Raw genomic sequence first — 144179 nt, forward strand, 5'->3', positions numbered from 1 at the left:
CTCGCTATACACATGAGTACTGTCTAATACTCGCGTATTTGTTCCGAATAGTGTGTGCAAGGCAAGTCAATGGGGAAAACTTGCAAAGTAACGAGCAACCCGAATTCAGTACTATTCACTACTCACACGAAAAGTACGGCATTCAGGTTACTCATTAGTTTGTGAGTTTTCCCCACTGACTTGCATTGCACACACTATTCAGAATGAATACGTGAGTATTAGACAGTACTTGTTATGAGTATATCGAGTACGAATAGTTAAGTACTCGCTCAACTCTAAAAGTGATCTTTAAGCCTTTCCCATGTCCTAATTTACTAATATTACATTTTATCTTAAGAGGGGAGTCCCTGTAAAAAGTTACACACCAACTTGGTTCTACCTTAAACTAGGCCACCAATGAACATTTTTTCACCTCTTTTAACTGTTGGGTTGATCAGGACCTGCTTTCATTCTGTCTGTGCTGTGTTTATGTGCTACTTTCAGTAACTGTATTTATCATTATTTCCCATTGATTATACAGGTCAATCAGATATATCAGTATGAATACAAAAAGTATGTAACCACAACTTATTGGAGCTCACTGCTTGAGAAATCCAAATAATATTGTAGCACATATGTAACAATGGATATATCAGTCATATTGTAGATGACTCTAAATGGAGAAAGGCATACTGAGAAGCTAAATACGCTCGCTTTATTGTTATTATTTGTGTCTTCGTAATTCTAACATCACTGACATATAATCTAAAGATCACAAATGTCAATTACCCTCCACACATGACTGCAAATCCTCTATTGTAATATCAAGTTCCAGTTTCTAAAAGCCCTTGTGTGATATAATTATATGACAGTACAATGTTCTAGCCAGGTGCTAAACCTTTGACCATTGCCAGATCATCCACCTCCATCACTGGGAAGACAGGGACGCTGCGTGAAAATGACACATTACAAAACATTTACCTTAGAATCCAAATTACTATCTACTAGAAGATGCTATAATTTGACCGGAGGGAGTTGAAATTCAGCTTTTAGAACCATCCCAGTCATTTGCAGCTGAAAATGACAGCGACCATCGAAATTTTAGTACAGCAGAGCAATTAATTCTGACATGATAGCATCAGGGCACATGCTATGTATATTATGCCATAAAAGTCCGAGGTGGGGTTATCTGGGACTGTATTATTGATGGCCTATATTTGACCTTTGGAGCCAACTGCAATTAGTACATTAATACACATATCTAGCTGTAAAGACCTAATATACTTGGTAGACTTGGATAGCAGGCAATATCGCTCAGCTTCAGGCTATTAGATACATCACTTTAAATTTCAAATTGGATGATTAGAAGTAAGACAATTAGTCTGTTTGCAGTATGAGAAAGAAATATATTTTTTTTCTTCTTGCCTTTTTCAAACTAAGCTTGACACTGGTCATCAAGAGTTACTTTAAGTTTGCACTAGGGCTGTTATCTCATCATGGTTCTGCGAGCCCAATTAAAGGAATTAGGTAATTTGTTGTCAAGAATCCACGATAATTAACATTAAAAACAAACTAATATACAGCAGAAACAAGGATATCCATCTTTGAGTTTTGTGTATCTGAAAGGATATAGAAATTTAATAAGAACTAAATTAAATTTAAGCTAATCATAAAGCTCCACCTAGTGGCTAATGTGAAAAAGACAGTGTGTTTATTATATATTCACATCTATGATGTCCAACGTGACACTTTTTGGCATGCCTTCATAGAAATGCATATAATTATTTTATTATGCCATGTAATAAGATAACATTTAATAATTGACATTGATACTGTCCAGTGATATCCAACAGCGCCATCTGTTGACCATGTTTTCTTGCTGCAGCTTGTTTATCTAATGTTTCACTGGTTACTCTGCAATGAAAATTGTCCTACCAAGGCTTATGTAGTTACCCATCAGAACTTGCATGGGCTCTGCCCCTTCTTCTTCTTCAGCAGCCATTTTAGTTACATGGACACAGACATTTGCATGCTGATCATCTCTCCAGATCTCTGCTCCTTTTGTTTGCCTCTACATAGCACAGTTGGTGAGTTATGATCCAATGGTTAGGGCTCATCAAATTATAATGTAGTTGCTTTGTTCTGCAAGTATTATCCTGACATTATAGCTAATATGTATTCGCCATGTAGTGCATTTAACCTGCATGTCCTGTATCAAATGGAATGCTATGTAACTCAGATATGTTTTATGTTTAGAGAAGAGCGAACCAGTAACGGTTCGGCTCGCCGAACCAAGGTCTGGTTCGAGTTTGGTTCGGCGAACCGGTTCGGCGAACCACTCGAACCCATAGGAAACAATGGGAGGCAATCACAAACACATAAAAACGCATTATAAATGTACACATACAGTTAATAAACATTGCCATAACACTTACCTGTCCCCGGGATGCATCCTACACTCTGTCTCCCGCAGCTTTTCCACCGGTAATCGCTGCGTCCTCCGGGAACACCCGCAGTGATGCAGGATCTATCGTGATGTCAAAATAGCCATGTGACCAGTCACGTGTCTATTATCTCATTGGCTACAGACTGGTCACATGACTATGACGCATCATGTAGGACCTGTCATTGCATCTCTCTGTTACACGGTGCACGTTTGTGTATCGCCATGTACCGGCGACATGCTCTAGCACACGGTCGACTCCCCGCTCTGCTTCCCCGTTCCCTTAAGGTACTGTCACACTAAGCGGCGCTCCAGCGATCCCACCAGCAACCTAACCTGGCAGGGATCGCTGGAGCGTCGCTACATGGGTTGCTGGTGAGCTGTCACACAGGCAGATCTCACCAGCAACCAGTGACCAGCCCCCAGCCAGCAGCACGCGTGGAAGCGATGCTGCGCCTGGTAACTAAGGTAAATATCGGGTAACCAACCCGATATTTACCTTGGTTACCAGCGCACACCGCTTAGCGCTGGCTCCCTGCACTCCAAGCCAGAGTACACATCGGGTTAATTTAACCCGATGTGTAGTCTGGCTATGTGTGCAGTGAGCAGGGAGCCGGCACTAGCAGCGTGAGAGCGGTGGATGCTGGTAACGAAAGTAAACATCGGGTAACCAAGGAAAGGGCTTCTTGGTTACCCGATGTTTACCGCAGTTACCAGCGTCCGCAGAAGCCGGCTCCTGACCGGCTGACACAGCTGGTCAATAACGGAGATCACCATTGCCATAGCAACGCGCTTGGTAGTGGTGATGGGGACGTCCCGCTACCAGCACGCAGCGGCACCGGAATCACGTAATCGGAGCAGCGTTGCTATGGCAACCTGTGCCACCGCTTATAGCCGGGAGCCTGTGGTCACTCTCACAGAGTGATTTCTGCACGGAGCACAGCATCTTCCCCCATGCAGCTGTGCTGTCTGATGGAGCAGATAGAGCTGAATGTGTTGAAGGGGAAAGAAGACAGAAGACCATGGATCGTGGAGGGTTGAGAGGGGGTAATAAACATGGAGTCTCTAAGTGTGTCTGTGTATTTATTTCTATTAAAGTATTTTTTTTCTGTGTGGTGTTTTTTTTTTAACCCTTTATTAGAGATTCTTAACGGCCGGGTCAAACTTGCCTGACATTAAGAATCTCTGGCTTAATACTAGTTGGTAAAACAAAGCCAGTATTAACTCATGATTACCCAACAAGCCACCCAGCTTCAGGGCTGTTGGAAGAGTTGGATACAGCGCCAGATGATGGTGCTTCTATGAGAGCGCCATTTTCTGGGGCGGCTGCGGACTGCAATTCGCAGCAGAGGGGCCCAGAAACCTCGGGCTAACCTGTGCTGCAGATCCAATCCCCAGCTGCCTAGTTGTACCCGGCTGGACACAAAAATGGGGCGAAGCCTACATCGATTTTTTTTTTTTAATTATTTCATAAAATTCATGAATTAAGTAAAAAAAGGGCTTCCCTATATTTTTAGTTCCCAGCCGGGTACAAATAGGCAGCCGGGGGTTGGGGGCAGCCCGTAGCTGCCTGCTGTACCTGGCTAGCATGCAAAAATATGGTGAAGCCCACGTCATTTTTTTTGTAGTTTTGTGGCAAAAAAAATAAAAAATGCTTCCCTGGATTTTCCATTGCCAGTGAAGGTAACACCAAGCAGTGGGGGTTAGCAGCCAGTAGCTGCTTGGATTACCCTTAGCTAGCAATACAAAAAATGCAGCGGGAGCCCATATATATTTTTTTAATTATTTATTTAAATAACTAAAAACAAAATGGGCTTCCCTGTATTTTGATTGCTGGACATCACAGTGCTGTAAAAATAAATCTTTAAAAAAAAAAACATAGCGCTCCGTGGTATTTTTGATTCTCAGTGCAGATAAAGCAGACAGCTACGGGTTGCCACCCCCATCTGCCTGGCGTTACCTTGGCTGGCAATCAAAATACAGGGAAGCCCATTAATTTTTTTCTATTTAAAAAATAGTTAAAAAAAAATGACGTTGGGTTCCCCCATTTTTGATAGCCAGCTAGGGTAAAGCAGATGACTGTAGCTTGAAAACCACAGCTGGCAGCTTTACCGTGGTTGGGGATCCAATGTGGAGGTCACCCCAGGCTTTTTTTTTATAATTATTTTATAAATATTAATAATTACAAAAAAAAAGTAGGGTTCCCCCAAATTGGATCACCAACCAAGGTAAAGCGGACAGCTGTGGTCTGGTATTCTCAGGGTGGGAAGGTCCATAGTTATTGGGCCTTCACAGCCTAAAATTAGCAGGCCGCAGGCACCCCAGACGTGGCGCATCCATTGGATGCGCCAATCCTGGCGCTTCACCCTAACTCATCGTGTGCCCTGGTGCAGTGGCAAACAGGGTAATAAATGGGGTTGATACTAGCTGTAAAGTCACCTGACATCAAGCCCAGCAGTTTGTGATGTCATGGCGTCTATCAGATAACCGACATCCTAAACTGTCAGTACTAACAAAAAATTCGACAAAAAAAATTTATTTGAAAAAACACTCCCCAAAACATTCCCTCTTTCACCAATTTATTGTAAGAAAAAAAATAAGGGGGGTCCCACGACGACTCTGGACCATATAGAATATGGGGGGAGACACTCAGGGAACGTATCACACATTTTCTAGGAGTGCAGACCCTCCATGTGAGGAGTGTGGGTGCAATGAATCTGCACCCACTCTCCCCGGGTCCACAGCAGCAGAGTCCATGTCATAACGGTTGCTACCAAACTGCAATGCCCTGCTCATGAGGTAAGGGCATGCCTAATCAGGAGAACTATTCTACATTTCCAAATATTGGTATTTGCTGATATTATTGCTATTCCACCTACTATATATTGGGGATAGGATCTTGGAGATGGAATACCCCTTTAAGTCCAGTTATATAGCTGAATGAATACTAAACTTGTTATTTAGATGTGTTTTCTTGTGGCGTATAACAGACTCTCATGTTTGGTAGTCGTTCAGCAGGGCAACTATAAAATCAAATACCTCCATTTGGAAATGTAGTATATAGCTCTCCTGATCAACTATGTTCCTTACCTCATGAGCAGGGCATTGCAGTAGTAATAATAATTTATTCTTTTGTACAGCGCTATTAATTCTATAGCGCTTTGCAACATTGGGAACACTGTCCCTATTGGGGCTCACAATCTAAATTCCCTTTCTGTATGTCTTTGGAGTGTGGGAGGAAACCAGAGTACCCGGAGGAAACCCACGCAAACAAGGGAGAACATACAAACTCCCTGCAGATGGTGTCCTGGGTGGGGATTGAACCCAGGACCTCAGTGCTGCAAGACTGCAGTGCTAACCACTGAGCCACCGTGCCGCCAATTTAGCTTACAGATGCATAACCACCACTCACTGTGTCTGAACACAGGAAGCTGAGCTGACAGCCACTCTGTGCATGCGGCAGTGTCTATTGTGAAGGAGAGGGCCGCGGGGGATCAACGCTGCACAGGTACCGTGGGACACCGGTGAACACCGGTGGGGTAATAGGGGGTGACCTGGCAGGGCCTGGGGAGGAGTTTTCTGTCGCATGTGTCATGGCACATGCGACAGAAATCAGAGGAGTAGAGTAAATGCGGCCGGGGCGCTGCTGTGCGTGCGGCCTTCTTGGATTTCCGAGAGGGGGTCAGGGGGGGCATTTGGTGACACCGGGGGACCGGAGGGGACCGGGGAGGAGATATATCATGTTTGTTCATGCCAGATGGGAGATAAATAATTTTTTACCGACGCTGTCATTTACTGTAATGTGATCATCGGTATACGGTGTATACCGGTGATCACGCGAGCGGGGACCGGAAAAAAACGGCTTAAATCATGATCTCCAGGGTCTCAGCTACTCCTTGAAACCTCGGAGATTTTCTGACGCTGGGGGGCTCTATTCACTTATTTCTGCCTGCTGTTTATAAACGGCAGATCAGAATAAGGCTACATTCACACGACCGATCCGTTTTTGTGGTCCGCAAAAAAAGGTTAATTTTTTTTACGGGTGCATCCGTGTGGCATCCGTTTCTGTTCCATATACGGTCTGTATGTCATCCGTGTGCCTTCCGCTTGTTTGTGTACTGCAAAAAAACTGAAGGAGGGAAAATACATACATTTACCCAGGATCTGTGATGCCCTGGACCCCCAGGGGTCACAGGTAACAACACACAACACCACACACACCCCCACCCCAGTGAGGCACCAGCAGCCAACAAGTCCTGACCGCCTCCCTCAGGTCTAGCAAGGCACACCAGGTGGGCGGAGCCAGGCAGATAGGCACGCCCTCTGAGGAGTCTGCTGGCCTGAGACAGGGAAAGGACAAGTGAGTCGAGTGGGGAGAAGAGTAAAAGTGGCGAGCTGAGAGTCAGGGGCCTAGGACGGAGCCTAGGACCCCTTTGAACGGTCAGGCAGGCAGACAGTGGTGGCTGTCTGCAGGAGTCCAGTCAGGGACTAAACTGCGGAACCATAGGGATCGAGAAGAGGGTGGTGACCCTTCGGACCCGAACCGGGGAGCTAACAAGTCAACCGGAGCACCAGGCAGGGTACTCAGACCCCGTTCTAGCCCAGAAGCAACTGGGCTCAGACAAATCTACTGATTGCGGTCTGGACCATAGGGGTTCATTCCCACCAAAAGTCCCGATAGACGGCACCAGCCCACCGATTCCGGATAAGAGCGACCGCCAAGGGCAAGAGATCCAAAGGGCCAGTGCCTGCAGGCAAAAGGGCTCCTCCGGTACCCAAAAGCCGGGGAGCGGACAGCTGTTGCTGAAGCATAGGAGTAACTATAGCAAATTTAAAGGTGCAGGAGAAAGGCGACATCACCAACCTTACTGGGAACACACGCAGCCGGCTGCGAGCACCGAACTACACCGAACTTGGTTTACCATTGACTGGCATTACCGGTCACTGCGGCTCCGGCCGTGAAACCGGTCCACCCCAAACCAAACAACCAAACCCCCCCTTTCCAGAGCCATGTGGCCCCCGGTCCGGAGGCGCTCAAGCCACCGACCACCCGAGCCCGGATCCGAGCGGCTCGGCGGAGAGCAGCCCAGCCCCCAGGGTGGTACAGATCCATAGCTTCAACCTACATGAGGCGGTCACATATTCACCCCAGTGCCATTTTCTACTGCTTTTCACCGCATAGAGCGCTCTGGTGATTTTCTAGTGCTTGTACACTTCATATCAGTCTTTTCTGTCATTATAATGGCATAAAGACTAGAGTTGAGCGCGGTTCACGGTTCGAGGTTCTCCAGTTCGCGGCTCGAGTGATTTTGGGGGCTGTTCTAGATCGAACTAGAACTCGAGCTTTTTGCTAAAGCTCGATAGTTCTAGATACGTTCGAGAACGGTTCTAGCAGCAAAAAGACAAGCTAATTACTAGCTGGCTTTCCGCTGTAATAGTGTAAGTCACTCTGTGACTCACACTATTATGAAATTTCAACGTATAGTGTGCGGGAACGGCGCATTCAGATCACTGCTGTTTGGATAATGGATCGCCATTTTTTTTTTTTCCTTGTCTTCCTTCCCTAAGCGCGCGCGTGTAGTGGGGCGGACCAGCATGTCAGCCAATCCCAGACACACACACAGCTAAGTGGACTTTTAGCCAGAGAAGCAAAGGCAAGTGTGATAGGATGTCCATGTCACATGTCCCTGCATTATAAAAACGGACATTTTCCTTCAGCACGCCATTATCTGCCTTCTGCGTCTTGGTGTCAGGCACCGCTGGCGTAGCTCCTGTCTCCGATACTGCTGTGTACGCTCTATACACAGCGCTATACAGAATAGGGATACAAGTTTCTATTAGTCCTTTTAAGGGCTAATACCGGCAGGGTCAGAGCCATACGTGACAGTCAGGTCCGTGAAAACAGATTTTAACAGCTACACAAGATGACAGCGTCTGCGTCAGGGATTTCCTCGCTGCATTTCCCCATTAGGAGGGATAGAAAGGCAGGCTTCCTTTCCTCTACCCAGACCCACAACCCTGCCACTGTACCCTCCTGCCCTTTGCACACTGAAGCTCATTGTTACTAAGCCATTATACTAGCAAATAGTGATGAGCGAGTACTAAAAAGCTCGGGTGCTCGAGGCTCGGGCCGAGCATCCCAAGATACTCGTGTACTCGGCCCGAGCACCGAGCCCAATGTTATCCTATGGGAGACCCGAGTATTCTTATGAAATGACCCCCCGGCAGCATGTAGAAACCCTAAAAATGTCACAAAAGTCTCAGAAGAGTGCTCAAATGACAAGGCAACAGCATGGGGAAGACCCCTTGAAGCATTTATCACTCAAAAGTCACAGCTGTGAACAATTTTGTCTGCGTTTTACGCCATTTTTACGGACTCACCAGACAACCTTCAAAAATGACACCAAAATGAATTTTCATGGCGGAAATGTTAAGGGCACATACCCAATAGTGAGATAGAGCTGGTGTATGTTACTTTTGGAGATTACATGAAAGATTTTACGTGAAAACATTGTGTGGCACTCTGATGTCCCTAAGAAGAGACGTACATGAAGGCCTCTTGAGTCTAATGTGCCCATTTTGAGGAAGTGAGTCTTTGTAGTATTTTCCTTTGCCAGGGCAGTCCAAAATTGTGAGGTTCACCAATGCCCCTGCATACAGACGTGCATGAGGGCCTGTATACCTGAAGTGCCCATTGTAAGGAAGTGGGTCTATTGTAGAATAGCCCTTTGGCAGGACAACCAAAAATTGGGAGGCTCCACATTGTCCCTGGATAGAGACGTGCATGATGGCCTGTAAACCAGAAGTGCCCATTGTAAGGAAGTGGGTCTATTGTAATACAGCCCTTTGGCAGGACAGCCAAAAATTGGGAGGCTCCACATTGTCCCTGGATAGAGACGTGCATGAGGGCCTGTAAACCTGAAGTGCCCCTTGTAAGGAAGTGGGTCTATTGTAGTATAGCCCTTTGGCAGGACAGCCAAAAATTGGGAGGCTCCACATTGTCCCTGGATAGAGACGTGCATGAGGGCCTGTAAACCTGAAGTGCCCCTTGTAAGGAAGTGGGTCTATTGTAGTATAGCCCTTTGGCAGGACAGCCAAAAATTGGGAGGCTCCACATTGTCCCTGGATAGAGATGTGCATGAGGGCCTCAAAACATTGTTCCCATTGCAAAGGAGCGGGTCTCCTGTCGTCGTAATGTCCATTCTGAAAGAATGGGCGAAAAAATTTACCACTGGGGGTATACCTGAAACAACGGCCTAACTATTGTAACAGTCATCATGGTGGCGCATGAGGAGAAGGAGGAGCAGTCCAGCGATTATCCAAAGTCCAGAAGTGTGTACCCATGGGTGAGTGGAGGTACATGGCAAATTCCCGTTACAAACTTTAAATTCCGCTCTCATTTGCTGGTGGTGTGGTGAAGTCTGGCCCAATCCAACCCTTGTTCATTTTGATCAGAGTCAGCCTGTCAGCATTTTCAGTTGACAGGCGGGTGCGTTTATCTGTAATGATTCCACCTGCGGCACTAAAAACACGCTCTGACAAAATGCTAGCGGCAGGGCAGGTCAGGACTTCCAAGGCGTAGAGAGCCAATTCATGCCACGTGTCCAGCTTGGATACCCAATAATTGTAAGGCACAGAGGAATGTTGGAGTACAGTTGTTCGATCTGCAAGGTACTCCTTGAGCATCTGGGCAAACTTAGGATTTCTTGTGGCACTACCCCGCACCTCAGGGGCTGTGGTACGTGAGGGGCTGAGAAAACTGTCCCACATCTTAAAGACTGCAAGAATCAAATGTCCAGCATCAAGGAGGATAAAAATAAAACTTGTATTTATTTGTATGATTATAAAAACATACAGACTGTGCAGTGGACACAGAGGCACAAGTGCAAAAAGTGGATCTATCCGACGCGTTTCGACCAGAGAGTCTTATTCATGGCATGATGCCATGAATAAGACTCTCTGGTCGAAACGCGTCGGATAGATCCACTTTTTGCACTTGTGCCTCTGTGTCCACTGCACAGTCTGTATGTTTTTATAATCATACAAATAAATACAAGTTTTATTTTTATCCTCCTTGATGCTGGACATTTGATTCTTGCTGCCTTCATTCCCGCCCAGGCCAGGGCGTTCCGTGCATCGGTGCAGAGTCCAGGAGTGAAGAGGGGTGAGCTGACAAATTTCTCTTTCCACATTACATCTTAAAGACTGTTCCCCTACCTCTGGCGGATTGGACTTGTGCCCCTCTTGGCTGTACGCCTTAGTTGTCCGCTGATTCCTGACCTATGCCGCTAGCGTTTTGTGAGGGGAATGCTTTGCCTACTTCTGTGACTATGGCCTTCCGGAACTGCTGCATTTTGGCTCACCTCTCCGCCTCGGGAATAAGAGACATAAAGTTCTCCTTGTAGCGTGGGTCTAACAGTGTTACCAACCAGTAATGATTGTCGGCCAAGATGTTCTTAACGCGAGGGTCACGAGACAGGCAGCTTACCATAAAGTCAGCCATGTGCGCTAGACTCTTAACAGCCAGTACTTCAGTATCCTGACCAACACGATGACTGAACATGCTGTCCTCCTTCTCCTCCTCCTCCTCATCTACCCTGTCCTCTGGCCAGCCACGCTGAACCGAGGATATGACTGGTGTGCATGTCATATCCTCAATTTGGCCGGAGAGTTGCTCCATGTCTTCATCCTCCTCCTCGTCATAGTCCTCCACTGCACGTTGTGATGAGACGAGGCTCGGCTGTGTGTTATCACCCACACCCACTACTGTTTCTTTCTCCAACTCATCGCGCTCCGCCTGCAATGCATCATGTTTGTTTTTGAGCAGAGACCGTTTTAGAAGGCAGAGAAGCGGTATGGTGATGCTAATAATGGCGTCATCCCCACTCACCATCTTGGTGGAGTCCTCAAAGTTTTGGAGGATGGTACATAGGTCAGACATCCATCTCCACTCCTCAGGTGTTATGTGTGGAGTTTGACCCATTTCCCGACGGCTTAGGTGATGCAGGTACTCAACAACTGTCCTCTTCTGCTCACATATCCTGACCAACATGTGCAGAGTTGAATTCCAACGCGTGGGGACATCACACACCAGTCTGTGAGCCGGAAAATGCAAACCGCGCTGAAAGCCGGCAAGGCCGGCTGAAGCAGTAGGTGAATTTCGAAAATGTGCAGACAGGCAGCGAACTTTTACCAGCAGATCAGAAAGCTCTGGGTATGGCTTTAGAAACCGCTGAACCACGAGGTTGAGCACATGGGCCACGCATGGAACATGTGTCAGCTGGCCTCGCCTCAAAGCCGCCACCAGGTTCCTGCCATTGTCACACACGACCTTTCCTGGCTTTAGGTTCAGAGGTGTGAGCCAGTGATTTGCCTGCTGTTTCAGAGCTGTCCACACCTCTTCTGCATTGTGGGGTTTGTCACCTATGCAGATTAGCTTCAGCACAGCCTGTTGCCGCTTCGCCGAGGCAGTGCTGCAGTGCATCCAGCTTGGGACTGGTGTGGAGGCTAAAGTGGATGAGGATGCGCAGGAGGAGGATGAGGCTGAGGAGCATGACATTCCGGAGCTGTAGAGTGTGGGTGAAACCCTGACTGAGGTAGGGCCTGCAAACCTTGGGGTGGGAAGGACGTGTTCCGTCCCTCGCTCAGATTGGGTCCCAGCTTCCACAATATTAACCGAGTGTGCCGTCAACGAGATGTAGCGGCCTTGCCCACAAGCACTTGTCCACGTCTCTGTGGTTAGGTGGACTTTGGCTGAAACAGCGTTGTTCAGGGCACGTGTGATGTTTTGTGACACGTGGTTATGCAATGCGGGGATGGCACACCGGGAGAAATAGTGGCGGCTGGCGACCGAGTAACGTGAGACAGCTGCCGCCATCAGGTCGCGGAGTGCTTCTGTCTCCACCAGCCTAAAAGGCAACATTTCCAGCGCAAGTAGTCGCGAAATGTTAGCATTTAAAACTGTGGCATGTGGGGCGTTGGCAGTGTATTTGCGCCTGCGTTCAAAGGTTTGCTGAATGGATAACTGAACGCTGCGCTGGGACAAGGATGTGCTTGATGATGGTGTTATTTCTGCGTTGGCAACTGCAGGTGCAGGGCCGGAGGAGGCTTGTTCACAGGCAGCATGGACAGGGGATTGGCTCGCATGCAGAACAAGCGAAGACGTAGCAGGGACATCAGCAAGCACTGCTCCTCGACTCTGTTGTACCTCCCACAAAGTCGGGTGCTTGGCTGACATGTGCCTGATCATGCTGGTGGTGGTTAGGCTGCTAGTTTTGGTACCCCTGCTGATGCTGGCACGGCAGGTGTTGCAAATGGCCTTTTTAGAATCATCTGGAGCCAACTTAAAAAACTGCCAGACTCGGGAAGACCTAACATTTGTACAGGCACCTTGTGTCGTGTTGTTGTTCCGGGGAACGGTTGCCTGACTTCTGCCTGGGGCCACCACCCTGCTTCTTACTGCCTGTTGGGATGCTGCGCCTCCCTCCCCCTGTGCACTGCTGTCCTCGCTCTGCATATCCTCCTGCCAGGTTGGGTCAGTTACTGGATCATCCACCACGTCGTCTTCCTCTTCCGCACCCTGCTCCTCCTCCTGACTTCCTGACAATTGTGTCTCATCATCGTCCACCCCTTGTTGAGACACATTGCCAACTTCGTGAGATCGTGGCTGCTCAAATATTTGGGCATCTGTACATACGATCTCCTCATGACCAACTTCAACAGGAGCTGGCGAGAGGCCAGAATGTGCGAATGAAAACGTGAACAGCTCTTCCGAGTGTCCAAGTGTGGGATCAGTAATGTCCGTGGACGTGTACTCAGCCTTGTGGTAGGAAGGATGATCAGGTTCTGAAATGTGCGGTGCAGTATCACGGCTACTGACACTTGACCGTGTGGAAGACAGAGTGTTTGTGGTGGTGCCAATCTGACTGGAAGCATTATCCGCTATCCAACTAACAACCTGTTGACACTGGTCTTGGTTCAAGAGCGGTGTACTGCTGCGGTCCCCAAGAATTTGGGACAGGACGTGCGAGCGAGTAGATGTGGCCCTTTGTTGTGGCGAAATTAGAGCTTGCCCACGACCTCGGCCTCTGCCTGCACCACCATCACGTCCACTTCCTTGTTCGTTGCCAACGCCCTTGCGCATTTTGCAATGCTGTGCTGACGTGTATTCACTAGACTTGTGCGTTATATCCAAGTTTGTGCAAAACGCACACAAGTGCACCTGTACGCTGCCACCGACAGGCACACACGTGCGGTTTTTAAATGCACGCACGGACGCACTAAGAGCCTAACAGGTTTTTAGGAGCGACAATTACTGAGAAGTCTGACACTATAAGGACTGTTTTAGACTGTGTACACCAGCCCCAGATATGATGAAGGCTGGTATACGGTCACCACTAGGAATGGCTATATACCCTGCCTGCCTGCCTGTATACAGCTACAATGGTCCTGAGAAGGACTCTTCTGGTCACTAGCCTGTATTCTGACCTGGCTATACCCTGCCTGCCCTGCCTGTATACAGCAACAATAGTCCTGAGAAGGACTCTGCTCCTGTACTCCGACCTGGCTATACCCTGCCTGCCTGTATACAACTACAATAGTCCTGAGAAGGACTTCTGGTCACACTGTTTGCAGCCCTGCTACAGAAATAATTATAAAGGGCCGCAAACCTTTCCCTGAAGCAGCAACACTCTCCCTGCACTGACTTGACCAGCTGAGGGAGTATTCTCCGGTCGTGATGTCTGTGTTACCAAACCCCTTATACTATAAATAAACACACGGACTGCATGCGACTTGGTTCAAAATGGCCACAGCAGCCTTTTATTGCCTATTGTTCACAAACTAAACACCTTAGGGACGCCGTCCAACGGGCGACCCAAAACAACACACAGATAACAATAGACAATGCCAATTACATGACCCTCCCGGGGGCAGGCCCAGTCCATAACTACTACTCCCCTTGCCCCTGGCCGCAACACACCGACCCAGAGACGAGGTGCCAATCACCCACGGATTGACACCCCCCCACTTTGGCAGAACCCCGTGCCTGCCACATCCCGGAACCGAGAGCCACCATACCGAGACAATGACTCCCGGTCCAGTTACCAGTCACTTCCAACCTCTGGACCAGACCTACCCCCCCCGCCGCTGTGACAAATAGCATCCCAACATCCCAAACCACGTCCCCCAGATGACAACACAAAAAGGGAGGGTGGGCGGGGATCTCTTGGCGTCCGGAAGAAGAAGAGGAGGTAACCCCCTCCTCTGCCAGACTAACCCTTTCCCTACTCCTCCTCTTCCTCCCAAGCTAAAACCACCCCTTAATGCCATATTAGGCCTGCCAAGCAAACTGTACCTATTAACCCCATCACTCCCTAACTCCCCCTTGGTCATGTCGCCCCTCCTCCCCAAGGGGGGATCCATGGCTGTCTTGACCAGCTGAGGGAGTATTCTCCGGTCGTGATGTCTGTGTTACCAAACCCCTTATACTATAAATAAACACACGGACTGCATGCGACTTGGTTCAAAATGGCCACAGCAGCCTTTTATTGCCTATTGTTCACAAACTAAACACCTTAGGGACGCCGTCCAACGGGCGACCCAAAACAACACACAGATAACAATAGACAATGCCAATTACATGACCCTCCCGGGGGCAGGCCCAGTCCATAACTACTACTCCCCTTGCCCCTGGCCGCAACACACCGACCCAGAGACGAGGTGCCAATCACCCACGGATTGACACCCCCCCACTTTGGCAGAACCCCGTGCCTGCCACATCCCGGAACCGAGAGCCACCATACCGAGACAATGACTCCCGGTCCAGTTACCAGTCACTTCCAACCTCTGGACCAGACCTACCCCCCCGCCACAGGACAGACCACGTGACACCTTACGTGGCCTGGACCCGCCACACACCAAAAGCTCGCTCAACACCATCCTGCAGGCCCAATGCTCATAAATCCACTCCAATGTCGTTGAGGTGCACTCCGTCACCCCTCCGAAACCGCCAATCTGCCGGCTCCAACTCCCTGTGCCTCACCACAATCCCACCGTTCCTGATCACAAACCTGGCAACCACCCGATTCACCTGGGCCCTGGCCTTATTGACCTTTTCCACCGACCGAGCCCCCCTCCATGACAACCTGGTCACTATGTCTGACCACACGACAATCAAACCCGGGTACTGCTTCCACAACCGCAGTAAGTCAATCTTTATATCCCGGATCAGATACCGTGACGCCCGGACTCCCAGATCATTACCTCCCACGTGTAATACCAGCACATCCGGAGGCCGGTCAACCTTACAATAACGACCAAATTCTGGGACCACCCTGCCCCACTCCATGCCCCGAACGCCGATCCACCGAACAGTCGCCTGCCCACGATCCAGCCCTAGCTGCCGACCATTCGGGCGAACCGCCGCCCGCCGAGCACCCCAGAACACGAAGGAATGCCCCAGAATCCAGATTAGGCACATCCCTACAACAAAGAAAGACAACGAAAACAGAAATTAAAAACCAATAACATCAGCACCATCAACGCCTCTCAGAAAAAACCCATTCTACCTCCGTCCTCTAACACTTGTACATTACCCCCTCTTTTTTTTTTTTTTTTGACATATAAAAACCACTTCCAAACCGCCAAACCACCTGTACCTAGACCAAAGTTACCATAATGCTACAGCAGCTGCGGCCTCATGTACCGCCGAAAACAAGAAGATTCCCATCTACCAATACGCTTTACCACCTCATCTCCAAGCCCCCAACGAGTGGCCTCCGTAGCTGCCCCTATCCGAAAGGAATGCGACCCGAAATCCTCCGGGCGCTCCCCCACATTCCGCAAACTTCGCCGCAGAACCGCTACAAACTGGAACCTTGATAAAAAGGACCCATCCACGTGCCGCAAAAATGGGCCCGGTAAACCCCCCCTTACGGCCATGAATTGCTCCACCAAACGTACTGGGCACAACTCCTCCCCCGGGACCGCGTATAACACCACCAACCTACCCCGACCCAGCTGATCCGTTTTCGACCGACTAATCCGGCACTCCACCTGATCACCGCCCACTCGCACATCCTCAAGCAGCAACCCGCCGCCTGTCACCCTGGACGGGCTTACCAACTCACCGATCCGGAAAGCCCCATAAAAAGCAAGACCGAAAGCTGTTGTAAACAAAACAGTCTCGTAAACCGACTCACAAATGCTGCTCAGGCCCCCCACCAACCGCCTCAACAAACCAAACGATACGGGACGCCTCTTGTCCCTCTCACGCACACCGCGGCGGAACCCCCGCAAGGCCCGTCGAACCCGAAAATCCTGCAAAACATCTTGTTCCCCTCTCATTTTTAACCAAAACGCCACCGCCGCCACCCGATGTGCCACGGCCGACGCCGATCGCCCGGCCGAGAAATCCACACTCACCAACGCCAGTAATGCCACCAAGTAATCCACGCTTACCCCATCAAACATCCGACCCAGCAACTCCTCCCATTCAGCCCACACCTTAGCATATCCGCACCAAGTCACCTCAGTCACCGAATTCCGAATCAATTCTGAGATCACCGCCTCACCAGATTCCATAAATCCACGGGACACTGCACTCCGACTTCGTCCGCCCAAGGCAGTAGCGCCCGAAACCTGCTGAACTGAAAACGAGACAAAGCGTCAGCCACCTCATTGTCAACTCCCGGAACGTGCTTTGCCACCACCTGTACATTCAGCTGCAGACATCTCAACACTAAATGCCGCAAAAACACCACCACTGGCTCCGACTTAGCCGACAAGTTGTTAATAGCAAACACCACCACCTGGTTATCACAATGGAAGCAAACCTTCCTCCCGGCAAAACGCGACCCCCACAGCTCCACTGCTACCACGATAGGAAATAGCTCCAACAGAGCCAAATTCCTGACCAAACCGCTCTCCCGCCACGCCTGTGGCCACCGACCCACACACCAGTGACCTCGAAACACGGCCCCAAACCCTGCCGACCCAGCCGCATCGGTGAACAGCTGTAACGCCCCGTTAGACGCCACCTTCTCCATCACCAGGGCCCGGCCATTGAAACACTGCAAAAATTGATCCCATACCAAAAGATCGTCCTTGATCGCCTTCGTGATTCGCACGAAATGTGTCGGCGACCGCACACCTGCCGTCGCCGTTGCCAAACGTCTCGCAAAAACTCTCCCCATCGGCATAATCCTGCAAGCGAAATTCAATTTCCCAAGCAAGGACTGCACCACCTTAAGCCGCACCTTCTTTGCCGCCTTCACCCCTGCCACCGCGGCCCTCAAATCACGAACCTTCTCCTCCGGCAACCTACATTCCATGGCAATAGAATCAATCTCAATCCCCAAAAAACGCATCACAGGCGCCGGGCCTTCCGTCTTATCGGGGGCCAAGGGAATTCCGAAGCTGTCTGCGACTTTCTGCAACGCAAATAACAACACCGCACAAACCATTGAACCCGCCGGCCCAACACAAAGAAAATCGTCCAAATAGTGAATAATGGACGTAAGCCCAGACACATCCCGAACCACCCACTCTACAAACGAACTAAACGCCTCAAAATACGAACACGAAATTGAACAACCCATTGGCAAACAGCGATCAACATAATAACTGCCATCCCACCAGCAACCTAACAAATGCTGACTATCTGGATGAACCGGTAACAACCGAAACGCCGCTTCCACATCAGCCTTTGCCATCAACGCACCCCGACCCGCAGCCCTGACCAGGTCCAACGCCTTGTCGAACGACACATAATATACCGCCGCTAACTCCGGTGCAATGCCATCATTCACCGATAACCCCTCTGGGTAAGACAAATGATGGATAAGCCGAAATTTGTTCAGCTCTTTCTTCGGCACAACCCCCAACGGCGAAACTACCAACTTCGAACACGGCGGGGTGTCATAAGGACCGCCCATTCTGCCCAAAACCACCTCCTTTCTCAGCTTCTCATCCACCACATCCGCGTGATCCCGAGCAGAACGTAAATTACGGTACGGCGGGGGCGATGGACTAACAGCTGACGGGATACGGAAACCGTCAGAAAAACCAAACCATAACAACGCCGCTGCCTCGCCGTCCGGATACCTATTTAAAAAGGGGGCCATCGCTTCTACCTTTACCGGCGTCATCCCTTTTTCCAACCCCATCACCCGCTTTTCCTTTCCCCTTTTTAAAGCACTTGGACAAGCTATGTCCTCCCCCACAACCTGAGCATTCATGCTTAAACCGGCATGCCGCTCCAAACCTGCACTGCCCCTCATTATATTGCCAACAGAAACCTTTTTTCTGACTTGCCGGGGACCCAGCCCCCGGTCCCCCGGCACCCCCCGAAAGGGCTGAGTCGGTGCCGACATCAGTTGCATCCATAAGGAAATATCCTTATGGTCCCATCGCATATCCGGCCGCAACGCCTTCCGCTGCCGGAATTGCTCGTCGTAACGCAGCCACGCCAGCCCGCCATAAACCCGATAAGCCTCCCCTATCGCATCCATGTAACCAAACAAGGCCGAACAATGCTCCGACTCCTTTTCCCCGACCACGCTCGCCAAAATCGCAAACGCTTGCAACCAATTTGCAAAAGTCCGAGGAATAAGCCTATAACGGCGCTTTTCCTCCTCGTCCTTCTCCTTTTTGGAGTCGCTCGGCTTAACCCTATCCAAATTAAATTTCTCCAGGGGAAGCAGAGAAAAAATCTCCACATATTCCCCTTTCCAAATTTTTTCCCGCACCTCCTTCTTTAAATGAGCCCCCAGCGGGCCCTCAAAACAAACATAAACTTCGCTTTTAGCCCTATCATCTAGGCGCACCACCTCATCCTCCTTCTCCTTTTCTTTTTCCTTTGCCCCCTCCGCCGCACTCCCCCCTGCGCCCCCCCCCCCTTCCGCCGCGCCCGCTCCGTCCCCCCCTCCCACCGCCGCCGCCCCCCCCGACCTGTCGTCCCCACCCACGCCGCCGCCGGCGCCTGCGCCGCCCCCCCCCCAGCCTTGGCAACCGCCGCCAACCCCTGCAACAGCCCCAACAACTGGCTCCACACTGCTACACCGCCGGGCGCTGCCGTGTCCACAGCCGCCCTCCCGCCCCCGACACTCCCCACCAGCGCAGCCCCTGCCGCCCCCGCTGCCGTCTCACCCAACCGCGGCTCAGCGTCCCCCGATACCGCAGCCTCGCTGTCCTCCGTCTGCCGACCATCCGACTCTTCCGACAGCACGACCTCCTCATCCTCGCCGCTGACATCTTCTTCCATCCGACATCCGGGGGGCGCCGCCGCGGCACCCCCCCCACCACGGCCGCCAAACCGGGCCGCTGCGTGGGCAGTGCCGTCCTCGCTCCGTCTCTTGCCCTGGGGCGACAGCCCAGGAGACCGTCCTGTCCCCCGCGCCGGCACCCCAGGCCTCGACCTCTTGCGCCCGCGCCCACCCCCTCGCCGACTGCCAGGGGACTCTGGACGCGGACTGATGGACGCCCGGCTCTGGATCCCAGCCGTCGCCGCCTCTGGCCCTCCTGGGCCGCTGCAGGCCTCCTGCCGCTGGGTCCTCCCGCTCCCACGGGACACCGCCACATCCGGGGGCTGCACAGCGGTCCTGAGTGACCGGGCGGTCGCCGCATGGCTCACGCCGTCACCCCTGCTCACTGCCGTGCCAGGGTCAGGCACCACAGACCTCCCCCTGGCGCTGGACCTACCGCCGCCTGCAGCCCCTCGGTCCCCCCGCCGACTGCAGGGGGAACTGCTGGCCTCCATCCCTCGCCGAGCGCGCTCCCGACCTGGAGCCGCTGCTGTCACTGGAAATCCAGCCCGGAGGCCGGGACCGGAAGTAGGCCCCACGCTGGCCACTCCCACCTCCCGACCACCGCGGCTGGAACGCAGATTCCTCCCGCTGCTGCTGGGAGCAGCAGCCGGACTGCGCTGCTGCTCGGCCCGCCGCGGAGGGTCCCTGGAGGGGCTCTGGCATCTCCTCCTCGCCCCCCCCGCACCAGGGGAATACCTGCGGGGGGGCCGCGACTGGCGCACACCACGGCTGGGGGAGCGAGGGGCAAGCGCCGACGGGTTAACCCCGGCAGCCCTGATGTGGGTCTGCACTGCCAGGGGCCCGTGCGCTGCAATGGCTGCTGTAATCAGGCGCTGAAGTTCCTGGAGATCAGCCATGGTGACTCGTGCTGCTGATCTCTTGGCATCCGGAAGAAGAAGAGGAGGTAACCCCCTACTCTCCCAGACTAACCCTTTCCCTACTCCTCCTCTTCCTCCCAAGCTAAAACCACCCCTTAATGCCATATTAGGCCTGCCAAGCAAACTGTCCCTATTAACCCCATCACTCCCTAACTCCCCCTTGGTCATGTCGCCCCTCCTCCCCAAGGGGGGATCCATGGCTGTCTGTCTGGATGGCTGTGTGCAGAGCACAGCGCGCCCGCCGGTATAAAGGCTCGGTCACGCTGTGCAGGCCGGCCAATCACTGCAATTCCACAACTAACAGGGCTGGGGCATCGCAGTGGTCTGCCAGCCAATCCCTGCATGAGGGCTGTCTTTTAAAAGAGCGCCAACATGCAGGGATGAAGACCACGAGTACAGCACGAGTATCGCGAGATTACTCGGTCCCCGCCGAGTAGCCCGAGTACAGTGATACTCGTGCGAGTACCGAGTAGTGACAAGCATACTCGCTCAACACTACTAGCAAACACTGAGTAAACTTAGTGGCATCCTAAAAGTGGCTGTTGGACTTCCATTAGTGTCCCACTGGTGCAAATCTATGTGCAGCACCTCTGCATTGCACACTCAAACTCATTGTTACTAAGCCATTATACTAGCAAACACTGAGTAAACTTAGTGGCATCCTAAAAGTGGCTGTTGGACTTCCATTAGTGTCCCACTGGTGCAAACCTATGTGCAGCACCTCTGCATTGCACACTCAAACTCATTGTTGCTAAGCCATTATAATAGCAAAAACTGCTGCAACTTAGTGGCATACAAAAAGTGGCTGTTGTACTCCATTTGTGCCCCACAGGTGCCATGCTATTTACAGCACCTCTGCATTACACCCTCCTGCTCTGTTTTTAATAAGCTATAATAATAGCAAAAAATGCTGCCATTTAGTGGCATCCTAAAAGTGGCTGTTGGACTTCCGTTAGTGTCCCACTGGTGCAAATCTATGTGCAGCACCTCTGCATTGCACACTCAAACTCATTGTTACTAAGCCATTATACTAGCAAACACTGAGTAAACTTAGTGGCATCCTAAAAGTGGCTGTTGGACTTCCATTAGTGTCCCACTGGTGCAAACCTATGTGCAGCACCTCTGCATTGCACACTCAAACTCATTGTTACTAAGCCATTATAATAGCAAAAACTGCTGCAACTTATTGGCATACAAAAAGTGGCTGTTGTACTCCATTTGTGCCCCACAGGTGCCAAGCTATTTACAGCACCTCTGCATTACACCCTCCTGCTCTGTTTTAAATGCTATAATAATAGCAAAAAATGCTGCCATTCAGTGGCATACAAAAAGTGGCTGTTGGACTCCATTTGTGCCCCACAGGTGCCAAGCTATTTACAGCACCTTTGCATTACACCCTCCTGCTCTGTTTTTAAAAGCTATAATAATAGCAAAAAATGCTGCAACTTAGTGGCATACAAAAAGTGGCTGTTGGACTTCCATTAGTGTCCCACTGGTGCGGAGCTATTTGCAGCACCTCTGCATTACACCCTCCTGCTCTGTTTTTAATAAGCTATAATAATAGTAAAAAATGCTGCCATTCAGTGGCATACAAAAAGTGGCTGTTGTACTCCATTTGTGCCCCACAAGTGCCAAGCTATTTACAGCACCTCTGCATTACACCCTCCTGCTCTGTTTTTAAAAGCTATATTAATAGCAAAAAATGCTGCCATTTAGTGGCATCCTAAAAGTGGCTGTTGGACTTCCATTAGTGTCCCACTGGTGCAAAGCTATTTGCAGTACCACTGCATTAAAGCCTCCTGCTCTGTTTTTAATAAGCTATAATAATATCAAAAAATGCTGCCATTCAGTGGCATAGAAAAAGTGGCTGTTGTACTCCATTTGTGCCCCACAGGTGCCAAGCTATTTACAGCACCTCTGCATTACACCCTCCTGCTCTGTTTTAAAAGCTATAATAATAGCAAAAAATGCTGCCATTTAGTTGCATCCTAAAAGTGGCTGTTGGACTTCCATTAGTGTCCCACTGATGCAAAGCTATTTGCAGTACCACTGCATTACACCCTCCTGCTCTGTTTTTAATAAGCTATAATAATAGCAAAAAATGCTGCAACTTAGTGGCATACAAAATGTGGTTGTTGTACTCCATTTGTGCCCCACAGGTGCCAAGCTATTTCCAGCAACTCTGTATTACACCCTCCTGCTCATTTAGCTACTCTATTTTTATAGCAAATTGATGGAATTTCTTGCTGCATTTCATTATTAGGAGGGATAGAAAGTGAGGCTTCCTTTACTGTCCTGGTACCCACAGAACACGGCCACTGTACTCACCTGCCCACTTTTGCCACGCTATTTTATTTGCCCAAAGAGCTGATTTTTTTTTCTACCATCATAAAATTGTCTGGAATACTAAGTTATTGTTCGTTTGCTGCCAAGCAAGGTGCAACACATGTGCATTCTTCACTCCTTTCCATTTGTGGAACGTAATTATTAACTGCAGGTAGTCCAGCCAATCTTTGATGAAGGTGCAGGCGTGGATATAATGTTTCCTTCATCCAATGGTGGTTCTCTCGATGTCTGACAGCTCAACAATAACATCTGTTAGCACTTACAAAACAAGTAACGACCTGCCAATCACACTCCCGCTTACGGGTAATGGGGTGGAAGTTCAGTGTGAAAAAGCATGTGTGACTGCTGTCCCCACAGTCACAGAGGATGAAGATCATGCAGATGCACGTGTTGGAGCAGGCGGTGGTTGCACAGCCCCGCTAGGCCGCATTGTAACACAGTGAAATTCTCATTGCGACTTATGCTTCATTTTAAGTCTTGTATTTGGTGTGATCCCCAGTATGCAACAAAACTACGCAACATGAAAAGCACTGTTTGCAGTTGGGTTCATAAATGATTGTTTCACTTTCTGAAAACAAACAATAAGAACCATGCATTAAATTGAAATAATAGAACAATCTATTCAGTTGCCTACTGCTTGGTAAGCCCTCTGCGTAGCAGCAGTAATTGTGTGTTTGTGTGTGTGTGTGTGTGTGTGTGTGTGCGAAGACAACTTACTAGTGGCGCATCACAAGAGCTTCCCAGTTATCTACCTAAACATAGACAAAACACATCACCCACCCTGAATACCCTTGTTAGCTGAAGCCTCACAGATAAGGCAGATGATAACAGTGTGAATGCAAACCACACAGCTTTGCAACACAGTCATGTAAATCTTGATAAGCAACATTCAATGCAAACATGTGTCGCTGTCCCTCTATGATTTAAACTGTACGTGACAATTTGACAGTTCAGAGGCAGCAAGTGTGATTGTCTATATAGTCGTCCTACCCAGAACAGATATGTGTTTTCATAATAAAACAAAGTGTTGCGTGCACGCATTACTGTCTGGGCACAGCCTTCCGTACCCGGGTAATGTGATGTCCAGTTGCCATAAATACAGACTGTACGCTCCTATCATGGTTAACAGTATAGACAGCACCGGAAGAATGTTGGTCTGTGGCACAGGATGCTGCTCACTGGCGTTACGGTTCTCCTCACCAAACTCCACAATGACTCCCCTCACAATTGAACGAAGTGTTTCCGCAGTTGCTCCTTCCTGTGTGCCGATTTACCCCAGCCACAGCCTAACTCCAGTGTTTCGCCAACTGAGCATGCTCTGCCTGACTGTGTCATTCCTGAGGCAAAGTCTTAATTTTGGGCTACAGCACATGCTCGTTTGGACTGTGCCTGAGTCATTCTGCGACCTGCGGCTCAACACACTTACACAGGGCCCTGGTGCTTGACTCACTCTCGGGAGGCCACTAAAACTAACTGCACCCAACATCAGCCCCAGGTGTCCCCTTACACTGCAGTGGCGGTCCCCACTGACCGCAATACTGAGAGTGGCATCACGAAAATACATATAAAGAAGCAACCTAAGTGTGACCAGACTCTTCCTCCACATGGAGTCCCTGAAGGTAATGCACCAACAAAACACCTGTGGGGCTTCACACTGACTGAGAAAAGCCTCTTTGCACAGGTACTTGCACTCCGTGCCGGGTCTAAGTCCTGTGTTGTGCCTAGACAGCATGCTGAAGTGGATAGTCTTTTTTTCAGAAACTGTATTTCATGCTACTGAGCATGCTCAGGCACTTACTGAATCAGAGGCTAGGTCGGGTAATGAACTCTTTGGCCCTGCCCCTGATGTGAGGAGCCCATATAGACCACAGGGAATCAGGTGTCCTGACAATTTGGCCAGGCTACTCCCAACAGGCTTGCAGAGGGCCGCCCCTATGACTTGTCACCTCATTATTGTTGGTCAGACGATGACTGTTGAGGTGTTTTGGTTGTGGCAGCCATGAGGTCATCATTCAAGTGGCAGTTCAAAAGAGGACGCTAGTTATGCCACTCATGACGTGTCACTCTGCTTTTGTCTCCAGGAGGTGCATTGTGGTCCACCCTGGTTTGGGACGGACCCAGGTTATAAAAGGGGCTGGAGCCAAGAAGAAGGTGCCCAGTCTTCTATTATGCTCCGAAAGAGCACACTTCCATGTGTTGAACCCATTGCGGCTTTAGGCCAGAGGTAGGCAGAGATAGGTCATCGATGCAGGCCGCCACCACAGTTGGTAACGCAGAACGTTTAAGAACAGCTCCTGTCCTACCAGTCCTCCTAGTGCAGCCCAGTTGCATAAACAGGCCTGCTGCTGCTGATGCGCCTGCTGTCCACAGGTGTGTCCCCTACGCACACGGACTGCGTAACCAATGGCCCCTGTGTTGTTAACAGGGAGTTCCGGGGCTTGGTGGTCGTGTGGACCCTGTCACGCTAACAGGGCTCCAAGTCTCCAGATCCGAGTTGCGTCTAACTCGGTTCAGGCTACTATTTGTTTGAGAGTCAACCTGCTCTGTATCCTCCACCTAACCTTCCAGTTACCAACCTCACCTTTTCCATCTATGAGCACGGTGGACACCGAATGGCGATTGGGATATCTACCTTTCTCTTTCTTTTCTTCTTAATATTTTTGATATAGCGGTAACATAGTATGTAACACTTTATCCAAATCTGCCAGTCCCACCATACCAGATGTTGTTTCTTCAGCAAATGTTAATGTTGCTTAACCACCAAACCCACGGACACAAACTTTTTTACCCTTTCCAACACACCTGTTCCCCTTTCCACCAGCATTTGTCCTTTTTCAACTCAGTTTGTATATGACCAAAAATGCAACTCTGCAGAGACACCGTACTCAACGCCGTCTCAGCACAGCAGCCAGCACTCGGTCCCTCAGATGTGGACAAGTAAGACCATTTCCTCCTATCGATGAAAAAGCGTTGAGATTCACTCTGTGCACCACTGGTGTTTAGTGGAAAAGCAGATGTAAGATTGCGTACCACCTTCTGCTGATACTCCTGCATGCGTGCGTCCCTTTCTATGGCAGGAGTTATTTCGCAAAATTTTGTGTTGTACCGGTGATCTAACAGTGTGGCAACCCAGTAGTCAGCATGACTTGTAATTCATACAATCCGAGGGTCATGTTGTAGGTAATGCAGCAAGAAGGCGCTTATGTGTCTTGAGCATCCAGGAGGACAAAGTCCTTTGTGTCTTGGTGGCGGAGAGGTGAGAATCGTGCCTCCTTCCTCTGCCCTCTCCCCACAACCTCGCACAACCAAAATGTGAGCAAGTTCTCACTAATCTGCTGAGTCTTCCATGCCCATCGCCAGTTCGTCCTCCATTTTCTTCCTGGGCTCCTGAACCTTCCTCAACTGTTTTGTTGATACTATGCTCCCTTGATAATCCCTCTCCCCCACCGTACCATGACTGCCGACAAGGTGCCGCTGAACGTCTGGACCTTGTAGATCTTGTTATCCCTTCCGCATATGACTCCTCCAGTACTTCCTCCCTTCCTCTTGGACCAACACCTGACTCCGAATAATACTTACAGTGTGTTCCATCATGTAGATGACCAAAATTGTCACACTGAGAATGTCATCGCCAGTGTTAAACATCTGCGTTGACATTTGTAAACTGTGTAGAACGGTGCATATGTCCTTGATCTGACACCACTCCAGAAGCGTGATCTGCATCACCTCTGGATCAAGTTAGCCCAGGGTATACGTCATAATAACGTATTTCAGCTGGGCTCTGCGGTGCTGCCACAGACGCTGCAACATGTGCAGATTAAAATTCCTGCGTGTCGGAACATCGCGTTTCTGACGTTTAACCGCCAGACCTTAAGACTTCAGGAGTGATGAAAGTTGTTGAGCTACTGGGTGAGAACGATGGAAGTGAGCACATAGCGAGCGTGCCCGCTGTACAAGGCCATGTAGGCCGGGATGTTGTGTTAAAAATTGCTGGAGAATCAGATTAAACACGTGAGCCATACAAGTCACGTGTGTCACATGGGCCTGACGAAGGCACGCTGCCATGTTTGCATCATTGCCGCACACAGCTGTTAAGTCACCACCGTAGTCCGCTACGTCAATTTGTACTCCTGTCGCAAGGTGACAACGTGTTCCTTTCATGCATAGTATTGATGATGGGAGAGGAGTCGACGCCAGCGGTGCAGGTGGACACAGGTTATGCTCACCCACTGGGATGCGTTACCTTGACAGATGCAGAACCACAGGCTGAATGCAGGTGGTGGGTATCTCACAGATGAAGTACCATCATTCAGCTACAACCAATGGGAAGACACAACACCCTTTTTTAGGCCCCTCCTGTCTGAAGACCACTGCCAGACATAGCTATGAACCTCTGGTTACTGTTACCCCCAGTTTAGTTTTATGAGTTTGTGTGCTTGTTACCTGACTACTTTTCCTGCTTGCTGTTTAGGTACCTCGTTGGCCGATTTGCATTTCACCTCTGCTTGTTTTCTGATTAAGTCCTGTCCCTCCCATTCTGTTCCTTTTCCTCAATTAATGTTTTGACCCTGCATGACTACTATTCTCTGGAACTGCAGCCTTCCACAGGTATTGATCAACTTGGGCCCTGTGTCATTCAACATCACTGTATAGGGATTAAAGGGTTTCAGGGTTCTGGGGGTCCAGCTTGGTGAGTGGGTTCCGTCTAGCCTATCCTTTAAAGCCCGTCTGAGTGTGTCAATCCAGGCAGGCGTTACACCGTGCCCTCGACAGAAGGACATGTAGGCCGGGATAGTGTTTTAAAAATTGCTGGAGATTCGGATTCAACACATGAGCCATACAAGGCACGTGTGTCACATTGCCCTGAAGAAGGGCCGCAGACTGTTTAGCATCATTGTCGCACCCGGCATTCCCTGGCTGCTGGTTGAGTGGAGACAACCATTGATGAAACTCGGTCTCACTCTACAGAGCTAACCGTCCACAATTCCTCAGCGGTGTCTTACATTTCCCCTACATTTCAAAGTAAACATTTGACCGCCTGATGGCCTTGAGCTCTGCTGCCAGCATAGTAAGGAGGTGTGTGGGATTCCTTGGGCGCAGTTACAAGGAAGGGTGGCCTGACCACACATGGTTTGGGCTGAGGTGCAGGAACAACACGAGGTTGATGAGGCAGAAGCAGTGGAGGAACTTGTACATACAGAGGAAGGATTGAAACACACAACTCGTGGGGACGGAAAGACTTGTACAGCAGACACTTCTCCATCTATCACCATAGTTACCCAGTGCCCAGTCAGCGACATGTAACGCCCCTGTCCATGCTTACTGTTCCAAGTATCTGTGGTGAAATGCACCCTGTGACACAGAGTTTCTCAAAGAAGCGGTGATATTTGGTGCGACATGCTGGTGTAGCGCGGGCACGCCTTTGTTGGAGAAGGAGTGGCGCCTGGGCATCGGCTCTTGGGGCACTGCGATGGGCATAAGGTCTCAAAAATCCTCGGTTAAAAAGGTTGGAAAGGCAGCATTTTGGTAGCCAACAGTTTGCAGATGCAGAAAGTCAACCTCTAAGCCATGTTATGCCCTTCTAAAAGCATGTAAAACACAGCAAGGGGACTCCAACCACAGTATCCCTTGTTTCCAAAAATTGGTCCACACACACCCCACTTGACTGGCATCAATTGACCCCCATTTTCAAGCTTACAAAGATGCTTTGCATGAAGCACTATCAAAAATACGCCTGCCTTTGGCCTCCCCTGGCTGATCCAGGGGAACAAAAGTCCTCTGAGAGCCATGACTTGTTCATCTTAGTTCTTTTTTCAAAAGTGAGGGGACTCCAACCACAGTCTCCCTCGTTTCCACTAATTGGGCCACACACACCCCACTTGACTGGCATCAGTTGACCCCCCTTTTGAAAAAGATGCTTTGCATGAAGCACTCTCAAAAATACGCGTGCCTTTCGCCTCCCCTGGCTGACCCAGGGGAAGAAAAGTCCTCTGAGAGCCATGACTTGTTCATCTTGGTTCTTTTAGAAACACAGCGAGGGGACTCCAACCACAGTCTCCCTCGTTTCCACTAATTGGGCCACACACACCCCACTTGACTGGCATCAGTTGATCCCCCTTTTCAAAATGAAACAGATGCTTTGCATGAAGCACTCTCAAAAATACACGTGCCTTTCGCCTCCCCTGGCTGACCCAGGGGAAAAAAAGTCCTCTGAGAGCCATGACTTGTTCATCTTGGTTCTTTTTTCAAAAGCGAGGGGACTCCAACCACAGTCTCCCTCGTTTCCACTAATTGGGCCACACACACCCCACTTGACTGGCAGCAGTTGACCCCCCTTTTGAAAAAGAAAAAGATGCTTTGCATGAAGCACTCTCAAAAATACGCATGCCTTTCGCCTCCCCTGACTGACCCAGGGGAAGAAAAGTCCTCTGAGAGCCATGTCCACATTGTCAGTGGACAGACACGTGTGCTTATCTGCCAGCAGACCCCCAGCAGCACTGAAGACAGGTTCCGAGAGAACGCTGGCTGCAGGACACGACAAGATCCCCAAGGTGTACGTGGCAAGCTCAGGCAATTTATCCAGATTGGAAGCCTAAAATGAGCATGGCTCAAGTTGCACAGTAATGGCATCGATGTTTCCTTGCATATACTCATATATCTGTGTCTCCTCCTCTTTTTCCTTGTCCAGTTTTTTTGTTTTCGCATGAGTATATGTCCTTGTCACTTTCCCATGTGTTTGTGTTGTGTTGTGAGTTGTTTGTCACCTTTTGGACACCTTTGAGGGTGTTTTCTAGGTGTTTTTATGTGTTTGTGATTGCCTGCCATTGTTTCCTATGCGGTTCGAGTTTGGTTCATCGAACGTTCGCCGAACCGAACTCGAACGAGACGCCCGTTCGGCGAACCGAACTCGAGCCGAACCGCGACCGGTTCGCTCATCTCTAATAAAGACACATAATGTCCCACTCTCCTGCGTTTTGTAATTTTGCACCCTTTGGTGCCTCTCATGTGGCACTAAAGGCTGCTTAGCCTTGTACTTAGCCAAAAAAATGAAAAAAATGACGTGGGGTTCCCCCTATTTTTGTAGCCAGCTAGGGTAAAGCAGACGGCTGCAGCCTGCAGACCACAGCTGGCAGCTTCACCTTGGCTGGTAATCCAAAACTGAGGGCACCCCACGCTGTTATTTTAAATTAAATAAATAATTTTAAAAAAAAAAACCACGTAGGGGTCCCCCCAAAATTGGATCACCAGCTGGGGTCTGATATTCTCAGACTAGGGAGGTCCATGGTTATTGGACTCTCCCCAGCCTAAAAATAGCAGGCCGCAGCCGCCCCAGAAGTGGCGCATCCATTAGATGTGCCAATCCTGGTGCTTCGCCCCAGCTCATCCTGTGCCCTGGTGCGGTGGCAAACGGGGTAATGTATGGGGTTAATACCAGATGTGTAATGTCACCTGGCATCAAGCCCTGGGGTTAGTGATGTCACGCGTCTATCAGATACCCGACATCACCAACCCAGTCAGTAATAAAAAAAATAGACGACAAACACATTTTTATTTGAAAAAACACTGCCCAACACATTTCCTTTTTCATCAATTTATTAGAAAGAAAAACAAATCCAGGTCTGCTGTAATCCAAGGGGTTCCCATGACGATCCACACTGTCCCAGTCAATGAAGAGCAGGATGTTCCCCATTGGCTGTGAGAGCAATGCAGTTACCTGAGCTAACATGAATAGCCCAGGTCATTGCAGGGCATGACAAGTGCTGCTGTCAGTGAGGTACATTACCTGCGTTGATCTCCTGCACTGCTGACAGCACCTGTCACTGACTTCAATGACCTTCACAGCCAAGTATCGCGAGCGGCCCGTGACGTCACCACTAATCACAGTCTCGGGTCGGAAGCGAGAGAAGGTGATGTGACAAGCGGCGGCCATGGAGGACAGTGACAGCGCTGGGGTCAGGAGGGCGGGACTTCATCACCGCAGGTAAGCCGAGTGGAGCCATGTGTGCCAAGTGCGAGGTGGGCGGAGCCTAGTGGGGTAATGTGTGCAGAGTGCCAGGTGGGCGGAGCCTAGCGGGGTAATGTGTGCAGAGTGCCAGGTGGGCGGAGCCTAGAGGGACCATGTGTGCAGAGTGCCAGGTGGGCGGAGCCTAGCGGGACCATGTGTGCAGAGTGCCAGGTGGACGGAGCCTAGCGGGGTCATGTATGCGGGCGGCGGAATGCGAAGTGGGTGGAGCCTAGCGGAGCCATGTTGCGCTGAGGACGTCAGTGTCGTGGACTGCATGGCTGGGGACAGGTGAGTGTGAGTGTGTGTGTGTGTGCGAGTGTGTGTGTGTGTGTGTACATGCCGCTTGCAGGAGGGGGGCGGAGCGAGCTGAGCGGGGAAGTGTCGGCTCCCTGCACACGTAACTAGGATAAATATCGGGTTACTAATCAAAGCACTTTGCTTGGATACCCGATGTTTATCTTGGTTATCAGTAGAGATGAGCAAACTGGCCGTGGTTCGGCTCGAGTTCGGTTCACCGAACGGAGGTCTCGTTCGAGTTCGGTTCGGCGAACGTTCGACGAACCGAACTCGAACCAATAGGATATAATGGGAGGCAATCACAAACACATAAAAACGCATTATAAATGTACACATACAGTTAATAAACATTGCCATAACACTTACCGGTCCCCGCGATCCCTCCTGCACTCTGTCTCCTGCCGCTATTCCATCCGATGATCGCTGAATCCTCCCGGTGACCAGCACTGCCAGCAGTGATGCAGGACCTATCGTGACGTCAAAATTGCCATGTGACCAGTCACGTGGCTATTATCTCATTGGCTACAGACTGGTCACATGACTACGACGCGTCATGTAGGACCTGTCATTGCACTCTCCGGTACACGGTGCACATTTGTGTATCGCCGTGTACCGGCGACATGCTCCAGCACACGGTCGACTCCCCATTCCGTTAGGGACCGGCTGACACAGCCGGTCATTAACGGAGATCACCGTTGCCATAGCAACGCAGTTAGCAGTGACGTCACCGTTAACCGCGGCTCCGGGAGCACCGTTGCTATGGTAACGCGTATGTCAGCATTACCGCTGTTACCGCTGACAGCCAGCAGCACTGATCACTCACGGAGTGATGGCTTCACGCTGCTTCCCGTGCAGCCTTCACGGAGTGAAGGCTGCACGGGAAGCAGCGTCTTCCCCCATGCAGCAGTGATGGAGCAGAGCTGCATTTGTTGAACGAGAAAGACAGAAGACCATGGATCGTCGAGGGCTGACAGGGGGTAATAAAGATGGAGTCTCTAATGTGTCTGTGTATTTATTTCTATTAAAGTATTTTTTCTCTGTGTGGTGTCTTTTTTTTAACCCTTTATTGGAGATTCTTAATGGCCGGGTCAAACGTGCCTGACATTAAGAATCTCTGGCTTAATACTAGCTAGTAAAACAAAGCTAGTATTAACTCACTATTACCCAACAAGCCACCCGGCTTCAGGGCTGTTGGAAGAGTTGGATACAGCGCCAGATAATGGTGCTTCTATGAAAGCGCCATTTTCTGGGGCGGCTGCAGACTGCAATTCGCAGCAGAGGCGCCCAGAAACCTCGGGCTAACCTGTGCTGCGGATTCCAATCCCCAGCTGCCTAGTTGTACCCGGCTGGACACAAAAATGGGGCGAAGCCCACGTCATTTGTTTTATAATTATTTCATGAAATAAGTGAAATAATTACAAAAAACGGGCTTCCCTATATTTTTGGTTCCCAGCCGGGTACAAATAGGCAACTGGGGGTTGGAGGCAGCCCGTGGCTGCCTGCTGTACCTGGCTAGCATACAAAAATATGGCGAAGCCCACGTCATTTTTATGGTGGGCAAAAAACTTCTGCATACAGTCCTGGATGGAGTATGCTGAGCCTTGTAGTTCTGCAGCTGCTGTCTGCTCTTCTCCATACAGACAGACAGAAACTGCAGCTACAAGGCTCAGCATACTCCATCCAGGACTGTATGCAGAAGTTTTTTGCCCCATGAAAAAATTATGTGGGCTTCGCCATATTTTTGTATGCTAGCCAGGTACAGCAGGCAGGTACGGCTGCCCCCAACCCCCAGTTGCCTATTTGTACCCGGCTGGGAACCAAAAATAAAGGGAAGCCCTTTTTTTATTATTTCATGAATTTCATGAAATAATTAGAAAACAAATGACGTAGGCTTCGCCCCATTTTTGTGTCCAGCCAGGTACAACTAGGCAGCTGGGGATTGGAATCCGCAGCACAGGTTGGCCTGAGCTTTCTGGGCCCCACTGCTGCGAATTGCAGTCTGCAGCCGCCTCAGAAAATGGCACTTTCATAGAAGCGCCATCTTCTGGCGCTGTGTCCAACTCTTCCAGTACCTGCCTGCTATACCTGGCTAGCATACAAAAATATGGCGAAGCTCACGTTCTTTTTTTGTAGTTTTTTGGCAAAAAAAATAAAAAATGCTTCCCTGGATTTTCCATTGCCAGTGAAGGTAACACCAAGCAGGGGGGGTTAGCAGCCAGTAGCTGCTTGGATTACCCTTAGCTAGCAATACAAAAAAATGCAGCGGGAGCCCATATATATATTTTTTAATTATTTATTTAAATAACTAAAAACAAAATGGGCTTCCCTGTATTTTGATTGCTGGACATCACAGTGCTGCAAAAATAAATCTTTAAAAAAAATGACGTAGCGCTCCGCAGTATTTTTGATTCTCAGCGCAGATAAAGCAGACAGCTATGGGTTGCCACCCCCATCTGCCTTCCGTTACCTTGGTTGGCAATCAAAATACAGGGAAGCCCATTAATTTTTTCTATTTTAAAAATATTTTAAAAAAAATGACGTTGGGTCCCCCCATTTTTGATAGCCAGCTAGGGTAAAGCAGACGGCTGTAGCCTGAAAACCACAGCTGGCAGCTTTACTGTGGTTGGGGATCCAATGTGGAGGTCCCCCAGGCTCATTTTTTATAATTATTTTATAAATATTAATAATTACACAAAAAAAGTAGGGTCCCCCCCAAATTGGATCACCAGCCAAGGTAAAGCGGACAGCTGTGGTCTGGTATTCTCAGGGTGGGAAGGTCCATAGTTATTGGGCCTTCACAGCCTAAAAATAGCAGGCCGCAGGCACCCCAGACGTGGCGCATCCACTAGATGCGCCAATCCTGGCGCTTCACCCCAGCTCATCCCGTGCCCTGGTGCAGTGGCAAACGGGGTAATAAATCGGGTTGATACTAGCTGTAAGGTCACCTGACATCAAGCCCAGCAGTTTGTGATGTCATGGCGTCTATTAGATACCCAACTTCATAAACTGTCAGTACTAACAAAAAAAAATCGACAAAAGAAATTTATTTGAAAAAACAGTCCCCAAAACATTTCCTCTTTCACCAATTTATTGTAAGAAAAAAAATAAAGGGGTCCCACGACGACTCTGGACCATCTAAAATATGGGGTGAGACACTCAGGGAACGTATCCCCCATTTTCTAGGAGTGCACACCCTTCATGTCAGGAGTGTGGGTGCAATGAATCTGCACTCACTCTCCCCGGGTCCACAGCAGCAGAGTCCATGTCGTAATGGTTACTACCAAAGGTGCAATGCCCTGCTCATGAGGTAAGGGCATGCCTAATCAGGAGAACTATTCTACATTTCCAAATATTGGTATTTGCTGATATTATTGCTATTCCACCTACTATATATTGGGGATAGGATCTTGGAGATGGAATACCCCTTTAAGTCCAGTTATCCAGCTGAATGAATACTTAACAACAGAACTCGCTATTTAGATGTGTTTTCTTGTGGCGTATAACGGACTCTCATGTTTGGTAGTCGTTCAGCAGGGAAACTATAAAAGCAAATCCCTCCATTTGGAAAGGTAGTATATAGCTCTCCTGATCAATTATGTTCCTTACCTCATGAGCAGGGCATTGCAGTAATAATAATAATTTATTCATTTATATAGCGTTATTAATTCCATAGCGCTGTATGTCTTTGGAGTGTGGGAGGAAACCCACGCAAACACGGGGAGAACATACAAACTCCTTGCAGATGGTGTCCTTGGTGAGAATTGAACCCAGGACCTCAGTGCTGCAAGACTGCAGTGCTAACCACTGAGCCACCGTGCCGCCCATTTAGCTTACAGATGCATAACCACCACTCACTGTGTCTGAACACAGGAAGCTAAGCTGACAGCCGCTCTGTGCATGCGGCAGCGTCTATTGTGAAGGAGAGGGCCGTGGGGGGATCAACGCTGCACAGGTACCGTGGAACACCGGGGAACACCGGTGGGGTTATAGGGGGTGACCTGGCAGGGCCTGGGGAGGAGTTTTCTGTCGCATGTGTCATGGCAAATGTGACAGAAATCAGAGGAGTAGGGTGAATGCGGCCGGCGCGCTGCTGTGCGCGCGGCCATCTTGGATTTCTGGGAGGGCATCAGGGGGGGCACTTTGGCGACACCGGGGGACCGGAGGGGACCGGGGAGGAGATTTATCATGTTTGTTCATGCCAGATGGGAGATAAATAATTTTTTACCGGCGCTGTCATTTACTGTAACGTGATCATCGGTGTACGGTGTATACCTGTGATCACGTGAGCGGGGACCGGAAAAACCGTCCTGAATCATGATCTCCAGGGTCTCAGCTAGCCCTGAAACCCCGGAGATTTTCTGACGCTGGGGGGCGTTATTCACTTATTTCTGCCTGCTGTTTATAAACGGCAGATCAGAATAAGGCTACATTAACACGACCGATCAATTTTTGCGGTCTGCAAAAAACAGTCCGTTTTTTTTCACGGGTGCATCCGTGTGGCATCCGTTTCCGTTCCGTAGACGGTCCGTATGTCATCTGTTTGTCATCCGTGTGCCTTCCGTTTTTTTGTGTACTGCAAAAAAACTGAAGGAGGGTAAATGCATAAATTTAGCCAGGATCCATAGCTTCATCCTACATGAGGCGGTCACATGTTCACTCGAGTGCCATATTCTACTGCTTTTCACAGCGTAGAGTGCTCTGGTGATTTTCTTGTGCTTGTGCACTTCATATCAGTCTTTTCTGTCATTATAATGGCAGAAAGACACATAATGTCCCACTCTCCTGCATTTTGTAATTTTGCACCCTTTGGTGCCTTTCATGTGGCACTAAGGGGTGCTTAGCTTTGTATTTAGCCAAAAAAAATGAAAAAAAAATGACATAGGGTTCCCCCTATTTTTGTAGCCAGCTAGGGTAAAGCAGACGGCTGCAGCCTGCAGACCACAGCTGGCAACCTCACCTTGGCTGGTAATCCAAAACTGAGGGCACCCCACGCTGTTATTTTAAATTAAATAAACAATTAAAAAAAAAAACACGTAGGGGTCCCCCCAAAATTGGATAACCAGCCAAGGTAAAGCAGACAGCTGGGGTCTGATATTCTCAGACTAGGGAGGTCCATGGTTATTGGACTCTCCCCAGCCTAAAAATAGCAGGCCGCAGCCGCCCCAGAAGTGGCGCATCCATTAGATATGCCAATTCTGGTGCTTCGCCCCAGCTCATCCCGCGCCCTGGTGCGGTGGCAAACGGGGTAATATATGGGGTTAATACCAGATGTGTAATGTCACCTGGCATCAAGCCCTGGGGTTGGTGAGGTCAGGCGTCTATCAGATACCCGACATCACCAACCCAGTCAGTAATAAAAAAAAATAGACGACAAACACATTTTTATTTGAAAAATCACTCCCCATTACATACCCTCTTTAACCAATTTATTAGAAAGAAAAACAAATCCAGGTCTGGTGTAATCCAAGGGGTTGCCATGACGATCCACAGTGTCCCAGTCAATGAAGAGCAGGATGTTCCCCATTGGCTGGGAGAGCAGTGCAGTGACCTGAGCTAACATCAATGGGTCAGCCCAGGTCACTGCAGGGGATGACAAGTGCTGCTGTCAGCGAGGAACATTACCTGCGCTGATCTCCTGCACTGCTGACAGCACCTGTCACTGAGTTCAATGACCGCCGCCTTCACAGCCAAGTATAGCGAGCGGCCCGTGACGTCACCGCTAGTCAGTCTCGGGTTGGAAGCGAGAGAAGGTGATGTGACAAGCGGCGACCATGGAGGACAGTGACAGCGCTGAGGTCAGGACTTCATCACCGCAGTTAAGCCGAGCGGGACCATGTGTGCAGAGTGCCAGGAGGACGTCAGTGTCGTGGACTGCATGGCTGGGGACGTGTGTGTGTGTGTGTGTACGTGCCGCGTGCAGGAGGGGGTGGAGTGAGCTGAGCGGGGAAGTGTGGGCTTCCTGCACGTAACTAGGATAAACATCGGGTTACTAACCAAAGCGCTTTGCTTGGATACCCGATGTTTATCTTGGTTACCAGCTTCTGGCAGGCTGCCAGCGATGGCTCCTGCACACTGTAGCTGTAAAAAGCCCTGCTTTTGCTGCTAGAACCGTTCTCGAATGTATCTAGAACTATCGAGCTTTAGCAAAAAGCTCGAGTTCTAGTTCGATCTAGAACAGCCCCCAAAATCACTCGAGCCGCGAACTGGAGAACCTCGAACCGCGCTCAACTCTAGTTACCAGCTTACCGCAGGCTGCCAGCGATGGCTCCCTGCCAACTGTAGCTGTAAAAAGCCCAGCTTTTGCTGATAGAACCGTTCTAGAACATAACTTGAACTGTCGAGCTTTTAGCAAAAACACCCCCCAAAATCACTCGAAGCGCGAACTGGAGAACTGCGAACCGCGAACCGCGCTCAACTCTATTTATGTTGTACTTAGTATTTTCATTTATTTCTTGTAGTTTTACACTGATCTCATTAATAAAAGTTGTAAAGGACCCCCAGGGTCCGAGTCAGTGCATTGATGGGAAAGAGTTAAGCTGTCTGTCAACTCGTCTTCCAAAGCACAGATTGAGGGTGCCAGAACAGTAAAACGACTATTATAAACGGGGTTGAAGCATAGACGCCAACTTCTATCAGAGAGCAGTCAAGCCGCATACAGACACCATGTCAGATAGAGGATCTGAAGTTTATGTAACACGCTCCCATGTAAGCTCGTCAGCTTCAAGGAAGTCTGTGAGCAGCGCTGCAATTGCCACCGCCAGGACGAAGGCGGAAGCCGCCAAAGTGAGAGCTGCCTTCGCTAAACAAGAGTTGAAATTAAAGACAGAAAAAGCATGTCTAGAAGCTGCCTTCGCTAAACAAGAGTTGAAATTAAAGACAGAAAAAGCATGTCTAGAAGCCGACCTTGCAAAACTTGCTGTAGACACTAGAGTTGAGCGCGGTTCGTGGTTCGTGGTTCTCCAGTTCGCGGTTCGAGTGATTTTGGGGGCTGTTCTAGATTAAACTAGAACTCGAGCTTTTTGCTAAAGCTCGATAGTTCTAGTTACGTTCGAGAACGGTTCTAGCAGCAAAAAGCCAAGCTAATTACTAGCTGGCTTTCCGCTGTAATAGTGTAAGTCACTCTGTGACTCACACTATTATGAAATTTCAGCATATAGTGTGCGGGAACAGCGCATTCAGATCACTGCTGCTGGGATAATGGCGATCGCCATTTTTTTTTTTCCTTGTCTTCCTTCCCTAAGAGCGCGCTCGTGTAGTGGGGCGGACCAGCATGTCAGCCAATCCCAGACACACACACAGCTAAGTGGACTTTTAGCTAGAGAAGCAATGGCATGTGTGATAGGATGTCCATGTCACATGTCCCTGCATTATAAAAACAGGTATCTGCCCGTCAGGACGCCATTATCTGCCTTCTGCGTCTGGGTGTCAGTCACCGCTGGCGTAGCTCCTGTCTCCGATACTGCTGTGTACTCTCTACACACAGCGCTATACAGAATAGGGATAGGAGTTTCTTTTAGCCCTTGTAAGGGCTAATAATAGCAGGCTCAGAGCCATAGGTGACAGTCAGGTCCGTGGAAAGAAATTTTAACAGCTAAAGATAAGAGCGTCTCTGTAGCTAAGGTCAGGGACTTCCTCGCTGCATTTCACCATTAGAAGGGATATAAAGTGAGGCTTCCTTTCCTCTACACAGACCCACACTGCCACTGTACCCTTCAGCCCTTTGCACACTCAAGCTCATTGTTACTAAGCCATTATACCAGCAAACACTGAGGAAACTTAGTGGCATCCTAAAAGTGGCTGTTGTACTCCATTTCTGCCCCACTGGTGCCAAGCAATATGCAGCACCACTGCATTGCATACTCAAACTCATTTATACTAAGCCATTATACTAGCAAACACTGAGGAAACTTAGTGGCATCCTAAAAGTGGCTGTTGGACTTCATTATTGTCCCACTGGTGCAAAGCTGTTTGCAGCACCACTGCATTGCACACACAAACTCATTTTTACTAAGCTATTATACTACCAAACACTGAGGAAACTTAGTGGCATCCTAAAAGTGGCTGTTGGACTTCCATTAGTGTCCCACTAGTGCAAATCTATTTGCAGCACCTCTGCATTGCACACTCAAGCTCATTGTTACTAAGCCATTATACTAGCAAACACTGAGGAAACTTAGTGGCATCCTAAAAGTGGCTGTTGGACTTCCATTAGTGTCCCACTAGTGCAAATCTATTTGCAGCACCTCTGCATTGCACACTCAAGCTCATTGTTACTAAGCCATTATACTAGCAAACACTGAGGAAACTTAGTGGCATCCTAAAAGTGGCTGTTGGACTTCCATTAGTGTCCCACTAGTGCAAATCTATTTGCAGCACCTCTGCATTGCACACTCAAGCTCATTGTTACTAAGCCATTATACTAGCAAACACTGAGGAAACTTAGTGGCATCCTAAAAGTGGCTGTTGGACTTCCATTAGTGTCCCACTAGTGCAAATCTATTTGCAGCACCTCTGCATTGCACACTCAAGCTCATTGTTACTAAGCCATTATACTAGCAAACACTGAGGAAACTTAGTGGCATCCTAAAAGTGGCTGTTGGACTTCCATTAGTGTCCCACTAGTGCAAATCTATTTGCAGCACCTCTGCATTGCACACTCAAGCTCACTGTTACTAAGCAATTATACTAGCAAACACAGAGGAAACTTAGTGGGATCCTAAAAGTGGCTGTTGGACTTCATTAGTGTCCCACTGGTGCAAAGATATTTGCAGCACCTCTGCATTGCACACTCAAGCTCATTGTTACTAAGCCATTATACTAGCAAACACTGAGGAAACTTAGTGGCATCCTAAAAGTGGCTGTTGGACTTCCATTAGTGTCCCACTAGTGCAAATCTATTTGCAGCACCTCTGCATTGCACACTCAAGCTCATTGTTACTAAGCCATTATACTAGCAAACAGTGAGTAAACTTAGCGGCATCCTAAAAGTGGCTGTTGTACTCCATTTGTGCCCCACTGGTGCCAAGCTATTTGCAGCACCACAGCATTGCATATTCAAACTCATTTTTACTAAGCCATTATACTTGCAAACACTGAGGAAACTTAGTGGCATCCTAAGAGTGGCTGTTGGACTTCCATTATTGTCCCACTGGTGCAAAAATATTTGCAGCACCTCTGCATTGCATAATCAAACTCATTTTTACTAAGCCATTATACTTGCAAACACTGAGGAAATCTAGTGGCATCCTAAAAGTGGCTGTTGGACTTCCATTAGTGTCCCACTAGTGCAAATCTATTTGCAGCACCTCTGCATTGCAGACTCAAGCTCATTGTTACTAAGCCACTATACTAGCAAACACTGAGGAAACTTGAGCGGCAAACAGTGCTGAACATAAGTGGCATGCAAAAAGTGGCTTCTATACTAATTTTGTGTCCCACTGGTGCCAAGAATTTTCCAGCAACTCTGCATTCAACCCTCATGCACATTTTGCTACGCTATTTTTATAGCAAACAGTGCTGAACATAAGTGGCAACAAAAAAGTTGCTGCTATACTCCATTGCTGTCCCACTGGTGCCAAGAATTTTACAGCACATCTGCATGCAACCCTCATGCACATTTTGCTACGCTATTTTTATAGCAAACAGGGCTGAACATAAGTGACATCCAAAATGTGGCTGCTATACTTCATTGCTGTCCCAAGGGTGCCAAGCATTTTCCAGCACCTATGCATTCAACTCTCATGCACATTTTGCTACGCTATTTTTATTGCAAACAGTGCAGAACATAAGTGGCATACAAAAAGTGGCTGCTCTACTAATTTTGTGTCCCACTGGTGCCAAGCATTTACCAGCACCTCTGCATTAAAAAGTCATGCACATTTTGCTACGCTATTTTTATAGCAAATAGTGCTGAACATAAGTGGCATGCAAAAAGTGGCTGTTCTACTAATTTTGTGTCCCATTGGTGCCAAGCATTTGGTAGCACCTCTGCATTAAACCCCGATGCACATTTTGCTACGCTATTTTATAGCAATTAGTGCTGAACATAGGTGGCATCAAAAAAGTGGCTGCTATACTCCATTGCTGTCTCACTGGTGCCACACATTTTCCAGCACCTCTGCATTCAACCCTCATGCACATTTTGCTACGCTATTTTTATAGCAAACAGTGCTGAACATAAGTTGCATACAAAAATTGGCTGCTATACTCCATTGCTGTCCCACTGGTGCCAAGCATTTTTCATGACCTATGCATTCAACCGTCATGCATATTTTGCTACGTGAATTTATAGCAAGCAGGGCTGAACATAAGTGACAGAAAAAAGTGGTTGCTATACTTTATTGCTGTCCCACTGGTTCCAAGCATTTTCCAGCACCTCTGCATTCAATCCTTATGCACATTTTGCTACGCTATATTTATAGCAAACAGTGGTGAACATAAGTGGCATCCAAAAAGTGGCTGCTGTACTCCATGGCTGTTCCACTGGTGCCAAGCATTTTCCAGCACCTCAGCATTAAACTCTGATGCACATTTTGCTATGCTAGTTTTATAGCCAACAGTGCTGAACATAAGTGGCATGCAAAAAGTGGCTGCTCTACTAATTTTGTGTCCCACTGGTGCCAAGCTTTTACCAGCACCTCTGCATTAAATCCTCATGCACATTTTGCTACGCTATTTTTATAGCAAACAGGGCTGAACATAAGTGGCATCAAAAAAATGGCTGCTATAATTCATTTCTGACCCACTAGTGCCAAGCATTTTCCAGCACCTATGCATTCAACCCTCATGCACATTTTGCTACCCTATTTTTATATCAAACAGGGCAGAACATAAGTGGCATTTAATAAGGGGCTGCTATACTCCATTGCTGTCCCACTGGTGTCAAGCATTTTCCAGCACCTATGCATTAAACTCTGATGCACAATTTGCTATGCGATTTTTATAGCAAACAGTGCTGAATATAAGTGGCATACAAAAAGTGGCTGCTCTACTAATTTTGTGTCCCACTGGTGCCAAGCATTTACCAGCACCTCTGCATTAAAAAGTCATGCACATTTTGCTACGCTATTTTTATAGCAAACAGTGTTGAACATACGTGGCATCAAAAAAGTGGCTACTATACTCCATTGCTGTCCCACTGGTGCCAAGCATTTTCCAGCACCTCTGCATTTAACCATTATGCACATTTTGCTACGCTATTTATATAGCAAACAGGGCTGAACATAAGTGGCATCCAAAAAGTGGCTGCAATTCTCCATTACTGTCTCACTGGTGCAAAGCATTTTCCAGCACCTCTGCATTTAACCCCCATGCACATTTTGCTACGCTATTTTTATAGCAAATAGTGCTGAACATAAGTGGCATCAAAAAAGTGGTAGCTATACTCCAGTGCTGTCCCACTGGTGCCAAGCATTTTCCAGCACCTCTGCATTCAACCCTCATACACATTTTACTGTGCTATTTTTATAGCAAACAGGGCTGAACAGAAGTGGCATCAAAAAAGTGGCTGCTATACTCCATTGCTGTCCCACTGGTGCCAAGCATTTTCCAGCACCTCTGCATTAAATCCTCATGCACATTTTGCTACGCTATTTTTATAGCAAACAGTGCTGAACATAAGTTGCTTCAAAAAATTGGCTGCCTTACTCTATTGCTGTCCCAAAGGTGCCAAGCATTTTCCAGCATCTCTGCATTCAACCCTCATACACATTTTGCTGCGCTATTTTTATAGCAAACAGGGCTGAACAGAAGTGGCATCAAAAAAATGGCAGTGTGGCGCCCCTGACCTGGTCAGGCACCACTGAGTACTGCACCCATGCTGGGGACAGTACAATACAGGTAATCCAGAAGGCTGACAGGGGTGTGGAACACAGGCGCATAGTGACCAGGTCTCACACATGTACCTTTGAGAGGACCCCTGGGGATCCCAGGAGGGGGAAAAGCCTTGACCTTCACTGGAATAGTGGAGGGGGCCAAAAGCCTCCATCTCCTCTCAAGGGGTGTGGTGGAGAGTCTGGTTGCTAGGTGGCGTAGGCAAGAACAGGAGAGGAGGAGCAGTGAGTCAGTTAGAGGAGAACTCCAGAGGGCTCAGTGAGGAGCAGACCTGTGGGGTTGCTGCTGTCTAACAGCGCCCGCGCAGTGGCTACTGACGGGGGAGAACGGTCAACTAGGAGTGCTGCCTGAAAGCCAGCTTCAGCTAGAGAGAAAGCACGGAGTGGGAAGTAAGGAGACTGCTAGAGAGCACCAGGCCCAACCGGGCGGCAGATCCCGAAGCGAAGATAGATCCAGCTTTCTTCTGCTAAACCTGCCGGTGTGGGGCCCTCAAAGCCCACACCACAACACCACAAAAGCCGCAGCCACGTAACCGCAGTGAGGGCCCATAGGTCACAGGAGGCAAGCAGCTGGAGTGGCCTGGTCCGGGGAACAAGCAAACGGCAAACAAAAGGGGGAGAGAGGCTGCCGCATCTTCCCTGGGTGACCCCCATAGGGACTCAAAGTCGGGGTCACCCCAAACCACCAAGGGCTAAGGAAGGCGAGTCAGTAGTCACCCTCATAAAGTCAGCCTGAAGGATATCTGGTTCCCACCTGGTTCATCTCAGCTACGCCCGGGCTACTCACTCTGCCATCAAATGTGAGTAAAGCCCTTGAAAGACAGTTCTGCCTGTGTGAGTCATTCTGCGACTTGTGGTACTACAAACCTACACAGGGCCCTGGGGCTTGCCTCACTCTCAGGAGGCTACTACATCCGACTGCACCCACCATCAGCCCCAGGCGTCCCCTAACCTGCAGTGGCGGTCCCCACTGACCGCAATACTGAGAGTGGCGTCACGATCAAAACCGAAGATTCCCTACCTGTGACCAGCACCAGCTACGTGGAGTCCCTGAAGGTATGCACCGATACAACACCTGCGGGGCTTCACATCTGGCGTCACGAACAGGATAAGGACTAGACCTGTTCAGACAGGTGACCATGTGCCTGGGCGGTCCGCTTGAAAAATTGGAAGCGCCGCCATATTGCCACCATGAAAAGCGCGCTGAAAAACAACAGCAGCCCGCGCTGGAAGAAGTTACCGCCCACGAAGAGGTGTGGCTACCCAGAGATCCCCTGCAGAGTTCTGACCTTGCCAGCTATGAGAGTGGAAGCGTCCAGAGACGGCGGAAAGGAAAGGGAGCCAGAAGCCTGCTGCTGGGAGAGGAGCTGCTGAAAGAGGCAGAGCAGAAACTGAACAGCTTGCTATCAGAGGCAACGGCGAGCCCACAGCTGGAGAGTCGTGCAGAAGAGGGCGCAGAGGAAATGGCGTCTGACCGCAGAAATCCAGAACCGGGCTCCGCTGCCTGGTGGTATCGGGAGCTGGCCCAGTTCTGCGACCGACTGGAGACCCGGGTTGTGGAGCAGATCCGGGAAGAACGAATGGAAATGCTGGAGATGACCGCGGCGGTTCGGGCCTATGAAAGGAGAGCCGCGCGCCGAGTGCCAGACAGGACGGCGATGACGCAGACCCCGATGCTGCCACCGGTGGGTGAGTCAAGTGATGCCCCGGCCAGCGCAAGTGCCCCGACCCCTGCTGCCACGCCCGCGGTCCCCGAAGAGGCGTCCGGTGCGGCGACGCTGAAGCAGGCCGCAGCCACGCCAGGTGCGGCCTTCCAAGCCCCAGCGGCCGCAGCGATACCCTGCTCGGCCCACCAAGACCCGGTCCCTGCAGCAACGCCCAGTCCGGCCCGCAAAGAACCGGCTGCCACCGCGACCCTCATCCGTGTCGCAGGCGTAACGCTGACCCAGGCCGCCGCCCTGCTAGGCCCGGCCCGCCGAGACCCCACCGCCGCAGCAACGCTCGTCCGCGCCGCAAGTGAGGTGCTGAACCAGGCCGCAGCCACGCCAGGCGCGGCCCGCCAAGCCCCGGCCGCCGCAGCGATGCCCTGCTCGGCCCACCAAGACCCGGTCCCTGCAGCGACGCCCAGCCCAGCCTGCACCGATTCCATCGCGACAGCAACGCCAATCCAGGCCGCCGCCAAACAGGGCGCGGCCCGCCAAGACCAGGCCGCCGCCATGCCGGGCGCGGCCCGCCAAGACCAGGCCGCCGCCATGCCGGGCGCGGCCCGCCAAGACCAGGCCGCCGCCATGCAGGGCGCGGCCCGCCAAGACCAGGCCGCCGCCATACAGGGCGCGGCCCGCAAAGAGATTGCATCACCGTTTACCCCGGCCTGCAAGGCCAGAGCAGACACCGCTCCCCAGTCCAGAGAGGTCCCTGCTAGGAAGACCCTGATAGGAGAGGACCCCGAATACTGGAAGCTGAAGGCTGACCTAGAGGCCCAGTTCCCACAGGAGATGGTGGATCGGTATCTGCTCCCTCCGCATACCCCCAAGGAGATTCAGGCAACCCCTGCAGCCGCGCCAGAGAGTCCACCGCCCAGACCAGCTGAAGAAAGCCCATCCCCAGCACTGCCACCAAAGGAGTGCCAAGAAGAACTAAGGGGGAGAGGAGGCCAGGAAGCTGAGGAGCTGACTCAGGAGCCACCGGCAGTGGAGCAATACTCAGAGCCGGAGATGTTGCCCTATTCCCGTTGGGATGAGGAAGACCTGACACCGTCCGCTGACGAAGATCTGCCTAAAAGTCTCACCTGGGAGTTTGCAAGCTGTACCACGCAGAGTTCAGGCCGCAAGACAAGGCGTCGCAACAGAACAACGCTGTCCCCTGCACCACAGTCTCCAGAGCAGAGAGAAGTCACAGCCAGAGACCTACAGGAGAAAAGGTTACTGAGAAGGTCCAAAGCCCAGGTCAGAGGACCCCTTTGCAGAGGAGTAGTGGAGGATTTCAACTTGAAAAGCGGATACGGCTTTATTGTAGCCCCTGGTATCAAAGAAGGGATATTTGTCAACAGAAGAGATGTGAGCGCTCATCTGCCTAGAGGACACCCTGGCAGAAACCTAAAGATGGGGGATTCAGTACAATTCACTATGCATGAAGGCGAAAGAGGACTGTACGCGCTTGACGTAGCACTATGCACCAGCAAACCTTACAGCCACCCCATGCTACAAGAAAGAAAAGACAGAGATAAAGACACAGATGAAGATAGAGAAAGCAGAGACAAGGAACCTGCAGATGACACAACAACAGATGAAGAAAGAGGCCAAGAAAGCAGCAGGTGCCGCAGCCCAACAGGCCCAAGCCCTGGTATGGAGGAGTAGAGAAAAGTAAAGTAAAGAAAGCAGTTACCAGTTGAAGTTTTGAAAGTTTGTTTTGCAACGTTTAAGCATGTGCCCACAAAAACTATTGTGAGAAAACCATAAACCTTAAGGCTATGAACTGGCTATAGCCACAAACTCTCGCAGTGTAAATAGTTACACCAAGAGGGCACCACCGCCACCAGAGTCAGCCTGTTTAGGGGCTTGGCTCGTCTGCAACCAGGAGGAGCCCGTCCGTATATAGGGCCTTGGCTCACCTGCAACCAGAGAGCACGCCTGTTTATGGGGCCTTGGCTCACCACCACAAAGAGGGTACCTGGTCAGCACCAACTGTGGAGTCCGCCTCTGCATCCTGCCAGGAGAGGCTGAAGGCGCGGATCCACCAGGCCAGGTATACCCTGAAACCACCAGCCCATGTAAGCCGCCTCTACATCCTGCCAGAAGTGGCTGAAGCCGCGGCCAACGTGAAAGGGTTTTGGGTGGGTTAACGGACTTGTGGGTGGAGGGTGGTGATGTATGGTACCTGGTGCTTTTAAAAATGTTTTACATGTTTTAATGTTTTATGCATTTTTAAAAATGTTGTCTTGCAGCCCGAGGACGTGCTGGTGATAACTAAGGGGGAATGTGGCGCCCCTGACCTGGTCAGGCACCACTGAGTACTGCACCCATGCTGGGGACAGTACAATACAGGTAATCCAGAAGGCTGACAGGGGTGTGGAACACAGGCGCATAGTGACCAGGTCTCACACATGTACCTTTGAGAGGACCCCTGGGGATCCCAGGAGGGGGAAAAGCCTTGACCTTCACTGGAATAGTGGAGGGGGCCAAAAGCCTCCATCTCCTCTCAAGGGGTGTGGTGGAGAGTCTGGTTGCTAGGTGGCGTAGGCAAGAACAGGAGAGGAGGAGCAGTGAGTCAGTTAGAGGAGAACTCCAGAGGGCTCAGTGAGGAGCAGACCTGTGGGGTTGCTGCTGTCTAACAGCGCCCGCGCAGTGGCTACTGACGGGGGAGAACGGTCAACTAGGAGTGCTGCCTGAAAGCCAGCTTCAGCTAGAGAGAAAGCACGGAGTGGGAAGTAAGGAGACTGCTAGAGAGCACCAGGCCCAACCGGGCGGCAGATCCCGAAGCGAAGATAGATCCAGCTTTCTTCTGCTAAACCTGCCGGTGTGGGGCCCTCAAAGCCCACACCACAACACCACAAAAGCCGCAGCCACGTAACCGCAGTGAGGGCCCATAGGTCACAGGAGGCAAGCAGCTGGAGTGGCCTGGTCCGGGGAACAAGCAAACGGCAAACAAAAGGGGGAGAGAGGCTGCCGCATCTTCCCTGGGTGACCCCCATAGGGACTCAAAGTCGGGGTCACCCCAAACCACCAAGGGCTAAGGAAGGCGAGTCAGTAGTCACCCTCATAAAGTCAGCCTGAAGGATATCTGGTTCCCACCTGGTTCATCTCAGCTACGCCCGGGCTACTCACTCTGCCATCAAATGTGAGTAAAGCCCTTGAAAGACAGTTCTGCCTGTGTGAGTCATTCTGCGACTTGTGGTACTACAAACCTACACAGGGCCCTGGGGCTTGCCTCACTCTCAGGAGGCTACTACATCCGACTGCACCCACCATCAGCCCCAGGCGTCCCCTAACCTGCAGTGGCGGTCCCCACTGACCGCAATACTGAGAGTGGCGTCACGATCAAAACCGAAGATTCCCTACCTGTGACCAGCACCAGCTACGTGGAGTCCCTGAAGGTATGCACCGATACAACACCTGCGGGGCTTCACAGCAGCTATACTCCATTGCTGTTCCACTGGTGCCAAGCATTTTCCAGCACCTCTGCATTCAACCCTCATGCACATTTTGCTACGCCATTTTTATAGCAAACAGGGCAGAACATAAGTGGCATTTAATAAGGGGCTGCTATACTCCATTGCTGTCCCACTGGTGCCAAGCATTTTCCAGCACCTCTGCATTAAAAAGTCATGCACATTTTGCTACGCTATTTTTATAGCAAACAGTGTTGAACATAAGTGGCATCCAAAAAGTGGCTGCTATACTTCATTGCTGTCCCACTGGTGCCAAGCATTTTTCAGCACCTCTGCATTTAACCATCATGCACATTTTGCTATGCTATTTTTATACCAATTAGTGCTGAACATAAGTGGCAGCAAAAAAGTGGCTGCTATAATCCATTGCTGTCCCACTGGTGCCAAGCATTTTCCAGCACCTCTGCATTCAACCCTCATACACATTTTGCTGTGCTATTTTTATAGCAAACAGGGCTGAACAGAAGTGGCATCAAAAAAAGTGGCTGTTATACTCCATTGCTGTCCCACTGGTGCCAAGCATTTTCCAGCACCTCTGCATTAAATCCTCATGCACATTTTGCTACGCTATTTTTATAGCAAACAGTGCTGAACATAAGTTGCTTCAAAAAATTGGCTGCTATACTTCATTGCTGTCCCACTGGTGCCAAGCATTTTCCAGCACCTCTGCATTCAACCCTCATGCACATTTTGCTACGCCATTTTTATAAAAAAAAAAGCAGAACATAAGTGGCATTTAATAAGGGGCTGCTATACTCCATTGCTGTCCCACTGGTGCCAAGCATTTTCCAGCACCTATGCATTAAACTCTGATGCACAATTTGCTATGCGATTTTTATAGCAAACAGTGCTGAATATAAGTGGCATGCAAAAAGTGGCTGCTCTACTAATTTTGTGTCCCACTGGTGCCAAGCATTTACCAGCACCTCTGCATTAAAAAGTCATGCACATTTTGCTACGCTATTTTTATAGCAAACAGTGTTGAACATAAGTGACATCAAAAAAGTGGCTACTATACTCCATTGCTGTCCCACTGGTGCCAAGCATTTTCCAGCACCTCTGCATTTAACCCTCATGCACATTTTGCTACGCTATTTATATAGCAAACAGGGCTGAACATAAGTGGCATCCAAAAAGTGGCTGCAATTCTCCATTACTGTCCCACTGGTGCAAAGCATTTTCCAGCACCTCTGCATTTAACCCCCATGCACATTTTGCTACGCTATTTTTATAGCAAATAGTGCTGAACATAAGTGGCATCAAAAAAGTGGTTGCTATACTCCAGTGCTGTCCCACTGGTGCCAAGCATGTATTATCACCTCTGCATTTAACCCTCATGCACATTTGCTACGCTATTTTTATTGTAAACAGTGCTGAACATAAGTGGCATCAAAAAAGTGGCTGATATACTCCATTGCTGTCCCACTGGTGCCAAACATTTTCAAGCACCTCTGCATTCAACCCTCATGCACATTTTGCTACGCTATTTTTATAGCAAACAGTGCTAAACATAAGTGGCATGCAAAAAGTTGCTGCTATACTCCATTGCTGTCCCTTTGGAGTCAAGCATTTTCCAGCACCTCTGCATTCAACCCTCATGCACATTTTGCTACGCTATTTTTATAGCAAACAGAGCTGAACATAAGTGGCATCAAAAAAGTGGCTGCTCCACTAATTTTGTGTCCCACTAGTGCCAAGCATTTACCAGCACCTCTGCATTAAAAAGTCATGCACATTTTGCTACTCTATTTTTATAGCAAACAGTGCTGAAAATAAGTGGCAACAAAAAAGTTGCTGCTATACTCCATTGCTGTCCCACTGGTTCCATGCATTTTCCAGCACCTCTGCATTCAACCCTCATGCACATTTTGCTACGCTATTTTTATAGCAAATAGTGCTCAACATAAGTGGCATCAAAAACGTGGCTGCTCTACTAATTTTGTGTCCCACTGGTGCTAAGCATTTGCCAGCACCTCTGCATTAAACCCTGATGCACATTTTGCTACGCTATTTTTATAGCAAACAGGGCTGAACATAAGTGGCATCCAAAAAGTGGCTGCTATACTCCATTGCTGTCCCACTCGTGCCAAGCATTTTCCAGCACCTCTGCATTCAACCCTCATGCACAATTTGCTACGATATTTTTATAGCAAATAGTGCTCAACATAAGTGGCATAAAAAAAGTGGCTGCTATACTCCATTGCTTTCCCACTGGTGCCAAGCATTTGCCAGCACCTCTGCATTTAACCTTCATGCACATTTGCTACGCTATTTTTATAGCAAACAGTGCTGAACATAAGTGGCATCACAAAAGTGGCTGGTATACTCCATTGCTCTCCCACTGGTGCCAAGCATTTTCCAGGACCTCTGCATTCAACCCTCATGCACATTTTGCTATGCTTTTTTTATAGCATATATAGTGCTGAACATAAGTGGCATCAAAAAAGTGGCTGCTCTACTAATTTTGTGTCCCACTAGTGCCAAGCATTTGCCAGCACCTCTGCATTAAACCCTGATGCACATTTTGCTTCGCTATTTTTATACCAATTAGTGCTGAACATAAGTGGCAGCAAAAAAGTGGCTGCTATAATCCATTGCGTTCCCACTGGTGCCAAGCATTTTTCAGCACCTATGCATTTAACCCTCATGCACATTTTGCTACGCTATTTTTATAGCAAACAGAGCTGAACATAAGTGGCATCAAAAAAGTGGCTAATACACTAATTTTGTGTCCCACTGATGCCAAGCATTAACCAGCACCTCTGCATTAAAAAGTCATGCACATTTTGCTACGCTATTTTTATAGCAAACAGTACTGAAAATAAGTGGCATCAAAAAAGTTGCTGCTATACTCCATTGCTGTCCCACTGGTTCCATGCATTTTCCAGCACCTCTGCATTCAACCCTCATGCACATTTTGCTACGCTATTTTTATAGCAAATAGTGCTCAACATAAGTGGCATCAAAAACGTGGCTGCTCTACTAATTTTGTGTCCCACTGGTGCTAAGCATTTGCCAGCACCTCTGCATTAAACCCTGATGCACATTTTGCTACGCTATTTTTATAGCAAACAGGGCTGAACATAAGTGGCATCCAAAAAGTGGCTGCTATACTCCATTGCTGTCCCAATCGTGCCAAGCATTTTCCAGCACCTCTGCATTCAACCCTCATGCACAATTTGCTACGATATTTTTATAGCAAATAGTGCTCAACATAAGTGGCATAAAAAAAGTGGCTGCTATACTCCATTGCTTTCCCACTGGTGCCAAGCATTTGCCAGCACCTCTGCATTTAACCTTCATGCACATTTGCTACGCTATTTTTATAGCAAACAGTGCTGAACATAAGTGGCATCACAAAAGTGGCTGGTATACTCCATTGCTCTCCCACTGGTGCCAAGCATTTTCCAGGACCTCTGCATTCAACCCTCATGCACATTTTGCTATGCTTTTTTTATAGCATATATAGTGCTGAACATAAGTGGCATCAAAAAAGTGGCTGCTCTACTAATTTTGTGTCCCACTAGTGCCAAGCATTTGCCAGCACCTCTGCATTAAACCCTGATGCACATTTTGCTTCGCTATTTTTATACCAATTAGTGCTGAACATAAGTGGCAGCAAAAAAGTGGCTGCTATAATCCATTGCGTTCCCACTGGTGCCAAGCATTTTTCAGCACCTATGCATTTAACCCTCATGCACATTTTGCTACGCTATTTTTATAGCAAACAGAGCTGAACATAAGTGGCATCAAAAAAGTGGCTAATACACTAATTTTGTGTCCCACTGGTGCCAAGCATTAACCAGCACCTCTGCATTAAAAAGTCATGCACATTTTGCTACGCTATTTTTATAGCAAACAGTACTGAAAATAAGTGGCATCAAAAAAGTTGCTGCTATACTCCATTGCTGTCCCACTGGTGCCAAGCATTTTCCAGCACCTCTGCATTCAACCCTGATGCACATTTTGCTACGCTATTTTTATGGCAAACAGTGTTGAACATAAGTAGCAACAAAAGAGTGGCTGCTCTATTAATTTTGTGTCCCACTGGTGCCAAGCATTTGCCAGCACCTCTGTATTAAACGCTGATGCACATTTTGCTACGCTATTTTTATAGCAATTAGTACTGAACATAAGTGGCATCAAAAAAGTGGCTGCTATATTCCATTGCTGTCCCACTGGTGCCAAGCATTTTCCAGCACCTCTGCATTCAACCCTCATGCACATTTTGCTACGCTATTTTTATAGCAAACAGTGCTGAACATAAGTGGCATCAACAAAGTGGCTGCTATACTTTATTGCGGTCTCACTGTTGCCAAGCATTTTGCAGCACCTCTGCATTCAACCCTCATGCACATTATGCTACGCTATTTTTATAGCAAACAGAGCTGAACATAAGTGGCATCAAAAAAGTGGCTGCTCCACTAATTTTGTGTCCCACTAGTGCCAAGCATTTACCAGCACCTCTGCATTAAAAAGTCATGCACATTTTGCTACGCTATTTTTATAGCAAACAGTGCTGAAAATAAGTGGCATCAAAAAAGTTGCTGCTATACTCCATTGCTGTCCCACTGGTGCCAAGCATTTTCCAGCACCTCTGCATTCAACCCTCATGCACATTTTGCTACGCTATTTTTATAGCAAACAAGGCTGGACATAAGTGGCATCAAAAAAGTGGCTTCTATACTCCATTGCTGTCCCACTGGTGCCAAACATTTTCCAGCACCTCTGCATTCAACCCTCATGCACATTTTGCTATGCTATTTTTAAAGCAAAAAGGGCTGAACATAAGTGGCATCAAAAAAGTGGCTGCTATACTTCATTGCTTTCCCACTGGTGCCAAGCATTTTCCAGCACCTCTGCATTCAACCCTGATGCACATTTTGCTACGCTATTTTTATGGCAAACAGTGTTGAACATAAGTAGCAACAAAAGAGTGGCTGCTCTATTAATTTTGTGTCCCACTGGTGCCAAGCATTTGCCAGCACCTCTGCATTAAACGCTGATGCACATTTTGCTATGCTATTTTTATAGCAATTAGTACTGAACATAAGTGGCATCAAAAAAGTGGCTGCTATATTCCATTGCTGTCCCACTGGTGCCAAGCATTTTCCAGCACCTCTGCATTCAACCCTCATGCACATTTTGCTACGCTATTTTTATAGCAAACAGTGCTGAACATAAGTGGCATCAACAAAGTGGCTGCTATACTTTATTGCGGTCTCACAGTTGCCAAGCATTTTGCAGCACCTCTGCATTCAACCCTCATGCACATTATGCTACGCTATTTTTATAGCAAACAGAGCTGAACATAAGTGGCATCAAAAAAGTGGCTGCTCCACTAATTTTGTGTCCCACTAGTGCCAAGCATTTACCAGCACCTCTGAATTAAAAAGGCATGCACATTTTGCTACGCTATTTTTATAGTAAACAGTGCTGAAAATAAGTGGCATCAAAAAAGTTGCTGCTATACTCCATTGCTGTCCCACTGGTGCCAAGCATTTTCCAGCACCTCTGCATTCAACCCTCATGCACATTTTGCTACGCTATTTTTATAGCAAACAAGGCTGGACATAAGTGGCATCAAAAAAGTGGCTTCTATACTCCATTGCTGTCCCACTGGTGCCAAACATTTTCCAGCACCTCTGCATTCAACCCTCATGCACATTTTGCTATGCTATTTTTATAGCAAAAAGGACTGAACATAAGTGGCATCAAAAAAGTGGCTGCTATACTTCATTGCTTTCCCACTGGTGCCAAGCATTTTCCAGCACCTCTGCATTCAACCCTGATGCACATTTTGCTACGCTATTTTTATGGCAAACAGTGTTGAACATAAGTAGCAACAAAAGAGTGGCTGCTCTATTAATTTTGTGTCCCACTGGTGCCAAGCATTTGCCAGCACCTCTGCATTAAACGCTGATGCACATTTTGCTACGCTATTTTGATAGCAATTAGTACTAAACATAAGTGGCATCAAAAAAGTGGCTGCTATAATCCATTGCTGTCCCACTGGTACCAAGAATTTTCCAGCACTTCTGCCTTCAACTCTCATGAACATTTTGCTACGCTATTTTTGTAGCAAACAGGGCTGAACATAAGTGGCATCAAAAAAGTGGCTGCCATACTCTATTGCTGTACCAAAGGTGCCAAGCATTTTCCAGCACCTCTGCATTCAACCCTCATGCACATTTTGCTACGCTATTTTTATAGCAAACAGGGCTGAACATAAGTGGCATCAAAAAAGTGGTTGCCATACTTCATTGCTGTCCCACTGGTGCCAAGCATTTTCCAGCACCTATGCATTCAACCCTCATGCACATTTTGCTACGCTAATTTTATAGCAAACAGTGCTGAACATATGTAGCATCCAAAAAGTGGTTAGTATACTCCATTGCTGTCCCACTGGTGCCAAGCATTTTCCAGCACCTATGCATTAAACTCTGATGCACATTTTGCTATGCTATTTTTATAACAAACAGTGCTGAATATAAGTGGCATGCAAAAATTGGCTGCTCTACTCATTTTGTGTCCCACTGGTGCCAAGCATTTTCCAGCACCTCTGCATAAATCCCTCATGCACATTTTGCTACGCTATTTTTATAGCAAACAGGGCTGAACATAAGTGGCATCAAAAAAGTGGTTGCCATACTTCATTGCTGTCCCACTGGTGCCAAGCATTTTCCAGCACCTATGCATTCAACCCTCATGCACATTTTGCTACGCTAATTTTATAGCAAACAGTGCTGAACATATGTAGCATCCAAAAAGTGGTTAGTATACTCCATTGCTGTCCCACTGGTGCCAAGCATTTTCCAGCACCTATGCATTAAACTCTGATGCACATTTTGCTATGCTATTTTTATAACAAACAGTGCTGAATATAAGTGGCATGCAAAAATTGGCTGCTCTACTCATTTTGTGTCCCACTGGTGCCAAGCATTTACCAGCACCTCTTCATTAAAAAGTCATGCACATTTTGCTACGCTATTTTTATATCAAACAGTGCTGAACATAAATGGCATCAAAAAAGTGGCTGCTCTACTAATTTTGTGTCCCACTGGTGCCAAGCATTTGCCAGCACCTCTGCATTAAACCCTGAAGCACATTTTGCTATGCTATTTTAATAGCAAACAGTGCTGAATATAAGTGGCATGCAAAAAGTGGCTGCTCTAATTATTTTGTGTCCCACTGGTGCCAAGCATTTACCAGCACCTCTGCATTAAAAAGTCATGCACATTTTGCTACGCTATTTTTATATCAAACAGTGCTGAACATAAGTGGCATCAAAAAAGTGGCTGCTCTACTAATTTTGTGTCCCACTGGTGCCAAGCATTTGCCAGCACCTCTGCATTAAACCCTCATGCACATTTTGCTTTGCTATTTTAATAGCAAACAGTGCTGAATATAAGTGGCATGCAAAAAGTGGCTGCTCTACTAATTTTGTGTCCCACTGGTGCCAAGCATTTACCAGCACCTCTGCATTAAAAAGTCATGCACATTTTGCTACGCTATTTTTATAGCAAACAGTGCTGAACATAAGTGGCATCAAAAAAGTGTTTGCTATACTCCATTGCTGTCCCACTGGTCCCAAGCATTTACCAGCACCTCAGCATTCAACCCTTATGCACATTTTGCTGCGCTATTATTATAGCAAACAGGGCTGAACATAAGTGGCATTCAAAAAGTGGCTGCTATACTCCATTGCTGTCCTACTGGTGCCAAGCATTTTTCAGCACCTCTGCACTCAGCCTTCATGCACATTTTGCTATGCTATTTTTATAGCAAACAGTGCTGAACATAAGTGGCATCAAAAAAGTGGCTGCTATACTCCATTGCTGTCCCACTGGTGCCAAGCATTTGCCAGCACCTCTGCATTTAACCCTCATGCACATTTTGATACGCTATTTTTATAGCAAACAGTGCTGAACATAACTGGCATCAAAAAAGTGGCTGCTATAGTTTATTGCTGTCCCACTGGTGCCACGCATTTTCCAGCACCTCTGCATTCAACCCTCATGCACATTTTGCTACGCTATTTTTATAGCAAACAGTGCTGAACATAACTGGCATAAAAAAGTGGCTTCTCTACTAACTTTGTGTCCCACTAGTGTCAAGCATTTGCCAGGACCTCTGCATTAAACCCTGATGCACATTTTGCTACGCTATTTATATAGCAATTAGTACTGAACATAAGTGGCATCAAAAAAGTGGCTGCTATAATCCATTGCTGTCCCACTGGTGCCAAGCATTTTCCAGCACTTCTGCATTCAACCCTCATTAACATTTCGCAACGCTATTTTTGTAGCAAACAGGGCTGAGCATAACTGGCATCAAAAAAGTGGCTGCTATACTAACTTTGTGTCCCACTAGTGCCAAGCATTTGCCAGCACCTCTGCATTAAACCCTGATGGACATTTTGCTATGCTATTTTTATAGCAAACAGGGCTGAACATAAGTGGCATCAAAAAAGTTGCTGCTATACTCCATTGCTGTCCCACTGGTGTTAATCATTTTCCAGCACCTATGCATTCAACACTCATGCACATTTTGCTACGCTATTTTAATAGCAAACAGTGCTGAATATAAGTGGCATGCAAAAAGTGGCTGCTCTACTAATTTTGTGCCCCACTGGTGCCAAGCATTTACCAGCACCTCTGCATTAAAAAGTCATGCACATTTTGCTATGCTATTTTTATAGCAAACAGGGCTGAACATAAGTGGCATCCAAAAAGTTGCTGCTATACTCCATTGCTGTCCTACTGGTGCCAAGCATTGTGCAGCACCTCTGCATTCAGCCTTCATGCACATTTTGCTACGCTATTTTTATTGAAAACAGTGCTGAACATAAATGGCATCAAAAAAGTGGCTGCTATATTCCATTGCTGTCCCACTGGTGCCACACATTTTCCAACACCTCTGCATTTAACCCTCATGCACATTTTGCTACACTATTTTTATAGAAAACAGTGCTGAACATATGTAGCATCCAAAAAGTGGCTGCTATACTCCATTGTTGTCCCACTGTTGCCAAGCAATTTCCAGCTCCTCTGCATTCAACCCTCATGCACATTTTGCTACGCTATTTTTATAGCAAACAGTGCTGAACATAAGTAGCATCCAAAAAGTGGCTGCTATACTCCATTGTTGTCCCACTGTTGCCAAGCATTTTCCAGCACCTCTGCATTCAACCCTCATGCACATTTTGCTACGCTATTTTTATAGCAAACAGTGCTGAACATAAGTGGCATCAAAATCATTGCTGCTATACTCCATTGCTGTTCCACTGGTGCCAAGCATTTTCCAGCACCTCTGCATTTAACCCTCATGCACATTTTGCTACGCTATTTTTATAGCAAACAGGGTTGAACATAAGTGGCATCAAAAAAGTGGCTGCTCTACTAATTTTGTGTCCTACTGGTGCCAAGCATTTGCAGCACCTCTGCATTAAACCCTGATGCACATTTTGCTACGCTATTTTTATAGCAGTTAGTACTGAAAATAAGTGGCATCAAAAAAGTGGCTACTATAATCCATTGCTGACCCACTGGTGCCAAGAAATTTCCAGCATTTCTGCATTCAACCCTCATGCACATTTTGCTACGCTATTTTTATAGCAAACAGGGCTGAACATAAGTGGCATCAAAAGAGTGGCTGCTATACTCCTTTGCTGTCCCACTGGTGCCAAGCATTTTCCAGCACCTCTGCGTTAAACCCTCATGCACATTTTGCTACGCTATTTTTATAGCAAACAGTGCTGAACATAAGTGGCATTAAAAAAGTAGCTGCCATACTCTATTGCTGTCCCAAAGGTGGCAAGCATTTTCCAGCACCTCTGCATTCAACCCTCATACACATTTTGCTATGCTATTTTTATAGCAAACAGGGCTGAACATAAGTGGCATGCAAAAAGTGACTGCTATACTCCATTGCTGTCCCACTGGTGCCAAGCATTTTCCAGCACCTCTGCATTCAACCCTCATGCACATTTTGCTACGCTATTTTTATAGCAAACAGGGCTGAACATAAGTGGCATCAAAATAGTGGCTGGTATACTTTATTGCTGTCCCACTGGTGCCAAGCATTTTCCAGCACCTCTGCATTCAACCCTCATGCACATTTTGCTATGCTATTTTTATAGCAAACAGTGCTGAATATAAGTGGCATGCAAAATGTGGCTTCTCTACTAATCTTGTGTCCCACTGGTGCCAAGAATTTACCAGCACCTCTGCATTAAAAAGTCATGCACATTTTGCTACGAGATTTTTATAGCAAACAGTGCTGAAAATAAGTGGCATCAAAAAAGTTGCTGCTATACTCCATTGCTGTCCCACTGGTGTCAAGCATTTTCCAGCACATCTGCATTCAACCCTCATGCACATTTTGCTACGCCATTTTTATAGCAAACTGGGCAGAACATAAGTGGCATTTAATAAGGGGCTGCTATACTCCATTGCTGTCCCACTGGTGCCAAGCATTTTCCAGCACCTATGCATTAAACTCTGATGCACAATTTGCTATGCGATTTTTATAGCAAACAGTGCTGAACATAAGTGGCATGCAAAAAGTGGCTGCTCTACTAATTTTGTGTCCCACTGGTGCCAAGCATTTTCCAGCACCTCTGCATTTAACCCTCATGCACATTTTGCTACGCTATTTATATAGCAAACAGGGCTGAACATAAGTGGCATCCAAAAAGTGGCTGCAATTCTCCATTACTGTCCCACTGGTGCAAAGCATTTTCCAACACCTCTGTATTTAACCCCCATGCACATTTTGCTACGCTATTTTTATAGCAAATAGTGCTGAACATAAGTGGCATCAAAAAAGTGGTTGCTATACTCCAGTGCTGTCCCACTGGTGCCAAGCATGTACCAGCACTTCTGCATTTAACCCTCATGCACATTTGCTATGCTATTTTTATTGTAAATAGTGATGAACATAAGTGGCATCAAAAAAGTGGCTGATATACTCCATTGTTGTACCACTGGTGCCAACATTTTCAAGCACCTCTGCATCAACCCTCATGCACATTTTGCTACGTTATTTTTATAGCAAACAGTGCTAAACATAAGTGGCATGCAAAAAGTTGCTGCTATACTCCATTGCTGTTACTTTGGAGTCAAGCATTTTCCAGCACCTCTGCATTCAACCCTCATGCACATTTTGCTACGCTATTTTTATAGCAAACAGGGTTGAACATAAGTGGCATCAAAAAAGTGGCTGCTCTACAAATTTTGTGTCCTACTGGTGCCAAGCATTTTCCAGCACCTTTGCATTCAACCCTCATGCACATTTTGCTATGCTATATTTATAGCAAACAGTGCTGAATATAAGTGGCATGCAAAAAGTGGCTGCTATACTCCATTGCTGTCCCACTGGTGCCAAGCATTTATCAGCACCTCTGCATTCAACCCTCATGCACATTTTGCTACGCTATTTTTATAGCAAACAGTGCTGAACATAAGTGGCATCAAAAAAGTGGTTGCTATACTCCATTGCTGTCCCACTGGTGCCAAGCATTTACCAGCACCTCTGCATTCAATACTTATACACATTTTGCTACGCTATTTTTATAGCAAACAGTGCTAAACATAAGTGGCATGCAAAAAGTTGCTGCTATACTCCATTGCTGTTACTTTGGAGTCAAGCATTTTCCAGCACCTCTGCATTCAACCCTCATGCACATTTTGCTACGCTATTTTTATAGCAAACAGAGCTGAACATAAGTGGCATCAAAAAAGTGGCTGCTCCACTAATTTTGTGTCCCACTAGTGCCAAGCATTTACCAGCACCTCTGCATTAAAAAGTCATGCACATTTTGCTACTCTATTTTTATAGCAAACAGTGCTGAAAATAAGTGGCATCAAAAAAGTTGCTGCTATACTCCATTGCTGTCCCACTGGTGCCAAGCATTTTCCAGCACCTCTGCATTCAACCCTCATGCACATTTTGCTACGCTATTTTTATAGCAAATAGTGCTCAACATAAGTGGCATCAAAAACGTGGCTGCTCTACTAATTTTGTGTCCCACTGGTGCTAAGCATTTGCCAGCACCTCTGCATTAAACCCTGATGCACATTTTGCTACGCTATTTTTATAGCAAACAGGGCTGAACATAAGTGGCATCCAAAAAGTGGCTGCTATACTCCATTGCTGTCCCACTCGTGCCAAGCATTTTCCAGCACCTCTGCATTCAACCCTCATGCACAATTTGGTACGATATTTTTATAGCAAATAGTGCTCAACATAAGTGGCATCAAAAAAGTGGCTGCTATACTCCATTGCTTTCCCACTGGTGCCAAGCATTTGCCAGCACCTCTGCATTTAACCCTCATGCACATTTGCTACGCTATTTTTATAGCAAACAGTGCTGAACATAAGTGGCATCACAAAAGTGGCTGGTATACTCCATTGCTGTCCCACTGGTGCCAAGCATTTTCCAGGACCTCTGCATTCAACCCTCATGCACATTTTGCTACGCTATTTTTATAGCATATAGTGCTGAACATAAGTGGCATCAAAAAAGTGGCTGCTCTACTAATTTTGTGTCCCACTAGTGCCAAGCATTTGCCAGCACCTCTGCATTAAACCCTGATGCACATTTTGCTTCGCTATTTTTATACCAATTAGTGCTGAACATAAGTGGCAGCAAAAAAGTGGCTGCTATAATCCATTGCGTTCCCACTGGTGCCAAGCATTTTTCAGCACCTATACATTCAACCCTCATGCACATTTTGCTACGCTATTTTTATAGCAAACAGAGCTGAACATAAGTGGCATCAAAAAAGTGGCTAATACACTAATTTTGTGTCCCACTGGTGCCAAGCATTAACCAGCACCTCTGCATTAAAAAGTCATGCACATTTTGCTACGCTATTTTTATAGCAAACAGTACTGAAAATAAGTGGCATCAAAAAAATTGCTGCTATACTCCATTGCTGTCCCACTGGTGCCAAGCATTTTCCAGCACCTCTGCATTCAACCCTGATGCACATTTTGCTACGCTATTTTTATGGCAAACAGTGTTGAACATAAGTAGCAACAAAAGAGTGGCTGCTCTATTAATTTTGTGTCCCACTGGTGCCAAGCATTTGCCAGCACCTCTGCATTAAACGCTGATGCACATTTTGCTACGCTATTTTTATAGCAAACAGTGCTGAACATAAGTGGCATCAAAAAAGTGGCTGCTATAATCCATTGCTGTCCCACTGGTGTCAAGCATTTTCCAGCACCTCTGCATTCAACCCTCATGCACATTTTGCTACGCTATTTTTATAGCAAACAGTGCTGAACATAAGTGGCATCAACAAAGTGGCTGCTATACTTTATTGCGGTCCCACTGGTGCCAAGCATTTTCCAGCACCTATGCATTCAACCCTCATGCACATTATGCTACGCTATTTTATAGCAAACAGAGCTGAACATAAGTGGCATCAAAAAAGTTGCTGCTCCACTAATTTTGTGTCCCACTAGTGCCAAGCATTTACCAGCACCTCTGCATTAAAAAGTCATGCACATTTTGCTACGCTATTTTTTTTAGCAAACAGTGCTGAAAATAAGTGGCATCAAAAAAGTTGCTGCTATACTCCATTGCTGTCCCACTGGTGCCATGCATTTTCCAGCACCTCTGAATTCAACCCTCATGCACATTTTGCTACGCTATTTTTATAGCAAACAAGGCTGGACATAAGTGGCATCAAAAAAGTGGCTTCTATACTCCATTGCTGTCCCACTGGTGCCAAACATTTTCCAGCACCTCTGCATTCAACCCTCATGCACATTTTGCTATGCTATTTTTATAGCAAAAAGGTCTGAACATAAGTGGCATCAAAAAAGTGGCTGTTATACTTCATTGCTTTCCCACTGGTGCCAAGCATTTTCCAGCACCTCTGCATTCAACCCTGATGCACATTTTGCTACGCTATTTTTATGGAAAACAGTGTTGAACATAAGTAGCAACAAAAGAGTGGCTGCTCTATTAATTTTGTGTCCCACTGGTGCCAAGCATTTGCCAGCACCTCTGCATTAAATGCTGATGCACATTTTGCTATGCAATTTTTATAGCAATTAGTACTGAACATAAGTGGCATCAAAAAAGTGGCTGCTATAATCCATTGCTGTCCCCCTGGTGCCAAGAATTTTCCAGCACTTCTGCCTTCAACTCTCATGAACATTTTGCTACGCTATTTTTGTAGCAAACAGGGCTGAACATAAGTGGCATCAAAAAAGTGGCTGCCATACTCTATTGCTGTACCAAAGGTGCCAAGCATTTTCCAGCACCTCTGCATTCAACCCTCATACACATTTTGCTATCCTATTTTTATAGCAAACAGGGCTGAACATAAGTGGCATGCAAATAGTGGCTGCTATTCTCCATTGCTGTCCCACTGGTGCCAAGCATTTTCCAGCACCTCTGCATTCAACCCTCATGCACATTTTGCTACGCTATTTTTATAGCAAACAGTGTTGAACATAAGTGCCATTCAAAAAGTGGCTACTCTACTAATTTTGTGTCCCACTGGTGCCAAGCATTTTCCAGCACCTCTGCATAAAACCCTCATGCACATTTTGCTACGCTATTTTTATAGCAAACAGGGCTGAACATAAGTGGCATCAAAAAAGTGGTTGCCATACTTCATGGCTGTCCCACTGGTGCCAAGCATTTTCCAGCACCTATGCATTCAACCCTCATGCACATTTTGCTACGCTAATTTTATAGCAAACAGTGCTGAACATATGTAGCATCCAAAAAGTGGTTGGTATACTCCATTGCTGTCCCACTGGTGCCAAGCATTTTCCAGCACCTATGCATTAAACTCTGATGCACATTTTGCTATGCTATGTTTATAACAAACAGTGCTGAATATAAGTGGCATGCAAAAATTGGCTGCTCTACTCATTTTGTGTCCCACTGGTGCCAAGCATTTACCAGCACCTCTTCATTAAAAAGTCATGCACATTTTGCTACGCTATTTTTATATCAAACAGTGCTGAACATAAGTGGCATCAAAAAAGTGGCTGCTCTACCGTTTTTGTGTCCCACTGGTGCCAAGCATTTGCCAGCACCTCTGCATTAAACCCTCATGCACATTTTGCTTTGCCATTTTAATAGCAAACAGTGCTGAATATAAGTGGCATGCAAAAAGTGGCTGCTCTACTAATTTTGTGTCCCACTGGTGCCAAGCATTTACCAGCACCTCTGCATTAAAAAGTCATGCACATTTTGCTACGCTATTTTTAGAGCAAACAGTGCTGAACATAAGTGGCATCAAAAAAGTGGTTGCTATACTCCATTGCTGTCCCACTGGTCCCAAGCATTTACCAGCACCTCAGCATTCAACCCTTATGCACTTTTTGCTGCGCTATTTTTATAGCAAACAGGGCTGAACATAAGTGGCATTCAAAAAGTGGCTGCTATACTCCATTGCTGTCCTACTGGTGCCAAGCATTTTTCAGCACCTCTGCACTCAGCCTTCATGCACATTTTGCTATGCTATTTTTATAGCAAACAGTGCTGAACATAAGTGGCATCAAAAAAGTGGCTGCTGTACTCCATTGCTGTCCCACTGGTGCCAAGCATTTGCCAGCACCTCTGCATTCAACCCTCATGCACATTTTGCTACGCTATTTTTATAGCAAACAGTGCTGAACATAACTGGCATAAAAAAGTGGCTTCTCTACTAACTTTGTGTCCCACTAGTGCCAAGCATTTGCCAGGACCTCTGCATTAAACCCTGATGCACATTTTGCTATGCTATTTTTATAGCAAACAGGGCTGAAGATAAGTGGCATCAAAAAAGTTGCTGCTATGCTTCATTGCTGTCTCACTTTTGTTAAGCATTTTCCAGCACCTCTGCATTCAACCCTCATGCACATTTTGCTACGCTATTTTTATAGCAAACAGTGCTGAACATAACTGGCATAAAAAAGTGGCTTCTCTACTAACTTTGTGTCCCACTAGTGCCAAGCATTTGCCAGGACCTCTGCATTAAACCCTGATGCACATTTTGCTATGCTATTTTTATAGCAAACAGGGCTGAAGATAAGTGGCATCAAAAAAATTGCTGCTATACTCCATTGCTGTCCCACTGGTGCCAAGCATTTTCCAGCACCTCTGCATTCAACCCTGATGCACATTTTGCTACGCTATTTTTATGGCAAACAGTGTTGAACATAAGTAGCAACAAAAGAGTGGCTGCTCTATTAATTTTGTGTCCCACTGGTGCCAAGCATTTGCCAGCACCTCTGCATTAAACGCTGATGCACATTTTGCTACGCTATTTATATAGCAATTAGTACTGAACATAAGTGGCATCAAAAAAGTGGCTGCTATAGTTTATTGCTGTCCCACTGGTGCCAAGCATTTTCCAGCACTTCTGCATTCAACCCTCATTAACATTTCGCTACGCTATTTTTGTAGCAAACAGGGCTGAGCATAACTAGCATCAAAAAAGTGGCTGCTATACTAACTTTGTGTCCCACTAGTGCCAAGCATTTGCCAGCACCTCTGCATTAAACCCTGATGGACATTTTGCTATGCTATTTTTATAGCAAACAGGGCTGAACATAAGTGGCATCAAAAAAGTTGCTGCTATACTTCATTGCTGTCCCACTGGTGTTAAGCATTTTCCAGCACCTATGCATTCAACCCTCATGCACATTTTGCTACGCTATTTTAATAGCAAACAGTGCTGAATATAAGTGGCATGCAAAAAGTGGCTGCTCTACTAATTTTGTGCCCCACTGGTGCCAAGCATTTTCCAGCACCTCTGCCTTTAACCTTCATGCACATTTTGCTATGCTATTTTTATAGCAAACAGGGCTGAACATAAGTGGCATCCAAAAAGTTGCTGCTATACTCCATTGCTGTCCTACTGGTGCCAAGCATTTTGCAGCACCTCTGCATTCAGCCTTCATGCACATTTTGCTACGCTATTTTTATAGCAAACAGTGCTGAACATAAGTGGCATCAAAAAAGTGGCTGGCATACTCTATTGCTTTCCCAAAGGTGCCAAGCATTTTCCAGCACCTTTGCATTAAACCCTCATACACATTTTGCTATGCTATTTTTATAGCCAACAGGGCTGAACATAAGTGGCATGCAAAAAGTGGCTGCTATACTCCATTCCTGTCCCACTGGTGCCAAGCATTTACCAGCACCTCTGCATTAAAAAGTCATGCACATTTTGCTACGCTATTTTTATAGCAAACAGTGCTGAACATAAGTGGCATCAAAAAAGTGGCTGCTCTACTAATTTTGTGTCCCACTGGTGCCAAGCATTTGCCAGCACCTCTGCATTAAACCCTGATGCACATTTTGCTACGCTATTTTTATAGCAATTAGTACTGAACATAAGTGGCATCAAAAAAGTGGTTGCAATACTCTATTGCTGCCCCACTGGTGCCAAGCATTTACCAGCACCTCTGCATTTAACCCTCATGCACATTTTGCTACGCTATTTTTATAGCAAACAGTGCTGAACATAAGTGGCATCAAAAAAGTGGCTGCTACAGTTTATTGCTGTCCCACTGTTGCCACACATTTTCCAGCACCTCTGCATTCAACCCTCATGCACATTTTGCTACGCTATTTTTATAGCAAACAGTACTGAACATAACTGGTATCAAAAAAGTGGCTGCTCTACTAACTTTGTGTCCCACTCGTGCCAAGCATTTGCCAGCACCTCTGCATTAAACCCTGATGCACAACTTGCTATGTTATTTTTATAGCAAACAGTGCTGAACATAAGTGGCATCCAAAAAGTGGCTGCTATACTCCATTGTTGTCCCACTGTTGCCAAGCAATTTCCAGCACCTCTGCATTCAACCCTCATGCACATTTTGCTACGCTATTTTTATAGCAAACAGTGCTGAACATAAGTAGCATCCAAAAAGTAGCTGCTATACTCCATTGTTGTCCCACTGTTGCCAAGCATTTTCCAGCACCTCTGCATTCAACCCTCATGCACATTTTGCTACGCTATTTTTATAGCAAACAGGGTTGAACATAAGTGGCATCAAAAAAGTGGCTGCTCTACTAACTTTGTGTCCCACTCGTGCCAAGCATTTGCCAGCACCTCTGCATTAAACCCTGATGCACAACTTGCTATGTTATTTTTATAGCAAACAGTGCTGAACATAAGTGGCATCCAAAAAGTGGCTACTATAATCCATTGCTGACCCACTGGTGCCAAGAAATTTCCAGCATTTCTGCATTCAACCCTCATGCACATTTTGCTACGCTATTTTTATAGCAAACAGGGCTGAACATAAGTGGCATCAAAAGAGTGGCTGCTATACTCCTTTGCTGTCCCACTGGTGCCAAGCATTTTCCAGCACCTCTGCATTAAACCCTCATGCACATTTTGCTACGCTATTTTTATAGCAAACAGTGCTGAACATAAGTGGCATTAAAAAAGTAGCTGCCATACTCTATTGCTGTCCCAAAGGTGGCAAGCATTTTCCAGCACCTCTGCATTCAACCCTCTTGCACATTTTGCTACGCTATTTTTATAGCAAACAGTGCTGAACTTAAGTGTCATCAAAAAGTGGCTGCTATACTCCATAGCTGTCCCACTAGTGTAAAGCATTTTCCAGCACCTCTGCATTAAACCTGATGCACATTTTGCTATGCTTTTTTTTATAGCAAACAGTGCTGAACATAAGTGGCATGCAAAAAGTGGCTGCTTTACTAATTTTGTGCCCCACTGGTGCCAAGCATTTTCCAGCACCTCTGCATTAAAAAAGTCATGCACATTTTGCTACGCTATTTTTATAGCAAACAGTGCTAAACATAAGTGGCATCAAAAAAGTGGCTGCTATACTCCAATGCTGTCCCACTGGTGCCAAGCATTTTCCATCACCTCTGCATTCAACCCTCATGCACATTTTGCTACGCTATTTTTATAGCAAACAGGGCTGAACATAAGTGGCATCAAAATAGTGGCTGCTATACTTCATTGCTGTCCCACTGGTGCCAAGCATTTTCCAGCACCTCTGCATTCAACCCTCATGCACATTTTGCTATGCTATTTTTATAGCAAACAGTGCTGAATATAAGTGGCATGCAAAATGTGGCTTCTCTACTAATTTTGTGTCCCACTGGTGCCAAGCATTTACCAGCATCTCTGCATTAAAAAAGTCATGCACATTTTGCTACGCTATTTTTATAGCAAACAGTGCTGAACATAAGTGGCATCAAAAAAGTGGCTGCTGTACTCCATTGCTGTCCCACTGATGCCACACATTTTCCAGCACCTCTGCATTTAACCCTCATGCACATTTTGCTACGCTATTTTTATAGCAAACAGTGCTGAACATAAGTGGCATCAAAAAAATGGCTGCTATACTCCAATGCTGTCCCACTGGTGCCAAGCATTTTCCATCACCTCTGCATTCAACCCTCATGCACATTTTGCTACGCTATTTTTATAGCAAACAGGGCTGAACATAAGTGGCATCAAAATAGTGGCTGCTATACTTCATTGCTGTCCCACTGGTGCCAAGCATTTTCCAGCACCTCTGCATTCAACCCTCATGCACATTTTGCTATGCTATTTTTATAGCAAACAGTGCTGAATATAAGTGGCATGCAAAATGTGGCTTCTCTACTAATTTTGTGTCCCACTGGTGCCAAGCATTTACCAGCACCTCTGCATTAAAAAAGTCATGCACATTTTGCTACGCTATTTTTATAGCAAACAGTGCTGAACATAAGTGGCATCAAAAAAGTGGCTGCTGTACTCCATTGCTGTCCCACTGATGCCACACATTTTCCAGCACCTCTGCATTTAACCCTCATGCACATTTTGCTACGCTATTTTTATAGCAAACAGTGCTGAACATAAGTGGCATCAAAAAAATGGCTGCTATACTCCAATGCTGTCCCACTGGTGCCAAGCATTTTCCATCACCTCTGCATTCAACCCTCATGCACATTTTGCTACGCTATTTTTATAGCAAACAGGGCTGAACATAAGTGGCATCAAAATAGTGGCTGCTATACTTCATTGCTGTCCCACTGGTGCCAAGCATTTTCCAGCACCTCTGCATTCAACCCTCATGCACATTTTGCTATGCTATTTTTATAGCAAACAGTGCTGAATATAAGTGGCATGCAAAATGTGGCTTCTCTACTAATTTTGTGTCCCACTGGTGCCAAGCATTTACCAGCACCTCTGCATTAAAAAAGTCATGCACATTTTGCTACGCTATTTTTATAGCAAACAGTGCTGAACATAAGTGGCATCAAAAAAGTGGCTGCTGTACTCCATTGCTGTCCCACTGATGCCACACATTTTCCAGCACCTCTGCATTTAACCCTCATGCACATTTTGCTACGCTATTTTTATAGCAAACAGGGTTGAACATAAGTGGCATCAAAAAAGTGGCTGCTCTACAAATTTTGTGTCCTACTGGTGCCAAGCATTTTCCAGCACCTCTGCATTAAACCCTCATGCACATTTTGCTATGCTATTTTTATAGCAAACAGTGCTGAATATAAGTGGCATGCAAAAAGTGGCTGCTCTACTAATTTTGTGTCCCACTGGTGCCAAGCATTTACCAGCACCTCTGCATTCAACCCTCATGCACATTTTGCTACGCTATTTTTATAGCAAACAGTGCTGAACATAAGTGGCATCAAAAAAGTGGCTGCTATACTCCAATGCTGTTTCACTGGTGCCAAGCATTTTCCATCACCTCTGCATTCAACCCTCATGCACATTTTGCTACGCTATTTTTATAGCAAACAGGGCTGAACATAAGTGGCATCAAAAAAGTGGCTGCTATACTCCATTGCTGTCCCACTGGTGCCAAGCATTTGCCAGAACCTCTGCATTCAACCCTCATGCACATTTTGCTATGCTATTTTTATAGCAAACAGTGCTGAATATAAGTGGCATGCAAAATGTGGCTGCTCTACTAATTTTGTGTCCCACTGGTGCCAAGCATTTACCAGCACCTCTGCATTAAAAAAGTCATGCACATTTTGCTACGCTATTTTTATAGCAAACAGTGCTGAACATAAGTGGCATCAAAAAAGTGGTTGCTATACTCCATTGCTGTCCCACTGGTGCCAAGCATTTACCAGCACCTCTGCATTCAACACTTATACACATTTTGCTATGCTATTTTTATAGCAAACAGGGCTGAACATAATTGGCATCCAAAAAGTGGCTGCTATACTCCATTGCTGTCCTACTGGTGCCAAGCATTTTCCAGCACCTCTGCATTCAGCCTTCATGTACATTTTGCTACGCTATTTTTACAGCAAACAGTGCTGAACATAAGTGGCATCAAAAAAGTGGCTGTTATACTCCATTGCTGTCCCACTGGTGCCACACATTTTCCAGCACCTCTGCATTTAACCCTCATGCACATTTTGCTACGCTATTTTTATAGCAAACAGGGTTGAACATAAGTGGCATCAAAAAAGTGGCTGCTCTACTAATTTTGTGTCCCACTGGTGCCAAGCATTTGCCAGCACCTCTGCATTAAACCCTGATGCACATTTTGCTACGCTATTTTTATAGCAATTAGTACTGAACATAAGTGGCATCAAAAAAGTGGCTGCTATTCTCCATTGATGACCCACTGGTGCAAGCATTTTCCAGCATTTCTGCATTCAACCCTAATGCACAAGTTGCAATGCTATTTTTTGGCAATCAGGGCAGAACATAAGTGGCATCAAAAAAGTGGCTGCCATACTCCATTACTGTCCCACTGGTGCCAAGCATTTTCCAGCACCTCTGCGTTAAACCCTCATGCACATTTTGCTACGCTATTTTTATAGCAAACAGTACTGAACTTAAGTGTCATCAAAAAGTGGCTGCTATACTCCATAGCTGTCCTACTAGTGTAAAGCATTTTCCAGCACCTCTGCATTTAACCCTCATGCACATTTTGCTGCGCTATTTTTATAGCAAACAGTGCTGAACATAAGTGGCATAAAAAAGTGGCTGCTATACTCCATTGCTGTCCCACTGGTGCCACACATTTTCCAGCACCTCTGCATTCAACCCTCATGCACATTTTGCTATGCTATTTTTATAGCAAACAGTGCTGAACATAAGTGGCATCAAAAAAGTGGCTGCTATAATCCATTGCTGACCCACTGGTGCCAAGCATTTTCCAGTACCTCTGCGTTTAACCCTCATGCACATTTTGCTACGCTATTTTTATAGCAAACAGTGCTGAACATATGTGGCATCAAAAAAGTGGCTGCTATAGTCCATTGCTGTCCCACTGGTGCCAAGCATTTTCCAGCACCTCTGCATTAAACTCTGATGCACATTTTGCTATGCAATTTTTATAGCAAACAGTGCTGAACATAAGTGGCATGCAAAAAGTGGTTGCTCTACTAATTTTGTGTCCCACTTGTGCCAACCATTTACCAGCACCTCTGCATTAAAGCCTCATGCACATTTTGCTACGCTATTTTTATAGCAAACAGTGCTGAACTTAAGTGTCATCAAAAAGTGGCTGCTATACTCCATAGCTGTCCCACTAGTGTAAAGCATTTTCCAGCACCTCTGCATTAAACCCTGATGCACATTTTGCTATGCTTTTTTTTATAGCAAACAGTGCTGAACATAAGTGGCATGCAAAAAGTGGCTGCTTTACTAATTTTGTGCCCCACTGGTGCCAAGCATTTTCCAGCACCTCTGCATTAAACCCTGATGCACATTTTGCTACGCTTTTTTTATAGCAAACAGTGCTGAACATAAGTGGCATCAAAAAAGTGGCTGCTATACTTCATCGCTGACCCACTAGTGCCAAGAATTTTCCAGCACCTCTACATTCAACCCTCATGCACATTCTGCTACGATATTTTTATAGCAAACAGGGCTGAACATAAGTGGCATCAAAAAAGTGGCTGCTATACTCCGTTGCTGTCCCACTGGTGCCAAGCATTTTCCAGCACCTCTGCATTCAACGCTCATGCATATTTTGCTACGCTATTTTTAAAGCAAACAGGGCTTAACATAAGTGTCATCAAAAAAGTGGCTGCTATACTCCATAGCTGTCCCACTAGTGTCAAGTATTTTCCAGCACCTCTGCATTAAACCTTGATGCACATTTTGCTATGCTTTTTTTTATAGCAAACAGTGCTGAACATAAGTGGCATGCAAAAAGTGACTGCTCTACTAATTTTGTGCCCCACTGGTGCCAAGCATTTTCCAGCACCTCTGCAGTAAACCCTAATGCACATTTTGCTACGCTTTTTTTATAGCAAACAGTGCTGAACATAAGTGGCATGCAAAAAGTGGCTGCTATGCTAATTTTGTGTCCCACTGGTGCCAAGCATTTTCCAGCACCTCTGCATTCAACCCTCATCCACATTTTGCTACGCTATTTTTATAGCAAACAGTGCTGAACATAAGTGGCATCAAAAAAGTGGCTGCTATACTTCATTGCTGTCCCATTAGTGCCAAGAATTTTCCAGCACCTCTACTTTCAACCCTTATGCACATTTTGCTACGCTATTTTTATTGCAAACAGGGCTGAACAAAAGTGGAATCAAAAAAGTGGCTGCTCTACTAATTTTGTGTCCCACTGGTGCCAAGCATTTGCCAGCACCTCTGCTTTAAACCCTGATGCACATTTTGCTACGCTATTTTTATAGCAATTAGTACTGAACATAAGTGGCATCAAAAAAGTGGCTGCTATAATCCATTGATGACCCACTGGTGCCAAGCATTTTCCAGCATTTCTGCATTCAACCCTAATGCACAAGTTGCTATGCTATTTTTTGGCAATCAGGGCAGAACATAAGTGGCATCAAAAAAGTGGCTGCCATACTCCATTACTGTCCCACTGGTGCCAAGCATTTTCCAGCACCTCTGCGTTAAACCCTCATGCACATTTTGCTACGCTATTTTTATAGCAAACAGTACTGAACTTAAGTGTCATCAAAAAGTGGCTGCTATACTCCATAGCTGTCCTACTAGTGTAAAGCATTTTCCAGCACCTCTGCATTTAACCCTCATGCACATTTTGCTGCGCTATTTTTATAGCAAACAGTGCTGAACATAAGTGGCATAAAAAAGTGGCTGCTATACTCCATTGCTGTCCCACTGGTGCCACACATTTTCCAGCACCTCTGCATTCAACCCTCATGCACATTTTGCTATGCTATTTTTATAGCAAACAGTGCTGAACATATGTGGCATCAAAAAAGTGGCTACTCTACTAACTTTGTGTCCCACTCGTGCCAAGCATTTGCCAGCACCTCTGCATTAAATCCTGATGCACATTTTGCTATGCTATTTTATAGCAAACAGGGCTGAACATAAGTGGCATCAAAAAAGTGGCTGCTATAATCCATTGCTGACCCACTGGTGCCAAGCATTTTCCAGTACCTCTGCGTTTAACCCTCATGCACATTTTGCTACGCTATTTTTATAGCAAACAGTGCTGAACATATGTGGCATCAAAAAAGTGGCTGCTATAGTCCATTGCTGTCCCACTGGTGCCAAGCATTTTCCAGCACCTCTGCATTAAACTCTGATGCACATTTTGCTATGCAATTTTTATAGCAAACAGTGCTGAACATAAGTGGCATGCAAAAAGTGGTTGCTATACTCCATAGCTGTCCCACTAGTGTAAAGCATTTTCCAGCACCTCTGCATTAAACCTGATGCACATTTTGCTATGCTTTTTTTTATAGCAAACAGTGCTGAACATAAGTGGCATGCAAAAAGTGGCTGCTTTACTAATTTTGTGCCCCACTGGTGCCAAGCATTTTCCAGCACCTCTGCATTAAACCCTCATGCACATTTTGCTACGCTATTTTTATAGCAAACAGTGCTGAACTTAAGTGTCATCAAAAAAGTGGCTGCTATACTCCATAGCTGTCCCACTAGTGTCAAGTATTTTCCAGTACCTCTGCATTAAACCCTCATGCACATTTTGCTATGCTTTTTTTATAGCAAACAGTGCTGAACATAAGTGGCATGCAAAACGTGTCTGCTCTACTAATTTTGTGCCCCACTGGTGCCAAGCATTTTCCAGCACCTCTGCATTAAACCCTGATGCACATTTTGCTACGCTTTTTTTATAGCAAACAGTGCTGAACATAAGTGGCATCAAAAAAGTGGCTGCTATACTTCATTGCTGACCCACTAGTGCCAAGAATTTTCCAGCACCTCTACATTCAACCCTCATGCACATTCTGCTACGATATTTTTATAGCAAACAGGGCTGAACATAAGTGGCATCAAAAAAGTGGCTGCTATACTCCGTTGCTGTCCCACTGGTGCCAAGCATTTTCCAGCACCTCTGCATTCAACGCTCATGCATATTTTGCTACGCTATTTTTAAAGCAAACAGGGCTTAACATAAGTGTCATCAAAAAAGTGGCTGCTATACTCCATAGCTGTCCCACTAGTGTCAAGTATTTTCCAGCACCTCTGCATTAAACCTTGATGCACATTTTGCTATGCTTTTTTTTATAGCAAACAGTGCTGAACATAAGTGGCATGCAAAAAGTGACTGCTCTACTAATTTTGTGCCCCCCTGGTGCCAAGCATTTTCCAGCACCTCTGCATTAAACCCTGATGCACATTTTGCTACGCTTTTTTTATAGCAAACAGTGCTGAACATAAGTGGCATGCAAAAAGTGGCTGCTATGCTAATTTTGTGTCCCACTGGTGCCAAGCATTTTCCAGCACCTCTGCATTCAACCCTCATCCACATTTTGCTACGCTATTTTTATAGCAAACAGTGCTGAACATAAGTGGCATCAAAAAAGTGGCTGCTATACTTCATTGCTGTCCCATTAGTGCCAAGAATTTTCCAGCACCTCTACATTCAACCCTTATGCACATTTTGCTACGCTATTTTTATAGCAAACAGGGCTGAACAAAAGTGGAATCAAAAAAGTGGCTGCTATACGCCATTATTGTCCCACTGGTGCCAAGCATTTTCCAGCACCTCTGCATTCAATCATCATGCACATTTTGCTATGCTATTTTTATAGCAAACAGTGCTGAACATAAGTGGCATCAAAAAAGTGGTTGCTATACTTCATTGCTGTCCCACTGGTTCCAAGCATTTTCCAGGACCTATGCATTCAACCCTCATGCACATTTTGCTATGCTGTTTTTATAGCAAACAGTTCTGAACATAAGTGGCATGCAAAAAGTGGCTGCTATACTAATTTTGTGTCCCACTGGTGCCAAGCATTTTCCAGCACCTCTGCATTCAACCTTCATGCACATTTTGCTATGCTATTTTTATAGCAAACAGGGCTGAACATAAGTGGCATCAAAAAAGTGGTTGCTATACTCCATTGCTGTCTTACTGGTTCCAAGCATTTTCCAGGACCTATGCATTCAACCCTCATGCACATTTTGCTATACTATTTTTATAGCAAACAGTGCTGAACATAAGTGGCATCCAAAAAGTGGCTGCTATACTCCATTGCTGTCCCACTGGTGCCAAGCATTTTCCAGCACCTATGCATTCAATCCTCATGCACATTTTGCTACGCTATTTTTATAGCAGACAGTGCTGATCATAAGTGGCATCAAAAAAGTGGTTGCTATACTCCATTGCTGTCTTACTGGTTCCAAGCATTTTCCAGGACCTATGCATTAAACCCTCATGCACATTTTGCTATGCTATTTTTATAGCAAACAGTGCTGAACATAAGTGGCAACCAAAAAGTGGCTACTATACTCCATTGCTGTCCCACTGGTGCCAAGCATTAACCAGCACCTTTGCATTTAACCCTCATGCACATTTTGCTACGCTATTTTTATAGCAAACAGTACAGAACATAAGTGGCATGCAAAAAGTGGCTGCTATACTAATTTTGTGTCCCACTGGTGTCAAGCATTTTCTAGCACCTCTGCATTTAACCCTCATGCACATTTTGCTACGCTATTTTTATAGCAAACAGGGCTGAACATAAGTGGCATCAAAATGGTGGTTGCTATACTCCATTGCTGTCCCACTGGTGCCAAGCATTTTGCAGCACCTGTTGTGAATGTTAGTTATGTTTTGGCTGCTGGGAGGCTCCCTCTGGTGGCCAGGAATGGTTTGGACTTGAACCAGGTGTGTTGTGCAGTGGGTGTTTCTTTTGCTAACTCTCTGCTTATTTAAATCCTGGTCTGATTGCAGGCTGTTGCTGGATGTCAGTTATTCTTTGTATCTCCATCCTGCTTAATCCTGCTCTACACCACATCTTCCCCAGATAAGTGCTTGCTCTTTATTTATTGTCTGGTTATTTTGCTTATCTGGGTTTGTCATTTGCTGTGTTTGTTTTCAGTTTATTTGCATGCAGGGATTTTCCCCCTCAGTGGTTTGTTGGGGAACTCCCTGCAGTTCTGTTTGCAGTATAGCTTCTTTGGGTCAGTGTGTTTGTGGCTTGTTGAATTTGTTATGATTCTTGTTTTCTGTTCATTGGTATGACAAGGGCACCTGGTATAGGACAGAGTTCAGATCGTACGATCTGAGGGCCTTTTTGTACTATCAGAAAGTTGGCATTTTGCAGGGTTTTTCGCTGGCCATCATCAGTCCCTTTCCTGTCCTTTCCTATTTTAGTCAGTGGGGGCCTCACTTTTTGCTAATCCTGTCATCTATCTGTGTATTGTGTTTTTCCTATATCACCACAGTCTTTTAATGTGGGGGGCTTGCTATTCTTGTCTATTTTCTGAGGCAGAGAGTTATTCATCTTTCCTACCTTTAGGATAGTTAGTTCTCCGGCTGGGTTCGCGGTGCACAGGATGTTAGTTCACCCCTCGGCTACTTCTAGTTGTGATGCTTAGTAAGGGGGTGGTGGCCAGATTAGTTGTCAATGCTCTTGTCACCTTTTTGCCAATGATTTGTGGTGGTCTTCCATGGTTCCGGATCATAACAAGCACCTATGCATTCAACCCTCATGCACATGTTCATACGCTATTTTTATAGCAAACAGTGCTGAACATAAGTGGCATCCAAAAAGTGGCTGCTATACTCCATTGCTGTCCCACTGGTGCCAAGCATTTTCCAGCACCTCTGCATTCAACCCTCATGCACTATTTGCTTTGCTATTTTTGTAGCAAAGAGGGCTGAACATAAGTGGCATCAAAAAAGTGGCTGCTATACTCCATTGCTGTCCCACTGGTGCCAAGCATTTTCCAGCACCTGTTGTGAATGTTAGTTATGTTTTGGCTGCTGGGAGGCTCCCTTTGGTGGCCAGGAATGGTTTGGACTTGAACCAGGTGTGTTGTGCAATGGGTGTTTCTTTTGCTAACTCTCTGCTTATTTAAATCCTGGTCTGATTGCAGGCTGTTGCCGGATGTCAGTTATTCTTTGTATCTCCAGCCTGCTTAATCCTGCTCTACACCACATCTTCCCCAGATAAGTGCTTGCTCTTTATTTATTGTCTGGTTATTTTGCTTATCTGGGTTTGTCATTTGCTGTAATTGTTTTCAGCTTATTTGCATGCAGGGATTTTCCCCCTCAGTGGTTTGTTGGGGAACTCCCTGCAGTTCTGTTTGCAGTATAGCTCCTTTGGGTCCATGTGTTTGTGGCTTGTTGAATTTGTTATGATTCTTGAAATGTGCTGAAGTGCACATTTGGTGCTGGCTTTTTGTTTTTTCTTCATTGAATTGGTCGGTGGTTGACCTCCACCTTGCTATGCACCCCAATTTGGGATGTATTCCATCTGTCTAGATTTTGGCGGTTGGTGACTGTTCACATTAAGTCATCAGGTCTTGTCCACAGGCTATTTACTTCATGCAGCATTTGCTTGGACCTGTCTCGCCCACAGCCATGACTCAGTCATGGGTACGGGATTGAAATAGACCAGGTGGGTGCTGCTAAGAGCAGTTCTACTATTCATATGTGAGGCCGTATGGCACATTTTAGAAAAAATATTTTAGTGTAGGACTGCCTCAAATGAGATTTGCCGTGACATGGCGAGGCAGCTCAAGAAATTGCAATTTTTTGCCAAAAATCTCAAAATTTTTACAATAAGTACAGTTTGGAATGTTTAGTGCTGAAGTGCACATTTGGTGCTGGCTTTTTGTTTTTTCTTCATTGAATTGGTCGGTGGTTGACCTCCACCTTGCTATGCATCCCAATTTGGGATGTATTCCAGCTGTCTAGATTTTGGCGGTTGGTGACTGTTCACATTAAGTCATCAGGCCTTGTCCACAGGCTATTTACTTCATGCAGCATTTGCTTGGACCTGTCCCGCCCACAGCCATGACTCAGTCATGGGTACGGGATTGAAATAGACCAGGTGGGTGCTGCTAATAGCAGTTCTACTATTCATATGTGAGGCCGTATGGCACATTTTATAAAAATATTTTAGTGTAGGACTGCCTCAAATGAGATTTGCCGTGACGTGGCGAGGCAGCTCAAGAAATTTCAATTTTTTGCCAAAAATCTCAAAATTTTTACAATAAGTACTGTTTGAAATGTTTAGTGCTGGAGTGCACATTTGGTGCTGGCTTTTTGTTTTTTCTTCACTGAATTGGTCGGTGGTTGACCTCCACCTTGCTATGCACCCCAATTTGGGATGTATTCCATCTGTCTAGATTTTGGCGGTTGGTGACTGTTCACATTAAGTCATCAGGCCTTGTCCACAGGCTATTTACTTCATGCAGCATTTGCTTGGACCTGTCCCACCCACAGCCATGACTCAGTCATGGGTACAAGATTGAAATAGACCAGGTGGGTGCTGCTAAGAGCAGTTCTACTATTCATATGTGAGGCCGTATGGCACATTTTATAAAAATATTTTAGTGTAGGACTGCCTCAAATGAGATTTGCCGTGACGTGGCGAGGCAGCTCAAGAAATTGCAATTTTTTGCCAAAAATCTCAAAATTTTTACAATAAGTACAGTTTGGAATGTTTAGTGCTGAAGTGCACATTTGGTGCTGGCTTTTTGTTTTTTCTTCATTGAATTGGTCGGTGGTTGACCTCCACCTTGCTATGCACCCCAATTTGGGATGTATTCCATCTGTCTAGATTTTGGCGGTTGGTGACTGCTCACATTAAGTCATCAGGCCTTGTCCACAGGCTATTTACTTCATGCAGCATTTTCTTGGACCTGTCCCGCCCACAGCCATGACTCAGTCATGGGTACGGGATTGAAATAGACCAGGTGGGTGCTGCTAAGAGCAGTTCTACTATTCATATGTGAGGCCGTATGGCACATTTTATAAAAATATTTTAGTGTAGGACTGCCTCAAATGAGATTTGCCGTGACGTGGCGAGGCAGCTCAAGAAATTGCAATTTTTTGCCAAAAATCTCAAAATTTTTTACAATAAGTACAGTTTGGAATGTTTAGTGCTGAAGTGCACATTTGGTGCTGGCTTTTTGTTTTTTCTTCATTGAATTGGTCGGTGGTTGACCTCCACCTTGCTATGCACCCCAATTTGGGATGTATTCCATCTGTCTAGATTTTGGCGGTTGGTGACTGTTCACATTAAGTCATCAGGCCTTGTCCACAGGCTATTTACTTCATGCAGCATTTGCTTGAACCTGTCCCGCCCACAGCCATGACTCAGTTATGGGTACGGGATTGAAATAGACCAGGTGGGTGCTGCTAAGAGCAGTTCTACTATTCATATGTGAGGCCGTATGGCACATTTTATAAAAATATTTTAGTGTAGGACTGCCTCAAATGAGATTTGCCGTGACGTGGCGAGGCAGCTCAAGAAATTGCAATTTTTTTGCCAAAAATCTCAAAATTTTTACAATAAGTACAGTTTGGAATGTTTAGTGCTGAAGTGCACATTTGGTGCTGGCTTTTTGTTTTTTCTTCATTGAATTGGTTTTTGGTTGACCTCCACCTTGCTATGCACCCCAATTTGGGATGTATTCCATCTGTCTAGATTTTGGCGGTTGGTGACTGTTCACATTAAGTCATCAGGCCTTGTCCACAGGCTATTTACTTCATGCAGCATTTGCTTGGACCTGTCCCGCCCACAGCCATGACTCAGTCATGGGTACGGGATTGAAATAGACCAGGTGGGTGCTGCTAAGAGCAGTTCTACTATTCATATGTGAGGCCGTATGGCACATTTTATAAAAATATTTTAGTGCAGGACTGCCTCAAATGAGATTTGCCGTGACGTGGCGAGGCAGCTCAAGAAATTGCAATTTTTTTGCCAAAAATCTCAAAATTTTTACAATAAGTACAGTTTGGAATGTTTAGTGCTGAAGTGCACATTTCGTGCTGGCTTTTTGTTTTTTCTTCATTGAATTGGTCGGTGGTTGACCTCCACCTTGCTATGCACCCCAATTTGGGATGTATTCCATCTGTCTAGATTTTGGCGGTTGGTGACTGTTCACATTAAGTCATCAGGCCTTGTCCACAGGCTATTTACTTCATGCAGCATTTACTTGCACCTGTCCCGCCCACAGCCATGACTCAGTCATGGGTACGGGATTGAAATAGACCAGGTGGGTGCTGCTAAGAGCAGTTCTACTATTCATATGTGAGGCCGTATGGCACATTTTATAAAAATATTTTAGTGTAGGACTGCCTCAAATGAGATTTGCCGTGACGTGGCGAGGCAGCTCAAGAAATTGCAATTTTTTTGCCAAAAATCTCAAAATTTTTACAATAAGTACAGTTTGGAATGTTTAGTGCTGAAGTACACATTTGGTGCTGGCTTTTTGTTTTTTCTTCATTGAATTGGTCGGTGGTTGACCTCCACCTTGCTATGCACCCCAATTTGGGATGTATTCCATCTGTCTAGATTTTGGCGGTTGGTGACTGTTCACATTAAGTCATCAGGCCTTGTCCACAGGCTATTTACTTCATGCAGCATTTACTTGGACCTGTCCCGCCCACAGCCATGACTCAGTCATGGGTACGGGATTGAAATAGACCAGGTGGGTGCTGCTAAGAGCAGTTCTACTATTCATATGTGAGGCCGTATGGCACATTTTATAAAAATATTTTAGTGTAGGACTGCCTCAAATGAGATTTGCTGTGACGTGGCGAGGCAGCTCAAGAAATTGCAATTTTTTTGCCAAAAATCTCAAAATTTTTACAATAAGTACAGTTTGGAATGTTTAGTGCTGAAGTACACATTTGGTGCTGGCTTTTTGTTTTTTCTTCATTGAATTGGTCGGTGGTTGACCTCCACCTTGCTATGCACCCCAATTTGGGATGTATTCCATCTGTCTAGATTTTGGCGGTTGGTGACTGTTCACATTAAGTCATCAGGCCTTGTCCACAGGCTATTTACTTCATGCAGCATTTGCTTGGACCTGTCCCGCCCACAGCCATGACTCAGTCATGGGTACGGGATTGAAATAGACCAGGTGGGTGCTGCTAAGAGCAGTTCTACTATTCATATGTGAGGCCGTATGGCACATTTTATAAAAATATTTTAGTGTAGGACTGCCTCAAATGAGATTTGCCGTGACGTGGCGAGGCAGCTCAAGAAATTGCAATTTTTTGCCAAAAATCTCAAAATTTTTACAATAAGTACAGTTTGGAATGTTTAGTGCTGAAGTGCACATTTGGTGCTGGCTTTTTGTTTTTTTGTTTTTTCGGCTTGCTATTCTTGTCTATTTTCTGAGGCAGAGAGTTATTCATCTTTCCTACCTTTAGGATAGTTAGTTCTCCGGCTGGGTTCGCGGTGCACAGGATGTTAATTCACCCCTCGGCTACTTCTAGTTGTGATGCTTAGTAAGGGGATGGCGGCCAGATTAGTTGCCAATGCTCTTGTCACCTTTTGCCAATGATTTGTGGTGGTCTTCCATGGTTCCGGATCATAACAAGCACCTATGCATTCAACCCTCATGCACATTTTCATACGCTATTTTTATAGCAAACAGTGCTGAACATAAGTGGCATCCAAAAAGTGGCTGCTATACTCCATTGCTGACCCACTGGTGCCAAGCATTTTCCAGCACCTCTGCATTCAATCCTCATGCACATTTTGCTATGCTATTTTTATAGCAAACAGGGCTGGACATAACTGGCATCAAAAAAATGGCTGCTATACTCCATTGCTGTCCCACTGGTGCCAAGCATTTTCCAGCACCTCTGCATTTAACCCTCATGCACATTTTGCTACGATATTTTTATAGCAAACAGTGCTGAATTTAAGTTGCATCAAAAAAGTGGCTGCAATACTCCATTGCTGTCCCACTGGTGCCAAGCATTTTCCAGCACCTCTGCATTTTCCAGCACCTCTGCATTCAACCCTCATGCACATTTTGCTATGCTATTTTTATAGCAAACAGGGCTGGACATAACTGGCATCAAAAAATGGCTGCTATACTCCATTGCTGTCCCACTGGTGCTAAGCATTTTCCAGCACCTCTGCATTCAACCCTCATGCACATTTTGCTACGCTATTTTTATAGCAAACAGGGCTGAGCATAAGTGGCATCAAAAAAGTGGCTGCTATACTCCATTGCTGTCCCACTGGTGCCAAGCATTTTCCAGCACCTCTGCATTCAACCCTTATGCACATTTTGCTACGCTATTTTTAAAGCAAACAGTGCTGAACATAAGTGGCATCAAAAAGTGGCTGCTATACTCCATTGCTGTCCCACTGGTGCCAAGCATTTTCCAGCACCTCTGCATTCAACCCTCGTGCACATTTTCCTACGCTATTTTTATAGCAAACAGGGCTGAGCATAAGTGGCATCAAAAAAGTGGCTGCTATACTCCATTGCTGTCCCACTGGTGCCAAGCATTTTCCAGCACCTCTGCATTCAACCCTTATGCACATTTTGCTATGCTATTTTTAAAGCAAACAGTGCTGAACATAAGTGGCATCAAAAAGTGGCTGCTATACTGTTACAAAGCCTGTCTGATTATAAAAACCAAAGGGATATCAGACAGTCAGGGTCCACCGTGCAAAGTCTCTGCTGCAAACTATGGCAGAGGATAAGGGGTATCTTGTACTATGGAAGCAGTACTGACACTGATACGTCTCAGTGACACTAGAGCCAATCACGGCGTGTACTGTTAAAGTCACAGCGACTACCTTTTTAGCATTAACGTAAAATGGATAGGTTAATGTGTGAAGAAGAGTATATAAGTGTGCCACTGTAAATAGTAGTAGCACAAGTGCAGAGTGCAATACCTCTGTTAAACTCACAGAGGAATATAGTTAGGAAATAAAGCAATTCCTCCCTTACTCGGAGGGTGTGTGGTATGGTCTCTGTTAATGATCACAGAGACAAAAGCAGTGAATATGAAATGACAACTACTTAAGTCCGCTCTTCTAGTGGTCTCAGGAGACGGACAGCAGCGTAAGCCGCACAAAGCTCCTACCTGCGTTCGCTCCACTAGTGTGCGAGGACACGAACCACTAGATAAGGCACCTGCCTAGGTCCGCTCTACTAGTGGTGCAAAAGAGATGGACAGCAGCACAAGCCGCACAAAGCTCCTACCTATCTTCGCTCCCCTAGTGTGCAAGGATACGAACAACTGCCAGACGCAGTATAAGGAACGTTACCCTAGCGGCAACGTCCACCTACGAGTAGAATCACAAGGCCCAGCCGGACCATGTGCCTCAGGCACCTGCCTATGTTTGCTCCACTAAGATGTAAGGATACGGACCGCAGCCGAAGCTGTAAGGTACAAGAACGCTTCCCTGCCGGTAGCGCTCACCTAGCATAGACAGAGAGATGCCTAGAGGGACGTGCACAGAGCGTCTACTCTCATGCATGAAACAAGAGGACTGAGCGCCGGGCGGCGTGCATCAGGGTCTTATATAGACTCTGTGCCTCATCCAAGATGGAGGACACCAGAGCCAATCCGCTGCCAGAATGACAGCAATGACGTCACGCTGGCCTATCACCGAGCAAAGCGTCACAAGCACATGACCAGCGACCAATCGGCATAGAAGGTGTCAGAGACATGTGACCTTGTGTCAGCGATGTCACCCGCACATGTGCAATGGCTCCAAGATAGGACTTAGTCTCCAGCGCTTGCACATGTGCAGTAGCAAGAAATCCGAATATAGTCTCCAGTGCCACAGCAACCGTAACAGTACCTCCCCCTCAAGGGCCCCCCTCCCGGCGACGCAGGTACTCGGCAACTAAGTCGGGAGCAAGGACAGCCTCCTCAGGCTCCCAAGAGCGATGTTCCGGACCGTAGCCCTCCCAATCTATCAAGAAGAACCTGCACCCTCGAACCGTCTTAGAACCAACTATGGCTCGTACCTCATAGCTAGAGCGAGAGGAATCAGAGGCAGGAGAGTGCACTTCACGAGTGTGAGGTAATATCGCCGGCTTTAACAGTGAAATATGGAATTTGTCATGGATCCTAAGATGGACGGGTAACTTCAATTGATAGACTGCAGGATTTACCTGTCGAAGAACCTCATAAGGACCCAGGAAGCGAGGAGCAAATTTGACAGAGCTCACTCTAAGTTTCACGTGTTTTGCAGAGAGCCACACAAAGTCCCCCGGAGAAAAGACAGGAGCCGGGCGACGAAACTGATTGGACACCGTCTTCATACGGTCCTTAGCTGCTTGGATCGACTCTTGAGTCCGATCCTAAACCTTTCTGGCATTAGTTGCCCAGTCGGCCACGAGAGGAGGAGAGGCAGCAGCGGGAAACGGTACCGGTACCCTAGGGTGTTGCCAATTATTGAGTACGAACGGTGTCTGCCCAGTGGCCTCAGCCAGCGAATTGTTAAGGGCAAATTCTGCCCAGGGTAGGAGGGAGGACCAGTTATCATGGTTCTCAGTAACAAAGTGTCGAAGGTATATAATCTTGGATTGATTGGTACGCTCAACCAAACCATTGGTCTCCGGATGGTATGCCGAAGAGAGATTCAACTCAATTTGCAGAAGGCTACAAAGATCTCGCCAGAAACGGGAAGCAAATTGCGGGCCTCTATCACAAATGATACGATCTGGCATCCCGTGAAGCCTAAAGACTTGCTTGAGGAATAGTTTGGCTAGTACCCTGGAAGATGGGATTCTCGATAATGGTACGAGATGAACCATCCGGGAGAAATGGTCCGTAATGACCCACACAAATCTATGTCCCTGTGAACACGGAAGATCACCCACAAAGTCCATGCTTACCACCTCCCATGGTCTATCTGGCACTGGTAAAGGATGCAAGAGCCCAGTTGGTCTCTGCCGTAACGGACGGTTGCGAGCACACGAGTAGCAGGAACCGACATATCTCTTGACGTGGCTGGTTAAGTGTGGCCACCAATACCACCTCTCGAGTAACTCTCGTGTCCATCTAATACCAAAATGCCCACCCACCTTTTTAGGTGTGGGCCCACAACAGTATATCATTCTGTCGATCAGGCGGAACAAAGGTCTTGCCCGGTGGGATTTGGTCTAACGTCACAGGGGAGAGCGTATGGAAAAACCCTGGAGGGAAGGATAAGACGAGGTTTGTCAATCTCTTCCTGGGTGGAAACCATAGAGCGAGACAGGGCGTCTGCCTTGTTATTCTTACTCCCAGACAAATAGTTGATGGAGAAGTGAAAGCGGGAGAAAAACAAAGACCAGCGGGCTTGGCGAGGATTTAGACGCTGAGCGGTTTGTAAGTACGTCAGATTCTTATGGTCTATATAGACCTGGAAAGGATGTTTCGCTCCTTCTATCAAGTGACGCCACTCCTCCAAGGTTAATCTCAGGGCGAGCAGTTCCCTATCCCCAATGTTATAGTTTCTCTCTGCCGGTGAAAAGGTTTTAGCAAAGAAGAAACACTGCCTTTTTCTACCTACACCGTTCTTTTGATACAAGACCGCACTAGCACCCACTGAAGAGGCATCAACCTCCAAAAGGAAGGGCTTATTCTCATCGGGTCTTTGAAGAACGGGAGCAGTTGAAAAGTGTCTTTTTACTGCCTCAAAAGCCTGGGATGTCTCAGTAGACCAGACTTTTGGATTAGCACCTTTCTTAGTCAAGGCCACCAAAGGGTGCCACCAAAGTGGAGAAATGGGGTATGAACTGCCGGTAATAATTTATGAATCCTAAGAAGCGTTGCACCGCCTTCAAGGAATGAGGTTCGGACCATTCCAGGACAGCAGAGAGCTTTGCAGGATCCATAGCCAGACCCTCTTGTGAGATAATGTAACCCAAAAAAGGCAAGGATGACTGCTCGAATACACACTTTTCGAGTTTAGCAAACAATGAGTGCTCCCTTAAATGGGAAAGGACACAAACGACATCCTGACAATGAGTCTCCAGATCAGGAGAAAAAATCAGGATGTCGTCCAGATACACCACGACTGAGGATAACAGTAAATCCCTGAACATATCGTTTACGAAGTCCTGAAATACTGCGGGTGCATTACATCAACCAAAAGGCATGACGAGGTATTCATAGTGACTGTCTCGGGTGTTAAAAGCGGTCTTCCATTCGTCACCCTCTCGAATTCGTACCAAGTTATACGCACCCCGCAGATCCAACTTCGTAAAAACCTGAGCTCCCCTCAGTCTGTCAAAGAGCTCCGAAATGAAAGGTAACGGATATTTGTTCTTTATTGTGATTGCGTTGAGACCCCTGTAATCTATGCAGGGACGCAAATCACCCTCTTTCTTCCGAACAAAGAAAAACCCAGCTCCCGCAGGAGAGACAGACTTACGAATGAACCCCTTCTCTAAACTCTCTCTTATATAGGTCGACAGGGCCTCCGACTCAGGTATTGAGAGGGGGTAAACCCTGCCCTTAGGTGGAACTGAACCTGGGATAAGGTCTATGGCGCAGTCATATGGCCTATGGGGTGGAAGAACCTCAGCACTCTGTTTGGAGAACACGTCAGCGAAATCCAAATATTGTGTAGGTATGGGAGAGAGATCAGTTGATGCAACCGCAACGACCTTAGGTGGTAAGGGAAGACATCGGGACTGACATTTCGAACCCCAACTAATAATGCTGTCGGACTCCCAGTCAATTAGAGGAGCATGAGTCCGAAGCCATGGGAGACCCAGAAGGACGTGGTCTATACCCTCAGGCAAAACAAGAAAAGAAATCTCCTCTATGTGATCCTGAGACAAGGAAAGGCGCAAGGCAACTGTCCTCAATGTAATGGAGTCAGACAACATAGTCCCATTAACAACACGGACAGGAATAAGTGCCTCTAACATGATAGAGGGAATATTGTGTCTCTTTACAAATCCTGAGGACACAAACGTCGAGTCAGCTCCGGAATCCACAAAAGCCATAATAGGCCATGTATTCTCAAAGAATGAGAGCTGACCTGGGATACTATACTTAGAGGGTGCAGAAGACGTCTCTAGTAACCCCCTCTAATGGTTACTAGGCCTGTGAGTTTCCCTGACGGCTAGGACACTTGTTGGCATAGTGCCCAGGCTGACGACATACGTAACATATAGGAGGACCAGACTTGCGTAGTATGGAGGACGTATGACCTAACTCCATAGGAGTGGGAGATGTTTCAGATGCTGAGGAAGATGGTAGTGGACCCTCAACAACTGGAATAGCCCGATGCTTAGGGCGTGAGGAAGAGACCTCGAGTCTACGTTCCCCATGGCGTACGTCTATCCTCGTTGCTACTGTGATCAAGTCCTCCAGAGAAGCAGGGACCTCACGAGTAGCAAGGGCATCCTTGACATAACCTGCCAACCCTCTCCAGAAGATAGGAATCAACACCTTCTCTGGCCAGTCTAGTTCTGCCAGCAGAGTTCTAAAAGCAATGGCATAAGAACTAGTGGATAACGAACCCTGATATAGATCTAACAGTCTCAGGGCCGCATCATGGGTAACCTGCGGACCCATGAATACCGCTTTAAGAGCATCAAGAAAGTCTTGATGTCTCAGAGTAACCACATCAGAGCGCTCCCATAGGGGAGTCGCCCATTCTAAGGCTTTGTCCTGAAGTAAGGAGATAATAAAGCCTACTCTGGACCTCTCCGTAGAGAAGCGAGAAGAGTTGACCTCTAGGTGTATCTGACACTGACTAATGAAACCATGACATGATCTGGCATCGCCAGAATATCTGTTTGGCAGAGCAAGTCGAGGATCATGTGCAGATGTCACCATGGTCTGAGGTTTATCCTCTATACTCTTGAGCCGCGACTCAAGTACTTGTATGTAACGGTGTAACTGCTGATATTCTGCCATAACTGCCCGACCCTTGGCTCAGTCCTAATGTTACGGGGGCTGTCTGATTATAAAAACCAAAGGGATATCAGACAGTCAGGGTCCACCATGCAATGTCTCTGCTGCAGATTATGGCAGAGGATAAGGGATATCTTGTACTACGGAAGCAGTACTGACACTGATATGTCTCAGTGACACTAGAGCCAATCATGGCGTGTACTGTTAAAGTCACAGCGACTACCGTATTTAGCATTAACGTAAAAGGGATAGGTTAATGAGTGAGGAAGAGTATATAAGTGTGCCGCTGTAAATAGTAGTAAATCAAAAAGACCTGTGGAGCCTCTGTTAGGAGTCTCAACACAGAAACTAGCCAGATATCCCTCCGGGAAGGACCTAGCCAAGGAGTGGCTCTTTTTAGGAAACCACCATAACCACTATATGAAGTGGCCCTTTTAGTCAATATCCAACTCTTTGACAAGTTTAAAGATATGACAAGGGAATTACCAAGGCCAGGTATCCATCCACAGACAGCTGTTTCGGGCTATTGCCCCTCATCAGTGTGGAGTAGGATTCTGGCCAGGTGGGAGCAATGCCTAGTAGACCAACAAGACAAAACATATCCACCTGACGAAGATATTGTGTATATCGAAATGCGTTGTGGCTTTGATAAAACAAATAAAACTTACTAAACGATTTGTGACCTCCATAGCGCTCTATTAGACCATGATTCACTTTTATTGAGACCTGAAAGACTGACAGTGGATCTGGAAATGGGAATTGAGACCCACGAAGACCCTCTACAAGGTGCTGATTGGGATTCCACCCGCCAGGCCCAGTACAAGAAAGTACAAGAGTGTGTGGAGCGAAACTTGACTCAGCAGCGGGAGAGACAAGAAAAAGCCAACAATCAAAATGCACCTGCTGTTCCTTTGATACCTGGAGAAGTGGTTCTCAAAAGAAAAAGAAGGCATCACAAACTCGATAATCACTGGGAAGCAGAACACCTACACCGTGTTACCATCAACACCTAGCCGTGAGAAGACATACCTCATCAGCAAAGATGGAGGAAAGACAACAGCTGTGGTTTTCAGAGATCACTTTAAGAGATGCCCTGAACAGCTAAAAATCCCTGAGGAAGTCCCCAACCCTTCGCCAGTCAAAGAACCAAGAGAGAAGATGATCCATTCTGTGCTTGGAGATTTCCCTGCAAGTTGGCCTCAATACAATGGAGCAGTTGTAATTCCAGTAATGACCTTCCCTCAACCCAGAGAAGAAGTTATAAGACAAGAAGAACCTGTTCAGAACCTAGCAGAGCCAAGTGAAGCTGAATCAGAAGACCATGCACTGGTATCAGCACCCAGTACACCCATCATTAACATTGAGACACAAACACCGGGTGGGAGGACACAACCTCAGACAGATGACAGCATAGTACTGAGTAGATCAACCCGCAGCAACTTTGGTCAGCCCCCATTACGGTATAGAGAAAGTGCAGTTTAGAAGAAACTCCATTTAAAATGTCAGTATAAAATGTAATGTTTAATACGGTTTAAAGTTAAGCAACGTTTAAGAAACTGTGCCCGCAAGGACTTTTGCGCGAACTGTTTGATCATTTATTTCTTTAGCATTAGGTTACGTGCACTTTAACAAAAATGGACCACAGGCTATGAACTGGCTATAGCCCCAAACTCTCGGAGTGTAAAAAGTTACCTCAATGGTACCAACCACCAGGGAGCACGCCTGTTTATAGGGCCTACCCTACGCTACCATCCTCAGGAGAGGAAGATTGGAGGAAAGGTCTGGGATAAAGATGGCCCAGACCTGGTCACCAAAGGGACCGGTGACCTGCCTCCTGGGTGTTGCGGTGACAGGACTCGTGGGTGGTGGTGGAATGGTACCTGGTATGTTTTGTTTGTAAATAACATCCCCTGTGTGGGAAAAGTTTGTATAAAATCTTTTCTTGTCTTTGTAACCCGAGGACGTGCTGATGATAACCAAGGGGGAATGTGGCGCCCCTGACCTGGTCAGGCACCACTGAGTACTGCACCCATAGTGGCGGGCAAGATGGTGGTGGTCTGAAAATTTCAGTGTTTCACGGCTTAACAGTCCAGGAAAGGCTCACTTTACCCAGGTTAGTGGATGGGGTAAGTATCCTGTTCGTGACTCCAAGTACAGGTTGTTGCGGATGGGGGCCAGACCACTGCAGAGGTCAGCTCAGATCCAGGTTCGTTACTGTGGCTCGAGTGGTAGCCGGACCCGGGCTCGTGCAGCGGTCCGTCCTCACAACCGTAGAAAGAGGTGTATCTACAGGGGAAAAGTTTGTCAGTGACGCCACCTGTGGGTTGCGGTGAGAGTTAAAAGCACCGCTGCTGCCTCAATATGGGACGCCCGGAGCTGATGGAGTGGGGGCAGCAGGATGGTATCCCCTCCACGGGTAGGGGAGGTGTTGTCCTGGGGCCCAGGTGAATGGGGGTAATGTGCTGCGGAGGGTGTCATGCAGGGTTGGACCGGGCAAGGATGGTGTACTCCAGTTCCAAGGAATTTCACACAGAGTCCAGTATTAAATCAAATTGCCAGTAACCGGTAACCTCCGGCGGTTGTATTCGGGTCCCACACCGTGGTACAGCAAACAGGGGTCCCTTCTTCCTGCACCCAGTGTTTTTGTCTTCAACAGGACAACTCCGCTTGAAACGGTAGAAGTCCACTCCTGGTAACTTTGTATGTTGGGAGCTGTGGCCCGCAAAACCTGACCCTTGGGATATCTGTGGGTTCTGGTGGACACACTATCCCCCACGTTGGGCTTCCGTTTCGCTTTCTGGGCTTGCTGGTGGGACAAGACATAGAACCTTTTCCCCAGCTGGCTAATTGACAAGGGTCTTGAAACCTTCTTCGCCCTAGGGTCCCGGCACCCCGTCTGTGCACGGCCTCCGGACAGGATTCCCGCTGTCAGCACTGGCGGGCTACAACCCTGCCCTGGTACACTTAAGGTCTCCCGCGATCAGATCTCCGTCGCCTGTGGCCCTGTTTGCCGTTTGCCACCTAGTCAGAAGTCCGGTAGTCCAGGGGCCCCAAGCCCTGACTCCGCTGTCGCTCCACATTCCTCCACTGTCAGTACTCAACTTCAGACTCTCTTATTCCCTCTCAGGACCCCTAGGTGGGCACTCCCATCCGCCTGGTCCCGCCCACTGGTGTGTCCCTATTGTCATGGGGGGTGACTAGGCTTTGCTGGCTGGTGTTATGTACCTTGGTGTGGGTTGGTGGTATGCCAAGGAGGATGGAGTCGTGCACCTGGAAGATTCGTGCAGTTTCTGTGACAACCTGGTTTTGCCAGGGCATCACTGTGGTTTTGTATTTTTTTTCAAATAAAGGATTTTTCTCAGTGTATGTGTAGCACCCCACGGTGCCACAAAACCACTGGACCAGTGGTTTTGTGGGGTTGCTGTGAATGGCCTGACCCAGGTCCGAGGCCCCGTTGGCTACAGGCTAGGAGAGAGTCAAAAAGGGGAGATGGAAGTGTGACGCCCCTGAACTAGTCAGGGTGTCACAGGGTACTGCACTCTCTATCCTTTGTGCAGGACTCAACCCCTCATGGTTCTGGGATCCTGACTTTTGGTGTTGTTCCCTCAGCATTCAAATCCTTGTCACCTTACACCACACCCTGTCAGGCACACCAGTGGGTGGTCTATCTGGAATAGGGCCACCCGCCTAGGGATCATACAGACTGGTGGGAGGGACTTAGTTAGAACAGTGGTAGCCCTCAGAGTGAGAAGCTAAGGGGAATTGGAGCTCCCTGGGAGACGTTGGCTAGGTCACAGACGGTGGTCTGGGACCGGAGGAGTCGCAGACCCGGTCGCAAGGTATTGGAGAAAGGAGCCAGACTTAAGGCCACTTTACACGCTGCGACATCGCTAAAGCGATGTCGTTGGGGTGACGGAATTCGTGACGCACTTCCGGCCGCTTTAACGATGTCGTTACGTGTGACACCTACGTGCGATCGAAAATCGTCGCAAACACGTGAAAACGCTAATTATTGACATGCTTCCTGACGAAGCGGTTGTGAAACGGTCGTTGGAGTGGTGTGAGGGGTCAGTAAGTATTCCTGGGTATGGCTGGTTACCTTTCAGTGGTCTGATAAATCATTTACCTGCATGTTTTTTCTCCTTGTATTGGTTTAACAACTGAATATTCATGGCGGCAGCTATTTGGAGCTAATTTACCCGTTCCTTCCTTGTATAGGAACCTGGGCCAATGATTTCTTTCCCTATTATACATATATACATTTTTTACATGTATTTATACATGCTATCAGCTATAATTTTTATTACTGATTGATATTAAGCTCAGGGAAGAATTCCTTTAATATCTGTATTTGCTCTATAATGTTGTTTCACTATCTACTATGACTGATTCATCTTGTTTTTCAGTCCTGATATAATAATTGTCTGCCTTTTCATTAAAAATTCATGCAGTAGACCAATTTATGTGCATATATATTGCTATACATCTTTAGCCACCCTATATCAATTCTTGCCCTCCTCCCCTCTTGTCTGTGTTTTTAAAAAATTTGTGTATGTTTTTATAACTAATAAAAATGTATATGATTTTTATGCCTGTTGAATAGCTTTTTTGGTTTTTATTGGAGAAAGGAGCCAGACTTAAGGCCGCTTTACACGCTGCGACATCGCTAAAGTGATGTCGTTGGGTTGATGGAATTCGTGACGCACATTCGGCCGCTTTAACGATGTTGTTACGTGTGACACCTACGTGCGATCGAAAATCGTCGCAAACACGTGCAAAATCGCTAATCGTTGACATGCTCCCCTATTCCCAATTATCATTGCTGCTGCAGGTACGATGTTGTTCGTCGTTCCTGCGGCAGCACACATCTCTATGTGTGACACCGCAGGAACGACGAACATCTCCTTACCTGCGTCCACCGGCAATGAGGAAGGAAGAAGGTGGGCGGGATTTTACGTAACATCCCGCTCATCTCCGCCCCTCCGCTTTGATTGGGCAGGTGCTTAGTGACGTCGCTGTGACGCCGAACGAACCGCCCCCTTAGAAAGGAGGCAGTTCGCCAGTTACAGCGACGTCGCAAGGCAGGTAAGTAGTGTGACAGGTCCATGCAATTTTGTGCGCCACAGGCAGCGATTTGCCTGTGACGCACAAATGATGGGGGCGGGTACGCATGCTTGCGATATCAGAAATGATATTGCAGAGTGAAAAGCGGCCTTTAGTTTTGGAGAACGGTTGGCACCGGAGTACCTAATAACCGAACCGGTACTGAGCATGACGGGGTACTGGATCCTAGATCAGGGAGTAGCTTCACGCAACCTGATAATTAACCTGTGGAGGATAGTATCTCTATGAACTGTCTCCAAGAGCTCAGTGATCGAAGGCATCAACACAACAAGGGGGATAGTGCTTTCCAACCCATGCAGCCGACAGAAATCCCAAGTGTCAGCCATCGAGAGCACAGCTCCTCTACCTAAGCATATGCAGCGGGACCCTGAAAGCTTCAGGCCGAGGGGTCACACAGAACATCTAACATTAGTGCATGGAGGCAAGGTACCGACCACCCGCAATACCAAAGGGAGTGGACTCCCGGACGAGCTCCCCCAGAGAGGCAGCGGCACCCAGAGACTCGGGTTACTTTTGTGTCAGAGTCTGCTTTGCGGTCTCATCACTACCAACACTGCCTGAGTGAGTACGTGGTCCTCCCCTGCTTCCAACCAGCGCTGCTTTCCCCTACACTTCCACCATCCAGAGTCCCGGGCCCTTCCCTACCCATGGAGGGGACTTTATCTGGCTGCCCCACTCCATCTCCCCCGGGTATTCCCATCGGCAGCGGTCTGTACTCCCCTTACCGCAAACCACAGGTGGCGTCACAAACTCTTATTCCCTGTAAATACACCCCCTTTTCATTTGAAGTGGCCACGAGCCCCTGGATCCAGAGACACTCGAGCCACAGCAGACCCCGCATCCGACTGGTTTGACCGCTGCAGGGGTTGCACACCTCGAGGGAGAAGGCTCCCTGGGAAGCATGTCACCGGTTGCAGCGGTGACTGGGGTCTCGGCCTCCTTCGCCGCAGACCCTTCCTGTGACTTCTCCTCTTCAAGGAGCGGTGTTGGTTGGGAATCGGGGATGCTTTGCAGCGGACCAGTGGTACGCGGTCAGGGATTAGCCGCCGCTGCGAGATGTTGCTCTCCTTTGGGGCTGATATTAACGCAGCCCAGATAGTCCAGCTCCCCACAGGTGAAGCGAGCCTCGCGGAGGACGGTGGTGACGGGGGAAGGGCCGTTGGCTCCAAAGAGCGGAGCAGCGGTTCCGGCAAATCAGAGTCTCACACAGGGGCTGCAGTTCCAGGTGTTTTTACTCATAGTTCGTGTGCTGCGCCCGCAGAGTACCGGTCATCTCCATGATGGGCCCCAACCTATCCCGGATGAAGCAGAGGTCACCACCAGTGTTGTAAAGCGTGTGGAACGTTCCTCCTTGTGCCTTGTAGTGTGGATCCCCGTGGTGTGAAGCTACTTGGGGACCCCAGTGTCCTTGGGTTTAGTTGCCATCCCGTACGCAGGTAGTGCGAAACTTGTTATGGACCCGACCGTGGACATGGCTCCTGTCTCTATCTACTGCTGTGCCCTGGGACTTTTGGTGGTGGGAAATGGGACTTGAAATCCCCTTTCCCTGCAGATTTATTAGAGTCCATGAAGGTTCCCCTAATCGAGGGCTCTGCACCCTGACTGCCGCCGGTCCCGAAGGGGCTGTTGGGGCTCACCCTCCGGCTACCGAGTTGCTCTTCTGTCTCACAGCTACACTTGGTTATCTCCTGCTTCTCCCTCAGTCTGTCCTTTGCAAACTCAGTGCGGTGTCATGGCCCCTGGTCCTGGGACTTTTTCCACCAGTCTCCCCTTCCCAGGACCAGTCTGTTAAATGCTGCTCTCTAAGGCTGTCTGCTCTCTTCTGTGTCCTGGACTGATCTGAGGTCTAACGCATTCCAAAGTGAAACTAAGAGTCTTTGCTCATTTCACAGGCATCCCCCACCCTTGGGATTACTCATCCTGCCCGAGAATTCCCCAGCCTGGCGTCCTGAGTAATGTAAGTGCTGGCTGGATAACTAAGTGTTCATTTAAGTGTATTGTGTAAGTGAAAACCAGTGGTTTACTTCCTCCTCACCTGGGATAAGCATTACACCTTAAGACAGATGAAATACTCTGTGGTGACTTAAGCCTCAGGGGTGCCACATATGTGTATTTCTTTTAACTTATAGAATTGACGATGGGGGATCTCATACAAGACTCCTTCCTATCACTAATTCTGGGATTGATGACAGCTGTGCGCTGTTATTAACCCCCCCCATTACCCTGATTGCCACCACATCAGGATGAGCCGGGTAATGTCCCGGGACTGTCGCATCTAATGGATGCGGCAATTCTGTGAGGCTACTAGCTGATATTTTTAGGCTGGGGGGCTCCCATTAACGTGGGTCTCCCCAGCCTAAGAATACTAGCTCTCAGCTGTGAGGCTTTATTTTGTCTGGGTATGTCGTTTTTCTTAAATTATTTTTTTTCTTTATTTTACTTTACGATATAGACCCACCCACCAGCAGCTGTGATTGCTTCCAGTCAGACAGCTGTCACTTAGCATAGGGCAGGTCTGACTGCAACCAATCACGGCCACCGGTGTGCGGGGGAAGGAGTGAATATGTATGAGCGGGTGCAGTGAATATGTGATGGGGCTAATGAGTGGGTGGGGAAGAAGAAAAGAGGCAGCAGGAGCAGTGTGACAGCCGCGCTGCGCTGGTGATCGGTAAGTATGAAACGCTTGGAGAGAGACACTGGTAATGTAATGTGGAAAAATGGCGGCGGTCAGGCAATCACAGTATTGCCACAGCCAAGATAGCTGCGGCATTACTGTGATTGGTTAAGAAGACCAACATGTTTAGTGGCTGCAAATCAGGCGCCAAACACGCTGGGCAGGACAATATAGCGAGGCGAATACACCATTACTCCAAATATAAGGAATAGCCCGAACACCGTACTATTCTGCGAATAGTGAATAGTAACGAATACACTCGCTCATCACTAATATCCAGGTGTCTAGAAATGACAACTACTTTGCTTTCTCATGAGCCAGATCAGACACCCCATACTTTGCACTGACGAGGAGCAAGCACCCCGAAACACCGTGTCTGCAAATTGGGATTCTGATCTGGCATATATATCCTAAGTTATATGTAAAGGGTTGTTAAAAATCCACATTTAACTTTTAGGATCGCTACTTCCAATAGGTGGCGCTGCGCTAGAGTTTGTCTCCAGTCCTGGAGAGACAATTTAACTACTTTGCAGTAAGTAGCACACAAAAAGGCTCGCCACCCTGGTAGAAGTTTTTTTCCTACTGAGAAATATTAAAGTTGCAATCTGAGTAATTTAGTCTTCCAATTTTCCACATTTTACAGGCATTGGAGCCCTACTCTTACACTGACAGTTATGGAAATGGCATCTTTTCCTATAGAGAACCACATTTGCAGCTTCATATGTAATTGGCTTAGCATGAGTCTTGTATCTGGCCACTGAAGTTTTTGATGTTAAAATAGTAACTTGTAAAATAGTCTCTTATAAGTGACCTCAGAACTGTCCAGTTTAGGAACCTTTGGGATGGAATTTTGGAATGAGAGCTGATTCAATCTTCCAATCTCCTTCATAGGACAAAGTCATTAATTAATAACTGAGATTGTGTGTGATGTGCCCTCCTCACAGTCGGCCCACTGGGGAAGTGAGCTGTTACAGGCGCCTATTGATGGACTAAGAAAACGCTAAGGTCTGCTGGTTAACATCATCAATCTGAGAGCTGGTTCAGTATCTCCCTGAACTCCATGCACACATTCCAGAGAAGCACTGACTGGTGACCAGCTGGATGAAGATGGCAAATCACGCTTGACCCTTCTCATCAATATAATGCATGAAACATTTTGTCACATTCTTAATCTCACCCTTAATCATGTCTTTCAGGATGACCTCTTGGTTTTGCATTCCCTTCCTGGACATAAATGAATTAAATGAAGAAAAATCTCTGTAAGAAACATCACAATACACACAAGTTGTATCACTTCCTTACAGGTAATAACTGGGCCATTTTGGATTCTCCTTTGGATATGTTCGTTCTGGTTAAATCTGTATCAGATCCATATTATAATTAAAACAAATTATAATGACTTCAAAACGGAACTACTTTTCTACAATAATAATTTTTATTTATTACCAACATATTCTACAGCACTTTACAATTAAAAGGGGACACAAATCAACTGAAACCATGTAGAGTGAGGTTTCTGCTTGTAAATTTATAATCTAGGAGGAATTAGGGAGAGGACAAAAGGTAAACGTTGAAATTGCTTGTATTGTATGGTTGAGTCACCAATATAATAAATAGGGGATTCACATAACCCTGCATGAAGCAGTCACTAGCTAGTATGTACAAGTACAGGCAAAGAGGCTATTGAGTGCATAGAAGGCATGTTAACAGATCAGAAAAAGGACCAGATTTTGAAGAAAATATTATAACCGCATAAAGGGTATAGTTAGAAAAGTGTGGTGATAGGCTAGTCTAAAGAAAAGCATTTTTAGGGCCCTCTTAAAACTGTGGGTATTGTGAATTAAGTGAATTGTCCTGGGTAGTGAATTCCATAAAATTGGCATAGCTTGTGAGAAGTCTTGAGTGGTAGATTCGGAAATAGAGGATGACAGTCTTAGATCATTAGCAGAAAGGAGGGCAGGGGTTGGGTGATAATGGAGAAGATATTGGATTGTGCAGAAGTGTAGAGAGGTTTGTGGGTGAGAGTAATAAGTTTTTATTCTACTCTGTAGCAGATGGGCAACCAGTGTAATGACTGGCACAAGGTGGAGGAATTAGTGTATCCGGTTGGAGAGGAATAATAATAATAATAATAATAATAATAATAATAATAATATAATATTTATTCATTTATATAGCGCTATTGATTCCACAGCGCTTTACATACATTGGCAACACTGTCCCCATTGGGGCTCATAATCTAAATTCCCTATCTGTATGTCTTTGGAGTGTGGGAGGAAACCAGAGAACCCGGAGGAAACCCATGCAAACACGGGGAGAACATACAAACTCCTTGCAGACAGTTGCGATAGTCCAGATGAGAATGGATAAGGGCAACAGTGGCAGATTTTACAGAGCCAACGGTAAGAGGGGTCGAATTCTAAAGATGTTTTTGAAGTGGAGATGACATGAGCCAGTGAGTGATCAGATGTAGAGAGTGAAGGAGAGATCTAAATCAATTATGACCCCCCCAACAGCTGGCGTGCTGTTGGGGAGTAATGGTCGAACCACACATGGAAATGGTAATATTGGGTTAGGAAGGTTAGTTGAGGGAGGAAATATGAGAAGTTCAGTTTTTGACAGAAACAGTATATTTCTTATCTAGAAAAATTGTACAATGAACACTGCAAACTGGCAAATATACCACACAATTAGGTCCAGAAATATTTGGACAGTGACACAATTTTCGCGAGTTGGGCTCTGCATGCCACCACATTGGATTTGAAATGAAACCTCTACAACAGAATTCAAGTGCAGATTGTAACGTTTAATTTGAAGGTTTGAACAAAAATATCTGATAGAAATTGTAGGAATTGTACACATTTCTTTACAAACACTCCACATTTTAGGAGGTCAAAAGTAATTGGACAAATAAACCAAACCCAAACAAAATATTTTTATTTTCAATATTTTGTTGCGAATCCTTTGGAGGCAATCACTGCCTTAAGTCTGAAACCCATGGACATCACCAAACGCTTGGTTTCCTCCTTCTTAATGCTTTGCCAGGCCTTTACAGCCGCAGCCTTCAGGTCTTGCTTGTTTGTGGGTCTTTCCGTCTTAAGTCTGGATTTGAGCAAGTGAAATGCATGCTCAATTGGGTTAAGATCTGGTGATTAACTTGGCCATTGCAGAATGTTCCACTTTTTGCACTCATGAACTCCTGGGTAGCTTTGGCTGTATGCTTGGGGTCATTGTCCATCTGTACTATGAAGCGCCGTCCGATCAACTTTGCGGCATTTGGCTGAATCTGGGCTCAAAGTATATCCCGGTACACTTCAGAATTCATCCGGCTACTCTTGTCTGCTGTTATGTCATCAATAAACACAAGTGACCCAGTGCCATTGAAAGCCATGCATGCCCATGCCATGACGTTGCCTCCACCATGTATTACAGAGGATGTGGTGTGCCTTGGATCATGTGCCGTTCCCTTTCTTCTCCAAACTTTTTTCTTCCCATCATTCTGGTACAGGTTGATCTTTGTCTCATCTGTCCATAGAATACTTTTCCAGAACTGAGCTGGCTTCATGAGGTGTTTTTCAGCAAATTTAACTCTGGCCTGTCTATTTTTGGAATTGATGAATGGTTTGCATCTAGATGTGAACCCTTTGTATTTACTTTCATGGAGTCTTCTCTTTACTGTTGACTTAGAGACAGATACACCTACTTCACTGAGAGTGTTCTGGACTTCAGTTGATGTTGTGAACGGGTTCTTCTTCACCAAAGAAAGTGTGTGGCGATCATCCACCACTGTTGTCATCCGTGGACGCCCAGGCCTTTTTGAGTTCCCAAGCTCACCAGTCAATTCCTTTTTTCTCAGAATGTACCCGACTGTTGATTTTGCTACTCCAAGCATGTCTGCTATCTCTCTGTGATGGATTTTTTCTTTTTTTTCAGCCTCAGGATGTTCTGCTTCACCTCAATTGAGAGTTCCTTAGACCGCATGTTGTCTGGTCACAGCAACAGCTTCCAAATGCAAAACCACACACCTGTAATCAACCCCAGACCTTTTAACTACTTCATTGATTACAGGTTAACGAGGGAGACGCCTTCAGAGTTAATTGCAGCCCTTAGAGTCCCTTGTCCAATTACTTTTGGTCCCTTTAAAAAGAGGAGGCTATGCATTACAGAGCTATGATTCCTAAACCCTTTCTCCGATTTGGATGTGAAAACTCTCATATTGCAGCTGGGAGTGTGCACTTTCAGCCCATATTATATATATAATTGTATTCCTGAACATGTTTTTGTAAACAGCTAAAATAACAAAACTTGTGTCACTGTCCAAATATTTCTGGACCTAACTTTATATATGCACATATTTTTCATTAGCCATAACATTAAAACCTAAAATACTGTATAGATCCCTCTTGTACTGTCAGAACAACTCTGATTCTTCAAGGTTCTTCCAAGCTGAAGATGTTTTGTGGTCACTGTCATCAAATATTAGCGGCAGATCCATTAACCCTCTAGGTTGTGAGTTGTGTTCTCCATGGATTCTAGTTGTTTTTCCAGCTTATCCTGCAGATGCTTGATCACATTGAGATTTGAAGAATTTGGAGGTCAAGTCGACATCTTAAAGTTTTTGACAGATTTCTCAACCCATTCCTGAACAATGTTTGGTTGTTTTGTGTAGTGACAAGGTGTATAATGCTGATGAGAGGCCACTGCCATTAGAGAATATCATTCCCATGAAGGGAAGTACTTGGTTTGTATAAAGTCTATGTACGTGGATAGTAGGTATTAAAGTTACAACCACAAGGTGCAAAGAGGACACTAGATTTTCTAGCAGAACATTGCTCAGAGCGTCACACTGTGTGTATATGCACCTACATATTGCACCTATATCAATAGGTGTGACAGCTAATTTTTTAGGATTTGCTTTGCTTTTTTTGTACTTTATACATACAGAAGCATGGTCACCCCTTTTTTGGTTTTTGGGCTGTGCATTTTGTCTATATACTGTAGCTTTCCACAAGCAGGTGTTAAATAGTCAGGCCTGGGTTATGCTCTACCGCCATCTTGGGGCACGTTTTTCTTGGGTATTCCAACCACCATGGGTGAGTAATCACTGCTCTATTGGGGTGCCTGTGATAAGCTTTGTCACCTTTCATTAAAGACATTATGTGGAAGTTTCTCCTTGGAAGTCTCCATTTAGCTGAGTTTTGTATACCTCAGCAGGAATAAATAGGAGTATACTATTGATATATAGAAGCTATGATTTGCACCCGTATGTGGGGCAAGTGTGTTGCTCTATTATGGTCTCACATCTCGGTAACCTATTTGCACTTGCACTGTATTTATAAACCCATTGAGTAAGTGTTCTTTGATGAATTTTTTAACATCTGTTCATCTAACTACGATATGTGTTGTGTTGGCCCTTGTGATCTGACGTCAGGGACATCCTGTAAAAGCCTGATTTTTGTAAACTGATTTTTTGATAAACTTATATGTCACTTCTTGCTCTAAATACTATTTAATAAATGTTTTACATTTTTGAAAGGAGTTGTTTCTGATTGGTTTTTGACAATTGTTGGTCACTGAATGACCAAGACTAAAGGCCCCGTCACGCTAAGCAACATCGCTAGAAACATCGCTAGCAACATCGCTGCTAACGAACAACTTTTGTGACGTTGCTAGCGATGTTGCTGTGTGTGACATCCAGCAACAACCTGGCCCCTGCTGTGAGGTCGTTGGTTGTTGCTGAATGTCCTGGGCTATTTTTTAGTTGTTGCTGTCCCGCTGTGAAGCACAGATCGCTGTGTGTGACAGCGAGACAGCAACAACTAAATGTGCAGGCAGCAGGAGCCGGCTTCTGCGGAGGCTGGTAACCAATGTAAACATCGGGTAACCAAGAAGCCCTGTCCTTGGTTACCCAATATTTACCTTTGTTACCAGCCTCCGCCGCTCTCACTGTCAGTGCCGGCTCCTGCTCTGTGCACATGTAGCTGCAGGACACATCGGGTTAATTAACCCGATGTGTGCTGTAGCTAGGAGAGCAGGGAGCCAGCGCTAAGCAGTGTGCGCTGCTCCCTGCTCTGTGCACATGTAGCTGCAGCACACATCGGGTAATTAACCCGATGTGTGCTGTAACTAGGAGAGCAGGGAGCCAGCGCTCAGTGTGCGCTGCTCCCTGTTCTCTGCACGTGTAGCTCCGTGCACTGGTAACCAAGGTAAATATCGGGTTGGTTACCCGATATTTACCTTAGTTACCAAGCGCAGCATCTTCCACGCGGCACTGGGGGCTGGTCACTGGTTGCTGGTGAGCTCACCAGCAACTCGTGTAGCGACGCTCCAGCGATCCCTGCCAGGTCAGGTTGCTGGTGGGATCGCTGGAGTGTCGCAGTGTGACATCTCACCAGCAACCTCCTAGCAACTTACCAGCGATCCCTATCGTTGTTGGGATCGCTGGTAAGTTGCTTAGTGTGACTGGAGCTTAAGGTTTCCCTTAGTCCTCTTTTTGCAAATGCCATCTATTTTGAGACCTGCTGGGAGAGATGAATTACAAGAGTTAGGGACCATTCTGATTGTACATTGTTACAATGGGATGGCTTTTACGCTCTTTTGATCTAAATAATGTTAGCAAGTACCTATAGTTACACATATATACAATTACTATTTATTTATTTACTTACTACAGGGTATTTGCTGATATTTCTGGTGTTTGCATTCCGACAACCCTAATCCCACCTATACCAGAAAATCCAAAAAGATAAATTTGTTCCTAAAAAATTGGAATCTACATAACAAGGGATTTTTGGTTAATATATAGACCTATATTTTTCAATTAAAAAATACTATCTGTTATTTTGTTCTCTAGAACTTTTGCTAATTCTTTATATTAAATGTAACAATATTTAAACAAACATTTTGTATTTGTAAAAACTTCTGACCTGATAAATAAATTCTGACTTCATATTTGGAATTAGCACCTTCAAATTGTGTAAGATCAATGAAAAAGTTAGGTCGCCAGAAACAAAAACAAATGTAATAGTTGATAGTAATAATTTTCGTTGAATCGCGAAGCCTTTATATAGGAAACACGTTCTATAACTGTTCAGATCTTCTGCAGGTAGCACATTGAGCATGGCGGGGGCTGATAGCGACATCATTACATTACACACAAGTCATAAACTAACAGTATAGTTATTGGAGATTATCAGTAAAACAAATGGAGGTCTATCTATACACTGACAGACCTGTATATTGATCACTAGTTACCCAGACAAGGGAAATGTGTGCAAGATCCTTTGTAATGAGGATCAAATGTGGCCATCCAAAGTTCATCTTTCACAAGTGTCAGGACTTTAGAGAGAGGATGTGACCTGGTAAAGTATTATTTGTGAAAAATCCCTCCGGCCTGTCTCTTTAAGTTAAAATGACTTTTGCAAATTGACTTTTATGACTTGACCTGTATCAGTATTCATTGTATCCTGCCAGGATAATTAGGTAATAAATTGATTAAAATGTGAGACATATGAGCAATAGGAGATCTTTTGTCATATTTAAGATATACAGCAAATAAAAAATAAAAGTTTCCATTGTAATTCCAGTATATTTAGCTCATCCATTATCAAGCAAAAGCCTTAATATGTCTGAACCTCTCTTATCAGTTAACATTGTTGTCCTTTTTCCCTCAATTTTCCACATTGATGGTTAAAAGAAGGGCCTGATAAAAGCTGCTATGATTAAAATTAAAATCTATGGGTAGAAAAAACCTTAAAATTACTTTTAACCAATAGGATAGCTAAAGATTGATGTCATATAGTATTTATAGGGGCCGCGGTCTCTTCTGACCCTACCATTTCCAGGAGAGGTAATCAAGTGCTGTTTCACATTTATTGGTGACTGTGAGATGGCGTCTGGCTACATCGCTAATGGGCAATATGTACCATGAAAGTGGTGTGAGGCTCAGGAATGCTGGCACTTGTAATGCCACAGTTTATTTGTTTTCTTTCAGTATTCAAAGGTTGAGGCTTTCAGGTGACTAAAAGAGATGGGTGGGTCTGGTCACCTGCATATCCGCCCATGGGTGTGTGCCGCCCCCGCGTCAGCAATCGGGGCTGCTCGGATCCGGATCCGCGGTGGCTCGAGGGATCTCCGGAGCCACTCGGAATAAAAAGGGGGAATATTTAAAAGGGAGGATGTGGAAAGTTCGTGACGCCACCCGTGGTGTGTGGTAAGGTGGAGTACCCTCGCTGCAGTTGGGAGTACCCAGTGGCGATGGTGGGGGCAGCCTGGTGTTTAACCCCTCCACGAGTAGGGGGAATGCCCCGGGACTCAATGAGAGCGACGGGGAGGTGCCGTCGGGACAGTAAGGGTCACTTATGTACTCACTCCGATAACTCTGAAACCGACAACTGTGGTAAACCAAAGTTCTTGACACCGCTGCCACTTGGAGGGAGCACACCTGGATCCTGCTCTCGTTGGTGTTGCCTGTTAGCCTGTGACCTTTTCCTTAGCACCTTTTCTTTTAACTGGTCTCTTTAGCATAAAACTAGTCGGATCCTGCTCACTTGTGTGGCTAACTGGGTGAGCTTGCTCTCAGGGTTCATGCTTGGGATTTTCTGGACTATGTAGTGGGAAAGTCCTATCCCCCTCATTGCGCTAGTACCCCAATTTTGGAGCGGGTGGAGAACGGATCTTGAAGGCTCCGTCCTCGTCGTAAACTGTCAAGACGCCTGAAGCTACTTCCTGGCCTAGGATCCACGTACCCTGTCGTGCCCTGGCCCCTGCCCAGTGATGGCACAAGGCCACCGGCTGTTCTTCTCGACAGTCTATGCCCCTTGTCACGATCTCCTGTGACCAGGGTCCAGCTCCTACCAGGCCCAGACTGTCTGCCACTTAGTAGTACTAAGGAGCCCAGCTCCTGACCTCTCTTCTCGAGAGTCACTCCTCAACTGACTGTCTCATAACACTCCTGACCTCCCTTTAACAAACCCCCCAAGTGGGCGACCCTATTCCCTTCAGGCCATCCACTGGAGTGTCTGGTGGGTGTGGTACAGAGTGTTCCAAGGATTTTGATTAGCCTATTCTATGCAACACCAAAGATCAGGGACCCGTAACCAAGGAGGAGGTGGATACTGTGCAGAAGGGCAGATTGCACAATACCCTGTGATGACCTGATAGGCCAGAGCATCACAGGTGTGTTTGACATGTGGCTACATGAGGACCGTATCCCAAACCTGTGCAGGTGCACTGTGAAGGTAACGGACTTTAAGCCGTGATTATGTTACCTTGTTTATTTTGCCTGTAAAGCCAGATGAGGCTCATGTTATATTTTAACATTGGTTTGTGCTGTGTTTAAATAAACTACCTGGACTTCTTAAAGAGACAGTGTTCCTGAGTCTATCTCGCAGGAGAGTGAGTAAAACCCCATTATACAGTGTGTGAACTGTGTGCAACGTCACAGTGACCTTTATTGATGTAAGGTCAGCTGGTTGGTTGTGCAAAAAATGTAGCAGTAAAATTAGTGGGAAACAAAGTGCTGAATTCAGACCCTGCTATTCCTGTAATGGCCCCTATGGTCGGCCATGGAAAAGGCTGTAGATTTCAATCTGTGGCAGAGGAGCAGGAAAAGAAAAGAAAGCTATGGACTGTCACATATTTTTCCTGATATAATGGGATTACTATCCCAGACAGGCCTTTTTTTGTGCACCACAGATCCATAAAGACTGTGAAAAAGATGGAGCATCTGCAAAGAGTGGAGTAATGGTGTAGAGATTGGCGGACTGCTGTAATGGACCATAACGCCAGATTTACCTAACTATGTTTGAGTGCCAGAAAATAGGGACTACCGTAATTGTAAAGGTGTGCAGCATTACAACACATCATGTTACCTGCTACACTTGCAAGCTTCAAACGGAACGTGAAAACTCATCTGTTCCGAAATGCCTATAATCTCCCATGACCGCACTGCCTTACCACCGCCGGAGCTGACACCTCACCACCACCGGAGCTGCCGCCTCACCACTGCCCCACCTACTGTCTCCTCCCCAATATCCTATAGAATGTAAGCCCGCAAGGGCAGGGCAGGATCCTCTTCCCTCGGTACCAGTCTGTTTACTGTATTGTAACTTGTATATGTAATCTGTAACCCCCTCTCATGTACAGCACCATGGCATCAATAGTGCTCTATAAATAAATATTAATAATTACCTTCATAAATTTTCTTCAGAAATAGAGAATTGGGAGACATAGTAGACATAGTAGACTCCTGTGGGAGACTGTCCTGTGAGGGACAATGTTTTATGACCCTGGAATAGATTGAGATCTGAATCTTAGTAACCGACAAAACAGCATTCACCATGAATTACAGTGCTTGTATCTTAGTGGACACTAATAGTGATGTTATTGTGCCAGTGAAGATCAAAATGAAGCTATTCTATGGAATATAAGGAATATCCTAGATTGTCCATAAGTACTACCATCAAGGGTGAAGAAACTCAACTGTTCAACGGAGGTGAAACTGAGTTGAACTAACTGAATGTGAGAGATTACTTTCCTTTTTGCCTCTAAAGCGTGCAGGATAATGTTTGTGACACTGTATATGTTATGTGCATGTTATAGCATGATCAGTGATAATGCTGTGTTGAAGTCTATGAGGCTGAGAATTGTGGATCCAACACTGTCAAAGTGCCAACATCTAATGTGATGCCTTGGTCGGGCCAGGTAGTCACAAATAGGGCCCTGCATTACACCTGTCCCTCATAGGTAACACATAGCCAACCATTTAAACCCTAGTCACCCCCTCAGGGCTTGATGGACACACCAGGGGGCGGAACCAGTTGAAGTGACCGCGAGACCTCCGGGTCCGGAGATCCTTGAGCCACCCACTGAAGGTCCGGATCCGAGTGGCTCGGCTGCCTAGCATGGGGCGGTACACTAACATTGATGTAAACATAACCTCTGTGAGCCTTTATTTTGGAAGTAAATATGGACAAGCTTACATTTCTGGACTTTAGACAGTTCCATCAGACCACAATAACAAGCCCCAGTCTCAACAATGTCACTTGAAATAAAGAAGGGAAGTTCCAGTAGCAATTGCCATTTTCCTTATTGGAAAGTTGTACAAATGCTTTTTCACGTTTATTGGTGAACTTTACAGCAGGACAACAAACATATATAAACGTGTAGATGTGCCGCTGTGACGCCCTGGACTAGCCAGGTAGTCACAGGTAGACCCCCTGCACAAACACCAGCCCCTAATAAACAGCCAACCTACAAAACCCTTGTCACCTCCCTCAAGGTTTGATGTTCACATCAGGGGGCGGGGCCAGACGGTTGGCCACGCCCACCGAGGAGTTCACAGTCCCTGAGGCAGGAAAAACAGATTAGATTAGTTTTGACAGTGAAGTGGAGTGGAGTTCAAGTGCAGACCTGTGTCTAGGTCTGCCACAGTCTAACACCAGGTATCTGGATTGGAGCCCAGTCACCTCTGGCAAGGAGGCAGATGGTGGTTGCCGCCTGCAGGAGCCGGGAAGATGGCTGGTGGAACCGTAAGGGACCAGGACAGGGTAGTGGCCCGCCGGAACTGAACCGGGGAGCCAACTGTAAACTGAAGCACCAGGAGGGGTACTCAGACCCAGAACGAGGTCCAGAAGCCCCTGGACCACGTTGAATTTACTGATTGAGGTCTGGACCTTAGGTCTTTTCCCGTCCCAAGACCCGAAAGACGGCAACAGCTCACCGAGGGGGATAGAAAGCCACCGCCCAGGCAGAGAGATCCCACGGGCCAGCGCCTGCGGGCAAATGGGTTCCCCGACATACATCAAGCCGGGAAGCGGACTACCGTTGCTGAAGCATAGGCAGTCAAATTGTACTAAGGAGGTGCAGGAGAAAGTCGGGAACCACCAACCTGAGGAAAGGGCACAGCGCAGCCTGCTGCGGGCACTGACCACCATCCTTTTTGGTTTAACAGAGACTCCGGTGTATCTGTCATAGTGAGTACAACAGTGCCCTCGGGCTGTGCACTGCACCACACCATCTTGCCCGCACCTCACAAACCACCGGGCCCCATCCCATCCCCGGGAGCCTAGTTAACGGCAGCGGTGGTGTCCACATTCACCACAACCCGTGGGTGGCGTCACGAACTTTAATCTCTATAAACACCACGGCTCCGGCCGTGAACCTCCCCACCAAAGTCCCTACACGTAGCGCCAAACCCCTTTCAGAGCGACGTGACCCCCAGGTCCGGAGGCGCTCGAGCCACCCACTAAACGAGCCCGGATCCGAGCGGCTCGGTTGCGGCCGAGCGCGGGGCGGTACACCGCCCCAGCAGCAGTCGTACTGCTTGGATCCGGGGCTGCTGTGGCTCGAGGGTCTCCGGACCCGGGGGCTTGCGGCCACTTCAAATGTAAGGAGATATTTACAGGGAATGAATGTTTGTGACGCCACCTGGGGGTTGCGGTAAAGGGGAATACCGCCGCTGCCGATGGGAGTACCGGGGCTGATGGTGTGGGGGCAGCCAGGTATCAGTCCCTATGCAGGTAGGGAAGACCCCGGATAATGGGGATTTGGCAAACAGGTAGCTTGCTTGGCCTTGGGAAGCAGGGTGCAGGGGTCAGATTACTCACTGCGGTAGTCTTGGTGCTGGATCAGGTGGATTAAGCAGATACTCACACAGATGGTAAACCAAAGTCTCTAGGCACCGCAGTCTCTATGGGGGCAGCCCGTCCAGGTCCGGCTCCCACCAGTGTCACTTGGTAAGTCTGGAGCCCTGCCTCCGTGCACAAATTGTTTTACAGTGGTGGCCCCTTGGCTTGAAGCTTTCGGGGCCCCGCTACCCGTGTGTATGGCAGCTGTGCTCTTGGTGGCTGGCACTTCGGCTTTTAGTGGGTTGTGTATTTTTGGAGAATCCTATTCCCCGAATTGTGCTGATGCCTCCAATCTCTGAGCTCTTGGGGAAAGTTCATTAAGAGACTATTCTCCACAGGTTAATTATCAGCTTGCTTGAAGCTACTCCCCGATCTAGGGTCCTGTACCCCGCCGTGCTTGGTACCGGTAAGGTGGCTGAACTTTCTGGTGCCAACAGTCCTCCTAGACTGCGTCTGTTACACTCCTGTCCAGTGTTCCTAATACCGGTCCCCGACTCCTGTGGTCCCGGACCACCGTCTGCGACCCAACCTGTCGCCTCCCTGGGAGCTCCAACTCCCCTGCTTCTCACTCTTTGAGGGCTAACACTTCACTCACTCTAAGCTGACTTTCTCCCAACCACCTGACCCCTAGGTGGGCGGCCGTGCTCCAACTTGCCCAATCTACTGGTGTGTCTGTCCAGCCCTGGTGTGAGGTGTGGTTGGGATTTGTAGTGCAGATGTCAGTGACTGTGTCTGTTGATGGGAACCTGGAACCATGGGGGTAGGCCCTGCACCCTGGAGTACATGATGCAGTTCCCTGTAGCACCCTGATATAGTCAGGGGTGCTACATAGTGTCACGCTCCCCGGGTCCCCTGTCACGCTCTCCGGCTCCCCTGCCTCGCTCCCCGGCTCCCCTGCCTTGCTTACCGGCTCCCCTGCCACGCATCCCCGCTCTCAGATCGCGCTCCGCCGCTCCCATGCCAGGCTTCCCGGTCCCCCGCTCCACAGCCTTCCTGCTCCATCGCCTGCGGTCCCCAGGCAGCCCGGTCCCCGCTCCCGGCGCCCGTCGGCAACTCGGCCCCAGCCCGGCTCTCCTGCCTCCTGTTCACCGCTCCCTGCTCTGGCTTCTGGCACCCGGGCCTCACGCATGCGCATTAGGGCGCGCGCGCGGTCATTGACCCTCTCTTAAAGGGCCAGTGTCCTCCAACAGGATATTGAAGAATCAGGTACAGGGTATATAGGGGAATCCTTTCCAAGTGGGCGGGGCCTGTTCTTCGTGTTTTGCTAAGCTAGGAGTCAGGTCTCCTTGTGTCTTGCGGTATACTTACCTATCTCTCTCCTAGAGCCGCTCCTGCCTCGCCATCCGGTCCTGACGATTCCCGAACCCCGAACGGTGACTGTCCGCCATCCCGTCAGTCCATACCATCTCTGATCCCTGTGGTGACCCGTCTTCTCGCTCCGTCGGTTCCGGACCCTGCCTGACAACATCTCGGCCTCCGAACCTGAGCTCCGTCATCCGGACTACCTTCGGTGACTCCGTGGTCCCAGGGACTTCTACACTCCACTCCTTTGAACGGACTGTCCTGCTACCTGTAGTGCTCCGGCTACTGGACCCCTTGCCTTCAGTGAGGTGTTCGGCCCAGTGGATCCACCTCCTGGGTCTGCCCGTCCACCTGGCCCTAACACATAGACACTATGTAGGGAACCTAGACTGACCATTGCTATTAATAGTTACTTTAAGAGAACCTCAGAAATCATATAACTGCTGTCAGCACTGCAATAGGACCTATAGATACACAGATAAGTCCACAAAAAAACATCAAAAAATACCAAGGAGTCTACTTGGCAATGTACATCAGGAAAAATAGGAAGACAGCATCTCCAATAGGGTGAAAAAATGTACATGCTTTCTTTATACCGCAATAGCAATTTCAAGCAAACAAAGATCCTGTCTGGTTAAATCATTGCTATGGCGGATAACGAGATGATGAAAGTTGTTTTTTTTTCCCCTATTGGAGATGCTGTCTTTCTATTTTTCCTACTTAAAGATAACCTGTTAGCTCGTTTTTGTAATGTAAAGTAAAGACATGGCTGTAATGGTGCTGTAATACTGATTAAATTGATAGCTTTGGGGAAGAAATTAGTTTCTTCAGTATCCAGCATTTGAAGTTTGCTACTAATTAGGTCTTTACAACCCTGTCTGTGATTCCCTGTCCCCGGTCTCTGAATGAGAGGTTACTATTAAGATTTCAAACAGCGGAGGCAGCTCATTCACAGACTGGAGGCAGCCGAGGGGCCGGGAAATCACAGACAGGGAGGAGAAGTTACAGTGTACAGTCTGGCCCCTGGGCACCAAAATCTGATAAGCAGAAAACGTCAAATGGTCATTAAAGATGAACCACAAAGTGGATTTCTTCATGAAAGGTATCATTTTAATCAGTATTACAGCTTAGTCACAGCCATGTCTTTACTTTACAATTCAAATTTGTGCTGACAGGTTTTCTTTAATTATAATTGAATACCAGCTTTTCATTTCCAAGGAAAATATCTCTGAAATAAAATTTGTCTGAAGTGCTGTCTGCCTGCTTGTGAGTAATTTATATATTATACTAGCTGTAGTACCCGGCGTTGCCCGGGATAGTAACTGTCTTCCTGTCTCTGTCTCAGTCTCTGTCTATCTCCCTCTCCGTCTGTCTGTCTGTCTTTCTATCTCTTTGTCTGTTTTTCTCTTTCCCTGTCTATCTCTATCTCTTTGTTTGTCTCTGTCTGTCTCTTTCCCTGTCTGTCTCTTTCCCTGTCTATCTCTGTCTCTTTTCCTGTCTCTCTATCTGTCTCTCTCTCTATCTTTTTCACTGTCTCTCTATCTCTTTCCCTGTCTTTTTCTTTCCCTGTGTTTCCCTGTCTGTCTCTTCCACTGTCTGTTTCTTTGTCTGTGTGTATCTATGTCTGTCTGTCTCTTTGTCTGTCTGTCTCTGCCTGTCTCTGTCTGTCTGTATCTTTCCCTGTCTGTCTCTTTACTTGTTTGTCTCTTTCCCTGTCTGTCTGTCTCTTTTCTTGTCTGTCTCTGTCTCTTTCACTGTCTGTGTCGTTGTCTATGTCTATCTGTGTCTGTCTGTCTCTATGTCTGTCTCTGCCTGTCTCTGTCTGTATATTTCCCTGTCTGTCTGTCCCTTTCCCAGTCTTTCTCACTGTCTCTTTCCCTGTCTGTCTCTTTCCCTGTCTGTCTCTTTCCCTGTTTGTCTTTTTGTCTGTCTTTTTGTCTGTCTCTTTGTCTGTCTCTTTGTCTATCTCTTTGTCTGTCTGTGTCTGTCTGTTTTTTTTCCCAGGCTGTATTGTGACACACCAACATTCTTCTGAAATTCTGGCTGCATTGTGGTTCCCAGCTCAATTGACTTTAATAGAGGGAGTTTTTTTGGTCAATAACTGTAAAGCGTGAGGTTAAAATTTCCCCTCAAAACAATCTATGACACAGATGGGCATCTGTGCAAAATTTCGGGATTGTACATGCAACGGTTTGGATTCCTTTAGCGGACATACACATACATACATACATACATACACTTAGCTTTATATATTAAATTACATTATAACATACGTTCCTGACAGCAATACCATCTGTACTACTACTCTGATGGCGCCATCCATGTATGAAACTTAAAGAACATCTCTTTTGCATCTGAAAATAACTATATTCCCTATACTACCAATCCGGTAATTCATAAAAAAATATCAAAGCAGCCACATTGTCATATTTCATCAAGAATGTTGGATAATCCATTACTTTGTAACAGTGTTTGAATTTGAGCCTTTTGCCAGCCTCACTTTGGTGGGGACGTATGCTGTGCCAGTTGTGGAGGACGTCCTCTGAGGTTCTATCTTACAAGTCTTAGTATTTTTGAGTGACTTTGAAACATAAATAACACTGTGGAAACTATACAACCCTGAAAAATGGTCCGACTAGGATTTCATCCAATGGAAGAATAATAGTAGAAGTTGCTTTTGGAGCTTCAATATAATATGGCAATACATATTGCATTAGGCAGAAATTATTTGGTGTCATTGGATTTTAATAACTGACAGTCCCTCATTTTCCAGGTAGAGATCAGTCTTCTAGTCAGCTAATATATTTATAGTTGTCGGAATTGGAACTTTCTACATAGATGAAAACAGATGTAAAAACAATACCTTTTCTCGTAAAAGACAAATCATTTTGGACAATTATCTCTTTAAAGGCTAAACTCATTTTTGAATTTTGTGCCACTGGTTGGTTACATTGTTATAAATTGTTTATTGACTCAACTGTTCGTGTCATGTTGAAGTCATATTTGAAAATCATCAGATCCTGTAGCATTGTTATAGAAATTATTTTTCATTTTTTAAGTATTAGTAAGACAATATATGCAAAATACATTTTGCAACATAAACACACCTGTGACCTATATTACTTTCATTCACATTTTCATTTAGAAAAATATTCCTACATCAGTCCTGGGATTACTGATAATATAGTTTAGACTTGTGGCAAAATATAGAATATGGAAGCAGATGACTTATAAATGTGCAATTACATTCAAAGAGATATGAAGGCCCCATTGCAAATATTACAATGTGCCCCCTCCTCCTGGTAATGGATGACATCACTACACCCCTAACCGCCTAAAACATGACAACGGGTATGGTCGAGTCATTAATGAAGATTTTAAATAAACCCCCCACCATTACCTTCCCTAAAATAAAGAAACTGCACACCAATATGGATTTATTGGCCACAGCAGCCTTTATTGTTACAAAACAACATAAATAACAGAAATATACTCAACAGAACCGGAGGGTGGTCCTCGAAGCCCCAAAGACCTGTCGACGGGTATTCTACCCAAACTGTAGCCAGACTGATGTTTTACCCCCAGCCACTCAAGCACCGGTTCGGAGGCACCAGTTAACCAACAACCTGGCCTCACCTGAACACACGCCCCCAACCCGCGGCCCACCAGGCCTACCACGGGATTCTTCTACCCGCTGGCATGTAAAGAGTCCACATGAGGGGTCCAGAACCTTACGGGTTCCCCCCTCACTGTTCCGCCACAAACCCCAAATTCCAACTTCGAGGACCCTCCTCCCCTTCGCTATGCTGCTATGACAAGAAAAGAAAAATTGGGAGGGTGGGTGGGAGATTGTTCCGTTTTCTGTGCCCAAATGGATGACCCCACTAACTGACCACCCCTTATAAACCCCTTAATTGTTCCCGCCCCCACTAACTACACCCTCAATGCACAATTCAAAATCCTCAATTTCCGCCCCCTCTAAATATCTTTCACCCCTGCCTAAACCCAATCACTTAATCCCCCTTTTATTTCCGTCCTTACCGAGTCATGTCGGCCTCCCTTTTAAGGCTGGGCCCAGTACGGCCTCTCTTGACAACGGGTATGGTCGAGTCATTAATGAAGACTTTTTAAATAAACCCCCCACCATTACCTTCCCTAAAATAAAGAGACTACACATCAATATGGATTTTATTGGCCACAGCAGCCTTTATTGTAACAAACAACATAAATAACAGAAATATACTCAACAGAACCGGAGGGTGGTACTCGAGCCCCAAAAACCTGCCGACGGGTATTCTACCCAAATTGTAGCCAGACTGATGTTTTATCCCCAGCTGCTCAAGCACTGGTAACCGAGGCACCAGTTAACCAACAACCTGGCCTCATCTGAACACATGCCCCCAACCTGCGGCCCACCAGGCCTACCACGGGATTCTTCTACCCGCCGGCATGTAAAGAGTCCACATGAGGGGTCCAGAACCTTACGGGTCCCCCCCATCGTTCCGCCACAATCCCCAAATTCCAACTTCGAGGACCCTCCTCCCCTTCGACACCAGCATAAATGTTTTGCAAACCTCAAACATTTATGTCCCTCCACAACTTTAGAGCGACCTTAATGCCTTCTTGTATTGACACACACCATATGTCCAAACCTACCGCATTTAGATGGACTCCATACCGTCTCCAAAATTCCCAAACCCCCGACTCCAAATTCGGACGATGAACCGCCACTGCCCCGTTTCTGGCCATAAAGCTTTCCAAGAATCAGCAAAAACATTAGTGCATGCCCTCATCATCTCCCGCCTCGACTACTGCAACCTCCTGCTCTCTGGCCTCCCTTCCAACACTCTTGCACCCCTCCAATCTATCCTAAACTCTACGGCCTGCTTAATCCACCTCTCCCTTGCTACTCCCCAGCCTCGCCCCTCTGCAAATCCCTTCACTGGATTCCCATCACCCAACGACTCCAGTTAAAAACACTAACCATGACTTACAAAGCCATGCACAACCTGTCTCCTCCCTACATCTGTGACCTAGTCTCCCGGTACCTACCTGCACGCAACCTCAGATCCTCACAAGATCTCCTTCTCTGCTCCTCTCTTATCTCCTCTTCCCACAATAGCGTACAAGATTTCTCCCGTGCATCCCCCATACTCTGGAACACTCTACCTCAGCACATCAGACTCTCCCCTACCATGGAAAGCTTCAAGAGGAACCTCAAGACCCACCTCTTCCAACAAGCCTACAACCTACAATAGCCCTCAGTCCAGTAGACCATTGTGCAACCAGCTCTGTCCTCACCTATTGTACCATCACCCATTCCCTGTAGACTGTGAGCCCTCGCGGGCTGGGTCCTCTCTCCTCCTATACCAGTCTGTTTTGTCCTGTTAATGATTGTTGTACGTATACACTCTTTCACTTGTAAAGCACCATGGAATAAATGGCGCTATAATAATAAATAATAATAATAATAATAATAAAGCAACCCACAGCTTTATTTACCTTAATGTGCGCCTTATTTATCCTATCTACGGACCTTGCATCTCACCCGACCTTCCTTGGGACAATATCCAACCACACTGTTGTTACCTTTGGGTACATTGCCCATAGCCGCAAGAGATCAAATTTTATATCTTTTATCAGCTCCCGAAAAGCTCTTTTTCCCAGGTCATTGCCCCCGATGTGGAATACTAGCACATCAGGGACCCGGTCCAGCCTCGCAAAAAAATGAAATTCAGGCAGGACCTGCTTCCACGCCATGCCACGTTTTCCAATCCAGTGAAGTATAGCATCCTCCCTAGATAAATGTAATTGCCTACCGCTCAGACGAACTGCAGCACGAAATGCCGCCCCAGAAGACAAAAGAATGCCCCATGATCCACACTAGGAGAGGGCCAGCACCTGAGGGAACAACAAAAGAAAAAACTAAGAAGAAACCGGTCATTTAAACATAAAGTAAAACATTTTAACATTTCACAACCTGTCAATTCGCACATACGACTTGAATCTTGCAGATTCCCACCTTCCAATCCTCTTTACCACTTCATCACTGAGCCCTCTCCTGGCTGCTTCAGTAGCTGCCCCTATTCTAAAGGAATGGCTGCCAAAATCCGCTGATGAGAAACCCCCCCGCTCTAAACAGTGTTTGAAAATAGATATAAATTGAAAACGAGACAATGAGAAACCATCCGCATGCACCAACAACAGAATGTTAGCCCCACCATCTACTGTACCGAATTCCCTTAAACAACGGACAGGACACATCGCCGATCCGGGGACTCCAAACAACACAACTCTACAATATTTTCCTATCTGTTCAGTTTTAGAAGAACGGATTAATATTTCGATTCTGTCCTCATAAAGATTGACGCTATCCCTCAATAGACCATCCCTTTTAAATCTGGAGGTGCACACCAGCTCCCCTAACCACAAAGCTGCAAAGAATGCCAAGGAAAAGGCTAACTTAAAGAGACGCTTCTCCCAAATAGAAGTAAAAACACTCTCCACTTGTCTCCCCAAAATCAACAGCAAGTCATAAGAAATTGGTCTTCTCTTATCTTCCACTTTCCAACCTCTCCTCCACCCTTTTAGTGCCTGCACGGCTAAAAAGGATTTTGTTACATCCTTAAGGCCCCTATCCTTGAAGCCAAAGGCTAAACCAGCTAAAAAATGATTAACTTTAGGAACAGACCAACCGGCTTCCCAACAATGGGCTACTAGCAATAACAACTGACTATCCTCCTCCATGTCGCCCCCTAAAAATAACTTCCAATCCTCCCAAACCTTCCAAGCCTGTGAGTAGACTGACCATGTACCACCTGATAATGATCCAGAAATCAGCTTCCTCGCCGCTCGAATGGCAAAACCCACAACTCCATTGGACAAGCCGAACCTATGGCTTCTGCAGGTGCCAATCTCTGAAAAAGCTCCGTCTGTGAACGAGAAATTGAATCAGAGATAAGATTATGTGCCCCCGCTTCAAATTCCATGACCAACCAAGCATTTAAAGACAAACACAAAAGAACCAGTTTTTGCAACACCTTAACTACCAGGGGAGACGCCGCTGACAATGAATTAATTGCTGACACCACTTTTTCATTACTACCACAGAACTTCAGTTTTTTATTCCTGAACCTGTCACCCCAAAGTGTCAATGCCACTACTAGGGGTTCAATCAGTGTCGCATTCTGCAACAAACCAGCGGATCTCCACTCCATTGGCCACTCGCCATAAATCCAGCTGCCATGACAGTATGCTCCAAAACCCTCAGCCCCCACCGTGCTTGTGACTAGGCCTGCCACACTCAGTTTTACCACTGGGTCCATACACAACGTCTTTCGATTGTAGATTTTAAGAAAATCTGTCCACACCTGCAAATCCTCCCTAAGTTCCTTTTTTAACCTAATGAAATGATGAGGAGCTTTTACCCCACCTGTTGCCATTGCCAGCCTTCGGCAAAAGTCCCTGCCCATAGGCATGATGCGGCAAGCGAAATTCAACTTCCCAAGTAGCAACTGAAGTTCTCTCAACGTTATCTTTTGTAACTGTCTGGCTCTATTCACTTCCCCTAAAAGGTCTGTCACTTTTTGCTCTGGTAGCCGACACTCCATGGCTACTCTATCAATGACAATGCCTAAGAAGCTCAATACTGTAGTCAGCCCTTCCGTCTTATCTGCTGCCAATGGAATGCCAAACCTCCGAGCTACCGTTTCCATGGTATGCAGCAGCAGGGAGCATTCGAAAGAATCAGCCGGGCCTATACACAAGAAATCTAGATAATGTATAAAAGATTTCACACCCGAGACCTCCTTTACAACCCACTCCACAAATGTACTGAAAGCCTCAAAATAGGCACAAGACAGGGAACAGCCCATTGGCAGACAACGGTCAATGAAAAAACCTCCAAAAACACCCTAGTAAATGCAGACAATCTGGGTGAACTGGCAGTAACCTGAACGCTGCTTCAACATCCGTTTTTGCCAATAAAGCTCCGTTACCAAATGTTCTCACCTATTCGATAGCTGAGTCAAGCGACGTGTAAATCACTGAACACAGGTCCGGATCAATCCCGTCATTCACAGATGCACCCCTGGGAAAGGACAGATGATGGGTAAGCTGAAATTTGTTCGGCTCCTTTTTTGGAACCACGCCCAACGGTGAAACCCTTAGGCTCCCTATGGGAGCCATAGGGAAAGCCCATCCATGCTACCTTAAGCAACCTCTTTCATTAATTTTTCAGATACAACTTCCGGAAATCTTAACGCCGATTTTAAATCTTTTGTACAAAAACTAAACTCCCTGTCAACAAACGGAATCCTGAAACCAAGCTTAAAACTGTCTTCCAACAAAAATGCCGCCGCCCGATCAGGGTATCTACTTAGAAAATGCTGCATCTCTGCTAGCCGCACCGGTGTCACTCTTTTTTTCAGCATTATCTCCCCCTTTTTGCTTCCCCCACTCGGAAGTATTTGGATGCGCTATGACCCCCATTGCACACGGAGCATTCGTGTTTGAATTTACACTTGCCCCCGAACTTGCATGCCCCCTAATTAAATAGGAAGCACAATCCTTTTTGCAGGGCAACTGTGTGCCCAGCCTGGACAGGGCCGCCTCTGCTCCCTGGAAAGGACTGTCCACCGAAACCAGACCTACTGGGTGCAGAAACCTTCATCCAAAGGCTGATATCTTTATGATCCCAACGAATGTTGGGACGCACAGCCTTGCGTTGACAAAATTGTTTGTCATACCTGAGCCACCCCTGACCACCGTACACTCTGTAGGCTTCGCCAATAGCATCCATGTAGCAAAAAAGGCCGGAACAATTATCCGGTGCTTTTTCCCCTATCACGCTGGCTAGAATGGTGAATGCCTGCAGCCAGTTAGAAAAGGTCCGTGGAATCAAACGGTACTTCCTTTTTTCCTCGTCCTCTTTCTTTCCTTCATCCTTCTTGGCTCGGTCTAAATTAAAGCGTTCTAATGGCAAAAGGGAAAAAATGTCTACGTACTCATTACGCCAAATCTTTTCCCGCACTTCTTGTTTAAGGTGGGGCCCCAGCGGCCCCTCAAAGCAGACGTACACCTCCCCCCTTGCTGAATCATCGAGCCGCACCACGTCATCTTTTTCCTTTTCCCCCTGACTAACCGAAGGGGGTTGACTATGGGTCCCGACGCCAATAGCACTCCCCGCTGGAACCCCGACTTCCGGTAAAGAATTGGTAACTGCCCCAGAGAGCACGCCAAGTCCCCCGACCGATACTGCACTTACGCTCGAGCTACCCGTCCACGCCACCCCCTGTGACATCCCCCCTTTGACTCCCACCAAACCTAAAATAACCGCTAAAGCGTGCAACCCCTGCACTAACATATCTACCCCTGACTGACCCCCCTTCCCTGATGGCCCATCAGCACCAATAAGTAAAAGGGAGGGTAATATGGAGTTAAGAGAAAAATTTGAAGGGTTCTCACCTGGCTGCCTGGGTGCTGTGAGCCCAGCAGCCGAAGATCCGGGTTCCTGACGCCTTCCTGGATCTTCAGATTCGACTCTAGCAGAGACCCCGTGGCCTTGAGGGGGGAAGCTCGATGCGAGCGTATCACTATAGACATGGTGAGGTGATCCTGCCGTCTGGTCTTCAGCACTGCCCACATTCATGTTAACTAGAGGGGAAAAGCCTAGCAGCTGCTGGCCGGGAGGCATCCTCTGCTGTGGCAGGCCTAACGCTTGCTGACCGGGTAATCGCCCCCGGAATGGCAAGCCCAGCGGGTAATCGCACCTGCTGGCCGGGAGGTAATCCAGGCGGTGGCAGGCCCAGCACCTGCTGGCTGGGAGGTAATCCGTGCAGTGGCAGGCCCAGCACCTGCTGGCCGGGAGGCATCGCCTGAGCAAGAAGGCCCAGCATTTGGTGGCAGGATGTTGATACTGGCTGTGGGAAGGCCAGCCCCGGCTGGCTGGAAGTTGTCATCGTCAGGGGGCGGGCCTGCATCTGCTGGCTGGAGACAAACAGCGCTGCGGACCCATCGCTTGCAGGGGGGCGTGATCTGTTTTCTTCCATGTAGGGAGGGCCAGCCGACTGCTGCCCGCTCCGTGTCCCATGCTGAGAGACCCTGGCCTGTGGTCTCCGTGCTCCCTCTCCTCTGCGCCGGGTGGGCGATATAGGCTCCTGAGCCCCTGCCATCACCGTTCCTGGCTCTTCCTGCGTTATCCTGGATGGGAGGGAGGCCGACACCTCCCTCTGCTGCGGGCCCCGCCATAAAGCAGGATTCCTCCCAGGACGAGACCGTCGCGAGGCGGCGGGCCTGGCGGCGGCCTGACCTGAAGGGTCCCGTGAGGGGCTCCTTAAATCGGCGCCGGACCAGGGGGGTAGCTTCTGGGTTCAGGCGCGCTGGAGGCCTGGTCATCCGCGGCCGGCGTGGTTCAGGGGATGGCTGAGCTGGAGCATCCCCAGCCCCTTGCAACAAGCTGTTCACTGAAGCCTGGAGCCAGTCTGATCCCATAAGGCCAGCAGCGGTTGTAAGCTGCTGAAGAATGGCATTCACAGACTCCATTTTCTGGGGCAGGTAAGCTGGCACTCAAGGACAGATTGTTCCGTTTTCTGTGCCCAAATGGATGACCCCACTAACTGACCACCCCTTATAAACTCCTTAATTGTTCCCATCCCACTAACTACACCCCCAATTCACAATTCAAAATCCTCTATTTCCGTCCCCTCTAAATATCTTTAACCCCTGCCTAACCCCAATCACTTAATCCCCCTTTTATTCCCATCCTAACCCAGTCATGTTGGCCTCCCTTTTAAGGCTGGGCCACGTACGGCCTCTCTGGAGAATTTATTTTGCACGGTGTTTGGCTGTGGACTTGCTGAGTGTCATGGTGGCTTGTGACACTGTTCACACTGCAGAATCTGACACTCCACACTATGACTCTTTTGGTGCTTCTGGGTTGCACAGAAAGGCTCGACGTTGACCAACTGTGTTCTCATTAATAAATGGGCTTGCAGAAGTTAATGTCTGCTAGTCTGCTGGTTACTTCTTGGATCACATGTTCTGGGAGACCTTTTGCAGTCACTCAATGCCTTTTTAGGATGGCCTCTCTTCCCATGCTGACTATAGCTGTTTCTAAAGCTGTCTATGTGCTGTTGTATCCCAGTCCTGCTGGTGATTGTATTACTTTGTCCGTGTAGTTGTGGAGTTCTCTCGTTGTCTTGTTGTTTCCTCCCTGCTCTTCTTTTCCTCCTAAGCTCTTTTTGTCCTATACCTCTGTGTATGTGTGTGCCATGAGATAGAGATTTGGTTTCCCCTGTTTGTCGGTATCTGTTAGCTTTATCACTCCTGCCCAGACCCTCGACAAGGGTTGGGTAGAGGGGGTATAAGATCAGGCTGATCTGGAGCAGGGCAAGGAAGGCGGCTCAGATATCCTCACAATCAGAGGTAACTCTGGGCTTAAGGATAGCTAGGGTCCCCTAGCCTAAAGGAAAGTCTAGGAGCCCCTGTTCTGTGCTCTCCACCCACACCGTGACAATCTAATGCTGACTGACTTTCCCTAATTTTTCATGATTATTGGGCTGATTTTTCACCCCTTTTGTGTTAACGTTGTAGACTCGGAGAGGGAAGTCCACACTAGTTCTTGTCACAATGTAGCAAACTAATGGGACCAAATAGGTTTGTGTCCTGTCCCTGCCAGGTCCTCATAACAGCTGTCTATGTCTACCTCTATGGTATCAATGACATTGAAAGCTATCCTGACACCTCTGAAGCTCCGGGCCTTTACGGTATTTTATATAACAAAAGAAATTATACAAAAAAATATCCCTGAAGCTGTGCTGGCAACTAGCTATGACAATATTGCGAATTATGTTCCAGGTCATTATTGCAGTGAAGAGAGATATATGGCTGTATTTTAATCTAATGCCAAATTTTAACCTGAGAAAAAATTCCCCTTAACCTTGTGTAAATGAGATGCATTCTTCTTCTATTGCCAGTGTCAGATCATCTTCCATATATCTCAGTAATTGGACACAGATGTTGCCTGCACCGAGATACTAAATCAGTCCACCATGTAAATAAGAGATAGGCCAGGTCACAGGTGTTGGAACTTCTCACAGGGATAAACTGAAGACTTATGCCTGGGATTTTCATATAAAGTCCATGCAAGGCGTAATGTAAGATTTTATATACTGTCTATATTTATATAAATATATCATCACTAAGAGCAAATTCATTGCATATGACTTACACTATACATATTGCGCAAAATTAATCATAAAAGTAACCTAGCATTAGATTTATACCGCCCCAACCACAGGCAGCATGAATCAGACAATGGCTACATGATTGCAGACAAATAGGTATTACTCTGAAATGATGCAGTGTTTAAGGCCTTTTCACACGTCCATGTCTCCGGTATGTGTTTGGTCCGTTTCCTCACGTACCGAAGACACGGGAACACGTAGACCCATTAAAATCAATGGGTCTGCGCTCACGTGTGTGTTCTGCCATGGACCATGTGTACGTGTGGAGCATGCGTGTGCCCGTGTGCTCCACACGTAGACATGTCCATTTTTCTCCGGCATCACGGGTGTCACACGGAATGCAAACGGACCACACGGAGGTGTTCTATGTGACACGCACCGGAGAAAACACATGTGTCTGAGAAAAAAATAAAAAAACTTTACTCACCTTTTCCAGCCCTGCTGTCTCTGCCGCTGTTGTCACTTGCTTCCAACCCCCGCTCATTATGCTCATTGCATATTCACTCCACTGCAGGCCGGAAGCAGCAGCAGCGGGGAGTCGGCAGGACTGGAGACCTTAGATCAGCACCACGGACAGCAATGCCAGGGACAGGTGAGCAGAAAGTTCCCGTTCTCCGTGTGTTATCACGGATAACACATGGAGAACACACGTGTGCCATAAACACGGCTCACGGAGGGCAATACGCACCTTTGACACGTCCGTGAAAAACGTGCGTGATTTTCACGGACGTGTGAAAGAGGCCTAAGGGAAAAGCCATCTAAGTACTACAGAGATAGAAATGACTTTTGCAATGTGGCCTCGGATAGCTTCTCCCCTACCCCCACCCACCTATAACTTTGATGGACAGGTCTCTCCCACAGTACATGTGACGCCCTGGACTAGCCAGGTAGTCACAGACAGGCCCATGCACAAACACCAGTCCCCTAAAAAGGTAACAGCAGCCAACCTAAAAACCCTAAGTTACCCCTCTCAGGCTTTGACGTTTACACCCAGGGGTGGAGCCAGGCGGTTGGCCACGCCCATCGAGGAGTTTGGATAGCCTGAGGCGGGAAAAGCAAGCAGATGAAGTTAGGGAGGAGAGGAGAGTAGTCTAGAAGGAGAAAACGTCTGTCGGGGATCTGGGTCGTAGCCTGGATACTCTTTGGCCAGGAGACAGACGGTGGTTGCCGTCTGCAGGAGCCGGGAAGACGGCTGGTGGAACCGTAAGGGACCGGGACAGGGTAGTGGCCCACCGGTACTGAACCGGGGAACCAACTGGAAACCGGAGCACCAGGAGGGATACTCAGACCCAGAACGAGGCCCAGAAACCACTGGACCGAGTCAAATTCACTGATTGGGGTCTAAACCTTAGGTTTTTTCCCACCCAAGTCCCAACTGAAGACAACAATTGGAGAGAAGCTCAGCGTCACCGATATATAGGTGCTCAGGGGAAAAAAGCAACAAAAATAGAGAATAACCCCGGCACACTACAACTCCCAAAATAAGTAAAACATACGGCTGTTCATATGCAAATTTCTTTTTATTGATCAAATTATTCTGTAAAAGATATGTAGTATGATTCGTCCAAACAAGTCGACGTTTCGGCTTTGGGCCTTCATCAGACTGGACTTTATCACAGTTAGTATGATAACATAGGATCCCATCAAGGCGTGTGCCAAGGAAAAAATGACGGAGGAAAATACGTCAAATATGACATACACTGTTACTGTGATTATATGATTATGCTAATAGTCAATAATACCATGGCAACTATCATGTAGGTACTGCAAGTGCATGTATTATATGCTATAGTGCAGGATCTCCACTCACAGACCGCACGTCCTACACCTGTGTGGAATACGGCCTCAGGTTTTTCCGGTCCTACCGGCGATATTATACACATTTGGCCTGATTTTTAGAGCAAATATAGCTCTGTCACCACATACTGATCTGCATCTCAGCAATCTCCAGTTACACCCCCTGCCACTGACTTGCAAAATATGGACCCCTCAGCAGTCCGGCTATGACTATTTGAGGCATGTGAAGGTAATCCAGCGCGCATTAGACACTAGGTCGCGAAGCCTGCTATTAACCTTCTAAGGTGATATCTTCATAGACATAGCATGTAATACATGCACTTCCAGTACCTACAGGCGCTCGAGCCACCCACCAACGAGCCCGGATCCGAGTGGCTCGGCTGCGGCCGTGCCCCAGGGCGGTACATACACACATAGGAGATATCTGTCAATTAACTGGATTGGAAGCGGGAGAGAAGCAATGCGGGGGCCACAATGGACTAGTCAGGTCTTTCCCTGTGGTATCCAGACAGCTTGTTAGTCAATGTTGTGTATAAAACACTGCAATATTTCAGAGTAAACCGTACCTGGCTGTAGTCATGTACTCATTGTCAGATTCTTGATGGCTGTGGTTGGGCAGCATGAATCTAATGACTAGTTCCTTTTAAAATAAAAAAATGAACTCCACAATACTGTATATGAGTCAAGTAAATGTCCACTCTTGAATTCCATTGTCTTATAATTAAATGGTTTCACTGGCAGCATGTATCAGACACTGGCTGCATGATTTCAGCCAAGTATGTGTGACTCTGAGAAGCTTTTCAAAGAAAAAGCCATGTGGTGAATGAACCACACAACTGACTAGTCAAAAATGCCAGCCCATGGCGGCTTCTCTCTGCCCGCTGCCAATCACCAATAGGCAGGGTCGGACTGGCCCACCGGGGTATTGGGGAATCCCCCGGTAGGCCAAGGCCCTCAGTGGGCCCCTGTGCCTTGTATAGTGCGGGGCTCTAGTACAGCGCCACCAGGCCACCTGATTCTCAGGACCGGCATCATGTGTGGGCAGACTGGGCAGGGCCCCCATGCTTTGAGGGGCCCCCATCTTTTCAATCAAAAACTGCAGTGATAGCACAAGTTCTGTACTATTGCTGCAGTTTTTCGCGGTTGCAGAAGGACCTGTGGTGACATCACAATCATGTAACTCACCAAAGGTCCTGCACTGTGGAAGTCCCAGGCCTGTACATATCTGGTGTACAGGTCCTGGAGACCGCGCTGCTATTCGAATGTACGCGTATCTTTCAGACGCACATACATTTGAACAGTGCAGCCGGTGAAAGGACTGAGGCAGAGGAGCTGCTCAGCCCGCACCGACATGCAGCGGCCGTCATCATACTGCCGCCGAGGACGCAGACAAGAGGATACGCAGGACTGCAGAGAAGAGGTAAGTGCTCAGAAGGAGCCGAAGAAAAAAGAAAGAAAACAAGAAGGAGACTGGAATGAGGACATTACTAAAGGATGGAGCCCGTTGCTACACTGCACAAGGATGGGGGGACCCGTTGCTACACGGCACAAGGATGGGGGGACCCATTGCTACACGGCACAAGGATGGGGGGGACCCGTTGCTACACGGCACAAGGATGGGGGGACCCATTGCTACACGGCACAAGGATGGGGGGACCCGTTGCTACACGGCAGAAGGATGGGGATGGGGGGGCCCGTTACTAAACGGCACAAGGATGAGGGCATTACATTTTATTGGAGTCTATTTTTATTTTTGAAATTTACCAGTAGCTGCTGTGTTTCCCACCCTAGGCTTATACTCGAGCCAATAAGTTTTCACTTTTTTGTGGTTAAATTAGGGGCCTCAGCTTATACTCGAGTATATACAGTAATTTGAGATGAGGGGGGCCTTGGTGGGGGAGCAGTGGTATTACTTTACAAGTGACATTATGGGGCAGTGGAGGACTTTAGAGGCAAAATGAGGATCATTACGAAGCAATTAGGAAGGGAATTGGGAAAGGCAGCGTAGTATAATGAGGAGCGGGGGGAATTTATGCAGAAAGATATTATAGAAAGGGGAAAGTTTTGGGGGTATATTATTGAAAGGGGAACTTTGTGGCCCTATTTTGGAGAGGAGTAGTGATTGGGGGGACATTTTGTGCAGGAAGCAATTAACAACCCCTTCTGATTCCACTTGTTCCCCCAAATATTATTAAATAAAAGGGGCCAGGATGAGGGACATGCATTATTGGTTTATGGTGACAAGTGGAGATAATTTCTGTAGAGGCAAATTAGAGGACAATATTACTGATGAAATATAGGTTAATTTTGAGGATACTGTCTTCCAAGTGGGAAAAAAAAATCTGATGTAGTGTAGAATTTGGGGAAAAAGTGTGGAATGTGCTCTGGGAGTGATCTGAGCCTCCCCCCCCCCCGTGTAAGCAGCCGAGCTGCTCGGATACGGATCCGCGGTGGCCCAAGGGCGTCTGGACCCAGGGGTCGCACGGCCACTCGAATGAAGGGGGTATTTACAGAGGACAGTGTATTGAGAGTTCGTGACACCACCCGTGGTGTGTGGTAAGGTGGAGTACCACTGCTGCAGCTGGGAGTACCCCGTGGCGATGGAGTGGGCAGCCAGGTGTTTAACCCCTCCACAGGTAGGGGGGATGCCACAGGACTCGGTGATGGTGGAGGGACGTGCCGTTGGGGAGGTAAGGGTCACTTGCGTACTCACTCAGTCCATGAAGCTGACACCGACAACTTAGTAAACCAAAGTTCTGGACACCGCTGCCGCTGAGGGGGAGGGAGCACGTTTGGGTCCCGTTTCTGCTGGTGTTGCCTGTTGATCTGTGACCTTTCCCTTGGCACCTTGTTCTCTTCTAGTTGGTCCCTATAGCTTGAAACTAATCGGGTCCCGCTCCCCAGTGTGGCTAACTGAGGGAGCTTGCTGTCACTGTTCACGCTTGGGATTTCCTGGACCGTATGTGAGGAAAGTCCTATCCCCCTCGTTGCACTAGTACCCTGATTTTGGAGTGGGTGGAGAGCGGATTTTGAAGGCTCCGTCCTCGTAGGGTGAATTGTCAGGTTCCCTGAAGCTACTCGTTGACCTAGGGTCCACATACCCCGTTGTGCCCTGGTCCCAGCCCGGTTTTGGTACAAGGCTGCCGGCTGTCCTCCACGACAATGCCGTGCCCCTTGTCTCGATCCCCTGCGATCGGGGTCCAGCTCCTACCAGGCCCAGACCAACGTCTGCTACCTAGTACTTCCAGGGACCCCAGCTCCTGACCTCCTCTCTCTTTCACCTCCAACACTACAGTCTCCTGCTCCTGACACTCCTGACCTCCCCTTAACCAACCCCCAAAGTGGGCGACCCTATTCAACTCAGGCCGTCCACTGGTGTTTATGGTGGGTGTGGTCAGGAGTGTTCCTAGGATTTTGATTAGCTGGTCTTGGCAACACCATAGGTTAGAGACCCGTAACCAAGGAGGAGGTGGATATTGCACAGAAGGGCAAATTGCACAATACCCTGTGACGACCTGATAGGCCAGGGCGTCACAGATCAGCTACAGGTGACTGTTATTTTCTGCAGAGTGGTGTCATGGCAGGAAGAAGTGATGGCGGTCAGTGCCGGACGAAGAGGAAAAGCGAAGATGAATAACCTCAGTTAGAGACGTCACTAATAAGTCAGTGTACACACACACACACACACACACACACACTATACATAGCTTCTGTGTATAATGTCACTGGTGATCACTGTATTACCTACTGTATATACAGAGCTCCTGTGTATAATGGCATTGATGGTAATATTAGTGTTATTAGCATTGTGGTTTTTATTCATGATCATTTATTGTAGTATTCGTCACTGTGTAGTAGCAATATGTGGTCTTGTCATGGTTTGGTGGTATTTGTCTCTTGTATGTAATATTATTTGGTCATTATGTAGTCTGGTCATAGTCGTGGTATTTCTCCCTTGTATGTGGTAATATTTGGTTACTATGTGGTCTAATTATGGTGTGGCGGTAATATGTTATCTGGTCACGGTGTGGCGGTATTTCTCTCTTGTATGGTTGTACTCGGTCACTATGTGGTGGTAATATGTTTGGTCATGATGTGGCAGTATTTCTTGTGGTTGTATTCTATTACTATGTGGTATGTTGTCTGGTCACTATGTGGTGCTATTTCTTCCTTGAATGTGGTATTATTGGTCTTGGTAGAGTGGATTGTGTAGTGTATGGAGGTCACTTTTTCTCTCTGATAACAATATGGGGAAGATTCTTTATTTCCAATAGTTTAAATATTTGAACATTTAACCGCTCCCTGTCTTGTGACTATTGCACTGCAGCAAATATGCACTTACAGAGGTTCTCCGGTCAAAACAAGTTATCACCTTTTCTAAGGTCATGTGGACATGTTGAGTATTTGGAGAGTTTTTTATCTCTATTTGAAGCCAAAACCAGGAGTGGTAAAATCAGAGGAAAAGTATAATAGAAACACGGGCACCACTTCTGCATTTTTCACCCACTCCTGTTTTTGGCTATAAATACTGATGTAAGATACTGACTAAATACTGAACGAGTGAACATGACCTAAGCATGTGATAACTTATTCATCAGTGGGGATCTGATTACTGGGACCTGCACTGATCTGCAAATTGTGCAACTTTTATCCCCAATAGGCTAGGTTCACATTTCCGTTGTTTTGCATCAGTCACATGCGTTGCTTGACGCTTTTGTCTGATGCGTTGTACAACGGATGACAAGAATTGGAATTCATTGTCATGATAAAGCGGATTCCGTTGTAAAACGAAAGAAGAAAACGACACAATTGCCGGCCGATCAGCTGATCGTTCTCAAAAGCCGGCAGCCGGCTATTGTGAACGATCAGCTGATCACTCTCAAAAGCCGACGTCTGGAAGATCAGCTGATCGCTCACAGAAGCAGGCCGCCAGGCGATCAGCTGATCGTTCGGCCGCCGAGAGAGAGAGAGACATTCATTTGAATGATTAAACACAAGATATGAGCATGCGCAGTGAAAACATAAGTATTCTGCTGCTCAAGAACTACGGTCAGTCGTTCCACGACTGATCAGTCGGGTGGCGGATGCAACGCAAGGGCATCAGTCGCAATCCGCCGCTCATACAAATCTAAGGGAAACAACGGAATCCGCCAAACGGATTGCGTTGTTTATCAGAACGGCGGATTGTGACTGATCATAAACAACGGAAATGTGAACCTAGCCTTACACTGGAGCTCATGTCTGACTCGACCATTGACGCATTCATTCCCTCAGTCGCTGCGAGCGCTGTTCTTGTTTTTATCTGACTGCCCCAAACAGGACGAATGGAGGTGCGGTCACACATCTCACCTGATGCCGCATTGTATAATATGTATAAGCAGCAGTTAGGAGGCACTGGAGCAGCAGGGAGTAGGCACTGGAGCAATAGGGAGGAGGAGCAGGAGTAGCAGGGTGGAGGTGTTGGAGCAGCAGGGAGAGGGCACTGTGGCAGCAAGAAGGAGGCGCTGGAGCAGCAGGGAGTAGGCACTGGAGCAATAGGGAGGAGGTGCTGGAGCAGCATGGAGGAGGTGCTAGAGCAGCTTGAAAGGGGCACTGTAGCAGCAGGGAGAGGATGTGCTGGAGCAGCAGTGTGGCGCCCCTGAATATATCAGGGTGCCACAGGGTACTGCAACCCTTACCAAGGGTGCAGAATCTACCCTCCCTGGTTCTAGCTTAAGAAACCACTGTCACTAACATCAGCACAAATCCCAATCACACTTCACATCATGACCTGTCAGACACACCAGTGGGTTGGATAAGCAGAATAAGGCCACCCACCTAGGGGTCAGGCAGACTGGTGGGACGAAAGTTCCAGTCAGTTCAGTTCAGGAGAGCCCTCAAAGAGTGAGGAGCTGGAAAAGTAACTCCCGGGGAGCTAGACCAAAGTTGGGCCTTGGACGGTGGTCCGGGACCAGAAGAAATGGGGACCAGTGGCAGCGACATTGGAAAGGTATGACGGACATAGTCTAGGAGGACTGTCGGCATCAGAAATCCAAAAGAACTGACCAGTACCGAGCACGACGGGGTACAGGACTCTAGGTCAGGAGTAGGTTCATCCGTCCTGATAATTAGCCTGGGAGGGAGAGTCTCTTTATGAACTTCCCTAGGAGCTCAGCGATTGAAGGCGACAGCACACTGTGGTGGATAGAGCTTTCCAGTAACGCGGCCCACTAAAATCCCAAGTGCCAGCCATCAAGAGCACAGCTACACTTCAAATATAGTGAGTGGGGCCTCAACAGCTTCACGCCAAGGGGCCACACAGAAACTTACTTGTGCACGGAGGTGGCTCTGGATTACTCAGTGACACCGGTGGGAGCAGACACCTGGACGGGCTCCCCTGTAGAGACTGTGATACACAGAGCCTTTAGTTTATCTTTAGTGTGAGTATTTGCTTTATAAACTTCATCCTGCACCACGACTACCCACAGTAAGTACTTTGGTTCCCCTGCACCCTGTGCTCCCAAACAATATCCCACCAAAACCCCAGAGGCCGGGGCCTTCCCTACCTGCGGAGGGACTGACACCTTGCTGCTCCACACCATCTGTCCCAGTACTCCTTCCAGCAGCGGCGGTACTTCCATTACCGCAACCTGCAGGTGGTTTCATGAACTTCTCCCCTGTAAATAATCCCCCTGTCAAGGATCAAAGCGAGTGCTGAGCCTGGGTCCGGACCCCTCGAGCCATGACCATCCCAGATCCAAGCACCTCGGTCTGCGCCGGGGCGGCACAGCGGCAATGTTCCAGCGACAAAAAAGAAAATTTAATTTTGTCGTTTTGAGGTTTTTTTCACTATGCACTCTACCTATCTGATTAATTGATTTTATACTTTGATAGACCGGGCATTTCCAAATAGATGTATTTATTAGCATTTTATTTTCAATACACCAAAAGGGGGGTGATTTAAACTTTTAGGGTTTTTTAAAAATATTTTTTTAAACCTTATATTCCATTTTTTATTGATTTTATTAGACTCCTGAGGGACTTAAAACTGACACAGTCCAATTGGTTTTGCTGTTCAGAGCGATGCTTCAGTATCCTGCTCATCCGCAGAAATGCTGATCTCGTGTGAATGCTGGCACTCTGTCCGCATTCACAAGAACTTTGTCATGAGCTTCATCATCATCTGACCCCACGCTGTCATGACAACCCATCAGCGTGTAGCGCCCCTGAGCCACTCAGGGCACTACAAGGAACTGCATCCTCTTGGGGATGCAGGACCTATCCCTGGAACCTGCAGTACCAGTGACGATATCACCAAAGCACAACCAAAATCCTACTTTTCCACTCCACATCGGGACTAAAGGGTTAACCAAGTAAGGGGATGGTCGCCTAGGGTTAAGAACAAGTCCTGGGATTAGCCAGCCTGGTCGGAGGGGATACAAATGTACCGCCCCCGCGACAGCGGCCGAGCCGCTCGGATCCAGAGCCACGGTGGCTCGAGGGGTCTCCGGACCTGGGGGGTCCGCGCACACACTCGAATGTCAAAAGAAAAAGGGGAGTATGTAAAGGGGGAATGAGAGTTCGGGACGCCACCCACGGTGCGTGGTAATGTGAGAGACCACCGCTGCTGCTGGGGAGCCCGGTGACGATGGTGTGGCAGCTGGATGTTTAACCCCTCTGTGGGTAGGGGGTTTGTGTCCCGGGGCCCATTTGATGGTTGGTGTTTGGGGTGCTGTTGGGGATAGGAGAAGGGTTTCCAGTGTACTCACTCAGTCCAGAAATAATCACACCGACAGCTTGTATACCAGAGTTCTGAGCACCACTGCAGTTTGGACGCTTGGGTTCGTTCCCTTGGTGTTGCGGTTAGTCTGTGGCCCTTTCCTTGGCACCTGTGTTTCTCTTTGGACCCTCGAGTCTGAAACTGTTCGGGTACCTCTCTCCTGTATGGCTAACGGAGCGAGCTTGCTCTCAGGGTTCACGTGTAGGATTTCTGTGGACTGTATTGGGAAAGTCTTATCCCATCGGTGCGCTAGTACCCCAATTTTGGAGCGGGTTGGGGATGACACTTGAAGTCTTCACCCCCGTCGGGTAAATAAACAGGACGCGTGAAGCTACTTCCCGGCCTAGGGTCCACGTACCCCGTCGTGCCCTGGCCCCTGCCCGGTGATAGCTCAAGGCCGCTGGCTGCCCTCCTCGGCAGTCTGTGCCCCTGACAATCCCCTGTGACCGGGGTTCCAGCTCCTACCAGGCCCAGACCAACGTCTGCCACCTAGTATGTACAGGAGCCCTGCTCCGTGACCTCTCCTCACGAGGGTCACCACTCCACCTCCTCTCCTTTTACTCTCCACTGATCAACCGTCACTTTCTTCACTTTCCCCTCACCAACCCCCCATGTGGGCGGCCCTATTCCCTTCAAGCCCCCCAATGGTGTGTCTGGTGGGTAAAGTGTAAAGTGTTCCTAGGGTTTTGATTGGCTCAGCTGTTGGCAACACCAAAGGACCAGGACCCGTAACCAAGGAGGGTGGATACTGTGCAGAAGGGCAGATTGCACAATACCCTGTGATGACCTGATAGGCCAGGGCGTCACACAAACACACTCTGACAGAGAGAGAGAGAACAGTGTCACACAGAGAGGTGTGCGGACGTGCTTGAGCTGGGTCTGTGCAACTGTGACCCGGGGGCACAGGAGAGAGGTCGCCAGGGCGGGTATGGACAAGTACCGCTGGGACCGGAGCACGCACGGGGCACAGGGCCCTAGAGCAGGCGCCAGTTCTACACGGCTTGATAATCACCTGCACGGTGTGGACACCTTCATGGACTTCACCGAACCAAATAATCTGGGGGCATCAGCAGTAAACTAGGATCGAGGCTCAGACACTTACCTCCCCACCGGGTCTGCACTGCCCACCATACGGAGAAGGAGACTGATACCCCAAAAGGGACAGTCGGGCCTCAAACGCTCTATGCTATGGAGACCCAATCAACAGAGAGTGCCAGGGACAGAGCAACCTGGGTCACTACATTGGCACTGATACTCCATGGGACCTGAACCATTCATCCATGGGTTGGCGTAAGTAGAGACTGTTGGTTACAACCTTGTGTGGTCTCTGTTATTGCCCTTCACAACTCGCAGGCACGGCCCTACCTGTGGAGTACCCCCTTCCCTGGACAACATAAGCACACTATGATTGTATGACGCCCTGGCAAAACCAGGTAGTCACATAAAGAGCTTCCTTGGCAGCTACATAATCCCCACACAGATGTACACCAGCCAATCAGGCCCTACTCACCCCCTCCCCAGGAAAAAGGGAGGGGGCGAGAGGAGCTAAGGAAGTGGAGAGAGTTTTAGTTTCAGTTGTGTAGTAGTCAGTGAACCGCTGACAAGGGAAGCTTGGAGCTCCCCGGGAGAAGGGGGTAGCCGGGGCTGGAGCCCTGGACTAGCGGACTAGGTGGCTGTGAGGGCCACAGGCGACGGAGATCCGGCCGCGGGGATCCTGAGGCGACCTGGACAGGGTTGTAGCCCGCCGGTGCTGAGAGAGGGACCCGATCTGGAGGCTGTTCAAACGAACTAGTCCAGACGAGAAAGAGACAGACAGAGAGTGTGGAAAGAAGGGCCCTGGCTGTACATCTGGGTGTGGGACCCGAAGACACTCGCCAAAGTTGACCGGCCATTTGGCAAGTTGTGTTTCCTGACCATACACATGAAAGCAGCCTCATCCAACACCAGTACAACTGAACTGTAAGTGTGCTGATCCCTGCAAGCCCTGCCACCACCACAACTCCCAATTGGGCCCCGGGACTACAACTCCCCTATTCGTGGAGGGGATCCCTCCTTGCTTCCCCACACCGTCAGTCCCGGGCACGGTCCCAGAGGCAGCGGAGGTGCCACCATCTCATCACCGCAACCCATGGGTGGCATCACAGACAATCTCCCTTTACATATTCCCCTTTTGTTGTGGAGCCTGGGATCACAGACCGGGTCACACCACCGTGATACCTCTAGAAGCGACCCCATTGGCCCGGTTCTGAGTACCCCCTCTCCCTGGGTAACACAATTGCATCACAGGGCCACCGATTGGGTCGGGGAATGGCACGATCCCTGCTGACATGTGTTAGTGTGCCGCCCCCACGCCCACAGCAGCCGGGCTGCTCGGATCCGGACCCCTGTGTGGCTTGAGAGATCCTCCGGACCTGGGGGTCGCGCGAACATGCCGAATGAAAAAGGGGGGACGTGGTTGTACGGCCTTGACCGTATTCAGTTTGTGACGCCATCCCCGGTGTGTGGTGAAGTGGGACACCACCGCTGCTGTTATGGGGCACCCGGGGGAGATGTAGTGGCAGCCGGATGTTAACCCCTCCGTGGGTAGGGATGGTTGCCCCGGGGCCCAGTGTCTCTGTGCAGGGTATGGCGATGGCGTACAAGGGGATGTTTGGTTACTCACAATTAAATGAATCACATGAGTCTTTTGGTAAATCAAGGTGCTGGAGGCCGGCCGCCGTGGCCTGTTGTACTCTGGTCCCCCACCCGGGCTGGTGGTTGCCGTCTCTTTCCTCTGCACTAGTTTTGGTTGTGTGTTTAGACTTCCCGGTATGGAACACGGGAGTCCACTCCCTGCTTTTTGTGTACCTGAGGAGCTGTGCCCACTGACGCTGACCCGTGAGATCTATGGGCACTGGCGGTTGCCCTATCCCTCTCTGTGGGTGGTTGTCTGCTTTTGGGACTTTGGTTGGGAAAAGAACTATAATCCTGCCCTCAATCGGTTGATTAGCTAGGTCGTTGGTTCCGATCCTGGCTTCAGGGTCCGAGTACCCCCTCTGTGCACGATTTCCGGTTGGGTCTCCGGTGTCAGTACCGGCAGGCTCCAACCCTGTCCCGGTCCACTTTGGATCTCTGGCAGCCATCTTCCCGTCTCCTGCTGACGGAGACCACTGTCTGCCACCTAGCCAAGGCACCAGGGCTCCGACCCTGGCACCGTTCAACTTAAACTTTTCCTCTGCTGCCTCCACTCCTCTCAACTTGAACTCAAACTTCTCTCACTAGACTTGAACTGCTTGTTTTCCCGCCCCGGGCTGTCTAGACCCCTAGGTGGGCGTTTATAACCGCCTGGTCCCGCCCACTGGTGTGCCCACCTGTCTTGCCCTGAGGGGGGTGACTAGGGTTTCAGTTCGGCTGTATGTGACCCTGTGGAGGATGGTGTTGTGCGGGGGCCTAGTGTGTGACTACCTGGTTTTGCCAGGGTATCACATTAGATTGCACAGAGTTTAACAGTATGATCTAACTATTTAATTGTCATGGGTGGATCTCTGATCTACCTGTGCCTGTTAGCTGCACATGTTGGCTGATCAGCTCAGCCAGCACATGAGGGGAATAATGCGGGCTCGCTCTGCAAGCCTGCATTAAAGGGACATACATGACCAATGATGTATAGGGATGTCATTAGTCGTGAAGGGATTAAAGGGAACTCATCATCTAAAAAACGCTATTAACCTAAAGATATGGGGTTAATCTGCGGATTTATAGTGTTCTGAAGTTGTCCGACAAGTACTGAGAGCCCCGTTCCTGAAAGGAAATGAACCTTAAGGGCACTTTACACGCTACAATATACCTTACGATGTGTAGACGGGGTCATGTTGTAAGTGACGCACATCCAGCATCGTAAGTTACATTGTAGCATGTAACAGCTACGTGCGATTGCGATTGAACGGTAAAACGTTCATCGCATGAACGTCGTTGAATTCCTAAAAATTGAATGTCAGGTTGTTCATCGTACCCGGGGTTGCAACATCGCAGTGTGACACCCCGGGAACGATGAACAGATCCTACCTACGTCCTGTGGCTCCCGCCGGCAATGCGGAAGGAAGGAGGTAGGCGGGATGTTTACGTCCCGCTCATCTCCACCCCTCCGCTTCTATTGGGCGGCTGCCGCGTGACGTCGATGTGACGCCGAACGTCCCTCCCACTCCAGGAAGTGGATGTTCGCCGCCCACATTGAGGTTGTATGGACGGGTAAGTATGTGTGACGGGGGGGTTACTCGTTTGTGCGACACGTTCAACAAATTGAATGTGCCGCACATACGATGGGGGCGGGTATGATCGCATACGATATCGTATGCTAGATCGTATGGTGTAAAGCAGGCTTTAGGCTCTCAGTCATAGGTATGATCCGGTGTGGCTTCAGTCACTGGTCTGTGCATAGTGAGTGAGGGTGTAATCACGCCTTCGGCACTGACTGATAGCCGGCTCAGCATTAGCCCCATTAAACCCCATATCTGCAGATTAATAGTGTTTTTTTTATATGACAGTTTCCCTTTAATTTCAATAATAGAATGGAGTCAATTTCTTTGCTCCCTCTAGTGGTTTAAGCCTACAAGGAATTGGAATTTTGTATCAGAAAAATCCAGCTCTGATTGTTATAAGGATATATTGAGAAGAGATCACAGTTTTTGACCTACAAATGACTTGGCCATGATGATAAACATTAATCTAAATACCCAGTGACCAGGGCAGACAGGTGGCTTGTTGCCCTCCCTCCTGCCCTGGGACCCAGCATCCTAGGTACATGTCTTTCCAGTCTCACTTTAGCTTTGCTCCTGGCTTTCTTTTTCTTCTATAGAGTCAAAGTTGCAGTATCTATGGCAGATACTCTCCCACTGGCAGACAGGTATACCGCTAACAAAAGCTGTAGGAATATATTTTATTTTTTTATCAATTTCTCACTTATGGATTTAAAAAAAAACATCCTACTTGTGCAACTTGTGTATGAAATTACCTCAGTCACCAGATAACCAGCTGACATCCGCCTTTATCTCCTGTAATTGGACCCAGCTCAGAGTCAGGGCTGCCAAAAGCCCAGAAATCCTACACCGTACTAAAAATAGGCAATGACCTTCCATTCTTTATAAAATACATTCGATGTATCTGGGATTTTTTCAAGATGTAAAAGGTACAGATTAGGAATCTTTTAAGTCAGTTTTTTGAAGCGGCATTATTATATTTTTAATTATTGCCACTTTACAACTAAAAGTAAATGCTACTAATGTGTTAGTAACTTATAATATACTAAGCTGTAGGCATTACTTGTAATCTTAGCAATTCTATATGGTTTTCTAAAGTGTCCATAAAAAATGTTGTCTGTGAAGAAGAGAGCACAGGCAGTACCATTTACTGCAGAACAGAAGTATTGTAGTGTATCGTATAGTGATTAAATTGTCGCTGACAAGACCACAGTGGAATCAAATCAATGAATTCTTCCCTTTTAGAAAAAGGCGAGTGACTGCGCGCCCTTAGGCGCGCAATGGGATTACGAACCACGCAATGTGGTGTAACCACGCATCAGACTGACCTCGTAATGGGGTGAAACCACGCACCAGACTGGGTATGTGCAGACAAACAGCAAACATAAATATGTAACGCCCCAGCAGAAGTCGAACCGTTCAGATCCGGGTGTCGCTACTCGTGGCTCGAGAGTCTCCAGACCCAGGGGCTCAGGGTCACTCTAAAACGTGATGAGGGGTTATTTACAGGGGAATTAGATACTTTGTTCTGCCACCCGTGGTGTGTGATAATAGGGAGTACCGCCGCTTCCGTTGGGAGTACCCGGAATGATGGAGTGGGGCAGCCAGGTGACGTTACCCTACACTGGTAGGGAAAGCCTCCGGGACTCTGGATGGTGGGATGGATTGCAGGTGGAGCGCAGGCTCAAGGGTATCAGGGGCTAATCAGGTACTCACTCAGAAGGAAAGCAGATGCTGACAACGTGGTAAACAAAGTCTCTGGGTGCCGCTGCCCTCTTGGGGGAGCTCGTCCAGGTTCCGTCCCCTGCAGTATTGCCTGAGGGTCCGGAGCCTGCCTCCATGCACAGAATTTTAGTAGTGTCCAAGTGGCCCGTAAGCTTGAAGCTGTCCGGGCCCAGCTCCCTGCTATGGATAGTAGAGGAGCTTCCTCACAGGAGCTCAAGCTTGGGATTTCAATGGGCTGCTTTGATTGGAAAGCCCTATCCCCCTCGTTGCGCTAGTGCCCCTGATATCTGAGCTCCCTGGGGACAGTCCATAAAGGCCCTATCCTCCGCAGGTTAATTGCCAGGTTGCTTGAAGCCTCTCCCCGACCTAGAGTCCAGTAGTCCGACGTGCTTTCGGCCCCAGACTGGCTATTGGACTGCAGCTGCCGACCGTCCTCCTAGACTAGCCAGGCATCCAGTACAATATCCCACGACCGGGTCTCCAACTCCTCCGGGTCCAGACCACCGTCTGCAACACAATCTGCTTCTCTCCTGGGAGCTCCAACTCCCAGCTTCCTCAAGCTCCTCACTGCTCGAGGGCTCCCACTCAACTGACTTGTTACCTCCCACTTCCATGCCTGACCCCTAGGTGGGCAGCCCTATTCAGCTTAGCAGCCCACTGGTGTGCATGACAGGGTGTGGCGCGAGGTGTGATTGGGATTTTTGGATGCTGATGAAGGCAATGCTGCAAGTTGGGAACCCAGAACCATGGAGCTTTGAGTCCTGCACTGGGAGATAAAAAGCGTGAAGTACCCTGTGACGACCTTACTAGTCCAGGGGCGTCACAAATACCTGGTGTACGTGTCCTGCCACTCTTACCTTGTGTATAAAACAAAGAGGGAATAGTGCTATGACTGCCAGGACCCAAACACCACCTTTTCCCCCCTAGAAAGACACCACACAGTTCTTTATAAACTAAATTACTTTTATTTTTCACTTATGGAGAGGCATAGGGAAAAAACACTCTCATCTTTTACTATGGCATAAATTATGGTCGCAGCTTTCAAATTAGGCATTACCAGCCAACACCATGAGGTTTTGGGAAATTTTCCGCCACCGGCCGTCCGGTGCGGGTATTTCACCACCACTTTTCCTACCCCTTCCGGTGCTGCGACTTAACACAGAGACACTCCACAAAACTCATAAAACAAAAGGGAGGGAGGGTGGGAAACAGGTCCGGGTCCAGGAACAAAGAGACCGGAAGCTGGGCAACGCAGTGACTTATATCAGAGCAGATCATACCACTGGAGCCGGGTGGGGGTAGCTGGTGAGTCTTTCCAGGGGGAGAAACCACCTAAAATTAGCATAGGGGGCCTGCAGTCAGGTGGCAGCATCTCAAATTTTGGCTGCAGTGCCCCTCAGACTGCCAGTGCCTAAACACCACCTTTTCCCCCCTAGAAAGACACCACACAGTTCTTTATAAATTAAATTACTTTTATTTTTCACTTATGGAGAGGCATAGGGAAAAAACACTCTCATCTTTTACTATGGCATAAATTATGGTCGCAGCTTTCAAATTAGGCATTACCAACCAACACCATGGGGTTTTGGGAAATTTTCCGCCACCGGCCGTCCGGTGCGGGTATTTCACCACCACTTTTCCTACCCCTTCCGCCAAGGAGCAGCACAGCGCCAGCAAGCTGCGACCCCCCCCAAAAACCACAATACCTGAGCCATCTCCTCACACATTCCCACCATTAATCCATCCGAAAGCCGCATCATGGAAAATGCACCCGCTCCCTCATAAGGACAACAAAGTTAATACCTTCCAGCTGGCGGTACTACACCAAATTTTTTTTTTTTATATATATATATTTTACACGATAAACTTAGGTAGGTACTGGTTGCCCGTGCACCAAGGACAGCCCCGTAACACATCCTTCCTTGGATACGTTCCAATATGAGCTGAAAATCAGCTCTGCCTGCCCATCTTAAATTAGTAAAATAACAGGAAAAGTTGTACCATCTCTGCCCGGATGAGGGTACGAGGCGAAGCGCAGCTAGGTTGCAGGAGACCAAATCTGTGACATCTACTTGTGTCGCCAAGTCAACTGTGGAGGGCGGCTCCACAATCCTGAACACCTCAGGTAGCACACTCAGCTCAACCAGCTCCTGGCAACTTCTCCAATCACATCCAGGCCAATAGAAACCACGGACCAACCGCCGGAGCGAGGATCACCTTTTCCCGCTGCCCAAAAAGTATGGGCATGACCTAAGCTTGAAACCTAGGCCGCTTAAATCGGAAAAGAAAAACATTGTTAGAAAGGAAAAACTCTCGAAACCATCCAAATTCTCTTAAACAGCAGACCCCCTTTACCTTGGGGTTGATTTGGCAAAAACTCGCGTTAATTTTTTTTTTTTTTTTTTTTAATTAATACACAAATCTGAAACGTATGTAATGTTACGCTAACCTATATGATAGTCATTAGCCTCTTGCCCTTCTACTAGTGACTGTTTATAAAACAAACTCGGTACGGACGTTCCCCAAAATGCATTTGCGTTGCCAAACCCATCCCATTATAACCACGCTCATACACACTTGCCCCAAAGCTTCACCAGCACCCCAGTTCTGGGGGGGGGGAAGGGAGGGGTGTTTACATCCCAGGTACTGCAACTAACGCACCCACAATAACAACCATCACCAATTTACCGCCATGAAATTGCCTGCCAAGTATGGGAAAAAATCTTTATGGTTAAAAAATGCTCCCCGTCATCCCTGTTCATCTGAGGGCTATCACTAACACCTTAGGCATACCAACCAGAGGTGGGGAAAAAGATCCCAAAACTGTGAGGAAAGACAGGCTTGGCTAGATAGACCTAGGCCTTTCTTCAGCCTGTGTGACTAAGCTTTAAGATCAAAACCACAATGGACGTAACCACCCGGCCCGGTACCTTATAAGATCGACAAACGGCCAGGAGTATTAGGCCTCCTGACATCCACCCACCTGCTGCTAAACCACTACCCATTTCATACCGTGGGTCCCACTAGGCCTTGGTCACGCAGGTCCAATTCCGCACCTGAAAAAATTTCAGGGCAAAAACCCCATACCAGTTTGCTCATAACAGGAAAAATTTGTACCCGTTGGTGAAGTAGTAACACGAAATACTGCCGGTTATACATTAGCAAGGGATCGCTTGAAAATCATCATGCTTTTCACCCGCCTGGTAAACCCTACTCGCTGCATACCCTGCTATAAGCCCATCATGTCTGTGTTTTAACGAGAGGCCGGGTCCTCGGCCTCCTTTCGATGGGAGTACCATTACGAATTTAAAGAATCAAAACCCTTTGGACCTGCCAGCGGACGGAGTTAAGGAGGATACCTGGAATTGGAAAATCAATAGGGAGTAAACCATACTAAACCGGCAACTGGATACCTGGTATGACTTAAACTTTCGTTAACTTATGCGCATTCTAAAAACCGAAAAGCCTAAACAGCCCACTACTGAAAAGAAAAGTTGTAAACAGGTGGTTAGACAGTTTTGTTTTTTTTTGTTTTTTATCGTTGTGTTGAAAACAAACCCGAACAGCCAGACCTGCTGCTGTAAAATACACCCCCTATCGATTCAACCGTTACTGCTCTTGAAGCGAATGTAGCCATTGAAGCTTAAAGAAAATTCAGCTACCAATCAGTTCCTCCTTTTCAGGTGCCTGATCCCATGTAGCGGAAAATAAAATTTAAACTTACCGCACCTAGGGTTGGACCAATGTACCGATACCGGGTAACGTGACCCTGCCGCTTAGTCCTACACCGGAAAGCCTAGGAAAGGCGCCTTGGAAACAATGACAGCAATAGAAATGACCTTCACCGCAAAGTTGAAGTTCATACCTAGGGAACCTCAGGGGCCGAAAGATAAACCTCCATACGATGGGTAATAGCCGATAAACGCTATTTCCATGCGGCAAAACCTTCCGAAACAAAAGTCAAACCCAAAAGGAGGGGCTTTTCCATAATTTTTTTTTTTTTAAATTCGTAATAGGAGCTTCAAATAATGAAGCTACTTGACACCCTCTATAGTCTAGTATTAGAATGATTGTTGTCTACTAACACGTGGGAAAAAACTGGTCAGTTGTGCACACCTGAGACCTAAACTAAAATTGTGTATTTTTTTTTTTTTTTTGAGGCTATTTATGTGGACATAATTGCTCAGGAAATATTAGCGGGCATAATTATGCACTTGCATAAAATTGACAATTTTTTGCATCTCACATGTTCATTTTCGTCTGCTGAACTGAAACTCCAACAAACACGAAAATGCACAGAAATACACTTTGCTATTACCATAAAGTTATCAATGACGAACATAGCTTACGCCTTGTTAACTACAGCCTTAAGTTAGAATGTATACCAAGGAGAGGTGATGTCCTGTGCGCCCAACATAATGTAACCCACCTATAAATCACTTGACAGGCCACATCCAAAATCTGGGATCCAGTTCTGCTCAACTTTTTTTTTTTTTTATCAAAAGGCGGTGGATAGACATTCTGAGATTATTCGGTTCAAGGAGACAACTAGATTATTGCAAGGAATGGAGGATGAGATCTCATTTTTATGCATAAATCGTGTGTGGTCACCATACAGGACTGGAACATTACTTCCACCTACCGCAGCTAAATGAGAAGGGTTCTTTACAGTAAAAGCAAACAGACCACAAAGGTAGTAATGGCAGCTACTATAGCGCCTATTAAGGCGGGTGTATGATTTCCTCAGTACACCTATAGTGTCGGTCATAATAACTTGATTACAGAATGTTGAATAGGGCGGAAAACCTGCTGCCTGGTGACATCACGTGACCCCCCCCCAGGGTGCTTATTCCACCCCACAATCCCACGTAATGGTGCTCGCCAGATTGTGCAGAATAACAGGGAGGCGGCCGGACTCCAGATGTTCCTGCCCAATTCCCACAGCACTCCGCTGTCCAGGCCAATGTACCTCAAATGCTCATCATCCCACCTCGGGACAGCACCAGGGGTTAATTCTGAAGAAAAAAGGGGGGGGTTTAAATCTCCATGTGACTCATGATGCCCGGGGCCCCAACGCCCGTGCATAGGGTGACAAAGTCCGATCAAGCCGCTACCCACAGAAGGGGAGGTTTTATTCTAAAATGTCATGCCGACCCCTAAAGGGGAGGGGGTGAAAAACACTGGCACTAATGTAAGGGAGCTTTTTTTTTTTTTTTTTTTTTTTAAATTATAATTTATTTATTTAATTTATTTATTTATTTACTTTATTTATAATTTATTTATTTAATTTATTTATTCTTTATTTATAATTTATTTATTTATTTTTATTTTTATTTTTATTTATTTTTATAATTTATTTAAATTTTTTTTTTTTTTTTTTTTTTTAAAACTTGTCTGGGGATACCAATAAGGGATGTGGATTCTGCTGACTTCAGCAGTCAGCACATACACCAATGCAGCACCTCCAATCCGAGCTGCATCAGAGGCTGTGATTTATTTATTTTTTTATGTATAATTTATTTATTTATGACCGGGGAGCGGTGACAGGGCAGTGGAGGGATCAGGGGCACGGGGTCTGTTATTCACACAAAGCCGGCGGGTCCCCGCTGCAGCGCTTCCACCTGCGCTGCATCAGGGACCGCGCCGGCTCACAGTCTGCACTCGCACCCACCGCTGGCAGAGGCAGGGCGGCGGGTGGGCGGTGCCTTAAGCAAAGAGCGCTTTCGCGCTCTTTACAAACTGAGGGGCGGGCTCCAGCTGACCGGCGGGCGGGTAGTTCACTCAGAACACCGCTCGCCCGCACACCCAGCTGGAGCCTCAGCAGGGAGGAAGCCGCTCACAACTAACAGCATTGTGAGTCGGACGCTTCCTTCCCTGCTGATGGGGGGATTTGTATCAAACTGCAAGCACAGGCAGACCGACGGGCGGGTATTTCCCTGAAAACACCGCTCGCCGGCCATGTCACCTGTGCCTCAGCAGGGAGGAAGCCGCTCACAACTAACAGCGTTGTGAGTCGGACGCTTCCTTCCCTACTGATGGGGGGGATTTGTTTCAGACTGCGAGCACAGGCAGACCGGCGAGCGGGTATTTCCCTGAAAACACCGCTCGCCGGCCATGTCACCTGTGCCTCAGCAGGTAGGAAGCCGCTCACAACTAACAGCGTTGTGAGTCGGACGCTTCCTTCCCTGCTGATGGGGGATTTGTGTCATACGGCGAGCACAGGCTGACCGGCGGGCGGGTATTTCCCTGAAAACACCGCCCGCCGGCCATGTCACTCGTGCCTCAGCAGGGAGGGAGCCTCTCACAGCTACAACTCTTCCCTCCCTGCTGATAGCTCTCTTACCCCACCGGCCGCCCAAACAGGTCCGGGTCCAGGAACAAAGAGACCGGAAGCTGGGCAACGCAGTGACTTATATCAGAGCAGATCATACCACAGGAGCCGGGTGGGGGTAGCTGGTGAGTCTTTCCAGGGGGAGAAACCACCTAAAATTAGCATAGGGGGCCTGCAGTCAGGTGGCAGCATCTCAAATTTTGGCTGCAGTGCCCCTCATAGTGCTTCTTTTTTTCTATAGTGCTATCCGGATAGTGCTATCTGTTCTCTAGGAGTAGTGCTATCGGATAGCTCTACACGTTCTCTATCATTATCGGTAGCACTATACGTAAAGCACTATCTGTGCTCTTTAATTTGAAGTAGCGCTATCAAATACCGCTGTCCTTTTTATTTTTTAAGGATAGACTGTTGCCCGACATAGTGTTGCCTCAGAAATGATGCATCACAGTGTTGCCTCAGTGTTCCCTCACAATATTGCCTCAGTGTTGCCTCAATATTGCCTCAGTGTTGCCTCAATATTGCCTCAGTGTTCCCTCAATGTTGCCTCAGTGTTGCCTCACAACGTTGGCTCTGATTTTCCTCACAATATTGCCTCAGTGTTGCGTGAATGTTGTGTCAGTGTTAGTGTGTTGCTCCTGGACTAGTCAGGTCGTCACAGAGTACTGCATGCTCTTTACGCTTAGTGGAGGACTCAACCCCCCATGGTTTTGGGTTACCATCTGCAGTACTGCCTCCACCAGCATCTACAAATCCTAGTGACACCTCGCACCACACCCTGTCAGGCACACCAGTGGGCTGCTAAGCTGGAATAGGGCCACCCACCTAGGGGTCAGGCAGGGAGGTGGGAGGTGACAAGTCAGTCGGCTTCAGGGGAGCAAAGAGTTGAGTGGTAGCCCTCGAGCTGTGAGGAGCTTGGAGGAAGCTGGGAGTTGGAGCTCCTAGGGGAGAAACAGACTAGGTCGAAGACGGTGGTCTGGACCCGGAGGAGTCGGAGACCCGGTTGCGAGAGATTGGGACTGGGTGCTTGGCTAGTCTGGGAGGATAGCCAGCAGAAGTTCAATAACCAGTCT

The 144179-nt window shown here is 47.4% G+C and overlaps 1 long non-coding RNA gene across 1 annotated transcript; it reads left to right on the forward strand.

The window, feature by feature from the left end:
- The first annotated feature begins 1991 nt into the window (after positions 1-1991).
- LOC142255132 (uncharacterized) lies at positions 1992-109729 on the forward strand. Its single transcript, XR_012727356.1, has 3 exons — positions 1992-2066; positions 96283-96390; positions 109039-109729. It is a non-coding gene; the product is annotated as an uncharacterized LOC142255132 (long non-coding RNA).
- Positions 109730-144179: the final 34450 nt, after the last annotated feature.

Source organism: Anomaloglossus baeobatrachus, chromosome 10 (assembly GCF_048569485.1).
Source record: "Anomaloglossus baeobatrachus isolate aAnoBae1 chromosome 10, aAnoBae1.hap1, whole genome shotgun sequence".
NCBI classification, from domain to species: Eukaryota; Metazoa; Chordata; class Amphibia; order Anura; family Aromobatidae; genus Anomaloglossus; species Anomaloglossus baeobatrachus.